Below are 121,896 nucleotides of genomic sequence, written 5' to 3'. Positions count from 1 at the left end.
AAGATCCCACATGCCGCGGAGCGGCTGGGCCCGTGAGCCATGGCCGCTGAGCCTGAGCGTCCGGAGCCTGTGCTCTGCAACGGGAGAGGCCACAGCAGTGCGAGGCCCGCGTACCGCAAAAAAAAAAAGAAAGAAAGAAAACTAAAACATTGTTGAAAGAAATTTTAAAAGATCTAAATAAATGTAAAGATATTCCATGTTTCAGAAGACCCTGGGTTGTTAAGATGGTAGATTCAGCACAATCCCCATTAAAATCCCATCTTTTTGTCTTTTTGGCAGAAATTGACAAGCCGATCCTAAAATTCCTATGGAAATGCAAGGGACCCAGAACAGCCAGAACAATCTTGAAAAAGAAAACAAAGTTGAAAGTTCCCAATTTCAAAACTTACTACCAATCAAGACATGTGGTACTGGCATAAGGATAGACATATATTTCACAGGAAACATTTCTGTGGAAAACTTCAAATCTTTTTGGGTTGAACTAAGAGGAATAAGGATTTTTCCCTGACGTGGGCATGATGGAGGCCTGAGCCGAAGCAGAGAGTCTGTGGATTTTGAGTGAAATTTCTGGCACTGTGGCCAGGCGTATGGGATGGAGCTCCCTGCCAGGTGTCATTATGAGTGCTGTCAATCATTCGGCGTCAGGGAGTGTCAAGGGAGCCTGTGTCAGCTAATGGGCATGGTGGCCTCGTGCCCAGGGCCCCAGCACTGGGGATGGCGCTCAGCTACCCTGTGAGCTCCGGGATCGCTTAAGCCACTCAGAGGTCAAAGAGGAAGAACACACCCAGAGGACTCAGAGATGTGCAGTGAGGGAGAGAAGATGTGGGTTTCCCAGGTTTCTATTTGTAAAGCAGTCCCTTTCCTCCTATGAATTAGGATCCGGCTCTGAGGCTAACCTGAGGTCACTCAAATCCTTTGCTCAGTCACTCTCCGCATCAGTAGACTGGAGACAATAATACCCAGAGCCCACGTGATGAAGATTAAACGAACACTTAATAAGTGTAGTGATGAGTATTATAAAGCACTAAGAAAGCGTGGCTATTGGGAGAGAGAAGTCGTGGGTTTAAGTCTTAGCTCCATCACTTTGTAGCTACAAAGTCTCTGAGATTCAGTTTCCTTCCCTCAGCCCTCAGATTGTTTGCTCTGAGTGAGTCCAGGCAGCCGTCATCTGTACCTGCCCCTAAATAACAGCTCTGCTCTCCCTCCCGCCCTGCCCTCGCCCCACCTCATCACGCCACAGCCACAGGCAACTTCTGAAACAGCATCAAATCACGTCACTTTCTGACTTAAAACCCTCCTATTGGTTCAACGGCTCTGAGAGGAAATCCACCTTCCTCACCACATTCATCCAAGACCCCCTGTGATGGGCTGTGCTCACACTCCCATGTCGTGTCGTGCCCCCTTTCCCCTTCTCAATTTCCTTGGGTTTCATTCATTTTCTAGAACCCACAGATGACTTCCCACCTCAGGGCCTTCTGTGTGGGACACTCAGCCACCAGCTCCCATACAGCCACCCTGTCCATTCTGAAGATCTCCCCTCACATGTGACCTCAGGGCCTGGTCGCACTCTCTGAAGCGGTCCCCATCACTCAAGGCCACAGCCGTTGCACGCCTGGGCACAGCTCACTGTCTGCCTCGATTTTGCTCAGGTATTTGTGTTCTGGCTGAGTTCCCTCCTCGGCGTTCAGCCGTCGTCCCAGTGAGTCAACGAGCAGCGCTGGCAAGGAGGAGACAGTCGGGAGGCATTTGAAGGGCGAATGAAGTGCCTGGCATAATTCTTGCCAGGCACCGATGGTCCCATTTATTACTTGATCTTGACCTGTCAGTGACTGAGGTGGTTCTAGAAGATGAGGGGGCTTTGGCTACTGGCCCAGCTTTCTGGGAATAGAGTGGGAGAGAGGAGGCAAGATCTGCTGACATTTCAAAAGGGACAAAAGGGATGAGGTCTGGCTGAGAGTCTGAAGGGCTTCTTGATAAGTGGGTGACCCAGGGAGTGGGGCATTGCCTGCAGACAGCGAGCACATCCTCACCCTCGGCCTCCAGTGAGGCCTGGAAGAGGGTGGCGTAGGCCACTGACGTTACCTCATGGGATGGAAGGGATGGTTTGCGGGAGGCGGGGGTAGAGGAGACCCAATGATACCCCAGGTCTCAGCCCAGCTGGAGAATGCCTGGAAGGGCAGCCTCAAGGACCCTTAGAACACGCTGGGACAGTGGCACAGCCTTCAGAATTCCAGGCAAACCTGAAACACCCAAGCAGGACATCTGGCCCACTCAATGGCGGGGCAGGCTAGACTCTGATGTGGTAGCCTTGGAAGGGGCCGGGCAGCTCACTGGCTACAGGGCCAGGGTCCAAGGCTCCCACCCAACCAGAATCGAGGGTAAATCTCCTCTCAGGGATCTTCTAATTTCATAGGCGACCACGGAGTAAGCGGAGCCAGGAGGCCTTTGGGGAGGACAAAGCAGAGATGCAGCATGATTGGGGCTAAATCCTCAGGCGAGTATTTTTCAAACCGTAGGTTCTGACCCATTCAAGGGTCATGAAATCATGATTCATGATTGAACCCAATTCAGTGGGTTGTCACCAAATGTTTAGACTATAACAGAAAATAGCAGAGTACATTGTATGTAGTAGGTGCTGTTTCACTAAATACGTGGGTGTTTGTGTGTGGACACGTCTAAATCATTGAGATGTAAAATGGATTTCTTCTTTTTTCTTGCCTGTGCCACATGGTATGCAGGATATTAGTTCCCCGACCAAGGATCGAACCCACGCCCCCTGCAGTAGAAGTGCGGAGTCTTAACTACTGGACCACCAGGGACTGCTACACCAGCACGGGCCCTACAGGGAAGTCCCTAAAATGGATTTCTTACTGTGAGTTACAGTTTTAACAAAGTTTGAAAGCTGATGTTCTTGATAGGATGGGTGGATACCATTAAAGGGTCATCCCACCCAAAGGGCAGGAGGCCAAGACCCGATCCAGGGGACGGCTGGAGGTAAGCAGACCCGACTTGGCTTTGGGGGAAAGCATTGGGTTTGGAGTTGGGCAGAGCTGGACTCCAATCCTGACTCTGCATCCAACTAGTTGTGTGACTCTGGGCAAGACGTCTAATGCCTCTGGCTTTGTCACTTGCAGGTGTAAGTGACGCCAGCGGCTTCCTCGCTGATGGTGGAGAGCTGGCGCCCCGTGAGTTAGCGGTCCTCTTCTCCAGCATCTGGATGAGGTCGGTTCTCACGGGCTCTTGCAGGCAGCAGCAGCCCCAGGGCCCCTGTTTCGGCCCCTCCCTCTTCACGCTCTGCCAGCTCAGCTGAGGGGCAGTGGCTGCCAGGGATTCCCGATCCTCCATCCCACCCACCCCAGCACCTTCTAGGATGAAGATGAGAAATAATGAGACAGCAGCCTCCAGGAAGGAGATTCAGGAGAGGAAAAAGAAACAAGTTTTATTTAAGCCCCAAACACTCGGCTAGAAAAACCAAAAAGGAAAGAGAGCAGGAAAGTGGGAGAAGAAAAGGGACATTAAAAAAGAGAGACAGAGAAAACACAGCAACCCTTTTCCATTTAGAAATTGTCAAGTTACACTGACAGAGGTCACAGAATATCCACAGAAGCCATCACTGCTACACCAACACGGGTCCTACAGGGTGGACAGGGCGGGGTGCGGAGCCGGGCTCGCCCTGGGGGTCCCACCTGGGACCCCTCTCAGAGCCTCGGGCCTGAGGCTCCTGGGGAAACAGCATATTGTGGAAGGGGCGGGAGAGAAACCCCCCATGCGAGTAACACAGCACAGTGGGCAGGGGCTGGGGAGACCAGCTACAGGGGTCCCCCCAAGACGTCTTGGTTTTCTCTTGGTCAAGCACACACTGATGGACAGAGCAGCGAGGCGCATGCAGCTGGGGGGGGCCTTGACGTGCTGGGGGCTTTGAGAGGGCCCAGGAGCTGGAGGCTTGGGAGGGGAGCCGGAGCGAGTGGAGCAAGGCCAAGGACCGTACACACGGGCGCTCCCACACGCGGGGTCTACACGCATGTGCACGTGCATGTGCAGCTCACACACCCCTCCATGTACACCCTTCTGTCCACACACACACAGGTCACACATTACACGTGTTCTCACATGCCAAGGTCCTCCACGTCAACGTGCAGGTGGGCACATGCCAATGCCCAGGCCAGTTACATGCACCGCTGTGTGCCCGCCTCCCTGCACAAGTGTGGGAGGTCACGCCTGTGCACGCTCATGCTTCCTTCCCTCCGCACACTGGTGAATGGACTTGTGCCAGTGGACACACACACACACACACACACACACACACACACACACACACAGAGGCTGCGCACAACTCCTCCTGTAAATGTGCAGGCACCAAAATGAAAGGTGCAAATTCCACTGGGCTCCACGTGAGTGGGTGGGGTGGGGCACAGGACTCCCTCCATTTGCTCCCTTGTGGATGGACACGCCCTTCTTCCCCCCCCTCCAAGAGACATTCAACTCAGGACAATGACGGTGGGGCAAACGTTCAGGGCACGGGGTTGAGGGTGGGAGGTGCGGCAAGGGAAAAGTAGCAAGCAGAGAGTAATGGAGTGGAGGGAGGAGGGGGCACCACTCCCCCCCTCCCTCCCAAGTCAGGGTGTCTCTGTACAGCCGAATCAAACCAAACCGTTTCACTGGACCACAGAAGCCAGGCCAATGTACCCACCCTCTAGCCCCCTCCCCTGCCAAAACAGCGGCCAGGGAGAGAGTGCCGTGGTTTTCTTTTTTTTTTCTTTTTTAAATATTTATATATATTTATATTACGTATATTATATATATATATAATATGTAAATATATTTTTAAAACAATATAAAATGTTAAGACACTTCACTTAAATGTAAAGAGTTGCCTGCAATTAAAAGTAATTGCATCATTTATGAGGTCCTTTTTTTTTTTTTTTCCATTTTCCAGGGTATTTTTTTTTCAGGACGGATTTTTTTTTTAACCTCTTCTTTTGTTATTTTTCAAAAAGGCTTGCTTGCCTTTGTACAAAAATGATCCAAAGCTAGAAAACAAGGATGAGCCAACAAAAACAACAACAGAAAAAGAAAGAAATGAAGGAACACAACCCAGTTCCCCCTCCCGCCCCAACCCTCAACAGCTCCCCCTGGCTCTCCCCAAACGCCAGGCTCCAAGGTCTAGGAGGTTCTGCCCCTGCGATGGCTCCTTCTTTCTGTGCTTACTCGGGGAGACTAATCCCAACGCCCCCCACCCCCTGTGCTTACCCCACTTTGTGCTCCAAATAGGAATCCTGCTCCCTGGGGACCCCACTCCATCTTCCCCCTCCTCCCCCATCCACATACTCTCCCTGCTGGCCCCTCACTGTGCCCTGGGGGGAGCGGGGCTAAGAACCAAAACTGGTCTCTCCAGCTCCTTCTCAGGACCCCACTAAAAGAAAGCCTCACTGCCCACAGCCTCTGCAAAGCTGGCGCCCACAGGTTGGGGGGTGCTGGCTGGCTGGTCAGGCTTCAGGGACCCTCGAGGATCTCACCAGGGGTCCCCAGCCCTACCCTGAAAACCCTCAAATCTCAAAGAAGATGGTTGAAGGTCAAGTCACCCCACCTGTGGGGTCAGAGCTGTCCTCACTGCCCCCCATGAAACCCCTCTCTATTCCCCCCACTTCCCTCACAACCAGACCCTCCCCACCCTCCAGGCCTCAAAATCTAATTTGCTATAGGCCCTTCATTCTTGCCCACCCCACCCCCGTTAAATAAGTTAATGTCACTTAAAGTGCTAAATTAGGAAACTAAAAGTACCAAATACCCCTCCTCGGGGCTGCCCTCTCCCAGGGCAGTGTCCCCAGTGTCAGGCTGTCTGCTCAACCCACCATCCATAACCAGCAGTCCAAAGGTGCCCCCTCCTCCGATCAGCGCCAGCCAGGCAGCTCCTCACCACAGGAAGGTGGTCCTGGGAAGCCAGCTCCTCTCCAAGGACACACAGATTCCACGGGCTCACACCACCCTGAGGCCCCTCCACCTCTGGCCTCCCTCTCTAGCCCCTCTGTCTCGACTCCAGGCCCACCCAGGCATGAGTGGACGTGAGCAGAGAAGCAGCGGCGTTGAGTCACATCCCGAGGTTGGACAGGTGAGGCACCTCCAGGGCCAAAGTCTCCCGACGTCCCATATTCCAGCCTGATTTTGGGATTGGTCCAATGTCCAGGTTTTCCTCCAGGAAGGTTTCCGAGGAAGGGGAGAGGGGGTGTCTGGCTGCTCCAAGTCTCCACGCGTAGAGTTTGTTTGGAGTGCTCTTGGGAGGAGTGTGTGGGAGACGAGGAGGTGGGGCAGGGGGGTAGGAACTTCAGGATGGACTTGGGAGGGAAAGTGGGGAAAGAGAAAAGGAGGTATGATGACAGGAAGTGTGCCATTCTGGAACAGGAAATCAAGGGAAGGTGTCACGTTTTGGTTTTTAGTTTTACTGGTTTGCTTTTTCTTTCTTTCTTTTTTTTTTTTTTTAAAAAAAGATAATTAAAAGTGAATCATTAAAAAAACCAAAAACACCAACAGGGGATGGGCAGAGAGAGCTGAGGACAGGCAACCTTCAGGGGATCTGGAGAATGGTGTCAGGGTGGGGTGGAGATGAAGGGAAGCCGAGGAGAGAAATGGCAGGGATAAGGGAGGGGGCAGGTGGGGGTGGGGGGTAAGGGAGTTTCTAGAAGGAGATGGAAGAATTCCTCGCCCCAAAGGAAGTCAATACGGGGATGGAGGTTCTGGAAGCCGAGGGCTTTTCTGAGACTGGGCTTGAGGTCTCACTCGACCCGCTCATCTCTTTAGACGGTTTAGTGGCCTGGAACAAAAACAGAGGTCATGGGTCAGAGAGAGGAAGGGGAACCTTTGTGCTGGCCCCCAGTTACAGTTTTTTTGTTTTTTTTTTGCGGTACGCGGGCCTCTCACTGCTGTGGCCTCTCCCGTTGCGGAGCACAGGCTCCGGACGCGCAGGCTCAGCGGCCAGAGCTCACGGGCCCAGCCGCTCCACGGCATGTGGGATCTTCCCGGACCGGGGCACGAACCCGTGTCCCCTGCATCGGCAGGCGGACTCTCAACCACTGTGCCACCAGGGAAGCCCCAGTTACAGTTTTAAAAAATGAAAAATCTCCACAAATCCAAGAGAAAATTAACTGCAAACAGTAGAAATCAGAGGAGGATCTGGAGAGAGTGACTGGTCCCCTGAGACAGGGGAGGAGCGGGGGGGGGGGGCACAGCAGGGGCAGAAAGGGGGCATGGGGTTGGAACAGAGGGCCTGGGGTGGGAGGGTAGGCCCACGGTTACTGATAGGAAAGAGAGAAGGCGGGAGAGAGAGACCAGAGAAGCACAAGGGAGGGCAGCCCAGGGCCAGGACAGGCACCAGGAGCAGAGCGGGTGGGGAGCAGGGAGAGGGCAGGAGAAGGGAGGAAGAGGGGAAACGTTAGCTGCCAAAGGGGAGGCGGGAGGGGCACAGCCCAGGCTGGGAGGAGGGCCCAGCAGCCCAGTCAGGGCCCCTTCCAGCCTCAGCAGGTCTCACAGGGGCAACTGAGGAATGAGCTTGTCCTCCTGGGGGGCGCTTCTTTAAAGACCCTCCCCCCCGCCGCCTCCTGCCCCGCAGGTGTTCCTCCAGCTCTGAGCTGTGCCTTGTGGGTAATGGGAGGTCACCCCCTTGTGACGTGTCCGGCACTCACAGGTCACCTCTGACAGAAACGGCCGTGCCCCCTCCTCACCTCCAGCAGACCCCTTGCATTTACACTGGTCCTGGAGGAGATGGCCTGTCACAAATGCAGACTCCAGGGCCCCACCCCAGGGTCCATCTCTAGCATGAGCTCAGGAATCTGCATTTTAGCCAGGCGCCCCACGTGATCCTGCTGCACAGAACTCTGAGATCCCTCGATTAGGGCAACATGGACCAGGTTTTCTCTCTGTAGTTGTATCCACTGTCCCTCCCGGCCTTACTTAGCTACCGACCCATCCTGATGAAAAAAGACAAGGCATGAGGACTAGAGGCAGACTGCTGTGGCGCACTGACAGAGACCTCCTGCGGGCCAGGTCTGGGCACGGTCACGCCCTTTCTCCCTGACCTACATTACCACCCAGCTGCTGGGCAGCCTCTATCAGATGCTTCGCAGGGGAAACCCAGACGGTGCCTCCCGCAGCCTGGAAGGGAACCAAGGAGACCGTATGTACCTGACTGGCCGACAGTGAACCCGCCCTTGAGGTTGCTGGTCACATTTCTTCTTCCACACGTGCACAGCAATCCCTCCCCCTGTTGTTCTTAATTATGTCCAGAGAAACAGAGCTTTGTCACCTTTGTGACAGGCAGAAACCTCCTAGATGGTCAGCTTTAGCCGGGGGAGACTGGAACCGTTAGCCACACCCAAAGGGCTGAACCCCACACCCCTCCTCTTCCTGTGGGCCAGAGTCTAGCCCCCTCTCTGCGCCCCGAGCCTACTGACCTGTCCCTCTGGGCTACGAGGCATAGATTTCCACACAAGCGTAGGTCATCTTGATGCTGCCAACCCTGTTGGCGCCTCCTCCAGGGCCACTCCCAGGGCCACCTCCTCCTGCCCACACGCCCTTCTTCCTAGCTGTTTGCCTGAATCAGGCACTGGGCTGGCAGAAGAGGTGGGGCTTCCCCCAGCCCAAGGGGAATGCGTCCCGATAAAACCTATGGCAATTCAAGCCGTTCCCTTCTCCTAGCTAGTGACTGATCTAGAGACAGGCAATGAGGAGAGAGGGGAGGTCAGCTGGGGGCCTCTGGGGAAGGTTCTCCTGCTCCTACAATGATCTGTGTGCCTAGGAGCCCTGGAATGAAGGCAGATGTGTTCGGTTGGGGTGGGATGATGGGCCACCTGAACAGAACTATGGAAGGAGCCCAGGTCTTGATGTCCTTGAGCTGCTGAATTCCCCAACCCTGGAACCTCCCTGCTTCTTGTTTCGTTAGCTAATACCTTTCCTTGTCATTTAAGCCATTTTGGAGTTTCTGTTTTGTGCAGCTAAAACCGCTTAGACCGCTACATGTGAGGCCCACCATCGTTCCCCTAACGTTCTTGTCAACAGTGTTCCCGTCACGAGTGCCGTCTCCCCAAGGGTTGGCGGCACCCACGAAGTTATGCTTCCCAGCAAAGCAGTAGAATCCAGCGTTAGGACAAGCAGAATTTGTAACTGGCAGACCTGGGTTTAAGTCCCAGCTCTGCCACTTCCTAACCGTGTGACCTTAGGCAGGTATCTCTCTGGGTCTTCATGTCGTTACTCGCAAAGCAGGGATAACAGCACCTACAGCACCAGAATCACATGAGACGATGCACACAGAGCACGAGGCCCAGTGCCTGCACTCAGGATGCAGGCAATAAATGGTAGCTATTATTTATTATTATTATTATATCATTAGTATATTAACATTTCAAGTCTGCATTGTCTAGTTCCATCGGGATTGGGCCTGATCAGTGGCAAATTCATTCATTCATTCATTCATCCATTCGTTCACCTAACCAACAAATATTTATTGAGTGCCTGTGTGTGCCAAGTACTGTTCTAGGTGCTGTAGGGATGTGGCAGTGACAAAGGGATTAAGGCACAGATTTTTAAAGATATAAAGTTGTTACGAGGATTAAATAAGATGCTTAAAATTGGTACAGAAGAGGGGTGATATTTTCTGTTTGCCTCTCCATCCCCAGCTCTGATTTCTGCCCTGCTCTGCACCCGGGTTGGCTGACCCCGCCATGCCGTGGCCGGCTGGCTTGGCTGGGTTTGCCCACTGGGGATTATGACAGGGCGGAAAGAGAGAGGGGGTAAAGTTTCTTCCTTACTCCCTCCCCACGTGGTGCCACGTCGCTGGCATGCTGTGCCCTCCAGAACTATAGCACCTACTGTCCAGCTCTCACAGGGCTCCCTAAACCCCAGGTCCCCAGACCCCTCTCCCCAGGGAGGTCCAGCTTCCTGCTCTCACTGGTCCCTGGGTGCCTCAGCGTCTCTTGCTGGTCCCTTCATTACAGTCTCTTCACCGGAACCAGTGGAGGAGATACGCTAGGTGTCCAACAGTTGCTTAGCCCTAGTAGAAGAGGGGGTGTCCACAGTTTCATGCCCGCACCAAGCCCTCGATCCTTGTCGCCTGGGAATCTGGCTCTCATCCCACCCCTGAATCTTGAGCACATCCAAGAGCTTTTCCTCAATCATTTCCTCCGATGTCTCTGCGGTATCAGGCACAGTTGCGCCCCCTCTCGGAACTTCCTCCACTCCTCCACCCCGATTTCTCTGTCTGGTCCTGCCACTTCTATTCCCCTCCCCCTCATCATTGTCAAGGCCGCTTCGAGCTCCTAGTGTCAGAACCACGAGATGAAGGAGAGGCCTCTGTCCAGCCCTTGGCCCTGACAAAGGTACAGTGCAGCCAAGCATGGTGGTGACCCCTTCCCTTTGGAGAGCGCTCTGTGGCTTTCGAAGTTCTTTCCCACACACGGTATTATATTACATGAACTCAGAAGCCGGCCTCTGGGTTCTCGCCCTCATTGTACAGATGAGGAAAGAGCCTGCAGAAGGCAGAGGACTTTGACCAGGGTCACAGACTGAGCTGGGATGGAACGGTGCCCTGGCCTCAGGATGGAGGGCCAGGTGATATGGGTGACTGGAGCAAATGGACGGGCTGGGGTGGCGGGGCGGCCAGTGAGGGAGTTTTGATTTTCTTACCCAGCCGGGGCTGGAGGGCACAGGTGGTATGCTAGGGGAGTGATAAAATCAAATCCGCATTTCACAAACAGCCGTCCCCACCCCGCAGGTCTGGGAGGATAGGTTAGGGGTCACAGAAGTTGCAGGGAAACCTTAGAAGGGCGCGCACTGGGGTACCGAGGCACAGGATAGTTTTTTCCCCTGCTGCTTTATAACATTTCTTTACTTTAAAACATTTCTGCAAAGAACGTGTAATACTTCATTAGAGAGAAGATGCTTTTTTAAAGAAAGGTTTCCAGAAAAGTGAAAGTGAGATACAGCCACACCAGTCATGTGGGAAGAGAGAAGCACCATGTAGCTGGGGAAGGTGAGGGAGGCGGGGACCCCTCAGCGTAGGTGGAGGCCCGGGGCCGGTGACTTTCCCAAGTGGCGAGCAGCGAGCATCAGGGGCAAGCTTGAGCTCAGAACAGAGGCCTGGGCAGGGACAGATGGCATCTGGTGCCCAAGGAGAGGAGCACGTGGTGTGAGCAGCAAAGAGGCTGCGGAAGAAGATGGACGCAGGGGAGTGAAGAGGTGGGCAGAGGGGAGGTGCCCAGGAGGGTCGGTGAGAGCCGACAAGGGAGGAGAGGATGCCAAGGAGCGGAGGGTCCCACGGCCCCCCAGTGCACGTGGGGGGCAGCGTATGTGCCCAACATGCTGCAGAGAGGGGGGTAGAGCACGGTGCAAAGAGGCCATTTGGAGGCCCTGGAGACCTAGCCAAGCCCAGGGGTGAGGCTGGAAGGAAGCAGGAGGAGGGGGTGGGTTGAGGGATGAATGGAGGAGAGGGCGTGGAGGCGATGGAGGTGACTGGAGGGGCAGGAAAGAGGGCAATAGGCAGAGGAGCTGGGTGCCGGGGGAGTTGGGAGTCAGGGTGAGAGGTGGGGAGCATAATTCCGGAGGAGGGAGGCGCCCGCTGAAGAGGCAGAAGCAACTCTGTGCGGGGGTGGGGGCCTGGGTGTCAGTCTGGATCTGAACCCTGCTCCAGCACTTGCCGGCCCTGTGACCTTGGGTAAAGCCTCAGTTTCCCCATCTGTCAGATGGGGATAATAAGGCCCATCCTCAGAGTAGTGAGTGTGCAATGAATTAATGTGTGTGTCCGGCACAAGTGAATACCCCGGGAATGTCGGCGGCCATTCTAGACACCGCAGAGAGACCAGCCTGGACAGGAGGAGGGGAACTCATCCTTGGTAGTGGCAGGAAAGAGAGCTGGGGGTGGGACTGGCAGGATGTGTCTGGGGACCCACGAGGAAGACGGTTGGCCAGCAGGGAGCATCTCCACTGGACGTCCACTGAGGGGCGTCTCCACTGGACTCCCCCGAGGACCAGCAGGCAGGCCTGTGTGCCCAGGGCTGGGCAGAGCCATGTGGTGGGAAGGGCTTTGAGATCCCTGGGTCCCAGTCCTGGCTTTGATGCCACCTTGCTGTGGGCCCGTGGGAAGTCCCTTTCCTTCTCTGAGCTGTCCCCTCATCTGTAAAGGAGGTGGCTAGACTTGCCCATCTCTCACCTCCTGCCTCTGAGCCTAGAACCTTCTTCAAGTCACAGCATCTGGACATTTCATGACCCCCACTCCCAGTCAGCACTGAGAATGGACCTGGCATACAGGAACTGCTCGGAAATATTTACTGAACCAAATGAGCGCACTAAAGGTCTCTCTAAACATCTAGGCCTGAGGACCATTTGCATCTTCCGACCGGGCCACAGGTGAGCCACAGGGCAGAAACATCCATGGGTGAGGCTGTCAACTCTATATACTGTCCCAGGCCCACTAATTAAATCTGAAAGAGGGTGCAGCGCCTCCACCACTATTACGGCACCCAACGGGGGGCCGAAGTACTTCTCCCCTTCCTCCCCCTCCCCATTAACCACACTGCAACCCAAACACGAGACTGAAAAACAGATGCAAAACTGGTTTCTCCCTTAGTTGGGAGGTGGCCTAAGAGCTAAGAGGGAGGCTGAGATGAGAGTGGGGACCCCAAAGAGCAGGTAGGACTTGAGAGCAGAGGGAAGGAAGCAGAGGAGGGGAGTGGAGTGGCAGGAAGACGGGCATAAAGGCCCCTTCCACACCCCGGGGTCACCAGCCTTAGCGGGGTCTTGTCCAGGAGCGGCTGAGGAGACAGCCCTCTCTGGTCCTGTGTGAGGGGCCTTCTGAGAGAGGAGCCGTCTGGCTGAGAACCAGATCCTGAGCCCTGGGACTGGAGAGAGGAAGGAGAAGATGGCTTAAGGGACCGGTGGGGCAGTCCTGGCAGGGAGGACCTCTCTGGGCAGCCGGCAGGAAGGTGGTCACAGGAATACTGGCAGGAGATGGCCAGTACACAGCAAGAGCACACAGCACTGCCAGTGGGGAGGGGGAGGGGGAGGGCGTCTGGATGGGGGCCAGGCCCTGCCCCCGTGGTACCCAGGCTTACCTGCTGCTGGGCCTGGATCCTCATGTACTCGGCCCTCTGCTTGCCATGCTTGCCTTTGTCGGGGCTGCCTGCCTGGCCCTGGGCCGCCTTCAGCCGAGAGGTGCCCAGAGTCACCACCTTCATGGGTGGCACACTGCCACCGCCACTCTGCAGGAAGAGGAAGAGGGTCAGGACTGGAGGTGAGGTCACACAGGCAGCCCAGGCACAGTGGGCCCTCTGAGACCTGGAGAGCTCTCCCTGGCTCCACACCCCCCCACCCCAGGAATCAGGCCCACTCTCAGGCCAGGTTTAAGGCCTCCCTGCAGGAGAGGGGATGGGGCCCCCGGCTAAGTTCCCAACAGCTCCTGGGTGAGAACCCTGGTGGCTTCCTTGAGTAGCCCGGGGGCAGCTGGTGCCCTTCTGGGGGAGCCATTTTTAAGGTGAAGGTCCCTGGCATCACCACCACCGCTCCTGGCCCGAGAGAACGTGCCTGAGATCTGGGGGGAGGGGTCTTTATAATGGCAGACAAAGTAGGACTGGCAGCCCCAGGCCCACATCTTCCTCTGAATGGGAGGATGGGGGCGAAGTCTCCCTAGAGATGGACAAGTCCAGCCCCCTTGAACCACCCCAGGGACCAGGCCTGCCCAGAAGGGCGGCGCAGGCAGAGAAACAGCAGAGACAGAGAGAGTCAGACAAGAGAGGAGGAGGGGAGTGTGGGGATGCAGAAGGGGGAAAGAACTTTATTTGTCGGTTTACAGATACAGAGCAGAGGGAGAGGCCCTGGTCCCCACCACGGCTGGTTGGGCTGATCCCTGGGCAGGCCAGCTTCCCAGCCTGCCAGGGGCTCTGCCTGCAAACCCAGCCTGGCACCGGGCTCCCAGGAGGGGGGCGGGGCTGAGAGAAGGCCAGTGGGAGGAGGGGGCTGGCGTGGTGCTCCTGCAGCCTCCCACTCCCTCCAGCTCTGAAGACTGGAGCAGGAAGGTAAGAGGAGAGGACGGGGCAGGAGGCAGCCACCTGGGGACCAGGGGGCAGGGGTGGGGGGCTGCCAGGGGATCCCGCGGCAGGGGCCGTGCCCATCTGGCTCAGGGTGGCTTCCAGCTCCCGGAGCGTCTCCTCCAGGCTGTCCATCCGCTGGGTGGTGGCACCGTGCCCCGTGCAGCCCAGGCCAGCAGCACGCTGACCCCTGCAGTCCCCGCTGCAGGGTTGGGCGTCGTGTCCAGAGTCCTTGAGGGTCTCCTCTGGGTAGGTCTCGGCAGCGGAGGGCTCCTGGGTCCTGTCTGGGGCAGGTCCCCGAGAACAGGGGACCCCAGCTCCTCCCTTTTCTGGGCTGTAGCTCCCTGTCCCCAGTCTCTTCAGAGCCGGCCCTTCCTTCTCCAGCATCGAGCTGTTCCCGGGCTGGGAAACCTCAGCCGTTAGCCCTGGCGGGGCCCGTGGATTACCCCAGCCCCTCCCGCTGCCAGCCAGGGTCCGGGGTCGTGGGGTAGGGGTTGTCCTGAGGCCGGGTTCCTCAAGCCTGGCCTCTGGTGGAGAGGGAGGTTTGGGGGCACACTCTGTCAAGATGATCCGGGGGACGCAGAAGGGCCTGCGGCCTGCGGCAGCCTGCGGAGAGAGGAAAGATGAGGGAGAGTGTGGTCCCTGCAACCGAAGCACCCTGAGCTGGGATGGGGGGTCGCATGTGGGTGAGCCCAGCCCCTTCCTTTCACAGATAGGGAAACCGAGGCAGGGGAGGGTCCTGACTGAGTTTACCCAGCAAGTTAGAGGCAAAGTTGGGACTAGAACTCAGGCCTTTTTCCACCACACCCTACGGTCTCCCACATTCTGCCAAAGATGCCAGTTTACCTAGAAGCACAGACACATGTTTACATCTCATCACCCATGTTAAACTCTGAGAGCAGCTCTCATGGTTACTGCCAGGAGTTTACCCATCTGTGCGATGGAGTAACAATAACGTGAGGCTGGTGGAGGATGAAGTGAGCACAAGTGGGCATGTGCTTGGAACACGGCCCGGCGCGGTGTAAGTGCTCGGCAGATATCAGCTGTTTGTTGACTCGAACTGAGTGTCCGAGACCGCAGTCCCGTGTGGGTGGAGACCAGGTGTTGGCCTCTGGCCTCGGAGGGTGGGTCTGCCATCCTCATCTCAGGCCAGAGATTCCTGGTCCCTACCCCTTACTTCCGGAGCTTTCTCTGAGGGCTTCACAGTCACAACGGGAGGGGCTCAGCTAAGTCCCTCTGCTGCACAGGCTTGGGCAAAGCTAGAGCATCTGCCTCTGTGTGAGCGTCCCGGGCTCTGGCTTTGGTGGGGGCACAGAGAGAGGCCCCCAGTCACCCCTACCCCACTTGAGTGAATTCTGTTCTAATTCTGAGCAGAGTCTTATACCAGGAACTGCCATAAACGCCTTCATCCTTAACCCTTTCTGTTGCCTGTGAAATGGCTACTACTCTCATCACTTTACAGATGAGGAAACTGAGGTGGGGGGTGTCATGTAATTTACCCAAGGTCACTTACCCACAGCTAGCTAGTGGCAGAGCCAGGATTTGAACCCAGGCAGTCTGACTCCAAGTCCAGTGCTCTTTCCACTAAAAGGAGCCATGGGGAGATGCGTGGGGGGCAGCAGGGACCCCCAGACCCCCCCGCCCCAGGAAACCCACCCAGCCCTGCCATCTGCTTACCTGGATGTGGGAGGTGCAGACTGGGAAGGCAGAGAGGGCGACCCATGCCCGCCCGGCTCCACTGCCCAATGGCGCCTCAGGATGCAGAGGGGCAGCCAGCCCAAAGGGCCAGTGGAGGGGCTCTGCCCACTGGACCCCACCAGGACTGGCTTCCAGGGCCAGAAAGGTGCAGTGGCTGGGTGCAGCGGGCCAAGGTGCCGAGGACACAGCCAGCCTGGGGCAGCCCTGCCACACCCCCAGACGGCTCCTTGGACTGCTCTGTGCCCAGCCTCTGCCCAGCACACAGCACTGTCTACCTGTTTGGTGCCTGTCTGCTCCCCCCGCCAGGGAGCCAAAGCACCACCAGGTCTCAAGCCAGGCTAAAAATCAGGTGGTGGCCAGCACAGAACCCACTGTGGGCCAAGAGAACCAGATGAGGAAGGTGAACACGTGAGTGCATGGGAGGCTCCCCTCTGCAGAGCAGAAGCCCTCCTGCTACAACCTAACTGGGCAGAGGGAGAGATTCCCAGACCACCGCCCCACAATTCCCCCTCCCCAACCAAGCACAGCCCCCTGGGGTGCAGACAGCAGGTCACCCTCAAATTCCCAAGAAAAAATAAAGAGGAAATAAGTGCAGCAGGACAGCAGCAAGGACTGAAGTTGAAATGCCCAACACCGAAAGACAGAACCGGCAGCCAAGGAAGGGCATGGGTTTCTTCCATCCCAAGCTCTCTGCCCAGATGGGGCCATGGGGCGGAGAGAGGCTGTAAATGAGCCTTCCTCCTGGGCATCCTGGTGCCCAGCGCAAGGCATAGATTCTAGTGGGAGAAAGAGCCCCCACCTGGCACAGGCAGCAGAGTAGGGGAGATGGGGGCAGGGACCAGGCGAGGGCTCAGGACAGTGTCAGACTTCGAGTTGGGCCTAAAGTCATGTAACAAGCACGATCCAAACTCCAATCTTGGACCAAAGACAAAACGTGGGCTTCGGGCCAGACCTAAACTCTGGCTACAGATATGAACAAAACACCCACCACAGGCCAGACTCGGAATCAGGCCTGTAAGGAAAGGCCCCAAGGGGGCCACCAGGTACCAGGCTGCTGGAGTCTGGAGAGGGAAGGAAGGGTGATGCACCCGTCCTTGGGGCGGGGGAGGGGGTGAGGCCGTGGCAGTGGCGGGACTCAGGGACGTGACTGGCAGGTTCTAGCGGGTGTTCTAGCGGGTTAGTGTGAGAAGTGAGGAGAGGAAGCGTGGAGGCACAGGCAGAGAGAGCGCCGTGAGAGGTGGGGGGCAGCCCGTTACCTTCCACGTGGGGCCCGGGGCTGAGCCCCCAGGAGGCCCCGGGTCCTGGGGGAACAGCAAGGTGGGGATCGGCTGGCGGCAGGGCGTGGGGGGGAGGGGAGACACTGAGCTTCTCTCAAACACCTGGGGAGCAGAAGGTGGGGGCAGGTTTGGAGGAGGGGGTACAGGGAGGATGGGGGTGCTGGGCTCTGACCCAGGCACTCATGGGGAGGGGGTGGCCTGGGCTGGCCCTCCTTGGCCCCTCACCATGGCCACTGGCCACCAGAGGCCCTGGTGGTCCAGGTCTTCAGCCTCTGGGGAGGGGTGCTGAGAACACTCGAGTCTGGGTGACTTACAGCACTGGGAGGGGGTCAAGGTATATGGGCGAGTCTGCGAGAGCTTCTGTTCTCAGAACACTAGGGGATGGGGGTCTCAGAGCACAGGAGGTGTCAGGGCAGTTGCGGGGTGTCTCAGACACTACAGTAAAAAACTCAAACATGTGGGGAGGGACCTTAGACCCCCTCCCCCATTTTACAGTGGAGAAGAAACTGAGGCAAGGAGGAGAGGCTCCTGAAGCAGCCTCAGTGGGGACCCGAGAATGCAGTCCCCTGTCCTAGTCCGGCACCTCACCCTGGGGTCAGCTTGACAGGCAAAGGGAGGGGGCCTGGCTGATGACTCGGGGGGCCAGGTGCGCCCCTGACCCACCTCCAGCTCTGCGATGATGCGGTCCTCGTCGTCCTCATCCTTGACGGCAGAGGCCATGATGGGGGGCGTGGAGGACGGGCGGGCCACCTCGGACACGGCTCGGCGCAGCTTTACCTGGGGCTTCTGCACCTCCAGCTCCTCAGACTCGGCCTTCTGCAAGGGCCCGGGCCCCATGGAGACCAGGCTCTGGGCACCTCCCGCTCGCCTCCTAGGCCCCAGCACTTCCAGACCGTCTCCCACCTGCCCCAGCTCCTCAACGGCCAGGATGGCCCCTTGCCACGGAGGAAGCCCAAGCCAGAAGCAGAGTCACGCCAGCCTCCTTTCTTTCCTTCCACTTCCTCTGAGAGAGGGGACCACCCCAGAGAGTCTCCAGAGGTCATCTCAGGCGTCCCCCCAACTCGACCCCCTGACCCCTACCCAAGCGGTGGCGGTACCTTGATGAAGGCCGAGTCCTTCTTGCTGGTGACCACGACCTCTCCAGTGCGCGTGGTGGTCAGGCCATGGGAGGAGGGGAAGCTCCGGCGGGGAGGGGGCGGCGGGGGCGACTTGGAGGGCTTCTCCGTGCGGTATCGGGGCACTGTCAGCTCATCTGCGGGAGGCCAAGGGACTGGGGGTCAGGGGACTCGTAACCCTGGAGTCTGTGCGCCACATCTGACTCCAGGGTTAGGATAAACCTGGCTTCCTCCTCCAGCGAGGAAGGGAGAGGAACACGCAGGGGAAAGGACACAGGCCCCCTCCTCCTTCTCTCCTACCTCCCTGTGCAATCCGACCCCAAGCCCTGCTGCTCCTCCCCTTACAGCACTCTCATCCCTCGCTACTCAAAGTGTGGTCCGTGGGACAACAGCATTGGCAGCACCTGGGAGCTTCTTAGAAATGCAGAAGCACAGGCCCCACCCAGAGCTGCTGAATCAGAATCCACGTTCTAGCAGATCCCCGGGTGATTTCACGTGCACGTTCAAGTTTGAGAATCACTGCTCTAATCCATCCCTTTCCTGCCCACCCCTCAGCCCTGCCCTGCACTGACCTTCATCCTTTCTCCATCAAGAGAGAGTACTATTCTGAGAGTCTGACCCCACCCACCAGGCTCTCCTTTCCCCCAATTCTTCCCGGGGTGGGGGCTGCTTCCTGGGCAACCTGCAGAAAAGTCCCTCAAGCCTGACATTCCTCTGCCTTTGATCCCCCAGCGATTCCCCATGACCCCAAACCACGTTCAAGTTTCTTGGCCCAGCACCCTCTGAGCCTGCCAACCTTTCAGCTTCAGCTCTGCTTACTAATCCTTGGTCTGGACCCAGCTGGGCAACACCAAACACAGACCTCCAGGCATTTGTATGTGCTGTTTCTCCCTGGAATGCCCTGTCTCACTGGCCAGGGAAATGCAAGGCTCCAATGGAAAGTCCCCTTCCATGGGAAGCCCTTCCTGCCCTTCCAGGGCCTCCTCTAGGACAGCATTTAGCACCTGAATCCTATTTCCGGTTTACACACAAGGTATGGCCTGGGACAGATTACTTAACCACACTGAGCCTTAGTGTCCTCACCTGTAAAATGGAAATAATGACTGTATCTGCCTCCTGGGATTGTTGCAAAATTATAAGGATTGATACGTAGAAAAGCATTTGGAGCAGTTCTTGCCGCATAGTGAGTGCTTGATAAACACAGATGTTAGTATTATTCTCCCACGAAATTTAAAGCTCTTTGAAAGCAGCCTTATCTCCTTATCCCCAGCACCTAGCAGATAGTGGGTGCTTAACAAATATACGCAGCAGGAATGAATAAACGCGTGAATTACAATTGCCATTTCTGGTTCGGGTTTCTCACAGGCTCAGGGAGCACGGGAACCCTGTCCGCATAGCTCAGCACTGCACCCGCACCCCGTCTCACCACAGCCTCGCTTCTGGCACACACACCGGGTCAGAACGTGCAGGGGGACGACCTGCCTGGACTTGCTCATCCTCCCTGCATGGTCCTCTCAGCAGAAGTCAGAGCAGGGGGAAAAATCCCTGGATGGAGTCCAGTGCTATCCCGTCCCTCTGGGTCTCCCTTCGTGGACGAGGGGCAGGCCAGCACCTCGCTCCTCTGGCAGCCTGACCACAAAGATTCTCACTCCCAAGCGCCTCCCCCATCAACCTGAGAGCTCCCGAGGCTGGGGCTCCCCTCCTCTGGGCTCTTCGCCAGCCCCCTACCTGCCCCCATACCTGAGCCTCTCCTTCCACTGGGCTCCGTTCGGGGGGTTGCCTTCTGACCGTGGGGCAGCTTGGGGGGCTTGTGGTCAGGGGTGGGGGCTGGGCCTGGGTGGGCCTTGCTCCCACAGTCCAGGTCAGGGATGGCCTTCAGCAGCTCTGCCTGTGTCTCCTCCAGAAGCCGGTTGATGTCCTTGGCGCTGTACTGGGTCAGGGCTGCCCGCTTTTCCTCCCAGTCCCGCTCGGCAGCCTTGAGAGGAGGGGTCGACAGTCAGGACTGAAGTGGCTGCCCTGCTCCTGGACCTTTGGGGCCTCGGCCACACATGCAAGGAGTGGAAAGGAAGCCTCCCATTTGGTCCGAGCCTCGGGCTTCTCCTTGAGTATTACACGCTTTCCCTGTGAGCCTGGAATACCACCTTCATTACAAACTACTCTTGGGATAAACTTAGACCTGCTTTTAGACATTCTATTCTGTCTCACTGAGCACATCATCTACTCTTATGCTAGCACCACACTGCCCTGATTATCATAGGTTTATAATATGCTTTTCTGTCTAGCAGGACTCATGTCACCCTCAGTATGCTTCTCAGACTTCCTCGTCCCCCAGGAACAAGTCCCCACGTGTTGGCACCTGCCAATCTAGGACGGTGGTGAGAACGTGTGAGCCTAGTTCTGGCCCCCCCATGCCGGGCCCAGCACCTCAACAGACACAGCCTTGTCCACGCTTCTCTTGCCAGGAGTGTCCAGGCCTTTGGTGGGGTTGCCCGCCTTCGGGGTCGGAGGGGCCCCCTCGGTTTGCCCGCTCATCTCGTGGAGCTTCAGTGGAGGGCTGGGGGGTGGCATTTCAAAGTCCAAGCTCTTGTTGAAGTCAGTCTCGGCTGTAACCTTCTTGGGGGACTGATTCAGGAGGTTGCTGGGGGGTGGCCACGCACCTTCGTCCACTTGCCTGGGGTTGGGAGAGTTGGGAGCAGCTGTGAGGCCTGCAGGATGGTGGCCCCATGGGAGGGAAGCCTGGCCTGGGGGAGGTGGGGTTGGAGGAGGGCTCTGGGATCTTGCAGGACAAGTGGAAGGGCCTGGGGAGGAGTGACTGCATCCGGCAAATGGGAGGGCCAAGCCTACAACATGCACGGGGCCACAGATCAGAGCTGAGGTGCAGATCCAGTGAGCTTTGTGGGAACTGGGATAAGGGGTCAGGTTGACCTATCGATCTAGCTCAGTATGTGACCTCACTGGGAAACTGGAGGTCAGAGATAAGAACTCAGGGATAGTATGACCTTCGGATCTGGGCCAGCGTGTCTGTGACCCCACGGCAGCGCTTGAGTAGCCCATCCAGGCGCTGTGGCTCCTCCTTCAGGAACTTCACTGCCTCCACCTCCACACGCAGCACTACCCGCATCTTGCTCTGCAGGCCTGGGAAGTGAGCTGAGGGGAAGGGAAGGAGTGAGCTGGGGAGGGAGCAGCTCTGAGGACTGGGAGGACAGGCAGTGGGGTGGGGGTAGGGGTGCCCCCAGGCTCACCCTTGAGTTCAGTCAGCGTCTCCCCGAGCTGCTTCAGCACCAGCGCCTTTTCTTCCAGCTCGGGCCCAGGCACCAGTCGGTGGTTGTGGGACACGTCCCTCTGGATCTTCTCCACCGACTTCTCCAGGTCACTGCAGCCACACAGAAAGACCCTTTCAGTCCCTCTGGCCCCAGCCCAGCCCCCTGAAATTGGGCAGCTGGAAAGAAATCAGGCCGCCAATCAGATCAAAATTAAAAGCCATTCACCAGACCACAAGCCCAGGTGAAATCAGAAAGCCAAACTTCAGAGATGAGACTTAGAAGCACTCCCTAACAGGTGCCCTGGGCCCCCTCTTTGAAGTTCTGATCTTTCTTAACATCAATGCAAATCTCCCTCCCGATAACTTGCATCCTATGATTCTCATTATGCCAAGGACACAGCAGAGAAACTGGCAGCTTTTCAGAGAACTGGAGGCAGTTGCATGTGCCCCTAAAGAGTCTCTTTTTTTCAGGGTGGCACTGCCACGTCCAACTACCTTTGCTCAAGTGATCCAGACACTCAGCCTCTTTCCTCAATGACAAAGCTGCTTTCAATTTTCAGATGGTTTATGCTGAGCTTGTGGGGTTTTTTCTTTTTTAAAAAATTTATTTATTTATTTATATTTGGCTGCATTGGGTCTTCGTTGGTGCGCTCAGGCTTTCTCTAGTTGCGGCGAGCGGGGGCTACTCTTAGTGGCGGTGCACGGGCTTCTCACTGAGGTGGCCTCTCTTGTTGCGGAGCACAGGCTCTAGGTGCGCAGGCTTCAGTAGTTGTGGTGCACGGGCTCAGTAGTTGTGGCTCATGGGCTCTAGAGTGCAGGTTCAGTAGTTGTGGCACACGGGCTTAGTTGGTCCACAGCATGTGGGATCTTCCCGGACCGGGGCTGGAACCTGTGTCCCCTGCATTGGCAGGTGGATTCTTAACCACTGCACCACCAGGGAAGACCTTGTGTCGTTTTAAAACCCTCCATATTTCTAAAATGTAAATCAGACCACCAAGTCACCACCGCCTGTTTTGAACCCGAAATGGATCCCAACGTTTTTTGTTTTTGTTTTTGTTTTGCGGTACGTGGGCCTCTCACCGCTGTGGCCTCTCCTGCTGCGGAGCACAGGCTCCGGACGTGCAGGCTCAGCGGCCATGGCTCACGGGCCCAGCTGCTGATTGTCTCCAGGTCTCAACTTCCTCACCCAAAAAAATGGGGATGGTAAGAGTTCCTCCCTCCTGGGGCCACTGTGAGGATTAAATGAGCTAATGCAAGGGGTCAGTCCCTGGGAGCTGCTCTTCTTTTCCCTCCAGCTACATCCACTGTCCTCCTCGTCTGGCTTGCTTCTGTTTAGAACCATCCAGAATTGCTGAGGTTCTCGTATGTGCTGCTCTCCCTGGGCCTCTATAATGCCATTTCCTCTGCCTAGAACACTCCGTTTAGCACCCCCCCACACACACGCACGCACGCACATGTGTGACTAACTCCCACTCATCCTCAGGTTCCAATGGGAACCTCTCCCCCCTTCCCTGCACTTGGGGTTGGGGGTCTGCTTCCTCCCTGGAGCTCCTGTTTCCTGGGCTAAGCAACTCTAGGCAGGCAGACACCATGTCTTTCTGATTCATCTCTGATTTCCAGCACCTGGCATGGTGCCCGGAGCAGGATAAATGCCTGGTAAATAGTTATGGAAGGAATGAATAAATGAAAGAAGGAACTCTGCCCAGGTAGGTCATCTCGGTTCTGTACTTGAGTCACTGATGTCCCTGACCCACATGCGGGACTCTACATACATTCCTGTCAAATCCCATCTGTTGGATTTCAGCTCAACCATCCATGTAGGAACAACTTTTGAATCTCAGTTCTACCATCCAACAGATTTGCTCCCCCTCAGAGCTCTGTGTCATCAGCAAATCTTATCAGCATGCTTTATACATCTTCATCCAACTAGCGGGTGAAAAGACAGATCACACTGGAGCCAAGGACAAAATCCTATGAGTCAGCAGTACCAGTTAAAGAGCTATCTTGTACTAAGTGCTTATGGCCTGCCAGGCGCACATTCATCTCTTCACTTTCTTTACCTTATTTAATCCTCACAACAAATCCTGTGAGTGGGAACCATTATTACCTCCAGTTTACACACAGACAAACAGTAGCTTAGGCACTAGACTACATTTCCCAGCCTCCCTTGCAGGTAGAAGTGGCCATTCGACTGAGGTCTAGTGAATGGAATATGAGTGGAAGGGTTACATGCTGCTTCCAGACCTGGCGCCTAAAAACCTCCCATGTAAGCTCCTCCATGCTCATTTCCCCTTCCTGTTGGTTGAAAGACAATGACCCTGTGGATAAGCTTGGAAGACACATATTGAAGATGGCAAAACCTCCATTAGCCTGGGTCCCTGAATGACTGCGTGGAGGAAAGCCATTCCGCTAACCCACCAATACTGTTCCATGAGAAAGAAAGGTATATTGATTACTTTTGAACCATAATACAATTTGTTATAGCAGCTAACCTAACTAATTAATTAGCTACCCTAACTAAGCTACCCTAACAATGGGCTTTGGCATTAAAAAAAAAAAAAGGCTCAGGGAGATTAACTAACCTGTCCAAGGTCACACAACTATTTTGTGGCAAAGCAGGATCTACTCCTGTCTGATTTCAGCCATTGGGTTCTGCTGCATCTCCCTCCCACACTGGACTAACATCACCCCACACCCACCCACTGTCCCACCCAGCCTTCCCGCCGCCACACGAGAAAGAACAACTCTCTTTTGATGTGTGTGATAACCTGACTGGCTCAGGGTGGGCCAGTTTTGTAAAATGGTCACTCTCAAACATCACTCTGCAGAGGAAGGGCACTCAGGTAAGCCTTCAGGAGGAAATAACACTGCAACTCTCAGGCAGAAGGGACAAGGCCCGCCTTAGGCTCAATTAGCACCTCGATTTTCTGATCATTACCATCTGCCAAAGTTTGGGGGCCCATAACCTGGGCAGGCTCTGCAAGTGAGTCCAGACCAGCTCAAGTCTAGGCACTGGGATCAGAACGTAGTGGGGTTTCCAGACCCAGGTTTAGTTCTAGAGGAGTTGAGAGGTAAGGGTCAGGACAGAGCCAGCTATATAATTTGGGGGTCCCAAAGCAAAATGAAGATTTTGCCCCTAGTTTAAAAATTAAGAATTTCAAGATAGTGACAGCAGAGCATTAAACCAAGCATGGGCCTTCCCAAGCATGGGGCCCTGTGCGACTACACAGGTCACATGCTTACAGAGCTGGTCCTGGGTTGGGTCACATTATGCTCCAGAGGCCAAAAGGTCTCAGTCAGCAGAGGCTTTCCCTAAGGGCAACGTCTAGACAGCGCTCAAGCGCTTGGCTAGAAGGTCAAGTGAGTGAGCCAAGCAGAGTAAGCACTGAAGCAGCCTTTACTCCCAGCAAGATGCCAGGGGGCGAAAGGAAGGGGCAGAGGGAAGCCGAGCGAGAGCACGTGTCCGGGGGCTGCAGCCACAGCAGGGGGCCTGCTGGCTGACTTGATGCCAGGGGGCTATGGGAGCTGGGCAGGGACGTCCCCCTGGCCAGGCCGAAGCCACAGCAGTGCTGGTGTGCAGCCCAAGCCCCACCCAAAAAAGGGCAGGAACTCCTTTCGAAGCAGATGGAGAATCCTGCCGGAAGCATATATCAGCCCCCAAGCTCTCTCAAGTGAGCAGTCTGAGCAATGGGTTTGATAACAGGGCAGCGGGTAGGGCGTCTGTGTACTCCTGGAGAACTGAGGCCCCCAGGAAGCTGAGGACCAGACGCTCATATGACAGGAGCATAAATACATCCTTTCATCCCTTCTGCCTCTGTACTTTTATATTTCCTTTTATTTTCCTTTAATGTCTCAGTAAAGTTCCTTTCGAAAATTCCAACCCCGCTCCTCTGTGCTGAATAAAAAGGGGCAAAAAGGGGACAGGAACGTTGAGTAAATGGAATTCCCTGGGTAAGGGGGTTGGCAGCCATCAGTCTACTTGGAGATCTGACAAGAGTTGACACTCAGCTGTCACACTAGGGGTGATGCAGTGGCTGCCACCAGCTTATTTCCAAGTGGGATGGCCCCTTATTTCATCTCAGCCACAAGGGGTCATGAGAATCTTTGCCCTGTGCCTCACTGAAAAGCACATGTACTTATAGGCTGTGCGCCCAAGACTGAGGAGCAGGGACCCTTTTCAAGGAGCCCCTTGCAAGTGATACAGCCAATTGTGAGCTTGGTGAGAAAGCTGGGCTCCTCTGAGCAGCCTCCCTGGCTCCGAGTCGCTGACCAGTTGAATCCAAGTCCTCTCTGGGAAGAATTGCGAAAATCTTAATACGGGGCACAGGTGAAGAAGCTGAAGTGCAGAGAAGGGCAAAAACTATCGTGATCAAACAGCCTCTCAGTGTTGGAGCTGGACCTCAGGCCCCTTGTGCCCTGAACCACCTAGAGGGAGACCAGATGGAGGAGCAGGGCCTCTGTCTCAGACCCCAGGGACTGACCAGGGAAGGCTGCAGTGGGCTGGGGCCGCTCACTCAGTGGATGGACAGCGGCAGGCAGCTTCTCCCTTCAATGGTGCCAGACAATCGAATTTTGGCCAGACAGCCATTTGTTAAATTTGGAGCAGAGGACTGTCTTCTGTTAACCCTTCCATGTCTAAGCATTTGGGGGTGGGGTGTTCTCTATTCCTGGAGCCCTGTTTCAGCTGCACTAGGACGGGAGGAGGGTTCTCCTTGGCTATACCTGGTCTCAGAGATCAGAGAATTGGAGTGGTGGCGACCGTGACTGGTCAGCGCCAAGCTGACCAAGCTGGCCACACCTGAAAGCTCCACCTGAATACTCGAGGGTCAGTTTGCACGGGTCACAGGCCAGAATGAAAGGAGGCAGAGGGCAGAGTGACATCGGGCAGCTGGACGCATAAGAGTAAGGCTACAGGCCACGGGGAAGCCAGACTGTGGACCGTTAGGAAGCAAGACTATAGCAAAAGCAGGCATCAAGCCAGAAAAAAAGAAAACAGGAATTGTGCCAGATGGTCAAAGGTTTGTGGGTCACAGAGAAATCAGGCCACAGAGGAGAAGGAAATCAGGCTTCAGAACGTCACCTGTGATTCAGAAGGAAGGGAGCTTCGCCTCCCCGTGAAACCAGGTTGCCGGCCACCCAGGCCGCACCCCCAGCCCTCCCTCCAAAGCTGGGCCCCGCCTCACTTGAGCTGCTGGGTAATGAGCTCCTCGTCGTTGAGGTAGCGCAGCCGCTCCTCTTCCACTAGGGTGCGCTGCCGCTGCAGCGGGTCCTCCTGCCGCCGCGCCGCCTCCGACACGCGCATGCTCAGCTCCGCCTCCGTGCCCTTCAGCAGCGCGCGCAAAGACTCCAGGTTCTGTAGCTGCGGGACGCAGATGGACCGATGGACGCGGGTGGGAGGGAACGGAGGCGCGCAGCCGGGAGAGGGCTAGGAGGAGGCAGGCAGAGGAGAGCCCGACGCGGGGCAAGCTCCATGGAAGATACCAATGCTCGGCTGTGGCCGTGAGCAGCAGTGAAAGGGTGGGATGGCGGGGGGGCACAGGCCGAGGGCTTAGTTCTGGGGAAGAATAGAGGCAGGAGGAGAACGGCCTGGGATAGTGGAGGGAGGAGTGCCAAGTTGGGCCCTGCAGAATGTGCAGCTGCATGGCTGTGGCGGTTAGCTGCAGCGAGGGGGTAAGATGGTGGGGGGCGGAGGAAAATGTTTCGTTCCGGGTAAATATTGAGGCAGGAGAACGGGATAGCGGATATTTGGGGGGCAAGGGGTGGCCCTACGTAGGGCCCTGCCCACCTTGCGGCTGCATGGCTATGGCTTCGATGAAGGACTCAAGCACTGGGGTTTGATAGAGCTTCCGTGGCTGCGCCGGGAAAACCGAGTTCTGAGGCCGAGTTGGGGCAAAGGTGGGGGTGGGCGAGATCTTACCCATTGCCCAGATGGCAACTCTCTGCCCCCTCTCCAGCCTGTCTCTACTCATTATTCTCACCTGACGGGCCCTGGGATACTCTCGAGGAGCGGGCACAGCGATGCCAGGCTCCTGACTGGTGGGACCATCTGCCAGGCGGGGCGGGCCCGGGAAGACTGTGTGGGCTGAGGAAGGGAGAGCTGAGGGGATCTGGGGGAAGCGCTTCCGCCCAAGGGAGGGGAGGGGGTAGAGAATGCGGGGCAGGAAGGGACAGGGACTGCCCTGAGGGATACTGACCGGAGAAGGGGGCTCAGTGAGGTGCATTGGGGCTTCAGGAGAGCGGTGAGGATTAAGGAAAGGGGCAAGAGGGCTCAGTGAGGGGGACCCGGGCGAGGGATGGGGGCTTGGTGAGGGAGTAGAGACTCAGCGAGGTGGCGAGAGTTCGAGGAGGGTTTCGGAGAGCAACCCAGTGAGCGGCGGAGGGCCTCGGGATGGGGCAGACTCGCAGGAAGGAGTTTCGTGGGCGGGTTCTGGCGGGGCGGGGTTTGAGGGGGCGGGGTTTGAGGAAGCGGGATACAGGGCGAGGCCCCGGAGAGGGTGGTACCTGGAGCTTCCGCAATTGCTGAAGCTGGCTGCGCAGGTCATTGGTGCTGTTCTGCAGGCCACGCAGGTGTAGCTGCATCTGCAAACGGTTGATGGCAGTGGGCTGCCCCGCAGGCGTGCTGCTGGCCGAGGGCGGGGGAGGGCCGGACACTGGGGTGGCCCCGCTGCTCCGGCTGCCTGACCCGCAGGCTGCAGACAGGGACCACGAGGACGGGAGAAAGGGAATAAATCGTGAGCCTGGGGTAAAGTCCTCCCCACTCCTGACCCCACACAGCAGCCACAGAGAGACGTGGCTCTGGCTCCCTGCCCCAACTAGTGGTCAGCCCTCTGCGAGGAGCAAAGCGCCGGAGCGAAGGCATCTTGGTCTAAGGTGACTACTCATTTATCCACTGAAGCCTGGTGATGTAGCCACTTTACAGATTAGGAATCGGAGGCTCAGAGAGGGCAAGAACCTGTGGGGGAGGGGAGAAGGGTCACTCACGTGCTGAGGGGGTGGCTGCTCCATTGGAGCCTTCAATCTTCTCACTGTGGCACAGGGAAAAGATGGCCATCAGGGGGTCCAGGCCCCAGACTGTCAAAGCTGGGTGAGACCTTAACATAAACTCCTCCAGTCCCCTGATCTCAGGATGGAGTCCCAGAGAAGGGAGGGGATTCACCCAGGGCAAAATGATGAGACCTTGGCAGAGCTGAGCCCAGGGCTCCTGCTGCTCGCCTTCCCTCCCTCTTGCCCACCCACATGCCTGGGCAGTGGTGCTGGGAGAAACACCTCACCTGGGGGTCTCCGGCTCTGAGCCTCGCAGTAGGGCACTCTGCACCAGGCCAGTGAGGCTAGCAATTTGCTTCTCCATGGCCTCCATGCGCTCCCTGGGGAAGACGGTGGCTTTGAGCAACCCCATCTCTGGGCATGGGGTCCCTCCTGCCCAGTGCCCCATTCCTAAGATGGATAATTAGAGGAAATACCATCCCCTCCCCAGCCACCAGCGCACAGACAGTTCAAAGGGTCCCACTGCCTAAGGGTCCACAGCCCACCCCCAACATTGGAAAGGCCCTTCCCTGTCTGACAGTCACCCCCTCCCTCTCCAGACTCATCTCTCATCACTGGCTCCCTAACGGGCCCCACCCAGGTCACTCTGGGTCTCTGCACATGTATTCCCCCTGCCAGCATGCCCTCCTCCCTACCCTCTCCTCTGAAGCCATCCCAGAGTCCCCAACAGCCTTCAGGAGTACACCCTCCCAAGGGAAGAACAAGTATTTTTTGCTGTGTCTCCCTCACTAGGCAGGGCGGGAACCGTGTTTGCTCAGCTTGGCATAAACAGTGGCCAGTGCAGTGCCTGGCACACAGGCCACAAGAAAGCTGTGTGAATGAATTGTTTCTTCTCACCTCTTAGCAGTGCTGCTTGAGGGCAGAGGGGGGCAGCTCAGTGCCCTGGTTACCTCCTCCAGCCTTGCACCCTTAGCAGGGAGCTGAATGATGGGCAAGAGTTCCCCAGCTCGGAGGCTACTTAAAGAAATGTGCCTCTCTCCCCATCCCCACTTCTTACCAGCACCCCCTCCCCAGTGGACTTCAGCCGGCCCTGTGCTGGACAGCTCTCATGGCGGCACATTCTGTGTCTGAGCAGGAAAGGCACTAAATAAAGAGTTCTACTTCAGCCTCAATATCAGTTGGGGAAACTGAGGCTCAGGGACCGGATGCAAACCCAGGTCTCCAGGGTCCTTGTCTGGGGCCCTCTCATCCAGCTCTCAGGCTTTGCAGATGAAACGTCTTTCCAGTGCCTTCCCTGCCACGGCCAAGTTACTCTGGCGACCCCTCAAGGCTACTCCGGGTCTACAAGGATTCCCGGGTCTGAGAGTCCAGGACACAACCTGCCACGGACTCTGCCGTGTCCCCTCTCCCCACCCCACCCGCGCAGCCCCGGGCCTCGCCAGCGTCCCTCACCTGGTCTCCGTGTCCTTGGCTGGCACAGGCGGCCCGAACCCAACGAGCGGGCGCTCCCCAGGCCCGGGGAAGAGCTCGGGAGGGGGGACTCCAGCCGTCGAGGAGCCCCCGGTGCTGCGGGTCTTGCCTCCGGGGCTCTCGGCGAAGACAGACGAGGAGCCTGAGTCCTTGCGGAAGGACTGGCGCACCGGCGAGCCGCGGCTGGGCGGCCCCGAGTAGGGGCTGTGCGGCGGTGGGGGGCCCCCGGGGGGCGCAGCCACGTCGGCCAGCTTCTGCGGCGACGAGGGCGGCAGGCGGAAGCCGTAGCCGTCGCCGTAGAGCGGGCCGCCTCCGGCCGCCGCCTTGTACAGTGAGTCCTCCAGGTCGGACTGCAGCGCAGCGGCCGAGTAAGTGCTGAGTGAGCGCACCGAGCCGCGCTTGTACAGGCCACCGGCGCCCGGGTAGGCGAATGGGTCGCCGGCGGCCGCGGCCAGGCTCAGGCGGCCCTCGTGGAGCAGCCCGTAGGGGTCGGCGTAGAGGCCCTCGCCCTTCACCAGCACCATGCCGCCCGCCTTGCCCGCCAGGTCCTCATCCGGCTTCACATCGCGCCGCTCTAGGATGGCGCTGGGGCTCGGGCTAACGCCCGGGGCGGCGGGGGCGGTTCCCAGCCGCTCGGCCGCGTGGTGCACGGGGCTGCCGGCGTAGGAGGGCGGGCGCCCCCCGGCGTACGATAGGCGCGAGCGTGACGGCGAGCCCGACGGCAGCCCCGACGGTAGCCCCGGCGGCGGCGAACTGGAGGCCAGGTGCGGCGCGGGCGACAGGTTGTTGAGGCGCCGCGTGGGCGACGACTCCCGCGACGCATACACCATCTCTCTCTGTGCAGAACACAGCCCCCGAACCGGACAGGGCTGGTCACAAAGGGGGATCCCTTGCTTCTTACTTGAGCCAGCAGCTCCCCCCTGACGCTTAGGAAGTCCCTTCTGTTCTCTGCCTTCCCACCCTCCTGCTGCATCTTGGGCCCCTTTCCCTTCAGGGCTCCCAGCACGGAGGAAGAAGTGGTGGAGGGAGAGGCACCAGAGGAGCGACCCCCAGCCCACCCTATGGTGGGGGATGGGAAGCGAAAAGGTAAGGGGTGGCTCCTGAGAGAGGTCTCCTAGAATATTTAGAGGCGGGTTCGAGAAATCTGATCGGACAAGAGGGGAAAGTGGCAGATGAGGGGAAGGACTCCTCCATGACTCCACAATTAATGGAGGCCACCCTCTGCTTCAGCCTCCACATTCCCTTCTCCAAAGCTGTCCCTGGCGACAAGTGACTAGACTCTGTGCTCCTGGACCCCATCTGCCCAGCCTCCCCAATGCCCGGGGCCTCCCCAGCCATACCCGGAGGTCCCCGTTGGTGAGGTGTGAGCCAGGGAAAGCGGCGTAGAGTGGCTCCTTCCTATAGATCTTGATAATACTGCGGTCCTGGATGTCCCTGGGGGCGGGAGGGGTGCAGAGGGTCACCATCCCCCAGCCCTGTGATGAGGAGAGGAAGCTACTCCAGGCAGACGGAAGAGGGGTGGCCAAGAAGGGCCGCGAGCCCCAACCCCTTCCTAACTCCCTGCTCAGTGGATCTCGTGCCTCGGACTGCCTGCCACCAACACACACACACTCAGCAGCTTCCACCCCGTACACCTCCTCGGCCTCACGAGCCATTTTCAGGTTAGCGCAAGCCAAGGCCACTCAGCAGGGGTGGATGATTTAAAGGGAGGGGGTGGGGCCGGGATGACCGAAGAAGGGGGCGGGGCGGTAGGGCTCCGGGAGGAGAGGGGTTAGGGCTGAGGTTGGGTCAGGAGGGCGCTGGGGAATGACATGCGGCGTCGAACCCCCCCTTAGAGGAGGAGTATGGGGAGGCCCACCCCATTTCCCCCCCCGGGGCCACGCCCACCGGACGTCCTCCAACTCGTAGAAGACGTTGCGAGCCTCGTCCTTGATGAGGATGGCTGTGTTGGGCGACTTCAGCATGCCCATGGTGAGCTTCTGCGGGAACATGTGCGCGATGAGTGCGTGCAGCGTGTCCAGGCTGCTGACCTCGTGCGTGATGTGCACGCGCCGAGTCTCCTCCCCGAACTGCAGGAACAGCACCCCTGCGAAGGAGACGCCGCCCTCGCTGTCAGGGCCGCTATCACCACCACGCCGGCGGCCCGGGGAGCCTTGGGGAGCCGCGCTGGTCCCGCAGAGGCAGGGTCTGAGGCCGGATGCCGCCCCGGAGTGCAGGTGCACCCAGGCACTCCTCATGCTGCCGGCCCCTTAAGGCACCTCCTCGACCCCAGGCAGGTTGGAGTCTGGACGAGGAAATGGAATTGGGGGCAGGAGCAGGTGGGGCAGAAACTGAGAGTGAGTGGTTGCTTTGGGGGAGAGAGGTGAGAAGGGAGGAGATGAAGGAAAGGGGGGCTGCTGAAGGGGGTGAGAGAGAAGCCTAAGGGAGAGAGGAGGCTTGGAGAGAGAGGGACAGGGCAGGGGGTGCTGAAGGAGAGAGAAGTGAGGGAAGAGAGAAGTGGAGGAAAGTTGGAAAGGGAGCCACAGAGGGAGAGGCCTTGTGGGGAGGAGATTGCTGGGGAAGGGGGGAAGATGGGTATGGGGGAAGGGAGCCAGAGGCTTACTAGAAAGATGGTTGAGGAGAGAGGGAGTGATAAAGGGGCTGGAGAGGGTTCCAGGGTGAGCAGAGAAAAGGGAGGAGCCAGTAGCCTGGAGGGAAGATGGACAGGCAGTACCTGGAGAGCGCAGCTTCGTCTGGCTGGTTGAGCGGGAGAGGGGCAGGCTCTGTCGGAAGCGGTTCATCCTACTGAAGCCCAGGGGCAGCTCCGCCTCCGACATGGTCTCCAGTGACTCAGCGGAGGCGTACGACAGCTTGGCCGCCTGGTCTGCCAGCCCAGGCTGGGCTCCCTGAGTGTGGCGCGAGCTGCGGGTCTGCAGGGGCAGGGCGGGGCAAGAGGAACCAGGAATGACCCCTTCACTCTGCCCATTGCCCCCATCCAGGCCCAGGGAGCCCCAGCCAACCAGCCAGTGAGACACACACATACACACACACACACACACACACACACCCCGGAGGGTCTCCTGGATTCCAGACTCGCTGTGTGGCTGCAGGAGAGTTCCCCAACCTCTTGGGGCCTTGGCCTCCCTGGGGCACCCAGCAGGTAAGGAGTGGGCAAAGGACTCAGGCACCCTGGGAAGCCAGACAAGAAACCACCTGAGCGGGAGCCATGGGCACACCTGCTATTTTAAGATTCCAAAGGACAACAAGAACACAAATGTGTCACCGAGGTGAGCCGCAGAATCGTTGAGCAAATTGGGGCATTAGTTCCAGACATTAATTAAGCGGCGGATTCGCGAGCGATGAACTTATCCTTCGTGGAGTTCAGAGGGTTGGGGTGGGGGCGGGAAGCAGGGAGAAAGCAGAGAGCTAGGGACCCCAGGATCCCAGCTCTCGGAGGTATGGGCCCTCACAGAGCTGGGAACAATGTCCTGGACTTAGACTGACTGGGAGGACCACCCCAAACCTCCCAAAGCCAGGTGGACCCCAGTTTCGCACAGACTACCTGCCTAGTACATGCAGTGCACATGCTCAGCCCACACGAGCACATGGCATAAGTGCCAGGCCTCAGCCCCTCCCTGCATGGCACACGCTGCCACACAGCCAACCTGCCTGGCTAGCCTCCCAGAAAAGCCGCCTCCAGTACCAACGTAGCAGCCCCTTGCCCCGAAGCCACAGCTGAGGGTGATGCCTGGCTGGGGCCAGGGAAGGCTGTCACCCAGTGACCACTCCCTGCCCCAGGGACAGCTCGATTACTCTCTCCTTGGGAGAGGGGACACCCTGATTTCAATCGCACTTCAAGAGCCTACTTCTGGCTGAAAGCTGGGGCTGTCACTCAGGGCCACAGCTCCTGCCAGTCTGCTCCAGCCCCTCCCCTCAAACCTGGCTGCTGTCAGAAACCCATCTATTTAAGGGAGAAAGATACTGAATCAGACCTACATCATTCCCTGTTATGTAACGTTATATATATATTAGATGTATCACACATATACATGTTATCAAGAAAAAAATCATGTTGCCCAATTGTATTTTTCTATGAAATATATTGCCTATCTTCAACAGCAACAAATCATTCAAAACCATTAACACTGGTTATCTTGGGGTTGAGACAGAGCATTCCCTTTCTACTTTATACATTTCTCTGCCGGGTGAACTTTGCACAATCAGAATGTATCATTTTTATAATTTTTTTAAAAACAGTAAAAGTGTCTCTAAAAAGGAAGTATTTATTCTCCTCCTCAGCTCCCTCCATCCCCAAGTCCTGATTAAACCCTAATTAATCTCCATCTTCATATTAACTCAATTTAATGTTCCAGTCGGATTAGCACTCTCGAAAAGAGAGAACATCTTCCTCTGATGGACAGTGTGCCCAGCTGTCCCCAAAGTGTCCTCAAGGGCTTGGAGATATAGCAGGTCAGAGTTGGGGACATTAACGGGCATCCAGCCTCAAGCACAATGCCTTGACCAGCGGGTGGGCATGGTTCTGGGGAGGAGGGAGGCAGCGTAGCAACTGGACCCACTAGGGGAATGCCTGTGCCCAGACTTTGGACCCTGCCGCTCAGTTCTAGGCTGATCACCAGTGCTGGCCTACGCCCTTCTCTCTTCCCAGTGTGGGGAACCAGGCCTGGTCTGGTGGTCATGAGGTTGCCAGGCAACTGGAAGGTCAGTGGTTGCCAGGCTAGTATGGATGAGGGGCTACAGAATTCAGGCAAAATGAGGCAGCTAGCAGGGATGAAGAGTAGGAGGTGGCCACGGTGCCTGGGGGGCACAAGTGAGTTGCCAATAAGAAGATGGAACAAGGGCCAGAATGAAGGAGGGGCAGGGATCCTAGGGACTGAGAAGGCTGCCCAGGGAACCCTGCGAGAAGAGATGCCCACATTCCCTGCCCCACCGGTTCCTGTCTCCATCCTGGCCTCCTGGGCGCCTTTCCATTCTCACAGCCTTTGTAGAAAACCCTCTTGAGAAGAGAGAAAGCCCATTAGCATGTCTCTCCAGCCCTGGGCTGGGACAACAGAGCAGAAAAACAGTGAGACATCCAGAAGGACTTCCTGACTAGAGGGAGATGGCAAGAGAACAAAACAGTAATTTAAGCGGAGCTCTCCAAAGATAGGAAAGGGCTTCCCAAAGATCGGAAGCAGTGAGCACCGGTCCCTGGAGATGCTCCAGTGAGGAACCGATGACTCCTGGTCAGAGATCAGGCAGACGGAACCCTGAGTGGGGCGGTCAGACTAGGATCTGATTCCCAAAAGCTGTCCGCAGGCTAGGACAGAATCACTTGGGAGCTTTTAAAAACACTCTTTCCAGTGCCCCACATTCACTAACTCTGAATCTCTGGGGCTTGGAGCCTGGGGTTCAAGGTTTTTGACAAGTTCCCAAGGTGATTCCAGGATGCTAATAGCTGATGAGGTAAGGCTCACCATGAGCCAGGCACTGTGCTTAAGACATGCAGTCTCGTGTTTCTTCTACCTTTACAACAACTCTATGATGTAGATACCGTTCCATTTTATGGAGGAGAAACCAAGGCTCAGAGAATTATGGAACTTGCCCCAGGTCACCCAGCTAGTTAGTAGCAGACTGGAATTCACCACCAGGCAGCCTGGCCCTTGGCCCCGTGCATTGAACCACTGTGCTCTACTGCTTCCTCCAAAAAGGCTATATGCCTGATGCCACGACTCTACAATTCCGTGATTCTCTGATTCAAGAACTTTTCTCTGGGAGGATGCATGCAAACAAGATGCTTGGAGCAAGAAGACACTGGGGGGTGGGCTTCCCTGGTGGCGCAGTGGTTGAGAGTCCGCCTGCCAATGCAGGGGACACGGGTTCGTGTCCCGGTCCGGGAAGATCCCACATGCCGCGGAGCCGCTGGGCCCGTGAGCCACGGCCGCTGAGCCTGCGCGTCCGGAGCCTGTGCTCCACAGCGGGAGAGGCCACAACAGTGAGAGGCCCGCGTACCACAAAAAAAAAAAAAAAAAAAAAAGATGACACTGGGGGAGTCTGGAATGTACACCTCCCACCCCCTGTCATGGTGCCCAGGATTTGAGGGACCAGGGACTCCAGGACGCAAGCAGCAGTCTAACTCAGCTCAGTTCTGAGCCTGGTGCCAGAGAAGAGGAGGTCCAGGAGCGTGCTCCCTTGGGGGTCAGCAGGATGCCCTTGGAGGGGACAGACATCTCTCCAGCTGAGGATGGTCCAAACTCTCCAGAGGAGGCAGGAAGACACCATCCCTGAGCCCAGCCCTCCACTTGGGCAATGGGTTTGGGGGTGTAAGTCTGTGCGTCTCTTGCCTGGCACTGACCAGCTTCCCCACAGTGAAAAGTAAGAAAGGGATGAGGGGCCCATTATAGTCACAGGGCCTCCCTGGAAGATGAAGTCTGAGTTCAGAGAACAAGGCCCTCAATAAGATCACGGGGTCCACTTCCGTCCCCTGGAGCCAGCAGTCCCTCCAGGCTGGGGAAAATGCCTCTCTCATTCCCAAATGCTCTTTACGTCCTGGGGAAGCCTGAGCATCCCCAGCCCAGATCCCCAGCACGGGTGGCACAAACTCCCACACTGGACCCACAAGCCCCTGGCAGGCGAACCCAGGCTCTCTCAAAGCAGCAGACCCAGCCTGCAGTCCCACACCCACCACCCACACCAGACGGTCCCTTGCAGATGCACAACTTTGTGCAAAGCATGTGCAGGGAGGGGCAGGGGCGGGAGAGCACATGCGGTTGTCACGGACGCAGAAGCACCACACACTGACCTTGAAACTCCAGTAGTTTGGCTGCTGATGGAAATAAGAGAAGAGATGGTTATGCAGGGGCGCTGGGAGGAGAGAGTAGGGCCAGGGGCAGGTTAGAGACCCTTGGCGCTCAGGACTCAGCCCTGGGACATGGGCCCTCCACCCTCCCAGGAACAGGAAGGAAGCCATGCCTGGTACATCCCATATCCCATTCTCTACGGAGGCCCGGGATGGCCCTGAGCGGGCTCCAGGCCTGCTGCTGGGGGAGGGGAGAACCATCGTTCCAGACGTTTATAAGCCACGTAACCTAGTCACAGTAACTGTCCTCGGAGAGTTACAGGCAGGAAAAGACGCAGATGACCATGATACAGGGAACACGTGAGACACCGGCAGAGCTGAATTGGAGCTGCAGGGTCAGAGAAATGGCATCTGGTTGTGGCTGGCCAGGGAAAACTTCCCGGAAGAGGTGGCGTTTTTGGTGAGTCTTTAAAAAATGAACATTTTTGGTGGGTCTTTAAAAAATGAGCAGCCGGAGGTTGGGAGGAAGAGCCTGCTGAGCAGAGGGCCTGGGGAGGCATGTGCAGGGGGTGTTGAGGGAACAGTTCAGTTTGGCTGGGGCGCAGGGCCTGGGAAAGTAGCAGGTTAGGCTGCGAAGAAGGGCCTGGGGCTGGAGGAGCGCCCTTAAATGCCAAGCGAAAGAATTGAGACTTAACTGGCTGGACAGGCAGAAAGTATTTGCGTGAAACGGAGTGGGATGGGACTGGACCCCAGGAGGGCTGATGGGGCAGGGAGTGGAAGAGCGAGGCAGGGGGCCAAGCCCAGGGCAGGGAAGCCTGTGTAACAGGATGGACCTGGGTTATAGGGAAAGTGGACAGATGCCCATCACCCCACAGCACCGGGCAATGGACGGGCAGCCATGGACAGCAAGGGAGTGTCGGCAACGTTCTGTGGTTGAACAGATGAGAGGGGAGGGCTCCTTGCTCCCCTAGAACGGGGGCCTCAGGTTCCTCCTCATTCACAATAACCTACAGCCACCCTGCGTTCCCTGGAGACCAGAAGGCCCCTCCAGATGGCTAAGGACAAGGGAGGAGTGGCCCGGAGGCCGGATTGGTTCTTGGCAAAGCCGAGGGCACCCTGCTGACCGGTGCCAGCCTCAGCAGGAAGACAGAGGCAGCAGATGGCCTGGCCCTGGGGCGCCTGGCACCAACAGACAAGATTCCCTAGGCCTCAGAGCCACTGGAAGAGGAGACTGACACCAAGGGTCCCTGATGGGGGGAGGACACCACGGCGGGGTGTCCTGTGCCGCCTGAATACTTTAGTGGCAGAAAGGAGGTGGGGAGGGGCCCTGCTGGGCTGGAGGCTTCAGATCTTTAGGGTGGGGGTGATGCCAGGCTAGGGCTAGGATGAAGAGGTTTACTCACCAGGACCATCCCCTCTGGGCCACAGTCCCCACCTCTCCCCCCAGCATTTGCTCCAAGAGAGGCAGAGGAAGGGGACAGCAAAGTCTGGGTGTCAGGGGATGCCCACAGGTGCTGAGGGGAGGGGAGGGGGGGGACTGGAGTACCAGGCTGTAGCCACAGCTGCCTGTGGCCTTGGGGAGGGGAAGGAGAGCAGAGCCAGTGGACATGTGATGGCAGGGGGTGGGGGGCAGGGCAGGCAGAGCCAGGCAGAGGGCAGGGGAAGGTTTACGATGAGAGTCATGTCTGCAGCCCCAGTGGTGACGGACGGCTCTGCAGAGAAGGCCACCGTCCCTCATCCACCACCACCATCACACCCCCTCATCCACCACCACCATCACACCGTGTACACACAGGCCACCCACAGCGCCCTGCAATGACAGGCCCCACACGGAGAGCTGCGTACAGACGCGCAGACATCCTCCAGTAATGACATCGCCACAAACACACCCAGAGCAACAAAGACACGCCCACAAAGGGACACAAACACTTGGAGAAAAGCCCTCCATGGTCAGAAACAACCCCAGAAACAGAAACTCAGAGACAGAGCTATTCAAACGTGGACCAACCCCATTCATACAAAACATGCACCCCCGGCCCGCCCAGGACACTGACCTGTTCACACACACTCCCACAAGCAGAATCACAGAGGGCCCCCTGGCCCCTAGGGAGTCACAGAAACAGAGACATGATGGATACCCATTCACACATATGCACACACATACACGCACACCAGCTGCAGAGACACACACACAGAGAAAGTCTCGCCCCTCCTTCCCCCCACTAGCCAGGTCACGGTGCCTCTGGCTGCCTCGGTCACTGTACCATGCCTGTGATGTCCCAGACATCATGTGGCAGGTAGGTGAACTCCTGATTCAAAAGAAGCAGAAGATGCGCCCCCCGCCCCAAATGTCAACACATCAGACTCAGTATGTGCAGACAGCTGGGGCCCACCTCATGTCTCTGGGAGGGGGACAGGGATCGGGCCTGGTTACAGCCACGCTAGCCATGCCCTCAACCTGGGCCTGCCTCAGGCAACACTGGGCACATCCATGGGGCAGCCAGACCTGGAAAGGAGGGCTCAGTAGCTGGGGCCGGGGGAGAGGACTGGGTGGCATCAGTGCCACAGGACAGGCCAGCCAGGCCCCACTAGCGGGTAAAGGTGGAAGAGATGCTGTTTTTGTGCTTGGTGGACTTGGAGTGAGGCTGAGATCAGAGTCCTGGGGCTTCGGGCGCTGGCTGGTCGAGTACACAGAATCCCGCCCCTCCGTCACCTCCCCCTTCACGCTGGCCCCACCAGCAGTGAGGCACAGAGTCTCCTGGCAACTCAGTGTCCTTGGAGGGGAAAAACCGTAGTAGGGAGAGGTCCTTGGGGATGCCGTCTATCCCCCGTCTCTCTCTTTCCAGGGTGTTAAACCCATGGGACTGCCTTGGGTGCCTAAGAGCGGAGGGCTCCTCTGTTTGCTAAGGTAGGACTCTCCTCCTCCAATCTCCAGCACCCTTTACTCCTCACCCTCTTCCTGGTTGTCTGTTCCTCCCGTCCTGCTCCACACAGTGCCTGGTATAGAGTAGGCTCTCAACAAGTATTTGGCCATGAATGAGTGTCAAGAAAACAGGACCAGCCACAGGTGGAAGGGGGTGTCTCTGCATAGTCTGGTACCACTTTCCATCTCCTGGCACTCAGTACAGCTCAGCCTTCCATGTCTTTTCCCTCGGAATTTCCCAGCACCAGAAACCCCCGGAAGGAGGGCAGAGGGCAGGAAGGGCCCAAGAGAGGTCTGGCTCGCCAACCCAAGTGAAAACCTCCAGTATTAGGGCAAAGCTGTCTCCCTCCCCCATTCTCAGACAGGGGTGTCTCACCTTCCCAGAAGACAGTGAGACAGTGAAAAAAAGAAAGGGCTGAGTAGGAGAGGCCCTTCCAGGTCATCACTTGTAGGGAAGAGTCTTACAGGAGCTGGAGCAAAATGAGAGGTGTTCTAGGAGGATAAGATGGAAGCCAACCCATCCACTCTGTAGGGACCAGGCTTTCAGAAATGCGAGAAGGGGAGCTTCCTGGAGACCCGAGGAAGCAGCGCCAGGGGGTCCTCAAACTCCCTGCTGAGAAGAGGAAACAGCTTCTTCCCTCTGGGGGCTAAGGAGTTAACTCCCTCCCTCCTCCACCATAGGCGCCCTTGGTGGGGTTCTTCCCTCCCCCCTGCAGCTGGTCCTTTCTCCCCCACGCAGTGCGCTGGGAGGGCGGGGCCGTGTCCCATGGTAGCCTTAGCCCAGCCAGCTGAGGTCTCTCCCCTCCCCTGGGGAGACGTCCTCTGTAGGTTAGGTGAGTGCGTGACCCCTCCCTGACCTCGAGCCCCGAAGACGATGCATCCTTCGGAGAGGGAGGGCAACCTATGGGTCGCACCCTCGCTCTAGTCCCCTGGCTCTCCGTGCACCGGCGCACACACCCACCTTTCAACTCTTGTGAACACGCGTCCACGTAAACATTCGCCTCCCCCCTCCCTTGCCCCCGCCAGGCTGGGGCTCCTTAACAGCCCCCGAGGGCGCCAGCCTCCCACCGCGACGCACGTGCACTACTCCGGCCCTCTCCCCTGTGTGCCCGTCGACACGGTCACCTCCTACCCCTTCCCAATGCAGTGAGTGTATGTTGGGGAGGGGGGGTTGCGGCGGGGCAAGGGCGCACCCCGAAAAGGTCATGACTTTCTGAGGCTGGGGGAGGGGACGCCAGCCACATTTCGGGGTGGGGGCCGGTCCCCTGCGGAAGGCTGAGAACGAGATGGGGGAGGGGAGGGGGCGTTTCTCAGGGATCCGGAACCGCAACGGCCTGCGAGCCCCCCACCCCCAGACCGTTCTCGGAGTCGTGGGAAGGGCCCCCATCTCCGTGCCCCCGCCCCGCGGAACCCGAGGCGGCTACCCCGGCCCCCGCAGCCGCTCCCCCTTACCTGCGGCCACAGGTGTATACGCGGGGTTCTCAGCCCCAAGTCGCGCGTCGGGCGGGGGAGGGAGGGCAGCCCCCTACTCCCACCCGTCCGGGCTCTCCCCTCCCCCCGGCCGCCTCCGCAGCCCCAGCCGCCGGTGCCCTTTGCTGCAATGAGAGAGGCGCCGCCGCCGCCGCCGAGAGGGCCCGGGCCCCGGTCGCCCCGGTAACCGCGACTCCACCTGGCGCGGCACGGCGCGCCGCCGTGCACATCCTCTCTCTGGCCCCCTCCCTGGCGCGGCCCCGCCGGCGCAGCCCCGCCAAGGAACGGCGGTGGCTGGTGGCTGCGTCGCCGCGGTCACCCGATACGCCGGCCCGCCGCCCGGGACTCGGGTTGCAGCAGGAGGGAGGGAGGTTAGACAGCCTAGTGGAAGCGGGGGAAGGGCTGTGGCTTGGAGTCTGGCCTCCGGTCCCCTCTCAGGGTCTTCTTCAGGCCCCAACCCCCAACGGTCTGGCCTAGGGTGTGTGTGGGCGGTGGGGAAGGAGAGTGGCCTACCTCCCGACCGGCCACTCTCTGAGCTTACAGTCTCTCCCTACCGGAGTCTCGGCTGTGCACCGTTTCCGTTCTAGCTCTCCCGTGACTCAATTCCCAGCCAAGTCTGGGAGGCCTAGGATGCCTAAATTTCCTCCGTGGCCTCTGATCCTGCTCTGCTGTGTGACTCTGGCATTTGCTGAACGTCTCTGGTCCTGCACTTTACAAAAAGGAGCCTCGTACCCAGCCATGGGGAATGGGAAGTGTGATAAGCGCTAAGTATAAAGTGATGACAAGATCCTGGGCACAGCCACTTTTCTCTGTACTTCAAAGCCCTGGAGTGAAGGTCCCTTCAAGCTCTCGACTGTTTCCTCCATCAGAGTAGATTCCAGATGTGGACAGGCCTGGGACCCCATAACCTGGGACGTCAGAGCTCACCAAGTCCAGCCTCACTTCCCTCCATCACCCCAACTCGAGTTGCTCCAGCTGCTCTATCCAGGGAGCGCCCGCGTCCTCTGCCTCATCGCCATCCCTGTCCTAGCCCCACTTTGACCTCCACCGCACATGTGGCCACTCAAGAGGAGTCCATCCCACTTGCCATCTAGCCTTGGGCGCAGACACATCTCTGTTCCCTAAGTTCGGTCAGTACAGGGCCAAGAGCTGGGAAAGGAAGTGGGCTGGGTGCCCTGTGAGTGAGGCCAAGCATGCCAATCTCTTGCTAGACTTGAGTTACACACAGCTAAAAGTACCGTGCTCCGGAGCCTTGTTTTTTCCTAGGCTGTCACGTTTTTCCTTCTCCTAATTCTTCTTGAAAAAGTCAAGGCTTGCTGCCCCTCTCCAGGGGGAGCAGGGTACGCAAGGGAGAGAAGATGGCGCCCATGCGACCCACTGGATTCTCCGCCACTACACCTCCTCTGCCACCCTCAAGTCACGGCCCCCTCAGGGCTGCCCCTGACCTGCTGTAAGTCTGACTCCCTGGCCCCTCCTCCCCTCTGGGGCTTCAGATGACTGTTTTTCTCCCACAGCAATGTCCAGGCCTGAGCTGGGAGCCTGAGCCCTTAGGATCCTGTCCCAGGGTGCCCCTGTCCATCTTCTCATCAGGGAAACTGAGGCATATGAAGAATCAGGAAATCAGTTCAGAACAAATGGCTAGAGACCAAGGTCCTCTTCACATTTTGAAACTAAGCAGTGGACATAGCAAGAAGTGTGGGAGAGAGAGATCATGAACTTCCTGCTGGTGAGACATCAGGGGAAGGTTGGGTCTGCTCAGAGATGGAAGATAGGGTGGGGATAGAGGAACGAGGTGATCCACAGTGGGGGTGGGAATTGGGTACAGGGCACAAGAGATTCCTGAAAACCAGTGGGGTGAGGGGAGAGGTACCCCTGTTTAAGGAGAGAAGGATTTTTTTAAAAAAAGGTTTTTTAACCTGACTATTCCCCCTCAAAAAAATTCCCTCCCCAAAGCCAAACTTTGGCACAGGTTTGGGGAGGTAGCGATAGGAATTAGACTATCACAGGGAGAGTACGGGGCATAGGAGTCTCCTGAAAATGCGGGCTCCTACGTAAGAGAAAGGGATGCAAAATTAAAATCCTGGATATCCCCCCTCCAAAAACTATCCTCCCCAAAGCCCAAGTCTGCCATGGGTTTGGGGGGTGGGGTGGAGGCGGGTGACTCACCTGGGCCGGCTGGCCAGCCCCGGAGGGGGCGGAGTCGCCATGGAGGTGGGAGCAGAGGGAGCTGAGGAGGCACACGGGGTCCACGGTCCAGCCGCCGACCTGTGTGTGCGAAGCGGGGGACACCCCATTAGGGGGAGCGGGCAGGAGCCGCTGGGGACTGTGACGGGGTGGGGAGGGCATTCCTGGGGCAAGTCTGGCACAGAGCTCACCCCGCAGGGGGACCCTGCAGCACTGGCTAGTCCCTTACGAGGCTGGGTCTCTATGCGGGGGCCCTGGGCCTGTTGCCGGGTCTTTCTCTCCAGTCAGGCTGGGGGCTCTTTGAGCCCAGGGCAAGGCCTTCCCCAGCGGATACTGCTGAAGTCCTTGTCTTCAATTCTTGACCGCCTCTCTGGACACTCTGCAAGGGGGCTGCCCCTCTCCTGTCCCTTCTTCCAGCTCTTCACTGCCCCCTCGTTGAAGCTGTCGGGAACCATTCCGCAGGGGGCCTCAGCCCAGTGTGCCTCTGTCCTGACAGCACCGCTTTCCTCCCCGCCATCTCGCGGAGGTGACTTTCTTCTCCCACACCACACCTAAGGCTTGAAACCCATCCCCTCCTGATTCCTCCGGGACCTCAGCATCCTCAAAGTCATCTGTCTCTCATTAGGTCACCCCACTAATGTACTGAGCCAGGCTTAGGCACCGAGCGTTCGACGTAAGTGAAACAGCCGTGGATCCTACACGCTGACTCCCCAAGGCAGGGAATGAATAAGTGAATGAATAAAGGAATGAATGTGCGAGTGAGTGGCCGTGCTTTGACTCACTGACTGAGCACCTACTCTGTGCCAGTGAATGTGCCAGACACACAGGAGGCCCTCAAACATGCCCACGTGCCCTCTTACAGGCCTGCTGCCCCTTGAGGCCGCCACGCCAGCTGTCTTCATATTTTTCTGGCCAAACTTCCCCAGACAGATCTGCAGCCCAGGGGTCCTGTTCCCTCACCACCTCCAACCTCCTCGACCCCTGACACTGGCTGTTACCTCACCACAGCACGAGAAAGGAGCTCTTGATACCCTCCAGACCCACAGATCCTGGCCGGTCCCAAGGGCTGTTTCTCTCTCCCATCCCTCCAGACTTCAGAAGTGCAGGGGGCCCTCCTGCTGGGCCTTTGTCCTCTTCCTCAGGGATGCGGGACATTTCTGGTTCCCCCTCCCCATCTGTCATGGGCCCTCTCCCTTCTGAGACTCCATTCTGCCTTGGTGACCAGGCTTACCCTGGGTCCCACTTCCATTTCTGCCCACATCGTGCTCAACCTCCCTTCTGAAGCTGTGGTCCCTTCAGAGTCTTGAGTTGTATATTCAGTGCTTAACAGACTTCTGCGGGAAACCCCTACCCCCTCCTCAAACTCGTCTCCCCTATTCCTGTCGCCCCCTCCCCCAAACGTTTCCCTCCCATCCCTCTTATTCCCCCCAAGGCACCAACATGTCCCTGTCACCCAGGTTTTTCTGTCTTTGCCTCCTGGATCCAGGCAGCAAACAAGCCTTGTTCATCTTCCCTCCAAGCCCACTCCCACCCCATCCCTTTCCCTTCATCCTCCCTGACACACTCTCTTCCTCCTCTCCTTTCCCTGCCTCCAGCCACTCCCTCTTGTCCCCTCCTATTCACCATCCAAAAACAGCCACGGCCCCCCTAGTCACCACCATCTGGCCCCCACACCTCTCACTGCCTCCCACCCCGAGCCCTCTGCATCAGCCATTTGGACCTCTATGCCAGTCCTCAAACCAGCACAGACCTATGCTCACCTCCCATCTCCCTACCTCCTAAAACAGCGTTCTCCTCCTCTATGACTATTCAGACCCTTTTCATCCTTCTAAGCCTAGTTTAGGTACCTCCTCCTCTAGGAAGCCTTCCCTGACCAGGCCGGTCCACCTGATCTCCTCTACTCCAAACCCTCTTCCAACTGACTGTGCCCCTTATACTTAAGTTTAACCATCCTTTCACCCCATCTAGATCACAAAGGTCCCTGTCCCCTCCCCCTAAGCCAGAGCACACAGAAGGAATCCACTGAGAGGGACCCCTGAAGGGGAGGGCCAGATCTCCTTCTGCAACTCTCCCTTATTTTAGTTGGAACTCTGCTCCCGGGAGGACTCCGGAGCTGAGAAAAGGTAAAGGCTGGACAGAACTGGAGGTGACATCAGGGGCAGATAAGGTACCAGAAATGCACCAATGTGTCCTTGTTCCCTACAGTGAGGATGGGGATGGGCACACTCTCCCCCCTCCCCAGCCACACCCAGCAGTACTTGGAAAGGGGGACAGAGCCAGACAGGTGCGAGAGCAGGGACGGATGCCCCAAGGCTTGATTGAAAGGATGCTGACGGGATTAACCACCCTCCCCTCAGCCCTTTCTCCCAGAGTGGACAATGCCTGGGTCTCAACGGCCAACGTGCTGCAGCTGTCAAGGCTCCTACCAAGGTGGGACTGGAAGTAGAAGGCCAATCCCAAGAAAGAATTTTCCTACGAACAAGAAGGGCATACGTGGATGCAGAGATCCAGGAACCCAAGGACCTGGGAGAGCTTTACAAAGGAAGCTTCGCACCCCACAAAGAAGGAGACAGGTCCTGGACCAGAGGCAGGAGCCCTGACTCCCGTCTACACCCTACTGATGACAGGAGAGAAACCAAGGCACAGAGAGAGGAGTCCTCTAGCTCAAAGTCACACAGCGAGTCTTGGGGGGAAGGAACGGGGTGGGGGAGGGGGGTGGAGGTAAAAGACCCCAGAAATTCTGGGCTCTGTTCTTGCAGGCCGGGGCCCAGGAGGCCCAGCCTTCCGAAGCTCCCAAGGCCTGACCTTCCCTTAGGGGCCACATCACAGAGGTGCCGACCCCAAGGTCTCAACTCCACCGCTGGACGGACCCTCAGACTCAGAACACTCAGTCCACGACGAGGCTGTCCCTCTCCCTCCCCACCGCGCTCTCGTCTCTCCAAGACAGCCGTCCTCTGCTCAGTCCAACAGCCTGATTAGAGGCTGGGCTCCCTCTGTCCAGTCCCATGCTCCAAATTCCAGGGCTGCAGGCAGAGGTCTGGGCGCTGAGCCCCCACCCCCTTCCTCCCCAGGCTCCGGAAAAGGCCAAGCACGGCAGCGGGGCATCCGCTTTCCCCCTCTTCCTCAGACGCCTCTCGGCATCAGGGCGAGCCCGGCCCCACTCACCTGCTCCCGCATCCTGTCTTGCTGACTCCGCAGGGCTAGGGCGTGCTGGGGGTACTTGCTCTTCAGGTGGTCCATGAAGGCATCGCGCTTGCGGTCAGCATCGGCCTTCTGGAGCCCGCTGAGCGCCTCCAGGCTCTGGGCCGCGATCACCGTGTGCCGCCGCTCCGACGTGTGCACCAGCCCCACGTTGGAGAAGCGCCGGCCCCCGCTGCCCCCGCCTCCGCCCCCGCCCCCCAGGGTCCGGTACTCCCGAGGGTACTCGGCATCGTCTGCAGAGAGCATGGGGGGGCTGCTCCGCTCTGGATCTGCAAGGGGGGAGAGGGGGGACGGCAGGGTCACCGTGTGCCTGGCCTGGGACTGCCCATCTCCCACCGGGACCACTGCGAGGAGGGGTTGGCCTAAGGGGGGGGCGGCACGAGGCACCTGGGGTGAGGCAGGGGCTGCCTGCCCCCCACTAGGAACAGAAGAGGCAGAAGGGGTGGCTCCAGGGAGGGTGGTGAGCAAGGGCAGTGTCCAGCTTCCTGCCCTCTGCCGGTGGTTTGAAGGATAATGACTGTGGCTGAGGTGCTGTCCTTTGAGGCCAAGGAGGGCTTGGAAGCAGGGGTCCTGGACACCCCTCTAGCCACACATCCCCTTCCTCCTTCCTTATGCTGGGCTGAACAGGGGAGGGAAGGGGAGTTTCCTTTTAGATGCTTCCTAAAAGCTGTGGGAAGGAGCCTGCACTGTCCTTCTCTCAAGAGCATCTTCTAAGGAGTGGGGCAGGGGCTAGCTTCCTCCCTCAGACTAGCATGTCCAGGACACACTTGTCTTTAGGCTGGGGGTTGGCTTGGAAACGGGTCAGGACTAGGAAACAGGGGGGAAATGAGGCCAAAGATCAGGGCCTGGGACATGGGAGCCCCTTTCCCTTCCCTCCCCAGAGACAGACAGACAGACAGACAGACAGACAGGAGAGGCTGGGCACAGAGAGGACAGTGACAGATGGGCTGGGGACAAGCTCAAAGAAAGCAGAGAGAACAGCTCAAGCTTTCTCGCCGGGACCCTCCCCTCCCCCCTCCCTTTCTTCAGGCTCCCTTCCCAAAACACACACAAGTTCAAGACCTGTAAGGGACGCACAGGGGACAAAGTACAGTACAGAAGCCAAAAAAGGAGAGGCCGGGGGTTGAGGTCTCCATGCAGAACCCTGAAGCCCATCCCCACATACCCATCAGCCTTGAGCCCTTGGCCTCCCCAGGCCCAGCTCTGCTGTCTCCTACCCTCCAGCCTCAACGCTGACCTTCCCAAAGCCCAGCAGGGACAGTGGTTCCACAGTGTCACCCACACCAGGGGTGGGAGGCATTGCTGGGGCTTACCTGAGTCATATTCCTGGTCGTAAAACAGATTTGCCCTCCCTCATCTCCAGAAGTCACCCCCCTTGAGAGACAAACTTGGTCCCCCCAGCATACCCCCAGCCTCACAATCCACTAGCCTCAAAGCGGCACCCCGAGGTGTAGCCTAGCTCTGGGGGGAATCAAGCACTGTAGCAGACACAGGCACCCCGATGCGGGGCTAACTCACAGGGCCGACGGTGCAAAAGAGGGGGGGCTGAGGATTCTGTGACCCAGCCACTTCCATCCAGCCCAGCCCCCGTCAGCCCCCTCCCTCCACACATCCAGTGTTCATCAGGCCCACTGCCAGGCCTCCGTCGCCTCCCATCCACCACAGGAGGAAAGAGGAGTTTCAGCCACGTTCTCGCCCAACACACTCGCACACTCCTCCCTGGGCTACGGCAGAGGCATGTAGATCTCGGGGACTGACCCCTCGATGACCCAGCACCGCCCACCAAAGCCAAGGGAATGGCTTCCGTGGACACAGAGCTCCAAAGCTTCCAAGGTCCTGACTGATTACCGTTACCACAGCCTTCAAACCTCCTGTGTGTGTGTGTGTGTGTATGGCGGGGGCGGGGGGGGGGCGTATTCCTGTGGCCCTATTTCAGAGAAGGCCAGTGACACACCCAAAGCCACAGTCGGTGGTAGAGGCCAGATTGGACCCCAACATTTATTAGGTTTGCCTCACCCCCTCCCACCACACCTTCCTGGCCAGACGACAATTGTTTATTGATGGAAAAATGGTACCACCTCCTTGTTTGCCTGCTGTCTCCTCACCCTGGCGCTGAGTCTGGGGTCCTTCCCTCCTCCCTCCCGCAGGCAACTGTCCCTCTCACCACAGTCACAACCCTCTGTCGTGCTCCCCGAAGTGAGGTCCAGATACCCAAGAGATGACTGGGGGAGGAATATCATTTCACAGCTTAATAGTTATACCTTTATTTTCAAGGATTAAAAAGAAAAAAACAAGAAGGCCCAACCACTGATTTCATGGGTACTGTTCCTTGGGATGGTAGTGAGATAAGGTTTCCTTTAAAGTAAATTTATTAAGTTCAAAGTGAGTTAACATATTGAGTTAAGACGGTGAGAAGGTTCCCTGGTAGGGAAGGAATTCCTGAAGCTGGCCCCCGACTGAGGCTGGGAACCCTGGGGCCATCTTGGTGGGGACCCAGTCCTTGCCCTTGAGGAGCTGGTGGTAACCCACGGTGGCCAGTGAATATGGCCAAAAGGGAGTGACCTGATCATCATCTAGAAGAAGAAGAGCTGGAATAGGGGTTGCTCTGGGCACAGGAGAAATAGCCCCAACTGGAGTCAGGGGGCTGCCTCCCATGACCCTTAAACTCTCTCTTCCACTCACCCTCACCACCTGCTGGAGGTCTGCAACCTCATGGGGCACAACTAAGCAGGAGGAGACCCTCGCTGGCCGAGAGCCCTGGACACTCCGTAGTCCTCCCTTTGCCTAGGCTGGGGCAGACTCTGCCCAAGGCCTGGCTGCTGGAAGCCCAGCTCTAGAGCCCAGCATGAGCCCTGCCTGAGCCAGAGGGCCCTCCCCAGTGCCAGCCAGCCAGGCTCGCCGTGCCTCCTAGGGCTCTGGACGCATATAGGTGCGCGGGGAAAGGTCTCCAATTCACATCTGCCCTCCTGCCCTTCCACCCTCCTGGACTCGCACCCTCCACGCCAGCACTTCCTCCCCTGGCTCCTGGGGCGGGTGCGGCGGAGCCTCAGCGCATCCGCAGTGGGGCAAGCAGTATGCCAGCCCGAGAGAAGCAGGCACTGTGGGGAGGTCTGGGGTCACCCAGGCTCTCCCAGGTCGATTAAAGGGGCGAGGCAGGTCTGGCAGGGAGGGGTCCCGGCTGCTAGAGCGGCAGCGGGAGGCGGAGGCTCCGGACAGTGGATCACTACAGCCCCATGAATCTCACAAAGGCGGGCAGCAGCGGTGGGGAGAGAGCTGCTGAGCAGGCCCGAACAGAGTGGAGCAAGGACTAACTCCTCCCTGCCTCCTCCAAGTCAGGGCTCACCCCTCAGGTGCCTGGGCACCGGCAGAGGCCGGGGTCATGGGTGAGGCAGGAGCTGGATTCTAGGGGGTGGCAGAGAGGCAGGAGGGGGTAGGAGAGACAACCTGCTACCTCTAAGGGGAGGTGGGGCTTTGATTTGAAAAGCTTTAGAATCTGTTTAAGAACCTTCAAGATCTTTGGCTTTGTTTAACAGAGAAACTAGGCTCAGGGAAAGAGGCGAGGTGCCTGCGTAACCCATGAGTCCTAGCTCCCTGCTCTGTGCAGATTTCCCTCCACTCTGGGGCCCCAGTGCACCGGGACAACTGGCCTGGGATTCTGGGTTGCGGGGGCCATCCTGTCGCCCTTGGGAGAAAGAGGCCCTTGGGGGCTCTGAGGGCTCAGGCATGGATTTATCTGAGCCAGCCCTGGGCGCTTGGAGTCAGAACATTGGGAGAAAATAAACACAGGCCAGAGACACCCTGGGTTTAGAGTCAGCTCCTTCCCTGAGGGGCCCCGGGTTAGCCATTCCTTTAGTTACCCATTCGATCAACAAGCCTCTCCCCCCCTGGAGCCTGACGGTACTAATCTGTAAAATGGGGACATCCACCTCTAAACCCCGCTTCCGGGCACTGGGTGAGAAGCCGGCAAGATAACGAGGAGAAAGCACCCTGCTTTGAATTAGAGACACGCCTGGCACGTGGGCTGTCGAGACAGCAGGACAGCCTTCCCGTTACTCCTGTTCCCGCTCCAGCCACCACTAAGATCTTGAGTGACCCTGACCCTCCCCAGACTGAGCAGCCCAGTGAGAAGCCCAGGAGATCGACTCCAATCTAGCAAGCAGTAGGCTCAGGGTAGCAGTGGTCCTGAGCAGATCGATGCTTGCTGTTCACCAGTAAGGGGCTGGTGGGGGGTGGGGGTCTTGTCTCTGTGGTGGAGAGGCAGAGGCAGGGGGCTCTGAGGGAAGGGGAAAAGTGGGGAGACCCTGGAGGGGAAAGCAGAGCGGGGGTACGCTGCTGGAAGGGCGCTGGGACTGAAGGTCCCTGAGGGATGGGGGCTTGGGGGATTCAGAGAGATAAGTTTGGCCTGGAGGGTTTGCCAACTCCCCAAGTATCCTCAGTGTGCAAGGCCAGCTATAATTTTCGAGTCAGAGATTCAAGCTGCAGGGAAGATGCCCGGGACTGATGAAATCCAGCTCAGAATGAGGGAAAAGGAAAGTGGGAAAAGGGGGCCTCGGGTCACCCTCAGCTCAACCTTTTTGGCCTGGGCAACCAGTAAGTGAACCCGCCAGAGGCTGGGATGACCAGGGAGCAGTGGGCGCCCCCCAGTGGCCGGCTGCGGATAAAGGCGCAGGTGCTTGGGAAAGAAAGCGACATTGTTATTTGTTCCACCAACTCCAAATTCCACGTTTATTTAGGAGCCCAATTTATTTTTATCCTCACTGCATTCTTTTACATGAGATCACTGTAACTCAAGATGAGAATTAAGATCCCAAGGATTCAGTGACACTCTCTCATAAGCCACCCAGACCCTCCCCACCTGGCGTCTTTACCCCAGATGTCACCAGCCCTCAGGCTGTCACTGGGCAACATCCACCCATGACATCATCTTCAGAGGAAGAGAGAGTGGAGAAGAGGAGAGGGGGAGGGAGAGGGAAGAAGAGAGAGGAAGGGGAGGAAGTAGAGGGGAGAACAGAGCTACGAGCTACAGAGAAGAGAGGGCTCTCACGGGGGTGCCTGCTGTGAGGACCCGGAGTTCAGGACCTGGCTCCCTTTCCCCAGAGACGGGGAGGCTGGACAAGGCTCCTCCCCTGGGGACCTGAGAGACCTCACAGGTGCGCCCCCAACCATTGCCTGGGCAGAGGTGGTGGCTGAGCACCAACTCAGGGAGTACAGAGGACCTTGGGGCTAGATCGCAGTGAGGTCCGCAGGCAGGGCAAGGGGAGGGAGGCATGGAGATTGCTGGAAAAGTGGAGGGCCTGGTTCATACCCAAAGTGCCTTGCCCACAGATACACACACACACACACTTGAACACATGCTGTGCAAGGCTCCCCCAGTCCCACCGTCTGCAGCCAAAGCAAGAGGAGCCCAGGTCACCCAGGGGGAGCCCCAAGGCGACTGCCACCATCGACTGTGCCTGACAAGTCCATCCTGCTGGGTGGCTGCTGCAGTCAGGAAGTGCACTGTGCTGGGAGGTCAGAGGCCAGAGGACAAAGGTCAAGCTTGGGATCACCCCTTCCCCCCCACCTCCCCCCGTGAAGTAGCTGGCCCCTCGGCCTTTGGGCACCCCTGGCTCTGGGGGCCCTCAGTCCGCTGTCTGTCCGTGGGTCCTTGGAGCAGAAGCCCGTCTGTGTCGGTTCCGTAAAGCCATCTTTTCCGCCCCATACCACAGCAACCGAAATCATTTTCCAGGCAATCGCCTTTCTGTAAACATTCCTGTGTAGTATCCCCCCAAACTGCTAATGCCCAGCACCCCGTTGAGTCTCCCTGTCACTCCAACCGGAGCCTCAGAGGTGGAGGTGGGCAGTGGGAGGCAGGGGCATTGGAGGGGAGGAGGTGGCCACACCGAGGATTAAGGGCAGGGCTTCAAGTCCAGCTCCTGGCACGAGCCTCCAAACCTGCCCCCGTGTTTCCCCATCCCCCCAGCCCCCCCCCACTGCCCTGAAGGTCAGGCCCCCTCAGGAGAGCCTGTCTGGTCCGCGAGGGATGACAGAGAAGAAGGGGGAGGGGATCCCATGGAAGGGAGGCCTGGGAGGAAAGGGAAATGACTTGTAATCATGGGGGTGACGGTTAGTCAAGAAAGGTGACTCCCTGGAACCTGGGAGCACAGGGGCAAGGCCAGTCATCACTGAGTCCCCGGGGAAGGCAGCTCCCTCTGTCCCTGAGGTGTGAGAGGGAGGACACACAAGTGGGGAGAGGCCAGGTAGAGCGCATCCCACGATGGACCACTACCCGGGCGGCGCAGTGGTAGGGGAGGGTGGGCAAGGCGAGAGGGCGCCAGAGGCAGGATAGTCCTTGGCTGGTGACACCGAGGCCCCCTCCCCACCCCCCAGCATGATCTACAGAGCCACGGTGGAGGACAGCCTGGGGTGGGTCGATTCTCCTGGCAGTACAGCAGGGAAACTGAGGCTCAGGGAGGCTGAGGGAGTTAACAAGTCACTGTGTGGACTCCCTTCCCCGGGCTGGGGGGGAAGAGGGGGAAGAGGACTGTGGCCTGTGACCCCCCGGACTCCTCTACCCCCACGTCCAGGGAGCCCTGCTACCCCCAGCCCCCAGGGAAGCTGGGCATCTAGACCCAGCTGGGGAGCGGGGCGGAGACGACAGAGCCCCGGAGGGAGCCGGGAGGCAGGGGAGGCGCAGGGCACTGCCAGCCTCAGCTTCACGCAGGCAGAGAAACACAACCAATTTGCGCAGATTTAAAACCCACCAAAGGCCACTTGGTAAAGGAGTCGGAATCAATTAAAGGACCTCGGCAGGGCTGGGGAGGGAGAGCTCACCTGCCTGGGTCTTGACTGCTCCCAGCAGAGCCTCTGGGGCTTTCCCCAGGGAGAGGGAATTTGAGAGAGAGAGAGGGTGTTGGGCTCCCGGGGGATAGGGCGGGCACTGCCCCAGCCAGATGCTTCCTCTGCCAGCTCTCGCTTCTCACCCGTCCACAGGCTGACTCTGTCCTGCACCTTCTGTCCACTTGCTCAGACTGGGAGCCCCGGCAGGGCAGGGCCTCTTCCCCGAATCTGGGCACATCACAGGGCAGGGCCCAGGTCTCCTCCCTCCGATTGGGAGCCTTTGTCTCCCCCCTTAGACTAGGGACACCCCAGAGCAGGGCCCCTGTTTCCCCTATCAGACTAGGGGTTCGCCTAGGACAGAACCTTGTCTCCCCCTCAGACTGGGCAGGACCTGTGCCTCCTCTTTGAGGGGCACTAGGGGCGGGCCCCTGTTTACGTCTTTGGATCAGAAGCTCCCTCTGGGCAAGGCTCTTGTCTCCTCCCTCAGACTGGGGCCTCGTTGATGGCAGAGATACCACTCCGCCCACACTGGGTGGTCTTGCCATCTCAGGAGTGGGATGGGGGCCCGGGGACAGTCAAAGATGCCAGGCTTGGTCTCAGTGCCATCTCTGCCAGCTGCCCTGGCTCTGCGTGGCCCTGGAGTCCTCGCTTCCTTCTACCTGCTGCCCTCTCCCCCCCCCGACTCCCCACGTCCACGGGGCACAGAGCACAGCAGCCCTCTACCCTGGCAAGGTGAGGCCTCCCTCCCTTCGGTTCTTCGCTCTTAGGCAAAGAGGAGTGATGTCTCAAGACTGTTCAGCTAAGCCTTGCCTGCGTCTGTTTTCCCTCCAGCCAAATGCCTTTAACGGGGAAGGAAACGGAGGCCCAGAGAGCGACCCGATTCATTCGGGAGCTAGAAGCAGAGCCAGAAATGGAACCCTGGTCCCGTGGCCCCCAGGGACAAGGACTTGTCCACACCTGTCTGCCACTTCCCAGAAAGCAATTACCAGGGGAGCCCCTCTCCAGGCCCCAGGCAGGCAGAGACTAACAAGCTCCTTAGGAGGAATCAGCAGAGAGGTGGAAGATGTTGCAGCACCCTCGGCCCCAGAGAGAGAAGAGCTGTGGGTCACAGTCCAGCTGTACCCCCAGGCGCCCGCCCCAGCCCAGTGGCTGCTTGCCACACAGAAACCAGGGTCCCCACGTGGGGTCCGGACCATACTCCTCAGACAAGACCCACCTCTCCTGCGAAAGGGCCAACAAGCCAGCCTCTTGCCCAGAATCTCAGATATAGGACCCTCCCTCTTCTCCCTGCAACCCTCCCCCAACTGCCGGCAAAGCTATGGCATTACCAAAACTCACCCAACTTGGAGGTGAGAAAGCTCTGTGCAGACCCAGCTCTGCCGCTGTCTAGTTGTGTAACCTTGAGCAGGTCAGCAGCGTCTCTGAGCTTTAGTCCTTTCATTTGTTTTTCTTTAAACTAATAACAGGCGTGTGGGTTGTACACTGCAGGAAGGCACCGGCCTAGGGAACGGGTGGGGGACAGCTCCTTCCTGATCTGCCCAATCGCCTGATTCCCTTTCACTCCACAGTCAGAGTTTTCTCAAACCCAGGACGGTAGGGTTTGGATTTTTAGCCACTAATGAAGATCTGGCTAATTGGCTTCCCCAGGAAGGGCAGGGGCGGGGATGCAGAGGGGAGCACAACACCCCCAGTCTGAAGCTGTCGCTGGAAAAGCTGGGAACAGCCCTGGCGTGTGCCCACACAGCCCTCACTAACAAGCTAACTTCCGCCTGGCGTCTCCACCGTCACGTGCCCAGGGAAGGTGTCCTGTCAGTCCCACATCTCCTTGGAGAGGCAGCAGAGAGGAACACAGGCTGGGAGGAAGGGAAGTACACGGTGGAAAGGGAGGGAGGCTGATGCCTGTCCTCCCAGCTCTGCCACTGCTCAGGGGCAGCTGTCAGTGAGCCTCCTCTCCTCGGGGGCACTCGAGCCTCAGGGTGCCAAGGCCAGGGCAGCAGGTGTGGGCAAAGGGACGTTCACCACGCCCCTATAGCTGCCTCAGGCTGAAAGCAAGCCCAGAGGGAGGCATCCTGTTCCCAGGGGGAGGGACCCCAATCTCTCGGAGGTGAGGGGTGGAAGCCCCACCCATCACCCCACCTCCCCACAGGGAAGTGTTGTCAGCACCCAGGATCCATTGAGGGCCTCACAAATGTTGGACAGGAGCCTCAGCCCTGCTGTCCCCCTCCACATCCTCCGCTGAGACACTGCCCTTCATGGGATCCGGCTCTCTCGAGGAGGCTCTTCCCAGGCCCACAACCCAGCACCCAGACAGCTCCCTCAGACACCAGGATGATCGGGGCCCTGGTGCCTCCAGACTCCAAGCACAGGTCACCGCGCTTCTGCTCCTCACACTTCTATCGTCACGCCTGTGCCCCCATGGTACATGCCCACACGCCCAGCACAGGCTCACGAACGTGTGCCCAGTCACGAAGGCCTCCCCTGCACCCACCACAGACATCAACATGGGCCCAGCTGCGACTGGGTCACTGCAGAGATGCCACCTTGGGTGCTACGTGGACAGACAGGGTGCTGTGCCCACGCACACACATCATATACATTTACAACCTCTCCACAGATTGCAGTGCACCTGGGGGCTCCCTCAAGTGCCAGCTCGAGGCATCTCCAGCTTGGCGTGAAAGACACTGGGGACCCCACGTGCCCATGCTGAGTCCAGCTACCCCTTCTCAGAGAGGCAACTTCTTGGCTCCTCTCCTGCTTTGTCAAGTTCAGAGTCCCCTTGCGAAAGCATTGACATTTTGTCTACAAATACAGGCCACTCCACTCTCACCAATGTTTACCCAACCAGGCAATGCCAAGGACTGAGATGCCCCTCCTGGACCTCGCACCCCCAGCCCTTGTCTCCCTCTACAGGTGCTCAGCCTCCCGCACCAGGACAAGGGGCCGGCAGGCCCTGGACCCCCTTCCGCCTGCTGCCGGAGGGTGAAGGACAGGGCTTCTGGGCTGCAAGTTTCAGCCCTCACCTCACAGGTCAATTACTCTACTGCCCTGCAAGCCAACCGGGTACAAACGGCCAAATCTGCGTCCCAGTATGTTCCCTCCTTAGGGATGCTAAGGTTAGCACCAGGAGAGACTCTGGAGGATGGAAGATGGGGGAACCCGGAGAAGGGAGGAGGAGACTCAGAGTTTCCTGCCTGACTGCTGCGTCCAGACTGACCTGGGAAGCCTGATCAGATTCCAGGGGCATCTTTCAGTTCTCCCTGTTGCCTAACCTGAACCGTCCCACCAGAGCAGGATCCAGGAAGGTGGAGCACGAGCTGGAAGGCAGGGGAGAAATAAACAGTCTCCCCTTCCCTCTGCAAAAGACTTGAAGCCTCCAACCTTCTCGTCTCAGTTAAATCCATCCATCCATCTGGAGTGATGAGGTTTAAACTCAGCGCCAGGCTTGCTGGATGCCGTGGGGAAAACGGACCAGCCATGAATGACCGCACTCTTGATATCCACCCCTCAACCAAGCACACTCTCATGACAGCCCACAAGGGGCTCTGATAGCCTCTATTCATTCAGTTCTCAGAGTCACCTCGTGACGTTGCTCTCCCCCCATTTTACAGGTGAGAAAGCAGAGGCTCAGGAAGGGGTGACTTGTCCATGGTCAGAATTGCCAAGTGGAGAAGCCTGGTCTCGACTGTGGGGTTCTCAGCCCGGATCCCCTTTCTCTCCTTTACACCCTGCTACCCCTGAGGAAGACACTGATTCTGCCACCAAGGCATCCCTGAGTCTTCGTCTGAGCCACTGGGCCAGAGCCCCTTACGTCCCCTCAGTCTGTCCAACTCCCTAAGAAGGGAACACTCGAACAGGCCCCTCCCCAGAGAAGCGCAGAGACCCTCAACCCCATCCTTTTTGGGGAGACCTCACACCGGAAGAGTGGGGACCCTTCCCCAGCGCGTGGCTGAGAGAGAAGGAGGGGCAGGGAGCAGAGCTGCCCCAGGGCCACAGAAGCCCAGGCTGGGAAGGGGGTCCTGCCTTTCCACAGCCCTCCACTCATACCTTAGTTTGGTACTGAGTCCTCCCAACCCCTGCCACAGGCTGTGCCGACACAGAACTGCAAGTCCTATTTCAGGAACGCCATCCAGCCAGGACTTGGATTCCTCCAGAAACAGACAGCTCATTACATCTAAGGTACCAGTTACCTTGTGGAACTCCTCCTTCCTTAAAAAGAGCCAGAGTCTGTGCCCATGGCCCTCAGAGGGGTCCAGGGGCAGGGCACGATTACTTCTCCCTTCAGGGCAGAATGAAGGCTCCTGAACCAGTATCTTCTCTCCTGAGCCCAACACCTCAAGTCCTTCCTTCTGTGGCCTGGCTTCAGCCCCGGGCCATGTGCACTGCCCTCTGTTGGGTCGGCCCCATGTTGTTACCACCGCTTTTAGCTGGTGGCCTTCAAAACTGCTCCAATGGTCCAGATAAGGTCTGAGCAGCCCAGATGACCCCTCTCTGCTTCTGCTCTCGCCAGCCCTCCTCCTGCCCCCAGCATGTGTGCCAGGGGAAACAAATGCCGGGGCATAATCAGCCCTGCTCTGGGACCAGAACGTACCTTCCTTATCTCCTGCTCTCAACTCTCAGGCCTCCCCTGACCTCGGGCCTCAAGGCCAACTTGTCTCCTCCTGCCTGGGATGGACGACTCTCCTGGCAAGGTTGGCTCAACCTGCCGGCACCTTCTAGGCACTTCCCTCTGCCCTCTGCTGCCTGGCCATGCTAATGTGATTCCAGGAGTCTGCTCTGGGTCTTAGCCCCTTCCTAGCAACTATGCCCTAGCCCCAGCCAGGCATATCCCAGCTACAAGCACCAAAGCGTTTGCCCAGGAGTCTGAGTGGGCAGCCTGCTCTGCCCATAATTCTCTACTTAGTGGCCTGAGGCCCTTGATACCCTGTCTGGAAGCCAGCCATCTCAGGGGTGTGTCCAGCCACTCTGAGGACTGGAAAACCACAGCCCACACGATAACATCTGATGCATGTTAACCACACAGTGCTTCCTCTTTGTTAACCTACTTCCTCCTCACCAAACTCTGCCCTACTGCCAGAGGGCCCCAGGACTGCAAGGAGAGGCTCCCTTACCCACAGCTGCTTCCCAGCACTCTGCCCCGTATCTGCATCCCATGCTCGCGTGGTGGCTAATTCTGGCATCTCATCAGACAGTAATTATGGGGGAATCAGCAGTGCTGTCATCTCGGCAGCTCGGCACCTGTCACCACGCCGCCATCCCCAGGCGGCTGGGATGGGACCGGAAGCTGATGGAGGAGGGGTGTGCTGGGGTGAGGGGCGTCTGCTCCCTCCCCGCCTCTGCAGCCCTCACTTCTTTCAACCCTATCTCCCCACAGGTGCACGACGCATGTCAACAAGGTGGCCACTAGCCACACCAGTGCTCCCTGTTAGCCAGGCCAGGTACTGAATGCATATGCCCTGTGTCACGCACAGGCATGCCCGTGACCACACAGAGCAAGAAGGACACAGCACGCCAAGGCTCAGATCAAAACATGCCCCTTCCCATAAGTGTGACTTTGAACAAGTCGTTTTACTTTTCTGGATGTCAGTTTCTCTAATGGCAAAATGGGAAAAATAGTGCTTACCTTGGGAAGAGGGGAAGAAATAAATATGTAAAGTATCTAGCACAGTGCCTGACATATGGATGATCACGTATTCACTCAACAAACAATGAGTACACACCTACTATGCACTGGGCAGTATGAGGATGCCAAGATAAATGAACTGCAGTTTAGCAAAGACCACGCTGGGGCCATACTGGGGCACAGGCATTTTGTTTAGCTGGTGGTGCTTTGTTTTGTGTCTTTGAATTTTAATGCCTTTAAGGAACACAGGCACTCTACTCAGCGCAGTCCTCACCATTCCCTATCGTCCTCATCCACTGCTTCACTCATTTCCAGCCCCTGAAAGCACTGAGTTTGCTGCCCCAAAAGCAAACATGAACTAGTAGGCTCAGTTATGTCCAGAACCGATGCCACGAGAGATTTGACAGAGCCTTGGGAGCTCAGGGGGCGAGCCCGGAGGTGGTCAGGGAGGGGCACTTCAGGGAGAAGCAGAAGTGGGAGGTGACGAAGGCAGGCTGTTCCTGGAAGAGGAGGCACAGAAGCAGAGGGTCACAGAGGGAAAGGGGAGGGCCACTGGGAGCTGATGGAGACAGAGGCATCTCAAGGGGTCCTTCCTAGTGCTGCATCTCCGGGCCCCAGGCTGCAGCGCCTCCCTCTCCTCCAGAACATTTCCTAGGTGGTTCTTGTTGGTGGAGCTACGATGTAAGACCACGTTCCCTTGCCTCACAAGCAGCATCTGCTGTCCCGACTAAGTCACTGGGTCACTTCCCTGACCCCATGGAGAGCAACACAGCCCCACTCTGGCTCTTTACAGATGTAAAAAGTAAGTCTGGGAAAGGACTGAGCTCCCCGCCTCTGGGAGTATTCCAGAAGAGGGTTAAGTGAAAGAGGAGGGCAGTCAGGCCCCCTCCCTGGTTCCCTGCCCCTGAGCCTCGGCCCCTCTGCCATTTGTGTGGGGAAGGGGGGGTGGCCTGTGTGACCAGGACGGGGGGTGAGGGGAAAGTCTGCAGTTTCCAGTCACTCCTGCCTTCTCCTGGCAGCAGCCACCGAGGGGGGCGGGGGAGGAGAGCGGCATCGTTGCTCTTTTAGGAAAATGGTAATTTTAATTAAGAGGCAGACAAACGAGCACTCTACAGATTGTCTCCGAGCAGTTATTAAAAGGCCATCAAGGCATCGGCAGCCACAGCGGCGAGGAGGGCTGCCTCCCCCATCCGCCCGCCCGGATTGGGGCCGAAGCATCCTCCAGAGAGCTGGAGAAGGGCTGGAGGATGTGGAGCCTGCGAACAGCCAAAGCAGGGACTCTGCAGCCCCTCTCCCAAGGGCGGCAGGGGCAGCACACAGACAGTACCCAGGGCACAGCCTGCCCAGCCCCAGGGAGGGGCTGGGGGAGGCCCAGACAGGGAGCCAGCAATTGGGCATCCCCTGCTGTGGGCCGGGCTCCGGTCCAGCTGCTGCTGCTTTTCCTGTATTCTTCTCAACAAGCCTGCCATCTTACGGGCAAGGACGCTGAGGCTCAGAGAGGGAGAGTGGCTTGTCCAAGGCCACACAGCTAGGACATGGCTTATGTGAGCCTTGGAACCCAGATCAGACTCTCAAGTCCAGTGCTCCAGGCTGCTGGTCCTGGGCGCGGAAGTGAGACGGGGGTTCCCAGAGGCCCTCTTGAAGTGGCCCCAGCTCTGGCCCTGCCCACAGGGCCCAGGGTCCCGGGGACTTGGGACCTCAGTCACTGCCTGCTTGGCAGGGACACACTATAGGAGAGGAGTGCCATTGGGTCAGGGGACACTCTGCAGGGACATGAAGTGCAGAGCAGCTGCCAGCAGGGGGAGCAGGGGCGGATGGGGCATCAGTGGACGGAGGGTCACAGCCCTTTCCAGACAGCCAGCCAGGCCACAGCCCCAGGCCCCCCAGCCAGTGAATTCAGCCAACCCCTTACCCTCTATCTGCTCACCACATAGCAATGAAAGAAACTTCGCTGTCTTGGTCATTGTTGGCCTCTGAGCCTAGACCAGTACTTGGCACAGAGAAGGTGTTCAATAAATCTGTATTGAATGCAAGAAGGAAGGAGTGGATGGAAGAATGAATGAACGATTCAATAAATGAAATGCGATCACAGGGTTACAAGTGCCTATAAACTAAACAAAGCTGTACTGAGGTCGATGTGGTCCCATCTTCTCCCATCGCCCCCCCTCTGGCCGACGCTAGAACATGGGCTGCCCCTGATAAGAAGGGCCCCTTGCTCCTGACCCCCTCTCCCCAGGCCATTTCTCCCCTCGACAGAGGGCTCCCGCCTCCTCCTCCCTCCCCAGCCCCACTACATGGAGCTTTGCAGCCAGCACACACATATACATGCACACGTGTTTGTTCGCGCACACTGACTCACATGCACACACGTGCACACACGGACACATTGTCGGCCAGGCAAGGTGCCCTCCCCAGAGTCAGGTCTCTGCTGCCCCCTCCCCTGGCAAAGGCCTGGGCCCCCCAGGGATAGCCCCCTCCCCCGTTTCTGGCCCCCGAAGCTGGGGAGAGGCACCAGCTAGGGAGCAGTGGGTGGCAGGATGGTGGGGAGAGGCCCCCCTCCTGGCTTACCAACCTGGAGACTTTAAACAGAGGGAACAGAGTCCTGGAGGCTTCCCTCCTGCTGCACGCTGGAGCCCTGGGTGAGGGACAGGAAAGGAGGAAAGTCGTGAATGAATGCCCAGAGCTGGAGGAGAGGAGCTGAAGAGAGGAAGGGGCTGGGGCAGGGCTCCCAAAGTGGGATGGGCCCGGCAGGGGCCTTGGGCCTTGGGGGAGGAGGGGACGGGGACAGAGCAAAGCAGAGCATTAGGAGGTGTCCCTTTGGGGGTCACTGAGGGCTGGGGGGCAGGCAGGACAGACACTGGGTGTCGGAGGAAGAGCAGGGGCTGAAGGGGCAGAGACACGGGTGGGAGACAGACAGGAGGACAGACAGCAGGACAACACAGAAAACAAGGGGGTCCCCAGAGTGGGGTCCCCAGGATAGACAGCCAGCAAGCCAGGCCTGCTTCTCCTCCCAGAAACGGGGGCAGGCTCTTTACTGGGGTCCACACAAGACCCCCATCTGCCTCCCCCAGCCAAGGTCGCCTCATTCTGGAAGGCTGGTGGGTTCAGAGTCAGAGGGGCCTGCCTTCATTGCTCTGCTGACCACCCCCTCCCAGCCCAAGAGACCCCCATCTGCTCCACTCACCCCCTAACCCTGAGGAAGGCCCCCCTTCTCTGCCCACAACAGAGGAAACAGGGGTACTTCACACGCGACACGCGCGCACACACTCCTGCTGTGATAGGGGCTTGCCGCAAGCCCTGTGCCCAGCTCCTGACCCCCACGCGCCCCCAATCCTCAAACTGCCAGGGCAGGGCCCCCCTCAGGTGTCCGTCATGCTGCCTCGCTCTCACTCTGCAGGAAGTCCTTCTAACTGTACTCTACCTCCCTCGTGCCCCAACGCCTGTCTGCTGCCTTTCATCCTGGGGCGCGGCGTTAGGACCCTTCCTGCACGGAGACACTGTGGGCCGGGCACCCTCTCGGGCCCAGCCCTCACTGGCTGTCTCGGACCCATCCACACGCACATCACGTCTGGCTACAAGCATCCTCAGAGCCCCCTGCCAATCTGATGTTTCCAATTTTCCCACCGATTACCCAAGACACAGGCATCCTGGGGAGAAGCAGCTGCTGTACCCAGATGTTGGGACATTGACTGGGGGAAGAAATCAAGAATGTTCACTAACATATGTGGCCCCAGAGGGCTTCCTGGACAAAGCAGTGGGGTGGGGGTGGGGCACAGAAGGGGCAGGTGGACAGAGGGGCACCAGGTGGGGGCATGAAGACTCAAGAGGCCTAGCTCCCCGCTCACCCCTGGCCTTAAGTGGCAGCTCCAGGGGCCCAGCCCCAGGCCGGCTGGGGTGAGAATCTGGGTTTTAGGTAAGACGCTTTCTCACGTATGTCTCTTTTTCCTGGGAGAAGAGCCACCCATTCGTTCATTCAACTGGACAGTGAGGATGAGGATGAAGACAAAGACATTACTATTTACTGAAAGCTCACCATGTGCCAGGAGCTCCGCCTAAAGTGCCTCATTTAATCCTGGTACCCACCTTGTGAGGGAACCACGGATACCAGCCCCAATTTACAGATGAGGAAACTGAGCTTCAGAGACGTGAAGTGACTTGCCCCACACCACACAGCGAGTGAGCCACAGGGCTGGGATGCCAGCCCGGATCTGTCCGACTCCAGAGCCTGAGCGCTTGACCCCTGAGCTGAACTGCTTCCCGTCCATCCTCCCCAGCCTTTGGCGGGCTCCCATTCAGTGCCCGCTGGGAAGTTCTGCCTGAAGTCTAATCTCTTTCCATCCCATGCTCCAGCATAAACTATTTTTTACGGACAATAAGTGGAGCAGAAGGCTTCACTTCAGTTTCTTTCTGCCTCATCCTAGGAGTGGGAAGCAGATAATTCTAACCGTAGGCTGCAAATGGACCAGGGATCAGGGGTGGGGGATGAGCTGCTGGCTTCAGGAGAATTGGCTCCTCCCCAGCTTCATCTTTAAGTCACTTCTGCCTCTCCAGGAGCCCCTTTCCTACTCTCCCGCCTCCGTCACAGAAGAGGCTCCAGGAAGCCCCTCAAAGGTCTCTTCTCGTTTTAACATCCAGAAATCCCCCCACAAGCACCCACGCTAGGGAGAGGGGGCCTAAAAAGTCAGGGGCAGCAAAGCGAGAGTCGTTGTCAGTCCAGACAGCCCTGGCTTTCCCTCAGAGTCCCAACTTTCAACTTAGAAGAAGGCTGGGACAAGAATGGGGACTCAGCAGGCCAGCCTGGCCACTGGGAGGGGATGGACGAGGCAGGGGACAGCCCCGGAGAGGAGGCATAGAGGCCCGGGTGTATCTGCAAGGGCTTCAGTGAGCCGTGGAATGCCTTCCCAATGAACTGGGATCGTTAATTCTTCCTCAATGAGGCAGCTGCTGGTGCCTGGGGTGACGCCGCAGATGCCTGCTGTGTCTGCAATTATCAGCCTCCCTGGGGTGGAAGGAGCCAGCAGGACACACACCCTCTCTGCCTCCTAGGCTCTGCACAAACATCTCCAGCTTAGGGCCACTCTGTGGGGGTCTCTGGATCTGGGGGGCCCCCTGTGGGTCCCTGGGTCTGGGGTCTCCAGCACGCTCTGTGACTGGGGTGGGACAGAGAGCAGGGTGCTGGGATGAGGAGGTTGGCAGAAGTGAGGAAGGCAGGCCGTGTGAAAACCCAGCTCCTTCCCAGTCTCAGTGCTACTCCACTCCGGGATATGCAGGCAACCGGGCCAGGTGGCTGAGGCTACCAGGAACCAGGAAAAGGTTGTGGGGGAGAGGAGCCACCAGCTGGCAGTGCCTCCGCAGAAGAAAAGATGGACTGGATTCTAGTCCCTGGTTGGAACGGAGTGCTGCAAAGCCTGTTTTTTCTCGAGTGGGAGGAAGACAGACGGTAGCTGAATCCTATAGCCTCTCGCTTATCCATCTTCTGGGCTGAGAGGACAGATTTAGGCAAGATGTGCCTTCAGAGCAGGAGGGACTGTTTGTAAGGCGTATGCAGGCGCACAAAAGCACCAGTGTTCTCTTGGGCCAAATCTCCATTTTTCCTGGTTTAGCTGGAGCTGGGAAGCATTATTCCCACCGTCTGTGTGGCGAGGCATGTATTATCTCAGGAGAGAGGAGGTGGGTAGAACCTCTGACAGTTGGAAGGGACTTCAGAGATTCTCTAGTTCCACCCTTTTCTCACACCGAGGACACTGAAAACCAGAGGGGGCAACTAACTTGCCTAATGTCACACAGCAGTCGGGGAGGCAGGCAACCTGACACCAGTCCAAGGCTTGCTCTTCACCCCGCACTTGACTTCTCTGCCCTGGGGGATCAAAGACTGACTTCGCTGTAACCTCCTCTTCCCCAGCAGCTCTGAACTCCTCTTCATCACGGACCCCTGCACTCTGGCCAACCATCACAGTCACAAGAGATGAAACTGGATCTACCAAGTTCCTTCCGATAGCCCAAAGGTCATCTCAAAGGTCATGCCAACCAGTCCCCTGCCCCTAGGTACAACACTGACTTACCTGCGCTCACAGACACCTATCATTGAGGTAAGAGATGCAAAAACACCACCTCAGAGCAGCCACCCTTCACGCACCTGGAGGTTTCCCTCCCATCTAACCTCGATTCCTCCTGCTGCAGCGTGGGCCTGTTTCCTCTCAAGCTGTCCTGTGCAAAAACAGGGGGAGGGGGAGAACAGGATTCCCCGCCTCCAAACCCTCCTGTCTGCCCCCCTGCAGCAGAGAGGATGAGGGCAGGGTATCCCAGGGTGGCTGGGCCCTGAGCCCGGTGCGTGTGTGGGGCACGAGGGCTGCGGTGGGGAAGCAGCGCCTGTGTGGGAGAAACAGCTCTTCTGGGAATTGTCCTTCTGACTCTTCATCTCCTGCAAAATCCTGCATCTCAGGGTTAGGGGAGGGCCTCCTCTGGGTTCAGAGACATCCATTCCCTCCCCATACCATTTATTGACTGTTTATCATGTGTCAGGCACTGTGCTGGACATTTTCACCTATTATTTAAGTTTCACAACAATTCCGTGGTCAGAAACTAAACTGCCCCCGGGTCAGTTCCTCCCTGAGACTAAATCTAACCTTGATCCCTCTTGCTGTTTCCTCTGGCCCCGCCCACCATGGCGGTGGAGGGGATTTTTGCTCCTGTCTTCAGAATTCCTCACCTTACTCAGTGGCCCACCTTATCTTCTCCTGGCTGCCAACCTTTACCCCAGACTTGCCCCATGTGATGAGTATTATGGGGGTGAAAGGAAATGAGGCAGGTTGGGGGCTGGGATGCAGCGCACTGCCCCGTGCCAGACACAGAGCACATACCAGGTGGCAGGGGAGAAGGCCCGTGAGATCAGTCGGGGTAGACGGAGGTGGGTGCAGAACTGAGAGCAGCAGTTTCTCCCTCCCTGTGACCCTTGCAGGGAGCACCGCGCCTCACCTGTGGTGTGCTGGCCAGGCAGGGCCCAGATATGCCATGATCCTGTTCTCCGTGACCATCTCTCAGGTCCAAGTTCCAACCCACACATATCCAGAGCCCAGGGGCCTGAGCAGAAGTGGGCAGGGCAAAAGACGGCAGGACTTGTCCTGGACTGTGAAGCTGCCGGTCTGGCAGCTGAAGCCAGAGGAGGGACTCTTACACCTCTTACGCCTAGCTAAGCTCCTGGCGTCTAGAGGTGCTCAGGCCCTGACCCCTCTGCCAGGCTCAGTGGGGTTTCACACACCCCGTGGTAGCCACAGGCAGCTGTAGTGAATCCACACCCACTTGGCTTCACTGTTTGGACTTTCTAGAGCCGGAGTGATGAGGGTAGGGGTCCCCTCCACTAGGGCTATCCCCCCATCCTGCCTCTAGGACGGCTGGAGCACAGGAGCCACCTCCCCAGGGAATTCTCAGGCCTCACCCGGCTTCCATCCCTCTGGGAGATTCCAGCAGTGACAGCCTGGGCCAATGGGCAAGGGGAATTGGAGTGGTGGGTGGGGCTCTGGTCCCCGTGGGCGGCACCCTCCCCCTTCAAGCAGGCATCATTGATATATGCAAAGCATATGCAAATCACCCAGAAGAGAGACACAACAACGGTGGAATGTCAGAAGAGACCTTGGAGAGGAGCCAGCCTGTGCCCCCTCATTTCACAGGTGAGGAAAGAGGCCCTTGCCAGGAAGGGACTTGCTGAAGGTCACTCGGACATTTGGGCGTTGAGGCAGGATCCTAACGAGGTCTCTTTACTCAGTCCAGTGCTCTTTCCATGACAGTCCTGTCTTCCATGTGGGGGGGCCTACAAGATGGTGAAGGGGTCACAGGGCCTGTAGGGGTTCCCTTGGACCCTCCCCTTCCTCCTGTGAGCCTGAGTAGTGGATGTGGGGGAACCATGGGCAAGGGCGGCAATGATGCCTGGACAATGGGCGACCAGAGGTGTGGAGGGGCCAGAGGCCGGAGGCATTGGTTTCCGGCAGCCAAGCAGTAGAAGGCGGCAGGAGAACTTGAGTGTCTGAAGCCCAATGTCAGGGCAAGGTGCCCGCTGTGTGCGGGGAGGGGGTGGCGCCCTCACTACACACACATCTCTAAGCGCTCAGAGGCCCCCTTCCGCCTGGACTCTGATGACTATGACTCCTGACAGACCATAATAGTCAACTCAGGCTGGTCCCTTCCGTGGCTGCAGCTCCTTCCCTCCCTCCAACCAGCTTGGCTTCTTAACCTTCCAGACAGTCCTAGAAAGCAGGACAGATGCTAAGGAAAGAAGAGAGACAGGTATGAGGGGGCAGACAGACAGAAAAGGGGAGACTAAGGAGCAGAAGGGGGAGACAAAGAGGAGAGACAGCGGGAAGGGCAGAGGGAGAAAAATGGAGGGGCAGGGATGGGGGGGCACCAGGGGGGAGAAAGTGGGGGGATCTGAGGAGCAGAGGGGGGAATGTGGGAGCAGTGGAGCCGAAGGGGGGGCTCCCAGCCTCTGGAACTGAAGGACAAGGCTGGAGCCTGGGCGAGGGGCATAGGAGCCCCATCGAGGCCCGAGACTGCCTGGCAAGAGGAGGGGACCAGGTCCCTGACCCTCTGCCCACCTCCCCAGCAAACACCCCGGCTGCCGGGAAATCAGTCCTCCCTCTTCTGCCTCCCTCCCTGCTCTCCTTCCCTCCCTCCCTCGGGCCAGGCAAGCGCTGCTTCCCAGCCAAATCCAAAGCCTTCATCTCTGCTTTTCAGAGCTGGGAATGAAAGAAGGGGAAGCAAGTTCAGCCCTCAAACCCGCTGACGGCCAGATTTTTATTATCTTTGCTCGAATGGGCCCTAGGAAGCCAACAAGGGATTCTTCAAAGAGCATCTGAGTGGCTCATTGAAGCCTGCACCTGCACCAGCCCACCCACGATGGGCAGCTGGGGCTTGGGGCGGGGGCACAATCTGTCCCCCACCTCCCACCAAACCCAGAGACCAGATCGGAGGCTGCCTGGAGCCTCACCCTTCGTTCTCTGTGCCTAGGCAGGGGCCACTCGGTCAGGCAGCCAGGCTCAAAGGCTAGACCCAGGCCCACTGGGCCTCTGAGACCATCTCTGTCCCTCTCTGGGCCTCGAAGACACAAACTAAGGAAGAAATCGGATCTCCTTGCCAGGGCTTGGAGGAGATAAGTGCTTGGGATTCCTCGAAAGCAAAGCTTTAATGGCAAGCTCCAGATCCTTCCCCTGAAATCTCTGCCTGCCCACCCAATGGCCTCCCATCTCCCTTCCAACCAAGCTGCCCCTCCATTTCCGAGCCCCAGGCCCACTACTCAGGACCCTCAAACCCCAAACACAGCTCCCTCAGGTCACATCCTCAACCTCGTCTCCCTTCTTTCCCCAAGACCTAACCTGGGGTGGAGATGGGGCTAAAACAGATCTGGTACTTCAAAGAGCCTAGCCCCCTCCCTCCTAAGCTTGGGTTTTGTCAGAGAAAGCCAAGGTTCGAACTGGGCAGACGGCAGCCGCGCCACCATCACCCCCAGCTCTGACCACACCGGTGAGATAGATGCTCACAGCCAAAGAAGGAATCAATGGTTCTAATTAAACCTTTTTTCCAGGGTGGGTCCCTAGCCAGAGAGAGAGAAAGAGAGAGATCATCTGGGGCTCTGCATCACAGCACCCAACTCTGCCCTGTACATATGTAAGAAACATGGAACCCTGGATTCCCAGCAGGATTCAGGCCATGAAGACCCCAGACCCCATCCTCTCCGTGTTAGGCAAGGAGGCGAGCGGAAAGCATGCGGTGGGATCAAACCTCCCAATGGCTCATTCCCAGGGACCCTTCCCCTAGAAGAGCTCCCCGTCTCCACTCAGCAGTGCCTGAGACCACAGTTGCTTCTTCCAGATCTCCAGAGCACATGGGGGACCTGCATTTCCATCCCGGCCCTGAGGGTCATCACAGAGAACTGGCCAACATGGTAAGGGCGGAAGGAGCAGGGGTGGGGGGAGCACTGGACAAAGGCCCTCTTGTCCCCAGGGCGCAGTGGCAGGAAGCCAGGGCAAAGCCTTTGCACTTGCTGCCAATGGTGCCTGGGTGCCCGGCAGTCTGGGTGGAGGGGGGAATCTTATTCTTGGAACCCCCTGTTATGCTCCATCCCTTGCTTCCACACTAGGCCACCAGCTAAGTCTCTGCCCCAACAACTCCCAGCTTGCCTGGAGCCCTCCTTCCTGTATGAATGCCGGACCCTGACACTTGCCCACAGTGGGCCCAACATCAACTAAAACCAGCAAAAGACCTCACACGGAAACCATAACTGCCCCCCACATATGTACACACGCGCAACCATGCCAGAAACCACCACCATCACAGCTGCCACCAATGATGACAAAGCCCCACGTTTTCACAGTGACAGTCTCCATCAAAAGCATCACCAATTCTTTAAGACCAGCAAGAAGGATGGGGAAGGGAATGAGAGAAACTGAGGCACAGAGTTAGACAGCAAAGCAGTTGGCTCAAGGTCACCCAGACCAAGATATCCAGAGTTGGAAAGAAGGCATCCTATCCCCACCCCAAAGTGCTCAAACCCAACACCAAGGAATATTCAGACCCACAAGCCTGGAAGTCTGGTCATCTGCCCCAGACTCCCAGCCCTTATCTGTTTCCCCCTCCCCAAAACAACAGTAGCGCCAACACCTTCTGAAAAGCTCCAGCCAGGAACCCACTTCTCCTAAAGTTGGGGGCTGCAAGGACCTCCTGGTTCCCTCGTATTTGGGAAGAGGGACTGGCAGTCCAGGATCTCCTCCTTGCACACTCCCTGTCCTTGCTCACCTGGCTCCCCTCGGCCCCCGGGGTCCCTCGGTCCAGCCTCCTCCCTGGAAGATCGGGCGCTGCCCTCCGCTGTCCTCTCCCACCAGGCCAGGGCAAAGCGCCGGAGACACTGCCAGGGCTGCATGGGGAGGGGTGGGGCGGAGGGGCTCGCACCAGCAGCTGCACACACCCCGCCGGGCCCTGCCAGCCGAGCTGCGGAGGCACCCGGCCGGCCCCCTCTGCTTCCACCAGCATCCTGCTGCCCCCACCGACAGGACTCGGAGCTGGCCAGGGAGCTTCTGACGTAGCAAAGGGGTGCGTGGGAGGTGGGGGGGGGTTAGCGCGGCCCCTCCCCAGCCCCGCCCTCTGCCGCTCAGCCTCCGGCAGTCCCTACTTCCTCATTCACCCGAGATGCTCTCCCCAGCTGGGGGCGCCCTCCCCTGCCCTCTGGCCTCTGCAAGGGGAGGGCTTAAGATCAAATGGCCCCTCCCCAGCCCCTCCCCCTCCCGCCAGCCTAGCGGGGAGCGGGTCCCCAGTCCTGCAACTGCTGCTTAGGCTCCCAGGTCTCCAGGGCTAGGGCTTCGAGGTGACTGGGGAGGGGGGTGCGGGGAATACAGGCTTGTATCCTGGCAACACAACCAACCTCAGAATACACTAATCCTCTTCCTTCCCTGGGGGGCGGGCGCAAAGCGCCTACCACCACCATCCAAGGGCGTGCACCCCATTCTGGGACCTGGGGGAAAGGGGCCTTTAATGCTCCCACCACTTCTCCATCCCCTTCGCCTCCCCCTGCATCCTCCTCTTCCTCCACCTCGGATGGACCACTCCCCTCCTCCGCTCTCCTCACCATCCATCTCCCTTCCTCTTTTCTCCCTCCCTCCCCCCTCCACATAAACCCCTTTAAATTTTAACCCTTCGGGCCCCCTTCCCCGGGCCTCACGAGGCCCTCCCCACCCGGTCTCCAGCCTCGCCAATGCAGGACCCCCTCTCTGGTCCCAGCACTCCTCTCGCCCCGGTCCTTCTCCCAAGCCCGGAGCGCCGCGGTCCCCTGCCCCCCACACACCTGCGCCCCGAGCATCCCTCGCCCCGTCGGCCGCCGCCTCCCCGGCCCGGCCGCCGCCCCCGCCCCCGGCCGAGGGGAAAACACACAAAGAAAACAGAAATACCTTCCACTTAAGCATGGAGGCACATTAGGAAGGAGAGAGACAGGGACATGCCTTGGGACGGAGCGTTCCCCATCGGGCGGGGGCGCGGGGGGCGGGAGCCCCGGGCCGGCCTGCCTGGCGCTCGCCCTCTCGCCGCCTCGCGGGCTCCTCGCTGGGCCCCAGCCCCGGGGCGCGGTGCCAGGCGGGCGGGCCGGGGGCGCGGGCCCCGCCGGGGTGGACCAGCTGGGAGGGCGCCGGCGGCCGGGCGTGTGGGTGCGCGCGCGCGCGGGCGTGTCACCGAGTGTGCGAGAGCGAGTGTGTGTGTGTGTGTGTGTGTGTGTGCGCGCGCGCGCGCGCGCGCCGGCGCGGGTGTGTCACTGCGGGCTGGAGCGCGCGCGGCGCGAGCACGCGCGTGTGGCCTGAACGTACAAAGGGCCGCCGGGGTGGCGGGGAGCAGGGACGGGAGGGGGCCGGCACCTCGCGCCCTCCAGCTGCACTGCGGGACCCCGCAGCGCGCGGCCGGGCTTGGGGTGCGGGGAGTGCTCACGCTCCCCTCCCCGCTGCACCTGCTTCTTCCCCCCAGAGCAATCCTCAAGCCATGACAGGGACTAATGCCTAAAGTGGGGGCCGGCATCGGAGGAGGGGGTGCACCTCGAGGGTGCGGAAACTTCTCGGTCTCCTAGTTCGTGCGCGCCTTAGGATGGAGAAGCATTCGGGGACGGACGGGGCAGGGAGGGACTGGGGGACTACTCTTCAGCCAAGGTGACCTCCGGAAGCCACAGGCGCCCTATGCAGGGAGAGTCTGGACCCTCCTCTGCCTGTGCCGGGACGCCCCCCTAGCTGTCTCCTTAGACCCGGCTTAGCCAAGGGGACCCAGTCCCACGGCGCCCCCTGCTGGGCTGTCTCCTTGCCCCCAGCTCGGGTGGCGGCCCCTCCTGGAGGCTTCTGCTGGAACTGCAGCGGCCCGTGCTGTGAGTGAGGGGAGTCGGCCAATCGGCTAAGCAGGACTACAAAGGAGGGTGCTCCAGCTCCTGCCCCTTCTCACACCTCACTTGGCGACGCCATTGCCACCTCCACCGAAGCCTGCAGAGCGCCAGCGCTCCCCACCCCTGCCTCACTCCCACCCCCTCCCTGTCCCACCTTGGCCTACCTGTTGGCTCCACAGACTTCTCTGGGTCACTCTGTCCCCTCCTCCTCCTGTCCTGGTTGCTCGCTCTCTCTCTCTCCGGTTCTCTGTCCTGTCCCTTCTCTCCCAAGCTTCTCTTGGAGAGGGGAAGGTCCCCTGCCCCTTTTATTTACTCCCGGCATTCCCAAAGCCAGCTTAGATGGGCAAGAAAGGGGCACAGCACATCTCTTCGCTATAGGCCACCAGGTAGAATGGCAGGCAAGCATAGGGGCAGGAGAGGAGACCCCACCCCAAGTGGCCCAAATGACAAACCGGTTTCCCCACTTCCTGGTCTACCCAGTTGCAGCCTTAATCCAAGCTCTCCCACTTTCCTTCCCACCCCCCCACCCCCCACCCCCGCCTGCCCTGAGCCAGCCACATGCCTGGCTCGGGGCAAGTCTGATGCCCCTTAGAGATTAATCTCCAGTTGCAGTAACTTAGGTGACTGGGCCAGGGTAAGGAGAGGAGGGACCCTTCCCAGCTCCAGCCGGACAGCTAAGGAGGGCAGCCAAGAGCCGTGTCCTGGACACACCGTCTGGGCACACGACCCCAGCAGTCGGCACCCTGACTTCTTCCCTCCTGGGCCAGCTGCCTCTCCCTCTGCCAACTGGATGGTGCCCATCTTTTGGCCTCTCAGTGTGCTGTGGGCACTCATCCAGCTCCCTGCTTGGCTGCCTGCCCAGATGGGCATGGGAGGCAGCAGGCCCTGTGTAGGGGAGGGGTCGGCAAGGGGACGGGTGGCTTCCCCTCAGCTGCATGGACACCAGTTCCCAAGCCTCTCAGAGCCCAGAGGCTGGGGACTCTCGCTGCTGGTCCTCCATCCGGGCCCCCAGCTCAACCACGCAGGATGCTGCCCCTCCCCTCCCCCTCAGGTCCCCTGCCATGAGACAAGTTCTCCTCCCTTCCCCACATTGTGCCCACCTAAGTGGAAGGCCGTCAGCGTGCGCTTTACCCATATTCTCTAATTTAATCCTCTCAACAGCCCTGCGGAAGTGGCTGTTTTCAGCCCCGTTTCAGCGAGAAAGGAGTTGAGGCTCAGGGAGGCATAGCCACTTGCCCAATCTAAGAATAGCAAAGGTGAAATTCAAACCCAGGCTTGCCTGATTCCAAGGCTCCCAGCCTCTTTTTCTATCACCACCACCACCTCCTAACCCTGTGGGCTGCCAGAGGCAGGGGCCTAACTCTGATACACATCTCATGACCAGAAAGTAAAGAAAGAGGGTAAAGACACAGTTAATGTCAGGGTTAGGGAGCTGGGCATTATCCTGGATGATGGCTGGGAAGATGCTCGTCCTGTCACATGGAGGTTTTTCTGGCCTTTACGCTAAATGCCAAGAAGCCACGGGTTCGGGGACTTGGGGAGGGAGGCTCTGTGACTTAGCCCCCAGAGACTGGGAATAATTCCAAATATGACATCAGTGACCTCCTGCATCACGAACGCCCCCCCCCCCCATAGTTAGGAGATTAAATCAGATTCAGGTAACATTTTTTATTTGTGTAGTTCACTTGTTAGAGACATAGCGTAAGCATTTCTGATCATCTTCATAGCTGTGAGCTCACTTGAACCCCTCCTCTCCTCAAAGCAGGACAGCGGCCTCCATGGGTCCGTGGAGGGGTGAGAAGGGATACAGCTCCTGAACAGGAAGCTTGGGGCCCTCCCCTGAGGCCCAAGTTGAGCCAGAGGGCAGATGGCCTGACACTAGCCACCCTCACTGACCCCACTCGATCCTCTGCCCCATGCCCCAGGGAAGATAGGTGCCTCGCTCCCTCCCACCCACCCTCTACCTGATCTCAGAAGCCAAGCTCCTGGTATAGGGAGGAGGCTGAGGAAGTCATCTCCTCTGATCAGGGCGAGGGAAACACAGGTATTATTTCTTCAGCCGAGAGACCAGAATTGCTTCTGGAAGCTGGCACGGTGCCCGGGCACAAGCAATGTGCCAGCTGTCTCCACCTGAGATGCCTCAGGTGCCACCCTGCCCCCATTCTCATTCCTCAACGCGTAACTTCCCTCTGGCCTTTCTCCCCTGTATCTCTGGCATTGCACTTGATTGGGAGGGGGCTGCTGGCTTGTTTGAGGGATTAGAACAGCAGATTGTTACCCACCTTGCCACCCACCTTGCCCTTCTCACTCCACGCATCCTGCTCACCTTTTCCTGGGAGCCCGCAGGAGCGAGGTTATGAGGGAGAGCCCTAGAGGTGAGAATTCTCAGCCTCACTGCTCCTTCCCCAAGGGTGTTTGGAACAGGGTTTGCACATGGACAAACGTCTGGGCAGGAAAAGGGAGATGGGGCTGATCTCGGTTCCCCGGCCAGAGATTGAAGCCAGGCCACGGCAGTGAGAGTGCTGAATCCTAGCACTCGACCACCAGGGACCAGTGGCCAATGACAAGGACCCTGGCCCTTCAACTTTGTAGAAATGAATTCCCACAAAGACCAAAATTAGTGAAAAAAGTAAAGTGTTTATTAGGAGGAAAAAGAGTACGTGTAGACAGACACACGGGCTGACTCAGAGAGAGTCACACCAGCATGGTAGTTTGAATCATTTGTATGGGGCATTTCTTCTGGGTTTCCTTCGGCCAATCACCATGCTTTGCCTGGTTCTGAGTCCGTATTGGGTTTATCTTAGGGTCCTCCCATGTGTGCGTGCACCTCTTAGCCAAGATGGATTCTAGTGAAGAGGCCTATGGGTGGGTTGACATCACTCCCTTTCTGACCTCCAAGGAGCCTTTCCGTGCATGTGTAGTCAGGAAGTTCTCCTTGACCTTGAGAACGAGAAATACATGGTCTCTTTATCTCTTATCTGGGTAGGGCTCAGCTTTCTCCTCTGTCCAGCTGCTCAGCCTGGGGCTCATCTATCTCCCACCTCGGGGCCTGGGGTGGGCAGAGGGGCACGTGGGCCTCTAAGGAAAGCCACAGGGGAAAAGGTGATGTGAAAATGATACTGGGACACCCCAAACTGCTCACTCTGCCACCTCAGAGTCCTCCACCCCAAATCCTCGAGAAGGCACCCTGCCAGGAGTGTTATTGTCTAGCTAGGGCATTTCATGAGCCCCATTTGGACCACCCAAACTCCACCAAGGGTGGCCCAAAGGCGCTGAGGGGGCTGTGGAGAGCCCTCTTCTGGGGAGAGAGTGACCAGGGGCAGTGAGCTGGCCTCTGGGGCTGGTTTGGGTTGGGGAGCTGAGAGGTGGAGCTTGCCTCCCTCTGCCCCAGACCTGCAGACTTCCGACCACAGCTCAGTCCCTGAGAACCTTGAAGCCTCTCCTCCCGCATTCCTCACTCTCCCATTCCTCCTCCCACCCTATAGGAGAGAAGTAAAAGGCAGTAAGTTTCAAAAGACCTCCCTCCGTTCTCCTTGATCCCCCCTCCCTTGCTTGTTATTGTCATGAATGCTAATGAGCCTCAATAATTGATGTCCTCATTAGCACATCAAACCCACTCTCTGAAGAATGGAGAGTAAAAATGGAAGGGGGGAGGTTCTCTGGGGTCCTAACTGTAGCCAGCCCCCTCCAGAGAAACTCATCCTGGTGCTTCCAGCAGGGAGGGACCCCACTAGAGGGACTTGCGTTGAGAAACCTAGATGTCCCCCTCTGACTGAGAATTTCCTGAGCACAAGGCTTGTCTTCCCTATCAGATGGCAAGCAAGGGTCTTGTCTCTCCCATCAGACTGGGAACACTGAGTCCCCCCTCATTAACTCTGGCTCCTCCTCAGGGCAGGGCAGTGGTTCTTAAACCAAAGCAAGAATTAGAATCCCCGGGCTTCCCTGGTGGCGCAGTGGTTGAGAGTCCGCCTGCCGATGCAGGGGACACGGGTTCGTGCCCTGGTCCGGGAAGAGCCCACATGCCGTGGAGCGGCTAGGCCTGTGAGCCATGGCTGCTGAGCCTGCGTGTCCGGAGCCTGTGCTCTGCAACGGGAGAGGCCACAACAGTGAGAGGCCCGCGTACCGCAAAAAAAAAAAGAGAAAGAATGAGAATCCCCTTGGGCTTCCCTGGTGGCGCAGTGGTTAAGAATCCGCCTGCCAATGTAGGGGACACGGGTTCGAGCCCTGAACCCCGGTCCGGGAAGATCCCACATGCCGCAGAGCAACTAAGCCCACAGCAACTGCGCCACAACTACTGAGCCTGCGCTCTAGAGCCCGCGGGCCACAACTACTGAAGCCCACGCGCCTAGAGCCCGTGCTCCGGGACAAGAGAAGCCCGCGCACCGCGACAAAGAATAGCCCCCGCTCGCCGCAAGTAGAGAAAGCCCGCGCGTGCGCGCAGCAACAAAGACCCAACGCAGCCTAAATAAATTTATTTATTTTTTTAAAAAAGAAAAAAGAATTAGAATCCCCTGGAGGCTTTGTGAAAACAGGGGTTGCTGGGTTCCACCCCCAAAGTTTCTGATTCAGTAAGTTTGAGGAGGGGCCTGAAAATTTGCATTTCGACCAAGTTCCCAAGTGTTGCTGCTGCTACTGCTGCTGGGCAGGAACCACACTTTGAGAGCCAGTGGGGTAGGGACTGACTTCTTGCTTTCCCAGCTTCGGGCTTTGCCTGCTAGTGGGACAAGTGGCAAGTCACTGCAGGGCCTGGCACACAGGGAGTGTCCAGGAGAACTCTGTGCCACAGATGAATGTCCCTCTCCTCTCCTTTCCTTAAACCACCACCAAAGCCAATTCCTGCCACCATAAGTGCCCCTGGTGACTCCTTCCTCCCCTGACCTTGACCTTTGAGGGCTGGAGGTGGCCAGAACTGGATCTCCTGCCCCCCAGCTGCCTGCCACCATGCTCGGTGCTGCAGATACCAGTGGGTCTCCTCCTGGGAGAAGGAGGGAATAAAGGCGAGGGAGAGGATTCCCAGTATCCCACCTCACTTTGGGATGACCTCCCGGGGCCTCAGTGGGGAGAGGGGCTTGTGGATGTAGTCCACAAACATGCATGCAGCTCCCCACCTCCTTCCTTCCTACTCAGCCGCCTAGGCATAGAATGAAATGAAAGAGAAAAGAAAGATGAGGAGAAGGGACTAAAACAGGGAGAAGGAAGGCAGTTTGTATCTATCCTTGAGAGGACATACTGTGAGACACTGGGGCCCAGGTGGGCCACAAGCCCAATTCCTGCAGTACCACACCAAGCTTGGCTTTGAGGCTCTAGATTTCACCCTCTGATCCACTTGCTTGGGAAAAGAAAGGGAACACGCACCCCTACTTCAGCCAGCAGCCTTGCCAGGACTGCCAACCAGCCTTAGAAGCCTATGGTGGGCAGCAGGGAAATGGAACAGGTATCATCCTCACCTCCTTTACCCATGTTAGCACCTGGTGACCATCTCCTTGCCTTCCAGGGTCACAACAATCACCTGTTTAATAATGAAAGTGGGTGGAACCCTCATCTATTGCTGGTGGGAATGTAAAATGGCTCAGTAGCTGTGGGAAACAGATTGGCAACTCCTCAAAAAGTTAAACATAGAATTACCCTATGACCCAACAGCCCAAATGTCCTTCAGTGGATGAATAAACAGTTTGTGACCTATCCACACAATGGAATACTATTCAACCATAATAAAGGAAGGAAGTACTAATACTGCCTTCAACACGGACAAACCTCAACGTTCTGCTCAGTGAAAGGACCCAGACACAAAATGTCATGTGCTGTGTGATTCCATGTGCAGGAAATATTCAGAATAGGTAACTCCATAGAGATTTGCCTGGAGGAGGAAGAAATGGGGAGCGATTACTTAACGGGTATGGGATTCCCTTTTGTGATGATGAAAATGTTTTGGAACCAGATAGAGGTGGTGGTTGCACAACATGGTGAATGCAGTAAATGCCACTGAGTTGTTCACTGTATAATGGTCAGTTTCATGTTATATGAATTCCATCTCATTAAAAAAAGGAGTAATGAAGCAGGCGTTTCCAGGGAGTTCATTAAGTAGACCCATCTGCAGATGTCAGAGTCTGCCTTCTTGGGAAACAGGAGCTTGTACCCACATGAGTTACAGCCACTCCCCATGGTCTGGAGCACCAGGCATCCTCTCTGAACACTTGGAAGATGCTCACAGGACCCCAGGATGAAGTTTTCTGAACCCAGACTGCATCCTAGCAGCCTCCTGCTCTGCCTGGCTCCCATCCCAAGGGAGTCTCCCTTTCAGGTTCCTGCTTCCCAAGCAGGCAGCAGATGCCTGACCGAGCGCTAAGGAGCTCAGCTTCCCATCTTCAGCTAACATCGTGCCATCTGCCCCAGCGGCAGGCCCACCCCTCCCTGATCATCTGGGTCCAAACACAGCTTTAAAAAGCCCTCTGGTTTTCTTTCCCACAGATTATTTTAATCAGCCCCTAAGTGAGCCCCTTGTTCTCTGGAATCTCACACTCCCCCCAGTCCTTTCCCCTTGAGTTTGGCCCTGGGCTGGCTCCTCTGTGTGCAGCGGGGAAGGGAGGGGTCTTAGGATGAATCAGGCACATTTGTTGCTCCCCTTGGCTCTAAAGCCCCACTAGATCCTTCCTAGTGACCTTTAATGACCACTTCCTACAGCAGAGGATTGTGTCCTTTGGAGACCTTGAACCTTTTGAGGTCCTGACAAAAGCTTTACACCCTTCCCTAAACAAATGAACATACATGTCCAGCCGCAAGAAATGTGTTGGCCTCCCCGACCTCTGCAGCCCATCCAAGGACCCCTAGAGCAGGGCTACTCAAAGTTTCGTCCACAAGATGAGTACAGAAATGAAGAGCCATCCTTGAGAAAGCTTTATAGCGATTTAACATTGCTACACGTCCCAGTGCATGATCATTTTTACTGTGTTTTATAAAAACAACATGGGTTCGGGCTTCCCTGGTGGTGCAGTGGTTGAGAGTCCGCCTGCCGTTGCAGGGGACACGGGTTCGTGCCCCGGTCCGGGAAGATTCCACATGCCGCGGAGCGGCTGGGCCCGTGAGCCATGGCCGCTGAGCCTGTGCGTCCGGAGCCTGTGCTCCGCAACGGGAGAGGCCACAACAGTGAGAGGTCCGCGTACCGCAAAACAAAAAAAACCCCAAAAAAACAACAACAACGTGGGTTCACAATCAGGGACTTCCCTGGTGGCACAGCGGTTAAGGATCTGCCTGCCAATGCAGGGGACACGGGTTTGAGCCCTGGTCCGGGGAGATCCCACATGCCGCGGAGCAACTAAGTCCGTGCGCCACAACTACTGAGCCCGCGCTCCACAACAAGAGAAGTCACCGCGATGAGAAGAAGCCTGTGCACGACAACGAAGAGTAGCCGCCGCTCGCCGCAACCAGAGAAAGCCGCGTGCAGCAACGAAGACCCAACGCAGCCAAAAATAAATTCTTTTTTTTTAATTTATAAAAAAATAAAACAACAACATGGGTTCACAATCAATTGGATATTAAAAAAAAAAAAAGGTCCTTTACCATAGAGAATTTGAGAAACACTGCCTTGAGGATCTGGTCACCTCAGGGTAGACTGCCTGACCCACTCAGCAAATTTCTTAGGTTCGTATTTGACGCCCTCCATTGCTCTATCCCCAGTCTTTCCAGCCTTATCTCCAGCTACCTCCAGCAACAAGACGCATGCACGCGCACACACACAAGCATACACACACGCACACGCACTCTGTGTCTTCCCTTTACTCTCCGTGCCCTTGTGCATACTGTTTCCCACTTTGGGCTTGTCCTTTCCTTCCCCTGCACCTGTGGACATGTGACACCCACTTCCAGGCCCAGCTCAAATCTCACGTCCTCGATAAAGCCTTCCCCAGCCCTGCCCTCCTCACATATGCACACAAACACGTTCTAGCTGACGTTCTGTCTCCCCTGGGTTTTCTTAACACCCACTTAGCTTTATTTGTGACCATCTGTCTGCTCCTCGCAGGGCAGAGCTTTCGTCCTCTTGGTCCCCTCTGTCTTCTCCACCGTCCAGAGCATCTGTGCTCATGGATTCTGGGCATTCTGCTGCCCTGATTCTCCTGGGCCCTCCTGTGGCTGCCCCTCCGTGCCCCCCTATTCCTTGCTGGGGGAGCTTCGAGCAACTTCCCAACATAGGACTCAGGCCTCTATATCACTCCATGCCCCATTCATCCCTGGCTTCACCCTCCTTACCCGGGGTCGGACCTTCTCAGTAATAAACACTGGTATATGCCTGGGGCCAAAAATTAGTTCATAAGATTTTAAGGACTGGAAAAAATTAATTTGACCTATTTTTTAATGGGAAATTCTATTTGCATGTGATGCAAAATTCAAAAGGTGCAAAAAGAAAAAGTCGGTTTCCCCATCACTGTCTCTGTTCCTGGTCACCCAGGTCCAGCACCAGAAGCAAACACCATTCTCAGTTTCTCGGTCTTTCAGGGCTTGCCTGTGTGTTCACAAGCATTTCCTTTGTGTTCTTTTACCCAAATGACAGCATACGATCAACATAAACTAGAAGATTGTTTTGCACCAGCACATATAAATGCGCCTTGCTGACAGATGTTTAGGCTGTGGTGCAAGATATCCTGCTAGTTACTTTATATTACACAATGTGAGTTTATCTGTAGAATAAATTCCTAGAAGCAGAATAGCTGGGTAAGGGGTACATGCATAATAAGTGGTTTAAATATGAACCATTACTTCTGGTTTTGCCCTGATCAACGGCACCAGAGCAACCAATTTTTCCCAATTTGGCCACTTATTTCTCTTGTGGTGAGCCAGCTGGGAAAACTGAGGCAGAGACACAGACAACCCCCAACCTCCCACCCCACGCCCTGCCCCGGCACCTGGAAGAATCCAAAGTTGGGCAAGGGACCTGTAAGCAAGAAGAAGTCCAGCTTCTCAGAGTTAGAAAAATGCCCCAAGGATCCTGCCCATCTTGAGAAACAGGGAAGGAGAGGATGTCTAGCCTAAAAAGGGAAAAGCTAAAATAATGATCACCTCATGTGTGAAGGAGGAGAGAAGCCAGAGAAAACCCAAGGGGTTCCTTGTCAGCAAGAGAGACTGAAGTTAGCTCCCAGTGTGAACTTCCTGCCCGACACACAGTCCTGGCACCAGGCAAGGACAGTGGGTGACTCCCCACTCAGGGATCAAGAAGCCAAGATTAAGGGTGGAGGCCTTGCCAGGCCTGCTGGGAGGCAGAAGGCTGGAGCAGGCGACCGCTTAAGCCGTCCTGTGAGGTGAAAAGTCTGAGAAGTGGATTAATCAAGGCAAGGCCCTTTACGGTCTTCAAAGCAATCCCATAATCAAGCCTTTGAGGAGAGTAAGAAGAGATTGTGTGTAGCCCATTCTGCTGATGAAAAAACCAAAGCCCAGAGAGGTTAAGGAACTTGCTCGAGGCTTCACAGGTGAACCCGGACTTGAACCCAAGCTTTCAGCCCCCATGTCCAGTGAGATGGCCTCCACCGCCCTGCCTCTTGGGCTGGAAGCTTCCCAAGATAGGACCCAGGCCTTGGTTCCTCCACCAACCTCTCCAGAACCCCTGTACCCTCACTCCTCCACACCGCCCTCCACACTGACACCCCAAACACACAGCCCCAGAACAGGGCGGAGACGGCTGGGAGAGGCTGCAAATCCCTCTCCTGTCTAACAACTGAGCTGGGGAGGAAGAAGGAGATGGGAACAGGTCCCAAGCTCCCATCTCACTCATCCTCGTGTCTCCGTCTCGGCCTCTCTCGTGATAGGAAAGTAGGCCAGTTTGGAATATGTCACGGATATTTTCAACATCCCCATCTGTACTATACAGCTTTGCACACAGCCAAGTGGGTGGAGTCAGAGCCTTCCTGCCGGATGAGGGCTACACCTGCTACCTCTGGGGCTCAGAGCCCACATGCAGGCTGGGGACAAGCACAGGAGACCGTGCAGGGCACTGGGCAAGTGTTCAGCTGCCTGGACAGGGTAGGACAGGAGGCCAGCTGTGTCTGCCTTCTTCTCAGAGCAAGAGCAGAACAGCTGTCGCCTGTGGACACCATCCCACTGGCCCCATGAGCAGTGTGCCGGGTGGCCTGGGGGTTGAGCCATTTCTTGCAGGGGAATGGGTCTGAAAAGCTCTATGGGTGGGCTTCCCTGGTGGCGCAGTGGTTAAGAATCCGCCTGCCAATGCAGGGGATACTGGTTCTAACCCTGGTCCAGGAAGATCCCACATGCTGCGGAGCAACTAAGCCCGTGCGCCACAACTACTGAGCCTGCCCTCTACAGCCCGTGAGCCACAACTACTGAAGCCCGTGAGCCACAACTACTGAAGCCCGCACACCTAGAGCCCATGCTCCGCAACAAGAGAAGCCACTGCAATGAGAAGCCCGCGCACTGCAACGAAGAGTAGCCCCTGCTCAACGCAACTAGAGAAAGCCCGCGCGCAGCAACGAAGACCCAACACAGCCAAAAATAATAAATAAAATAAATAAATTTATTTAAAAAAAAAAAGCTCTATGGGAGAGGTGATTGATATTTGAGGTGGACCTTGAAAGGAGAGCTGGACTTTGCTGGGTGGAGAAGATAGGGGAGGGTGTTCCCCGCCAAGGGGTGTGCTTGGGGTGGGGGGCTGGGGGCATAGAGGGCTGAGCCGGAATGGCAGCAAGAGAGACTGGGTAGGGGTGGGCTAACACTGGAGAAGAGGCTGTTAATGGTGAATGCCCAGCTAAGAAGCCTGGGGTGTGCCCTGCAAGTCCCCATGAGGCTTTTAAGTACCATGATTCAGAAAGAACCTGTAGCAGTGGGCAGGGAGGAGTCACCCGGGGAGACGCAGGGGTGCAGGGGGTGAGTGAATGTTCTCTTCGAGCCACCAGCCACCCTGACCACATCCTTCTCCAGTTTGCTGCGAGGGGCACCTCTCCTGATTGGGGGAGGGGAGACCAAAGCAAGAAATGAACTCTTTGCAGAGCTGTTGGAGAATTGCCAGATTAAAGGGGCCAAGGTCTGGGTGGGAGTTGCATTTCGAGAGATTCTTCTGGAAAGGTTCGTAGAGGGGACACCTGGACACTGTGTTTATTAAGCACCTACTCTGGACACTCTGCAAGATGGCCTCATTTAATCCTTACAAGAAGCCCAAGAGGTTTTGTTTGTTTGTTTGTTTTTAAACAAGATGTTGGGGGTAGGAGTTTATTAATTAATTAATTTATTTTTGCTGTGTTGGGTCTTTGTTTCTGTGCGAGGGCTTTCTGTAGTTGTGGCAAGCGGGGGCCACTCTTCATCGCAGTGCACGGGCCTCTCACTATCACGGCCTCTCTTGTTGCGGAGCACAGGCTCCAGACGCGCAGACTCAGTAGTTGTGGCGCATGGGCTTACTTGCTCCACGGCATGTGGGATCCTCCCAGACTAGGGCTCGAACCCGTGTCCCCTGCATTAGCAGGCAGATTCTCAACCACTGCGCCACCAGGGAAGCCCCAACCAAGAGGTTTTCTTCCCCCTTTTTACCGATGTGGAAACAGAATTTAAGTTTCAGTAGTAAAGAAGTAAAGGGAAGTATAAGTCCCTTCCCTAAGGTCCCACAGAGTGTAAGTGGGATAAGAATTCAGGTCTGTCCATCCCCAAAGCCCTTCCCCTTCACCTCTCACCACCTCCCAGGAAAGAGGGAAGGCTCCCTCCCAAAGGAATGACTCAGGCCCTAATCTTCAGCCCTCTCTCACTGTCTCCACGCTGGACCAGGCCTCCAGGGCCCCACACCAACCCCATGACATGAGCCACTCTCAGATGAGAAAACCGAGGCTCAGAGAAGTTAAGTGACTTGCCCAAGGACACAAAGCTAATTACTGGCAGAGGCAGGATTCAGACCCAGATCCCTTCTCATACCTAATCACTCACTTAGCTTCTTTGTTCCCCAGTTTCCTCATCTGTAAAATGCACCTGGGAGGATTAGAGAGAGCATGCGCAGATATAAGCCACTTGGCACAGTGCCCGACAGTCCTTCAATGGTCAAGCAATATTTACTGAGCACCTACGAGGAGCAGGACCCTCTTCTAGATGTTGGGAGGTAAGAGGAAACAGAAGCCAGCCCCTGCTCTCCTGAGGTGGATACGAAGGCAAGGATGGAGAGGGGAGTGAGCCGTAGGCACAGAGATCATGCCCCATAATTGCTCCCACTAAGTGCCTGGGCAAGCCACTCCGGGGTTCTCTGCTTCTGGATCTAGAAAACAGGAAGAGCGCAGAGGGGAGATGCTTCACACAGAGTAGCCATCCACGTATTCTGTCACTGCCAGTCCCCTAGGTGAGCAGCCCTGCTCCCACCCCTGTGAGACCAGCAAAGCCCCTCCCCCCCCCACACCCCCACCCAGACGCCTGGCCCAGGCCGAATCGGTGGCCTGGAGCGCACGCTTTGCTTCCTGCTCCCTCTCTTCCCAGGACCTGCAGCCTCTGCTCCTTGTCCTATGGCAGACTGAAAGCTGCTTAGCCTCCATCCAGGTCCAGCCCTAAATCTGATGCAAGAATCTTAGAGGTTGTAAGAACCTGTGGTTCAGGGACCACCTTCAAGGCTCTGAGGCAGCCCTGAGGAATGAGGCCCCCGCTCTTCATTCTCAAGGGGTGGGGCAGATTCAACTTGAGTCAGGCGTGAGTGGGCTTCTGGTCGAAATCAGGGAGCTCCTTGTAGGGAAACAGGGAAATCAGAGTCTAACCTGAGGAATAAAAGATCATCATAATTGGGGCCATTCTTAAGCACTTAGGACATTATTTCATTTAATCCTCTGTGTATATAAAATCCCACTTAATTTAAATTTTTTTTTTTTTTTTTTTTTTTTGGCTGTGCCGCGTGGCTTGCAGGATCTTAGTTCCCTGACCAGGGATAGAACCTGGGCCCCCTGCAATGGAAGCGCCGAGTCCTAACCACTGGACCACCAGGGAATTCCCTAAAATCTCATTTTAGAGTTGATAAAACTGAAGCCCAGGGAAGTGAAGTGAGTCACCCAAGGAATTAGAAGTCCCTGCTCTTCTCTACCTCCACGCGGCTGGCTGGCTGAGCTCAGCCCTGTTGCTCCTGCGTTCTGGGTCAAGGCTGAACTTCAATCCCCAAGTGTAACCAGAGGTAGGGGTGCTGGGACCCAAGAAGTGGGGAGAAAGTTTTGCACCTCCCCTGGGTCATTGCTGGTCGTGTCACCCCTTCTCTGGGCAGCCACCCACTCAGCCTCATCCCCAACCTCAGGGTCAGGAAGTAGGGCCAGAGTTGGGAGATGGGGTCAGGTCCTTCCTAGCTCCCCATTGCTGCTTCCATTACTCTGTCACTTTCTTGCAAAAGTCCTACTGCATCTATTTGTGCCACCCTCTACCCCCCTCACTGGTGGTGTCCACTGACCTTGCCTTCCATCTGTTGAAGCCTTTTGGCATCCCACCCCCTAGTGCACCCTGGGTAACTCTAAAGTCCCAGCCTCTCCGTTCTACAGCCTTCACATGTCTAATCACTTTCTCCTCTGCCCGCACCCTTGTTCACATCCTGTACATTGTCATCACCTGTAAGTGCTCACATTTTCCTCTCTGACCTCATCTTCTGCTCCTTTTGTTCAATTATTCCTCAGACAACTGTTCTTCAATCTCTGTCAATTGACCCGGTGATGTTTTCCCCATCCATCAGCTCCCTTCTGTCTTCATTCTCTTACTTTTTCAGCCCAGAGTCTCTGCTTTATCAGATTATCTTCACTCACTACCCTCAGTCTTTTGTGGTTACATTTGCCTGGCAAGAGCCTGACACTGGACTTCTGATTCAGGAAGGCTACCTATGTTTACCACACCATCCCTCTGAAATGACAGAGAAAAAATATACTGAAGTTTTAAAGCAGATTACATTGTACTAATAGGAAAACCCAATAGAGAAGAGGAATCCAAGACCCCATAGAGCGAGCCTCTCAAAGTGTGAAGTTTCCTAAAAGGACCCTAGATTTCCTGCTAATATCAAGAACAAAGCAAGGATGTCACTCCCATTATCACACAATATTGTGCTGGAGGCTCTAGCCAGCGTGCTAAAGCAGGGGGAAAAAGGCATCTAGAACTGAAAGGAAGATGTAAAACTGTCTTTTTGTGAAGACGGTGTGAACGTCCATGTAGAAAATCTGAAGGAACCTAAAAAATAGCTACTAGAACTAATAAATGAGTTTAACAAGACTGTAAGTTATAAGATCAATATATGAAGTCAATTATATTTCTATAGACAGGCAATAAACAACTGGAAATTGAAATTTTAAAAAATGTCATGTACAGTAGCATCAAAAAATACGAACTACTTAGAAATAAGTCTGACAAAGGATATATAAGACCTGTACACTGAAAACTACAAAACACTGCTTAGAGAAATTAAAGAAGAATCAGTAATGCAGAGACATACCATGCTCATGGATCAGAAGACTCCATACTGTTAAGATATCAATTCTCCCCCTAGTCGATCTATAAATTCAACACAATCCCAGTCAAATTCCCCACAGGTCTTTGTAAAAATCGAAAAGTTGATTCTAAAAATCTTAAGGAAATACAAAGGACTTAGAATAGCCAAAAACAACTTTGAAACGGAAGGACGGGAAAACATTGGGCAGCCCTTCCCCCTGGCTGGCAGCAAGGAAGCCACAGGGTGCCTGAAGTTACTGTAGAAGACGTTGCCTAGGGTTACTGTGAAAGACATGAACCAGCAGGAGTTCATCGGGGCTCTGACAGCTTTCCTCAGAAAGTCTGGGAAGCTGAAAGTCCCTAAATGGGTGAACACCACCAAGCTGGCCAAGCATAAAGAGCTTGCCCACTACACTGAGAGCTGGTTCTACATAGAGTGGCTTCCACAGTGCTGCACATCTATCTCCAGGGCTGTGCTGGGTTGGCTCCAAGACCCACATCTATGGGGACATAAACCACATCATGTCTAGCCACTTCAGCAGGGCTCCAAGAGTGTGGCCTGTCTGTTCCTCCAAGCCCTGGAAGGGCTGAAAATGGTAGACAAGGACCAAGATGGGGGTGGCAAGCTGACACCTCAGGGACAGAGAGATCTAGACAGAATTGCCAGATGGGGGCCTCTGCCTTAGAGAAGCGTTAGAACAAATGCTGGGTTAATAAATTGCCTCATTCTTTAAAAACAAAAACTAGTTGGAGAACTTACACTATGTAAACTCAAGGTGATTAGAAAGCTATAGCAATCAAGGCAGTGCATGTTGGGATCAAGATAGACAAATAGACCAAAGGAAGAGAATACAATGTCTATAAACAGACCCACACATATATGGTCAATTGATTTTTAACAAAGCTGCAAAGACAGTCTAGGGGAAGAAGGATAGTCTTTTCAACAAATGGTCCTGGGAGAAATGGATATACAAAATAAAATAAAATACCTCACACCATATATAAAAATTATCTCAAAGTGGATCCTAGACCTAAACATAAGCCTAAAAGTATAAAATTTCTAGAAAAAAACATAGAAGAAAATCCTTGCGACCTTGGGTTAGGCAAAGATTTCTTAGATAAGACACTTTAAAAGAAAAAATTGGACTTTATTAAAATTAAGACTTTCTGCTGTTTGAAAAACACTGTTAAAGGAATAAAAAGACAAGCCCCAGGGCTCCCCTGGTGGCACAGTGGTTGAGAGTCCGCCTGCCGATGCAGGGGACACGGGTTTGTGCCCCGTTCCAGGAAGATCCCACATGCCGCGGAGCGGCTGGACCCGTGAGCCACGGCCGCTGAGCCTGCGCGTCCGGAGCCTGTGCTCCGCAACGGGAGAGGCCACAACAGTGAGAGGCCCGCGTACCGCAAAATAAATAAATAAATAAATAAATAAATAAGAACAACGGGCTGGGTGCAAATTGCTTGCATCACCACTAATCCAAATGTACCATAAAACAGTTGCTTTTACAGTAAGAATAGAATTTGTCTTCACCCATAGTAGGTCCTTCACAAACATTTGTAGAATTGATACTGACCAGGGTTCTTGGCCTTCCCTAATCAATAGAAATTGGTTAGAGGTCAGTTAAGAAATTCAGGCAAGCCCCTGCTGCAGCACTGGGGAGTGAAAACAAGTAACAAGTTCTCTTGCTCCCTCGCGGTGGGAGGTGGGGGGGTGGGGGCTGGTTCCTTGTATGGGGTGAGGGTAGGGGTGCGTCCAGGGGTTAGGCTGGAGGGGGGGCTTAGGTGGTTTACCCATCCCCTTTGGTGGTGTTGAGTGCAGGGGGTCTGCGCAGTACCCTGCTTTTCTCCCAGCTCTTCAGGAGTGGCAGCTGGGTTTTTTTTGGTCTTTCTGTATCTTGCTATCCAGAATTTGCCCCAACTCTGCATGCACGCAGTTATTTTTAGTCTTTGATAATTTCCTTGTATTCTGTGGCTCAAGAAAACATTTGTCCAGGTGCAAGCACTGCAGCACTGCAGCAAAGGGTCCCAGGTCCCAGGTCCCAGCCTGTCTCAGAATGACCAAGTAAATGAATAGGCAAATAGATCAATAGCATAGTCCAGAAACAGTCTGCATAGAGTGAATATTGTAATATAAAGGTTTATCATGTATTTCTATTAAATATGTCCTTCATGTCCATGAGCACCTCAAGGTAACCTGCCCCCAAATTGACCTAAGCACCCTACTCCCCTTCCCTATTCATGCACTTCTTCCTACTTCACAGTTCCACACAGTCACCCAGACAGGAAAAGTGGTCACCCTGGATCCCTGTCTCCCCCTCACTCTCATTCTGTTTACCTTCTGAGATGTCTCTCAGTCTCCGCCTCCCACCGCGTGGGAATTTAGCACAGGATAAAAACAGCATTTCAAACCAGCAAGGAAAGGAGACAGTGCTAGAACAAGTGGCTATCTATCTATGGGAAAAAAAAAGTGAAATCCATACAGAAAAATGAATTCCAGATGGATTAAATATCTAAGTGTGAAGAGTTAAACTATAAAAGCACCAGAAAGAAATATAGAAGGATGTTTTTTATAATTTGGGGATGGGAAGGACTTCTATGAGACATGAAAATCATAAACCATGAAGAAAAAGATCAACAGATTTGATTACAGTGAGAGGCACCACAATGTTAAAAATTGAACGCTAAGCTGGGAGTATTGGCAACATTTAAGACACAGATAAGTTTCATTATTACCCTTAATATACAACAAGCTCCTAAAAATCAGTAAGAAAAAGTTAGAAAACCCAATTTAAAAAACGGGCAAAAGTAATAAGACAATTTATAGGATAAACGCAAAAGGCTAAGAAACATGTGAAAAGTTGTTCACGTTCACCGGGGTCAGGGAAATGCAAATTAAGACAATAATGAGCTACCATTTTTGTCCACTAAATTGTTAAAAAAATTAATACAACAAATAATGTTCAGTGTTCACAGGAGCGAGGATAAAAAAGAACACGTATACATTGTTGTCGGTGAGAATACAAACTGGTGCAACAGTTTTTGGTGCAGTTTATTAGCACTCATCAAATGTTAAGTGAATCCTTTGAGAAAACTACTCCACTTTCTTTTTTTTTTTTAATTGATCTATGTCATCTCATTTTTTTCATATTTCTTTTTTTTAATAAATTTATTTATTGATTTTTTTGGCTGTGTTGTGTCTTCGTTTCTGCGCGAGGGCTTTCTCTAGTTGCGGTGAGCGGGGGCCACTCCTCATCGCGGTACTCCACTTTCAACAGAGATCTGTTGTTTCAGCATCCGTCACCCTTTCTCCCAGCTACAGCCCTCGCCCACCTCCCACTCTCTGGAGAACCCCTCCCCTCTCACTCCCTCGCACGCGATTGGGCGGGGCTGCTCCCCTCCCAGTCATGTGACTTCACCTCGATCAATCACTGAGTCATCCTCCCTCAAGCAAACGGAATGGTTTAGGGCAGAGCGTGTGATCTGAATGAGGGTCAAATTAGAGAACACCTTGTGACTTTTTTCCAGTCTCCCGGAAAGAAGAGCTGGTGGAGTGTCTCTGGAACTTCTATGGCCACCTTGACTTCACATGGAAGAGTTGATCTGAGAAGCCAGAGGAAATCAAAGCCATGTATTGGTGAAAGATTCATGAAGACAAACTTTGGGCACCTGGACCCAATCGTGCCTAAAGTCAGACGTCCCTAGGAATTTAGTATGTGAATCAATAAAACCCTCCCACCAATTTGAATTACATTTCTGTCCCTTGCAAACCAAAACAATTCTAATATTGAATCTATCCTTTAAAATATTTACTAAACTGCTGTTGGGGTGAAGGGGTAGTTTCAGAAAACTATATAAATGTTCTGTTTTTAATTTTAAAGTATATGCCTGTGCCTATAAAAAGGTCTGAAAGGACACACGTGCGCGCGCACACACGCACACGATCGTAATCCCTAAGAAAGTGGCAATGAGAGCCGAGGGAATCCACTCTTAACCCTTAAGCACCTATTCTGACCAATCATTGTTCTAGGCTGGGGGCATAGCATTAAACAAAACAAACAGAATCTCTGCTTTCATAGTACGTGGAGGCATCATTTTTTAAAAAATGAATGAATCCAACTTTCTGCTTTCACTGTGCCTATATCCAAGCAGCTGAGTATTACTAGAGAAAAACACAGAGCTGAAAAGACAGGAACCCAAAAAAAAAGGGTGGTTCTTGATGTTATATGGAACCTGAACATGGCTTGACAAGACTCCTATTAACTACCTCTCCTGATCTCTAAAAAACTTTCCAAGTCTCCCACTTACCTTCCTTAAACTTTTAGGAGAGTGATTGCAGTCATTAGGACAGTTCATCACTAGTCTGTGTCTCTTCCTTCCTGGCACATGGTAAGATTCCACTGCCCTGTCCTCTGAAGTTAGGGATGGCCATGTCACCTGCTTTGGCCAATGAAAAGTGGATGGAATTTACATGTGTTTCTTCCAGGTGGATGCTTTTATGAACTGGTGCACAATTTTCCATGCTGCATTTCCCTTGCCAGAGGGACCATCAGTAACTAGCTGGTGGAAGTTCCAACCAACCTGCGTTGATGTGAGGATGATGTGAAACAGAGCTTCATGTCAACCCATGATGGCCATGTAGTCCAAGCAAGAAACAAGCCACGATGCTGTGGTAGTTCGGTTTCTCTAATAAGCAGAGTTCTAGATAGGGTTAGATGGGCAAAGCATTTATTGGGGCAAACGCCTGTTAAGGAGAAAGGGTTAGGAGCCAGAGTAGGCATGGAGAGCCATCAGACCACAATGCAAGTCTGACACCTTGAGAGGAGAGAAGGAATCAGGAGGATTGGGCAGGAAAACAAGCTTTCAGAAAGGCTGATGGAAGGACTACCCCAGCAGTCCAGTGGTTAAGACTCCGCACTTCCACTGCAGGGGGCATGGGTTCGATCCCTGGTGGGGGAACTAAGATCCCATATGCCGCGTGGCCAAACAAACAAAAAAGAAAGGCTGATGGAGATAGTCCCCAAGCCAAAATTACCCATTAGTAGAGTCCCAAGTCCCACAAGAATGGGCCAGCACTAGTACCCCAATGGCTGAGCAGCAGAGGGGAAACATGGCCTCGATACAAATGCAGTGAAGGATTCGTAGGGATGGCAGCTGGAGCTGTCAGTCACCTAGGCTCCACGTGGCAGGTTTCCTTGAAGGAAATCTGAGCAGCACATTTCAATGACCCTCAGAGTTCTTTAACCCAGGGGTCAGCAAACTGCAGCCCACAGGCCAAGTCCACCCTGCTGCCTATTTTCATAAATATAGGTTTGTTGGAGCACAGCCACACCCTTTTGTTTACTGTTATCTATGGCTACTTTCCCGTGGCGATGGCCGAGTTGAGTAGTTGTGACAGAGACTACAGTCTCTGTACCCTGTGATAGTAACTACAGCTCGCAAATCCTAAGGTATTTACTAGCTGACCCTTGGCAGGAAAAGTTGCCAATTCCTGCTTTAACCTACTGCGATTTGAGGGAGGTTTATTGCCATAGCAAAACCTAGCCTATTCTGACTGGAATAGTGATCTAAATGTATCTTCTTTCCTCACCTCCCACTCCACAACCTACTCCAACCTGGTGCTACACTTCCCCTCCCCCTCAACTCCAAACTACTCTTTCTAACGCTGTGGCATACCTGTTATATATATATATATATTGGCCGTGCCCAACGGCCTACAGGATCTTAGTTCCCTGACCAGGGATTGAACCTGTGCTCCCTGCAGTGGAAGTGCAGAGTCCTAACCACTGGGCCACCAGGGAACTCCCCCCTGTTTTAGCTCTTATCTAATTTGACTTCTTAGCCGCGTACAGCGGTTACCTATTTCCCCCTTCTTAAAACATACGCTCCCCCCAGCCTCTAGGACACTCCATTTTCTTCGTTTACCTTTTATTATCTCTTTGACAACTTTTTCTTAGTCTCCTTGGCTCAACCTATTAGATGTTCCTCAGGTTTTTGTTCTAGGCCTGCTTCTATCCTCACTCCCTAACATTCTATGGCTTTAATTGCCATCCATATTCTAGCAGTTCCCAGTTTAATATCTCCAGCTCAGATATAAGCTCCAGTCCTATACATTCAATTGCATACAAGACCTCTCTCCACTAGGCTGTTGATTGTTCCAAAACTGGTCTCATCATCTTTTCCCTTAATCCTCTTTCCCCTCCCGAATTTTTAAAATAAATGGTAGTATCATCCACCAAGCTGCTTATACCAGAAATCTGAGTCTTCTTTGATTCTTTATTCTCTTTCACCCCACACTCTAAATCCAATCGCTAAGTTCTGCTTTTCCTACCTCCGGAAAGGTAATTTGTCCACTTCTCTCTATCCCCATTGCTGTGAATCTAATCCATGCTGCCCTTTTTATTCACCCAAACAACTGCTACAATCTCTTAACTGGTATCCTTGTTTCTCTTCAAGTGTTTCTCCAATCAGATCCTCACACTGCAATCAGAGACCTTTGCCAGCGAGAATATAGGAACAAATAGGAAACAAATAGAACAGGGAAGATTTAAACACAACTATATTAGTACTTATGTGACATGTAAGTGGGCTAAATACTCCAATTATAAGAGAGAGATGTCAAACTATAATAAGTAATCCAAGTATGTGCTATTTACAAGAGACATATCTTAAATGTAAGAACATGGAAAGGTTAAAATTAAAGGATGAAAAAAGATACAATGCAAGCACCAACCAAAATGAAGTTGGTGTAGCTAAATTAATATCAGACAAAGTAAACTTTATGGCAAGAAGTACTACTAAAAACACACACATTTTTTGATGATAAAAGGGCCAATCAAACAGGAATACATAACAGTCCTAAATTTATATGCACCTAACAATATAACCTTAAAATATATAAAGTGAAAACTGACAGAATTAAAGGAGAAATAGACAAACCTTCAATTATAGTTTATATTTTTAACATATATCTCTCAGCAGCTGATAGAACAAGTAGATTTTAGAAATCAGTAGAGAAATGGATGATTTGACAACATAATTAACGAATTTCCCTAACTGACATTTATAGACTACTATATATATATATATTAAAAAAAAAACGAGGAAACTAACAACTACAGAAGGCACATTCTTCTCAAATATCAATTTTCACACTTAACAAAATTGTCCATATGCTGGGCCATAAAGCAAGTCTTAACAAATTCCAAGTTATTAAAATAATGCAGAATGTATTCTTTGAACTCAGTGAATTTGAAATCAGTAACTAAAAGATAACTAGAAACCCCCCTCCCCCAAAGTTTAGAAATTAATTAATAAGCCTCTAAATAACCGATGGTACCAAAGAAGAAACCACAATGGAAATTATAAAATATTTTGAATTGAATGATAATGGGATACAGCTAAAACCACACTTAAAGAGAAATGTATAGACTTAAATTTATATATTAGAAAAATATAAAAGATAAAAATCAATGATTTAAGCATCCATTTAAAGAATTTTTAAAAAGAACAACAATTAACAACCCCTCCAAAAAAAAGCAGAAGAAAGGAAACAATAAAGATAAGAGTAGAAATCAACAAAATAGAAAAAAAATACAATAAAGTCAACAAAGCCAAAATTTGGTTTTTGGAAAGCCCACTAAAATTGATAAAAACCTAGCAAGAAAAATAATGGGGGAGGCAGCAAAAATAAGTCATATTAGGAATAAAAATGGAAACATTACTACAGACCCCACAGGTGTTAAAAAATAATAAGGGATATTACAAACAACTTCATGTCAATATTTGAAAATTTAGGTAACATGGGAAAATTTCTCTAAAAAAATACAAATTACCAAAAATGTCACAGGAATATCCAAAAATATCACAAGAATACTCTAAATTTTGAGGTCACAATAGGCCTACATCTGGTAAAGAAATTGAATCTTTCATTTAAAATCTTCCCACAGAGATAACTCCAGGCCCAGATGGCTTCTCTGGGAAATTATTCCAAGCATTGAAGGAAGAAATATTACCACCTTACACAAACTCAGAAAATAGAGAAAAAAAGAACATTTCTCATCTCGTTTTATGAGACTTGAATAACTTTGATACCAAAACCTGACAAACTTATTACAAGACAGGCAAGTTATGGCCAATATCTCTCATAAACAGAGGCACAAAAATCCTACACAAAAATACCAAATCAGGACTTCTCTGGTGGTCCAGTGGGTAAGACTCCGCACTCCCAGTGCAGGAGTTCCGGGTTTGATCCCTTGTCGGGGAACTAGATCCCACATGCATGCTGCAAGTAAGAGTTTGCATGCTGCAACTAAGAATCTGCATGCCACAACTACACATGCCACAACAAAGATCCCATGTGCCACAACTAAGACCCAGTGCAGCCTAAATAAATAAATAAATAAATTTCTTTAAAATAGCAAATCAAATTCATATTTTTTGTAAAGGTAATTAATAATAATGACCAAATGCTGTTTTGTCCAGCAGTGAAGGTTGGTTTGCTATTCCAATATCAACCTATGTAACTAATCATATTAACAAAATAAAGTAGAAAAACTACCTGACCATTTTTAATAGGTGCAGAAAAAGCATTTAACAAGATTTAATACCCATTCATGACCTTTAAAACTCTCAGATAACTAAAATAAAAGGGAATTTGTTAAGATGTCATGATTCCTATGTTGATTGATAGATTCAGTGCCATCATAATCAAAATCTTGGCAGGTTTTTAAAAATAGAAATTGACGGGGCTTCCCTGGTGGTGCAGTGGTTAAGAATCCGCCTGCCAATGCAGGGGACAAGGGTTCGAGCCCTAGTCCGGGAAGATCCCACATGCCACGGAGCAACTAAGCCCTTGCGCCACAACTACTGAGCCTGTGCTCTACAGCCCGCGAGCCACAACTACTGAGCCTGCATGCCACAACTACTGAAGCCCACACGCCTAGAGCCCGTGCTCCACAACAAGAGAAGCCACCGCAATGAGAAGCCCGCACACCACAACGAAGAGTAGCCCCCACTCACCACAACAAGAGAAAGCCCACACACAGCAACAAAGACCCAACGCATCCAAAAATAAAAATAATAATAAAAAAAATAGAAATTGACAAGCTGATTCTATCATTTGTATGGAAATGCAAAGGACCTAAAATAGTCAAAACAATCATTGAAAATGAAGAACAAACTTAGAAAACTTACAGTATCAGGGACTTCCCTGGTGGCGCAGTGGTTAAGAATCTGCCTGCCAGTGCAGGGGCCACGGGTTCCATCCCTGGTCCAGGAAGATCCCACATGCCGCAGGAATAAACATAACCCAGGAATAAACATAACCCAGGAATAAACATAACAAAAGATGTGCAAAATACTAATGAAAACTAGAAACCAGTCTGAGAAATGAAAGACCTAAATAAACATGTTAATAACCATCAGGAGACTCAATATTGTTAATATGTTAATTATTCTCTTAATCTTTAATAAATTGAATGAAATATCAATCAAAATCCTCGAAGGATTTTTTTGTAGAAATGGACAAACTGATTCTAAAATTTATATGGAAATGCAAAGGAACTAGATTAGCCAAGGCAATCTTGAAGTGCACAGTTTAAAGACTTACAGTATCAGATAGCAGAACTTATTATAAAGAGATAGACAGATGATAGATAGATAGACAGATAGACAGAGAGATAAATCTACAGTAAGAGATTATTAGCACAAGGATAGGCAAATAGACATTGGTATAGAATATAGTCCAGAAATAGACCTCCACATATATCATCACCTAATATACAACAAAGGCGCAACTGCAATTCAGTGGGGAAATGATGGTGCTTTTAATAAATGGTGCTAGCACAACAGACCATCCATGAAGAAAAAATGGAATCTTGGCTCCTATCTCTAACATATCCAAAAACTTATTTGGGATGAATCCTAGATATAAGCGTGGAAGAGAAACACAATAAAGCTTCTGAAAAAAATCGTAGAAGGATATTTATATGGTTTGGGGGAAGGCAAACATTTCTTAATCAAGGTGCAATAAACACTAAAGATAAAGTAAAAGACTGATATGTTTGACTTCATTAAAATTAAAAACCTCTGTTCATCAAAAGACACCGTAAAGCTGAAAAAGCAAACCACAAAACATGTAAAAAATTCCTACTAATTAATTTTAAAACTCAAGCAATCTAATTTTTTAAAAATAGACAAAACACTTGAGTACACTTTACAAAAGAGGATATTCAAATATCCAACAAATGCATATGAAAAAGTGCTCAAATCACTAGGCATCAGGAAAATGCAAATTACAACCACCATGAAATACCAAGGCACATCTACAAGTATGGCTAAAATGTCTAAAACTCGAAATTTATAATGGGAGTATGAGTTGCTACAGTCACTCTGGAAAACTACTTGACAGCTTCCATGAAACTTAAGCATAGCTTACACTATGATGTAGCAACTCCACTCCTAGTTACATGACAAATATGAATGTGTATTTCCAGTAAAACAAAAAAATGTACAGCCAAGAACTGGAAAAAAAAAGAAAAAACAAATGTCCATCAATAGTAGAATGGATAAATTGTGTAATACTCATGCAATGGAATTTTATACAACAGTGAAAATGAATGAAATTCTGCTGCATAAAATAATATGGGTGAATCTCACAAACATAATGTTAAGTGAAAGAAACCAGATTCAAAAGAATGTGGACCAACCCTTGTACACTGTTGGTGGGAATGTAAATTGGTGAAATCACTGTGGAAAACAGCATGGAGGTTTCTCAAAAACTAAAAATAGAACTACTATATGACCCAGCAATTTCACTCCTGGGCATATATCCAAAAAATACAAAAACACTAATTCGAAAAGATACATGCACCCCAATGTTCATAGCAGCATCATTTACAGTTGTCAAGATACGGAAGCAGGGCTTCCCTGGTGGCGCAGTGGTTGAGAATCCGCCTGCCAATGCAGGGGACACGGGTTCGAATCCTGATCCGGGAAGATCCCACATGCCGCAGAGCAACTAAGCCCGTGTTCTACATCTACTGAAGTCTGTGCACCTAGAACCCGTGCTTTGCAACAAGAGAAGCCACCGCAGTGACCACACACCGCAACAAAGACACAACACAGCTAAAAATAAATTAATTAATTAAAAATTAGAAAAGATATGGAAGCAACCTAAGTGTCCATCAACAGATGAATAGATAAAGAAGCTGTGGAATATATGTATAGTGGATTACTACTCAGCCATAAAAAAGAATGAAATTTTGCCATTTGCAGCAACATGGATGGACTTGGAGGGTATTATGCTACGTGAAATAAGTCAGACAGAGAAAGACAAATACTGTATGATATCATTTATATGTGGAATCTAAAAAATAAAACAAACTAGTGAATATAACAAAAAAGAAGGGAATTCCCTGGCTGTCTAGTGGTTAAGGCTCGGTGTTTTCACTGCCGTGGGCCTGGGTTCAATCCCTGATCAGGCAACTAAGATCCCACAAGCCACATGTGGTGCGGCCAAAAACAAATACAAAAAGGAAGCAGACTCACAGATATAGAGGACAAACTAGTGGTTATCAGTGGGGAGAGGGAAGGGGGAAGGGGCAACATAGGGGTAGTGGATTAGAGGTACAAACTATTATGTATAAAATAAGCTGCAAGGGGGCTTCCCTGGTGGCACAGTGGTTAAGAATCCATCTGCCAACGCAGGGGACAAGGGTTTGAGCCCTGGTCCAGGAAGATCCCAGATGCCACGGGCAACTAAGCCCGTGCACCACAACTACAGTGCCTGCGCTCTAGACCCCGCAAGCCACAACCACTGAAGCCCACGCACCACAACTACTGAAGCCCATGCACCTAGAGCCTGTGCTCTGCAACAAGAGAAGCCACTGCAGTGAGCAGCCCACACATCGCAAAAAAGAGTAGACCCCACTTGTGGCAACTAGAGAAAGCCCATGCACAGCAACAAAGACCCGACACAGCCAAAAATAAATAAATAAATTTATTTATTTATTTTTTAAAAAGCTACAAGAATATATTGTACAACGTAGGGAATATAGCTAATATTTTATAATAACTATAAATGGAATATAACCTTTAAAATTGTGAATCACTGTATTGTATACCTGTAACTTATATAATATTGTACAGCAACGTTACTTCAATTTAAATTTTTTTAAAAAGAATATGGACCATATAATTCCATTAATATGAAGTTTAATAATGGGGGGGATAAAAGAACAGATAAAAAAATACAGGATGATAGAAGTCAGAAACATGGTTACCTGTGGAAAGGGGTGGAGGGACATTGGGAGGGCTTCTGAGGATTGGAAATGTTCTATATCTTGATCTGGGAGTGGTTATACCATATACCTATGGAAAAATTCATCAAGCTGTAAGACATGTGCACTTTGCTATATGCATGTTATACCTCCATTAAAAAGTTTTAAAAAGATAAGGAGGATGTTATTAATTACTATATGATTAAATTTGCAAATTTGGAAGAAGTGAGAAAATTCTTTAAAAAGTACAACTTCCCTAAACTGAAACAAGAATAAATTTTAAAATCTGTCTGGCTCCATATCTATTAAGGACATTGAACCAATAATCGAAAGTCTAGTCACAAAGAAAACCCCAGGCCCAGATGGCTTCACCAGTAACTTCTTCCAAATATTTAAAGGAGAGATATAAAACTTTTACAAGAAACTCTTCCAAATTAAGAAAGACAAGATGCACTTCTCAATTCATTGTATGAGGCCGTTATTTCCTTGATATTGAAACATGTTAAGAATATTACAGGCAGAAGGGGAGAGGCAGCACATCAAGGAGGGCCTCTAGAGTGTGGGGCTCCAGAGTTTGGAGCCGTGTGGCTGACAGGGTCTTGGTGCTCTGGCCGGGTGTCAGGCCTGTGCCTCTGAGGTGGGAGAGACGAGCTCAGGACATTGGTCCACCAGAGGCCTCCTGGCTCCACGTACTATCAAATGGTGAAAGCTCTCCCAGAGATCTCCATCTCAAAGCTAAGACCCAGCTCCACTCAATGACCAGCAAGCTACAGTGCTGGACACCCAATGCCAAAAAACTAGCAAGACAGGAACACAACCTCACCCATTAGCAGAGAGGCTGCCTAAAATCATGATAAGGTCACAGACACCCCAAAACATGTCACCGGAAGTGGTCCTGCCCACCAGAAAGACAAGATCCAGCCTCATCCACCAGAACACAGGCACCAGTCCTCTCCACCAGGTAGCCTACACAACCCAGTGAACCAACCTTAGCCACTGGGGGCAGACACCAAAAACAACGGGAAATACAGACCTGCAGCCTGTGAAAAGGAGACCCCAAACACAGTAAGTTAAGCAAAATGAGAAGACAAAGAAACACACAGCAGATGAAGAAGCAAGGTAAAAACACACCAGACCAAACAAATGAAGAGGAAATAGGCAGTCTACCTGAAAAAGAATTCAGAGTAATGACAGTAAAGATGATCCAAAATCTTGGAAATAGAATGGAGAAAATAGAAGAAACGTTTAACGAGGACCTAGAAGAACTAAAGAGCAAACAAAAAATGATGGACAACACAATAAATGAAATTTAAAATTATCTAGAAGGAATCAGTAGCAGAATAACTGAAGCAGAAAAACGGATAAGTGACTGGAAGATAAAATAGTGGAAATAACTACCACAGAGCAGAATAAAGAAAAAACAATGAAAAGAATTGAGGTCAGTCTCAGAGACCTCTGGGACAACACTAAACGCACCAACATTCTAATTATAGGGGTCCCAGAGAAAAGAAAAAGAAAGGAACTGAGAAAATATTTGAAGAGATTATAGTTGAAAACTTCCCTAACATGGCAAAGGAAATAGCCACTCAAGTCCAGGAAGTGCAGAGAGTCCCATACAGGATAAATCCAAGGAGAAACACGCCAAGACACATATTAATCAAACTATCAAAAATTAAATACAAAGAAAAAATATTAAAAGCAGCAAGGGAAAAGCAACAAATAACATACAAGGGAATCCCCATAAGGTTAACAGCTGATCTTTCAGCAGAAACTCTGCAAGCCAGAAGGGAGTGGCAGCACATATTTAAAGTGATGAAAGGGAAAAACCTACAACAAAGATTACTCTACCCAGCAAGGATCTCATTCAGATTCGACAGAGAAATTAAAACCTTTACAGACAAGCAAAAGCTAAGAGAATTCAGCACCACCAAACCAGCCTTACACCAAATGCTAAAGGAACTTCTCTAGCCAGGATACACAAGAGAAGGAAAAGACCTACAATAACAAACCGAAACAATTAAGAAAATGGTAATAGGAACATGCATATCGATAACTACCTTAAATGAAAATGGATTAAATGCTCCAACCAAAAGACATAGACTGGCTGAATGGATACAAAAACAAGACCCGTATATACGCTGGCTACAAGAGACCCACTTCAGACCTAGGGACACATACAGACTGAAAGTGAGGGGATGGAAAAAGATATTCCATGCAAATGGAAATCAAAAGAAAGCTGGAGTAGCAATTCTCATATCAGACAAAACAGACTTTAAAATAAAAACCATTACAAGAGACAAAGAAGGACACTACATAATGATCAAGGGATCGATCGAAGAAGAATATATAACAATTGTAAACATTTATGCACCCAACATAGGAGCACCTCAATACATAAGGCAAATGCTAACAGCCATAAAAGGGGAAATTGACAGTAACACAATCATAGTAGGGGACTTTAACACCCCACTTTCACCCATGGACAGATCATCCAAAATGAAAATAAATAAGGAAACACAAGCTTTAAATGATACACTAAACAAGATGGACTTAATTGATATTTATAGGAAATTCCATCCAAAAACAACAGAATACAGTTTCTTCTCAAGTGCTCATGGAACATTTTCCAGGATAGATCATACCCTGGGTCACAAATCAAGCCTTGGTAAATTTAAGAAAATTGAAATCGTGTCAAATAGCTTTTCCGACCACAATGTTATGAGACTAGATATCAATTACAGGAAAAAATCTGTAAAAAATACAAACACATGGAGGCTAAGCAATACACTACTAAATAACCAAGGGATCACTGAAGAAATCAAGGAGGAAATCAAAAAATACCTAGAAACAAATGACAATGAAAACACAATGACCCAAAACCTATGAGGTGTAGCAAAAGCAGTTCTAAGAGTTCTAGCAATACAATCCTACCTCAAGAAACAAGAAACACCTCAAATAAACAACCTAACCTTACACCTAAAGCAATTAGAGAAAGAAGAACAACAAAACCCCAAAGTTAGCAGAAGGAAAGAAATCATAAAGATCAGATCAGAAATAAATGAAAAAGAAATGAAAGAAACAATAACAAAGATCAATAAAAGTTAGTTCTTTGAGAAGACAAACAAAATTGATAAACCTTTAGCCAGACTCATCAAGAAAAAAAGGGAGAAAACTCAAATCAATAGAATTAGAAATGAAAAAGGAGAAATAACAACTGACACTGCAGAAATACAAAGGATCATGAGAGACTACTACAAGCAATCATATTCCAATAAAATGGACAACCTGGAAGAAATAGACAAATTCTTAGAAAAGCACAACCTTCCAAGACTGAACCAGGAAAAAATAGAAAATATAAACAGACCAATCACAAGCACTGAAATTGAGACTGTGATTAAAAATCTTCCAACAAACAAAAGCCCAGGACCAGATGGCTTCACAGGTGAATTCTATCAAACATTTAGAGAAGAGCTAACACCTATCCTTCTCAAATTCTTCCAAAATAAAGCAGAGGGAGGAACACTCCCTAACTCATTTTACAAGGCCACCATCACCCTGATACCAAAACCAAAGATGTCACAAAGAAAGAAAACTATAGGCCAATATCACTAATGAACATAGATGCAAAAATCCTCAACAAAATACTAGCAAACAGAATCCAACAGCACATTAAAAGGATCATACACCATGATCAAGTGGGGTTTATCTCAGGAATGCAAGGATTCTTCAATATATGCAAATCAATCAATGTGATAAACCATATTAACAAACTGAAGGAGAAAAACCATATGATCATCTCAATAGATGTAGAGAAAGCTTTTGACAAAATTCAACATCCATTTATGATAAAAAACCCTCCAGAAAGTAGGCATAGAGGGAACTTACCTCAACATAATAAAGACCATATATGACAAACCCATAGACAGCATCGTTCTCAATGGTGAAAAACTGAAACCATTTCCTCTAAGATCAGGAACAGGACAAGGTTGTCTACTCACACCACTATTATTCAACATAGTTTTGGAATTTTAGCCACAGCAATCAGAGAAGAAAAAGAAATAAAAGGAATCCAAATTGGAAAGAAGAAGTAAAGCTGTCACTGTTTGCAGATGACATGATACTATACATAGGGAATCCTAAAAATGCTACCAGAAAACTACTAGAGCTAATTGATCAGTTTGGTAAAGTAACAGGATATAAAATTAATGCACAGAAATCTCTTGCTTTCCTACACATTAATGATGAAAAATCTGAAAGAGAAATTAAGGAAACACTCCCATTTACCATTGCAACAAAAAGAATAAAATACCTAGGGATAAACCTACCTAAGGAGACAAAAGACCTGTATGCAGAAAACTATAAGACACTGATGAAAGAAATTAAAGATGATACAAACAGATAGAGAGATATACCATGTTCTTGGATTGGAAGAATCAACATTGTGAGATTGACTATACTACCCAAACCAATTTACAGATTCAATGCAATCCCCATCAAACTACCAATGGCATTTTTCACAGAACTAGAACAAAAATTTCACAATTTGTATGGAAACACAAAAGACCCCGAATAGCCAAAGCAATCTTGAGAAAGAAAAATGGCACTGGAAGAATCAGGCTCCCAGACTTCAGACTATACTACAAAGCCACAGTAATCAAGACAGTATGGTACTGGCACAAAAACAGAAATATAGATCAATGGAACAGGATAGAAAGCCCAGAGATAAACCCACGCACATATAGTCACCTTATTTTTGATAAAGGAGGCAAGAATATACAATGGAGAAAAGACAGCCTTTTAAATAAATGTTGCTGGGAAAACTGGACAGCTACATGTAAAAGAATGAAATTAGAACACTCCTTAACACCATACACAAAAATAAACTCAAAATGGATTAAAGACCTAAATGTAAGACCGGACACTATAAAACTCTTAGAGGAAAACATAGGCAGAACACTCTATGACATAAATCACAGCAAGATCCTTTTTGACCCACCTCCTAGAGAAATGGAAATAAAAGCAAAAGTAAACAAATGGGACTTAGTGAAACTTAAAAACTTCTGCACAGCAAAGGAAACCATAAACAAGACAAAAAGACAACTCTCAGAATGGGAGAATATATTTGCAAATGAAGCAACTGACAAAGGATTAATCTCCAAAATTTACAAGAAGCTCATGCAGCTCAATATCAAAAAAACAAACAACCCAATCCAAAAATGGGCAGAAGACCTAAACAGACATTTCTCCAAAGAAGATATACAGATTGCCAACAAACACATGAAAGGATTCTCAACATCACTGATCTTTAGAGAAATGCAAATCAAAGCTACAATGAAGTATCACCTCACACCAGTCAGAATGGCCATCATCAAAAAGTCTACAAACAATAAATGCTGGAGAAGGTGTGGAGAAAAGGGAACCCGCTTGCACTGCTGGTGGGAATGTAAATTGATACAGCCACTATGGAGAACAGTATGGATGTTCCTTAAAATCTAAGAATAGAACTACCATACAACTCAGCAATCCCACTACTGGGCATATACCCTGAGAAAACCATAATTCAAAAAGAGTCATGTACCACAATGTTCATTGCAGCTCTATTTACAATAGCTAGGACATGGAAGCAACCTACGTGTCCATCAACAGATGAGTGGATAAAGAAGATGTGACACATATATACAATGGAATATTACGCAGTCATAAAAAGAAACGAAATTGAATCATTTGTAGTGAGACGGATGGACCTAGAGTCTGTCATACAGAGTGAAGTAAGTCAGAAAGAGAAAAACAAATACTGTACGCTCACACATATATATGGAATCTAAAAAAAAAAATGGTTCTGAAGAACCTAGGGGAAAGACAGGAATAAAGCCACAGACATAGAGAATGGACTTGAGGACATGGGGCGGGGGGAAGGATAAGCTGGGACGAAGTGAGAGAGTGGCATGGACATATATACACTACCAAATGTAAAACTGATAGCTAGTGGGAAGCAGCCACATAGCACAGGGAGATCAGTTCAGTGCTTTTTGACCACCTAGAGGGGTGGGATAGGGAGGGAGGGAGGGAGACACAAGAGGGAGGAGATATGGGGATATATATATGTATAGCTGATTTACTTTGTTATAAAGCAGAAACTAACACACCATTGTAAAGAAATCATACTCCAATAAAGATGTTAAAAAAAGTAAGGATATTACAAAGAAAAGAAAATTAAAAGTCTCTCTCTTGAATAGAAATGGAAAAAAATTTAAATGAAATATTAGCATATCCTATACAATAATATATAAAAGTAATAATACAGGGACTTCCCTGGTGGTCCAGTGGTTAAGAATCCACCTTCCAATGCAGGGGATGCGGGTTCGATTCCTGGTCAGGGAACTAAGATCCCACATGCCGTGGGCAACTAAGTCCATGCACTCTAGAGCCTGCGTGTCACAACTAGAGAACCCACGTGCCGCAACTAAGACCAATGCAGACAAATAAATAAATAATAAATTGGTTAAAAAAAAGAATAATTCATAACTACCAAATTGGGTTTATTCCAGGAGAGCAAGATTTATTTAACATTAGAAAATCAAATAGTTATTCATCTCTTTACCAGAATAAAGTACAAAACCCATATGATTATCTCAACAGATTCAGAAGAACTTGAAAAAATTTGACACTAATTCATGCTTTTTTAAAAAGACAACTCTTAGCAAAGTAAGAAGAGAGGAAAATTTATTTAATCTGGTAAATGCCAAACTATCGAAAGCCCTCCTCTGAGACAGAAAACAAGACAAGAAGGTCTCTATCACCACTACTTAACATTGTACTAGAAAGTCTAGCCAATGTAATAAAGCAAGAACATTATATAACAAGTACAAGGATTAGAAAGGAAGAAATGGGCTTCCCTGGTTGTTAAGAATCTGCCTGCCAATGCAGGGGACACAGGTTTTAGCCCTAATCTGGGAAGATCCCACATGCCACGGAACAACTAAGTCCGTGTGCCACAACTTCTGAGCCTGCGCTCTAGAGCCTGTGCTCTGCAACAAGAGAAGCCACCGCAATGAGAAGCCAGTGCACCGCAGCAAAGAGTAGCCCCCGCTCGCCGCAACTAGAGAAAAGCCCTCACACCAGTCAGAATGGCCATCATCAAAAAGTCTACAAATAGTAAATGCTGGAGAGGGTGTGGAAAGAAGGGAATCCCCTCTAAACTGTTGGTGGGAATGTAAATTGGTGCAGCCACTATGGAAAGCAGTATGGAGGTTCCTTAAAAAAACTAAAAATAGAGTTACCATATGATCTGGCAATCTCACTCCTGGGCATATATCCAGAGAAGACGAAAACTCTAATTTGAACAGATACACTGGGACTTCCCTGGTGGTCCAGTGGGTAAGACTCCACTCTCCCAGTGCAGGGGGCCCAGGTTCCATCCCTGGTTGGGAAACTAGATCCTGCCTGCATGCCGCAACTAAGAGTCCACATGCCGCAACTAAAAGATCCTACCTGCCACAACTAAAGATCCTGCATGCCACAGCTAAGACCCAGTGCAACCTAAATAAACAAATTAAAAAAAAAAAAAGATACACCAATGTTCATGGCAGCACTATTTACAACAGCTAAGACATGGAAGCAACCTAAATGTCCATCAACAGATGAATGGATAAAAAAGATGTGGTATATGTACATATGCAGTGGAATATTACCCAGCTATAAAAAAGAATAAAATATTGCCATTTGTAGCAAAAAGGATGGAACTAGAGATTATCATACTAAGTGAAGTAAGTCAGACAGAGAAACAAATATTGTATGATATTTATATGTGGAATCTGAAAAAAATAATACAAATCATCTTATTTATATAACAGAAACAGACTCACAGACATAGAAAACAAACTTATGGTTACCAAAGTGGAAAGGGGAGGGGGAGGGATAAATTAGAAGTATAGGATTAATAGATACACACCACTATAAATAAAAAAAACAATAAGGATTTACTGTATAGCACATGGAACTATATTCAATATCTCATAATAACTATAATGGAAAAGAATCTGAAGCTGAACACCTGAAACTAACACAATATTGTAAATCAACTATAGTTAAATTAAAAAAGTTTTTTTTTCTTTTTTTTTTTGCGGTACGCGGGCCTCTCACTGCTGCGGCCTCTCCCGTCGCGGAGCACAGGCTCCGGACGCGCAGGCTCAGCGGCCATGGCTCAGGGGCCCAGCCGCTCCGCGGCATGTGGGATCTTCCCGGACCGGGGCACGAACCCGCGTCCCCTGCATCAGCAGGCGGACTCTCAGTCACTGCGCCACCAGGGAAGCCCCCTTTTTTTTAAATTTTCACTAGAAATTCCTGGGATCAAGGACAAAAATGACAGAAGACATTGCCAATATATGTTTCATAACTGACTAAACCCTGTCTACCATGTTTTAATAGGTGACTTTTACCTCAGAGCAACTTAGAAGACAGCAAAATGGATTAAATTACTTACATTTCCACCTGATTACAACTGTCAGATATGAGGCTTATTAAAGCCAACAGAATATCATAAAATCAAATTGGAGGAAATATCATTCGGGAATAAATAGGTTACTTACCTATAGCTTTAAATCACATGCCTGCTAAATCCTTACTTGATATGTGCTGAAAATAACTAGCCAGCAAAGCCATTCTTTTAACAGAAATAGTCTTCAAAAGCTAATGCAAATCTGTTTTGGATTTATTACATTTGAATACATACCTGGCCCCCTCTCTGCCCTTCTGTCCCAATGGGCCACCCTGCCTGAGTTACAGCAATAACATCTCTCAGGTGCCAGTTTATGCTTTTTTTTGCGGTACGCGGGCCTCTCACCGTTGTGGCCTCTCCCGTTGCGGAGCAAATGTTCCGGACGCGCAGGCTCAGCGGCCATGGCTCACGGGTCCAGCCGCTCTGTGGCATGTGGGATCTTCCCGGACCGGGGCACGAACTCGTGTCCCCTGCATCGGCAGGTGGACTTTCAACCACTGCGCCACCAGGGAAGCCCTAAAAAAAATTTTTTAAGTAAGAAAAAAAAAGATCTATGTCCTCTTGTGGAAATGACCCTATTATCATTATAAAATGGCCCTCTTTATCCTTTGTGATAATCTTTGCTCTGAAATCTATTTTGTCTGATGTTAAAATAGCCCTTTTGATTAGTGTTAACATGATATATCTTATATTAATATAGCCACTCCAGCATTCTTTTGATTAGTGTTAGCATGGTATAGCTTTTTACTTTTTACCTACTTGTGTTTATTTTTAGGTGGGCTTCCTAAAGACAGCATGTAGTTGAGTCTTTCTTTTTTATCTGCCTTTTAATTAGATTGTCTAGACCAGGTATATTGACTGAAATTATTGATATGGTTGAGTTTAAATGTACCATCTTGGGTGCACAACTGTATAAATTTACTAAAACTCAGGTAGATCACCAGGTTCTGCCTGAGTTACTCCTACTTGTGCTGTGGCCTGGAAACTCACTCCAGGTTTTAGGCTGGAACAACTGCAGAGCTTATAGCTTTGCTTCTCTTCTCTCAGGGATCATTGTCCTGTGCTACCTGATTTCTAATGTCTGAACATCATTGTTTCATATATTTTGTCTGACTTTTTAGTTGTTTCAGATGGGAGAGTAAATCCATTGCCTGTTACTCCATCTTGGACTAAAGCAGAAGTTCAGAACTCTCTCTCTCTTTCTCTCTTTCTCTCGCTCTTTCTTTTCTCTCTTTCTTTCTTTCTTTTCTTTCTTTCTTTCTTTCTTTCTTTCTTTCTTTCTTTCTTTCTTTCTTTCTTTCTTTCTCTCTCTCTCTCTCTTTCTTTCGTTCGTTCGTTGTGCCAGGTCTTAGTTGCAGCAGGCAGACTCCTTAGTTGTAGCATGCAAACTCTTAGTTGCAGCATGCATGTGGGATGTAGCCCCCTGACCAGGGATCGAACCCAGGCCCCTTGCATTGGGAGCACAGAGTCTTACCCACTGAACCACCAGGGAAGTCCCAATTTACTTATTTCTTTGTTTGTTTGGGTTTTTTTTGGTTGCATTGGGTCTTCGTTGCTGCGTCCGGGCTTTTCTCCAGTTACGGCCAGCGGGGGCTACTCTTCGTTGCAGTAGCGGGCTTCTCATTGCGGTGGCTTCTCTCGTTGCAGAGCACTGTCTCTGGGCACACGGGCTCAATAGTTGTGGTTCATGGGCTCTAGAGCGCAGGATCCATAGTTGTGGCCCACAGGCTTAGTTGCCCCATGGCATGTGGGATCTTCCCAGACCAGAGATCAAATCCACATTGGCAGGCGGATTCTTAACCACTGCGCCACCAGGGAAGTCCCTAGGTAGTGGTTTTAAAATATGCCCACAAACTCTTTGATATCCCTCCCTTCAAGAGATGGAACTTAATTCTCCTCCCCTTGAAAGCATGGGCTGGACTTAGTGACTCCTATCTAATGAATAGAACATGGCAGAAGTAACAGTGTGAGACTTCCAAGACAAAATCAGAAAAGGGACTACGGCTTTCTCTTGCTATCTCTTAGATCACTCATTCTGGGAAAGTCAGCTGCCATGTTATGAGGACGCTCAAGCAGCTCTCTGATGCCACTTGGCAAGGAATGCAGGCTTCCTGCCAACCATCAGCACTAACTTAACAGGCATGTGAGTGAGTCCCCTTGGAAGCAGATCCTCCAGCCCAAGCAATCCTTTTAAATGACTGCATCCTCACTGGCATCTTGACTGCAACCTCACGAGAGACCCTGAGCCCAGCTAAGTCACTTCCGGATTCCTGACCCAAAGAAGTATGTATTATGTGAGATAGTAATTGCTTATCTCTTTAAGCCACTAAATTTGGGGAATAATGTGTTCCATAGCAAGAGATAACCAAAACAGGGGGTGAAGGAGAGAGGAATCAAAGACATACTGAGTTTTGGGGCTTGAGCAACTGGATAGATGACAGTACTATTTTACTAAGTAGGGACGCCTGGGAGAGGAAAGGGATTAGAAATCACAACGTTGATTTTAAGATGCCTTTTAGACATCAAGTGGAGATAGCAGGTAGGTGTGGATTATAAGTCTCCAGGCTGGAGAAATAATTGAGAGTCCCTGGAGTGGAGCCAGTGGTTAAAGCCATGGACACCCGGGAAGAAAAGGTGAGGGGTCCTGGGACCAAGCCCCGGGAGTCTCCAAACTTTAGAGGTAGACAGGGGAGAAGGAATCAGACTAAGAAGGAGTGGCCAGCAAGATGGGAGGAAATCCAGAAGACAGTGGCAACTCAAAGCCAAGAGCAGAGAGAATTTCAAGAAGGAAAAAAGATCAGCTAAGGGATGAGCAGCAGAGCAAGAAGTTCAGAAAAGCAGCTCCTCCTGGTGACAGCTGCTTCAAGGAAACGAGGCTTGAATAATAGTAAGCACAACAGTTAACATTTCTTGAGTGCCTACCAGATGCCTGGCACTTTAACAGATTTTCTTCCTGAATCATCACAGTAGCTCCATCATTACTTCCATTTCACAGATAAGGGAACTGAGGGGCAGAGAGATTAAATAACTCGCTCAAGATCATACAGTTTGTGGAGTAGCAGAGGCCGAGTTGAAACTCAAGCATGTGGGACACCAAAGGCCAGAATCTTGACCACAAGAAATGGGCAAAATGGAAGGGGTCTGCTACTTTTTTTTTTTTTTTTTTTTTGCATCTCACCATGAATGGGTCTCAAGTTTTTTGTGCCAGGCCCTGGGGAAGCAAATGTGGGCCCAACAGGTGGATGTTCCCCAGAAAGTGAGCAAAGAAACAGTGAAGGGACAGAGGTGGGAAAGGCAGGACCAGGCGGGAGATCCGTGCCTTTTGACTTTAAAGGAGCAGCATGCAAATTATATTCAAAGCAATATGCAAGTGATATGCAAATTGCATTGCAAATGAGCGTCTGTTCTTTTTGAGTCAACAGCTCAGGCACTTCTGAGTGAGCCCTCCCCAGCTTTCTCCCTGGGTTGCCCAGGGTCAAGATCCCTTGCAGGATCTATTAACTAAACTGAAGAAGTAGCACACGCCTTCCCCAAGGCAAACTGGGCTCTGGACTGAAAGAAGAGGGCTGCCTACCCTGTCCAGGTAAGTCATTTATTCACGCATTCACCTAACAAATACTTGCAAAGCACCGACTCTGCATAAAGTCCAGAGGCAGATGCAGTAGACAAGTAGAAGACTCATTATTTCCAACTTCTGGGAACACATTCTGGTGGGCGGAATAAATAGATACAGTAAAGACTCTGGTATCATCTAGAGTCTAGACCAAGGTTTCTCACCCTCAGCACAATTGATGTATTGTACTGGGCGATTTTTTTAAGTGATTTTTATTTATATTTTTAAAATTTTTTTGAAAAGGTTGGCTGTGCCGCAAGGCATGGGGGAATCTCAGTTCCCTGACCAAGGATCGAACCCATCCCCCCTGCAGTGGAAGCGCCGAGTCCTAACTCCTGGACCACCAGGGAAGTCCCTGGGCAGTTCTTTATCGAGGGGGACTGTCCTGTGCATTATAGGATGTTTAGCAGCATCCCCGGTCTCTCTCTATCCTTTAGATGCCAGTAGCATCCTCTCCCCAGTTGTGACAACCAAAAATGTCCGCAGACGTTGCCAAATGTTCCCTGGGATTGGGGGGACCAAAATCACCCCAGCTGAGAACCATTGCTATGAGGTCTTTGAATGAGTCAACATATTCAGTAAGCTCAGGGTTCATCTTCAAGGACCCACGTTGTTCCATATTTTTGTATTTTAACCATGGTGAGGGCAGAAATCTCTCATCTAATTCCTTTCCACCAAGCATAACCTTCCCTTGATGCCCCAGGTCCCCACTCTGAGCATGAGTCCAGCCCCTGGAGATTCTTGAGGAGTAATCAAGGTCACCCCCAAACTAAATGGCCCCAGCCTTGAACCCTTCGGGCTGGCATGTCTGCTTTTAAGCATCATTCTACCTCTCCTTCCCTTGTCATCAAGTTGTCACCTGTGGGACTGTCACTTACACTCCTAACTCTGCCGGCCCCCATTCCCTTTGATTGGCAGCTTCCAGGAGTTAAGAAACTAGATTTTGCAGATCAGTGTTTTTCTAACTGTGCTCTGCCAGGCGCTGGGAGCCCTGCAGGGTCTCTCAGAAGCCCCTAGGGGATGGTGGGAGGGATTGGAAAGGTTTCCAAGGAGCAGAGCAGACAGGTCTCCCTGGCCCTCCACCCCTGGCTTCCACCACAGCAGCTGGACTTTTCTCAGTTTTATTTCTTTCTGCTTCTGCATGATATCCTTTGGACCAAAAGTCCCAGGGGTAAAATGCGTTTGCAGACTGCTGACCTAGATGGGGAGTATTGTGAGAGCAGAGGGCTGCCTAACATGTAAAATGTCTATGCTTTGGTGTGCAGCTTGGTGGTGTCCATCGTGGTTGTTTGGAGGTCCTTTAAGCTTCTTTTCCAGCTTCTTATTAGTGGGTGGATGGTGGGGATGCCGATAGGAAGGGATCACTTTACATAGCGGGCCAAGCCCTCTATGTATGTGGGCAGCAGAATGGACCAGAGAGGCAGACCAGGCCTCCAGGCTTCCATATCAGGTCAGGATGCCTCTTCCTGGGTCGAGGAGGCAGCACAAACCCCAGGAAATGAGGGCTCTAATCCCCTACCCGCCCCCAGGGAGCAAAACAGAGAGTAATCACACAGAAGTGGAGGCAGAAAGAACTGAGGCGAGACACCAGGAAGAACTTTCCAATGCAGCCCTGGGAGAGGAGCGGCCGTGCAGCAGCCAGCTCTGGGGCGGTGGGGTGTCCCAGTTGCAGGCTGAGGGATAATCGCATGCACACACACGCGCGCGCGCACGCACACACACACACGCACACACACACACTCCTTCCTGGCCCCTGCCCCCAACCAGCGCTGAGTCCTGCACAGATAAACCTCCAGGCCCTGGAACTTGGCAAGGGGTATGGGAGCAGGGTCTGGGGCCATGCCCCATCCTCCCGTCTCTAAGAAGCCCTTTCTATCAGAGCCTCGCCAGACTGCGGCAGAATGTGTGGGGATCTTGTTCCCCAGGGGCTTAGGGGATGGAGCAGCCTCTCCCTCCCCTCCCCCCTACCTCCTGACCTCCAGGCCCCACTGAACCCTCAGGACACAGGCACAATCAGGCATTTCATGCCTCACAAGGGTCAGAATGAAAGGCCTGTGTCTGTCTGCTCTCCCCTCCCCCTCTTCCATCTTCAGATTTTTCCATCTGCCCTAGGGCCAGAGCCTCGTCTTTCTCCCTCCTCTCCCCCTCCTGCCCACTAAGTTCTTTACAAATATCTGGGAACAGAAGGGATTGCTGTCAATATTCTGCACCGCTTGCCGCTAACTCAGATCTCCAACATGCCAGAGAGGGAAGGAAGATGCTGATTCTTCCCTGTCACTCACAGAAACCAGCCATCTCAATGGCACCCCAAGGTCACACAGCACCGGCTGTTCTCCTGCCCACCTCCTCCCTCCCACTCTGTCCTCCTCTTATCTGGGGGAAACCAGATAAGAGGATGAGCTCCTCACCACTTCCCCATGGAGCCAAAGGGCTTCTCCCCACTGGAAAATCCCCAGGCACTGATGTTGACTGAGACCTGGAGGAGTCGCTGAACCTAAAAAGCAAGTTCACATCAGAGGTCAATGGCTGTGCCCCAAGAAGGGGGGCTCTCTGTGCAGGCTGGGGCTGCGGAACTCTGATGTGTTCTCCCCACCCCCACCCTGACACTGACGTCTAGACCAGCAGCCAGGAACTGGCGTCACCATTCTCCTGTCCCCCAGACATTCGTCCCACCGCCACCACCCGTGAGCAACCATTCCGGGGCCTGACATTCTGTCAGCTTCACACCAGCTCCCAGGGCCCCAGCCAGGAGCGCTTCCTGGATAAAATATTAAACATGCAAATCTGAGACAGTGCCTTAACGAGCGACAGACTGCACGACCACAGCCTGGCAAAGGAGACGCACGCCGTCCGGGGGTGGGGGGGTGAGAAGTATATATAGATATAGACTTTGGATCTATCTGTGCAACGTGTGTATAAGGCAGAGAACAGCAGGGATGGAAAACTACAGCAGCGGCCTCCAGCTCGGGTGGCCTGAGGTCGGTAGGAGGCTGGTGGGGAGGGAGGGTCAGGAGGGAGGATCCCCAAAGCCCAGCCCAGAGTGGAGGATGACAAAAGCCCTTTGTGCTTGGATTCTGTGCAGAGGGGGCCAGAGACTCAGGGCAGGGGAATGAGCATTTGGTTTTGGAGAAGGAAGTTGGTTAGAGGCAAGGTCTCAGGGAGGAAGTAAGGAAAGGTGAGAGACAGAGGAGGCAGAGGCCTGGGGGGTCACAGGGAGAACACCTCAACTCCCACGTGGCACTGGGCCGTCTTTAATATGACACCCACACTGGCCCGGGGTGTCGTGGAGCTCATAGAGCATTGGGTCAATGTGGTTCCACTTGATCCAGATTGACATGAACTTGACAATGGTGCTGCTCAAACTTTAACATGCACATGCATCAAAGGTCTTGTTAACGATGCAGGTTCTGATTCAGAAGGTCTGGGTGGGGCCTGAGATTTTGCATTTCCAACACGTCTCAGTGATGCCAGTGCTATTTGTCCACTGACCCCAAATGAGCAGCCGTGATCTACGAGGAATTAGAACCTGGAGCTCACTTTGGCTCAGATGGGACAAAGAAGCCACGGGAGTCCTGAGGGGCCCAGGGAGCTGATGAAGATGGTGTCCAGCGGATCAAGGAATTAGAACCATATGACACCTGCCTGGGCCCAAGCTGACATGGAACTCCCAGCCCAGAATGTCAGGGAGCCCACAGCAGCCCACACTAAGGCGCCCACAGGGCCTGGAGTCGACATGGAGCCACTCCATGTCAACTAACTAATATAGGGCCCGCATTGCTCCAGGGTATCATGGCGCCCACGAGGAATTCGACTGAAGTGGAGCCTGCTTTGGCCCAGAGTGAGATGGAATCCACAGTAGCCATGGGCGTCTGCACTGACTTGGAACCCTAAAGGACTAAGGTGACACCACCTTGGTACCCAGGGCGACACGGAGCTCACAAGGGCCCTAGAGGCTTGGGCTGATGTGGCCCTGGAAACAAAGGCCCTGAGCTAAAGAGGGCTGCAGTGGGGGCCCCAGACAGAGCAGGGGGCTCTCCACAGCCTCTCCAGGATGCAGAAGGCAGGAAGGGAGGGGCCGAAGAAGGCAACAGAGGGGAGGGGCAGGAGTCAAGGAGTGTGCCAGCTCTGGGGCTGCCGTGAGCCTGCTTGCCGTGGGCTGGGTGGTACTTGGCTGGGCCCCGGGTTGGAAGGCGTTGGAGAGAAGGTGCTGCTGCCACAGCAACAGCTCAGCTGGAAGAGGAAGTGGGAAGCCGGAGGCAGGGCAGGCACGGGGCCCTGACACGGGGGCACGTCTTTGCTAGAAAGGCCTGGCTTAGGGAAGGGCCCACTGCCCTCTCCAGGACCCTGGCATTCAGACTCCCTGCTCCCATTATACACGAGGACGTGGGGGTTATGGCCTTAGGGCTTAAGCATCCCAGATCAAGGAGTGGCTAGCACTAGGGGAGCAGACAAAAGAACATCTCCCTGGTTGGGGGGAACTCAGGTCCCAGAGGACTAAGGATTCTCACTCCCTGGGATAAGAGACCCTCCCATGCAGCCAGACGCCCGGGCAGGGAGCCCTGACACCTTTGTGTCCTTCCCCAGGGGAAAAAATGCAGGTCCCCAAAGACGCCCCAGCCATATCTGGAGACAGATGGCCTCCATCTTTTTCTTAACCAAATCTAACCCTCGCTCTCCGACCTGATCACACATCCCTCAGCACTCTTCCCCACCCAGCTGCTTGGGGTCCACCTGCAGCTTCTCTTTATGCCCAGGTGGAGATAGAGGAGGACGGGATGGACGGAGGGGTGTTGCTATGGGATCTTGCTACAGCTGATCTGGTGGTATCAGGCAGGAGGAACGCCAGCCCTTTTAACAAGGTTTTAGAGACATTTTTCTTAACCAAAGCCCCAGACAGCTGGCTACTCCAGGCAACATCTGGCCCCCATCCCACCAGCCCCAGGCCAAGAGACCGAGAACACCTCCGCCCCTCTGCCTGCCTCCCCACCCCCATTCCTGGTCCCTGGGTGATAAGGTTCTCCACATCTCCCACTCCCTTCTTTGGCTCCCTCCCTCAAGGGCAGGTGTTCTGAAGAGGCTAGGGGGCTCCCAGGTCCGAGGGTATCTTTCCCTGCCCTCTCCCCCTCCTCCACCCCGCCCCCTTTCCCCGCTCAGCCTGTCACTGCTGGAGAATCAATCCCTAGCTCCACCCCCGCCTGCACGCTGACCTCGTTTCTGCCTCGATGCAGAAGGGACACGTCCTTACACGCTCCTAGACACAGAGTGGTGCATGGCCCAGAGACGCATGCTCCACGCACTCAGGGTAGCCTGAGGCAGGAACTTCGGCGCTCATTCCCAAATACGCTCAGACTCACGCGCACACACACGCAGGTCCATAGATACCTCCCCAACTCCGGAACCTGTCAGGGACCCAGTCACAAGCATACACACAGGACCAACGGACACATGTGGACAGACATACGGGCCCTCATAAGCCATAGACAATTCCCCACAGGGGCACCCCACTGTCTCCAGCTCCTGCTGCCAGGTCCTCTAGGCCAAAACAACATCAAAGGCGGCTCATGGCTGCCTCAGGCATGGGATCGGGGTCACCCCCAACCCAGGAATGTATCCTCAGTCTCCCCTCCCCTCTCCAGGGTGTCCACCTTTCATAACTGTAGGTGAATTATTTCCGTGACAGGACCCTATACCTCCATGAGAGGGACCAAAGGTGGGGGACACTCCACGTCTGTTTTCATGGCAACAAACAAGGTCCTGTGACCTCCGTCTGTGGCTATGACAAGAAGTGGGTAAGGCAACCCCACTGTGGGGCCGCTAGAATCTTTTTTTTTTTTTTTTTTTGCGGTACGCGGGCCTCTCACTGCTGCGGCCTCTCCCGTTGTGGAGCACAGGCTCCGGACGCGCAGGCTCAGGGGCCATGGCTCACGGGCCCAGCCGCTCCGCGGCACGTGGGATCCTCCCGGACTGGGGCACGAACCCGCGTCCCCCGCATCGGCAGGCAGACCCCCCAACCACTGAACCACCAGGGAAGACCCCCGCTAGAGTCTTAATCCCTCTCAGCTGTTCCTCTGTTAAAACAAATGCTGAATTGCACGGGTAGGGAAATGAAAGGCTTTGTAATTTGTCAAGCTCCATGCCGTAAATGTAACAGATCACTGTTTATTCGGCCTGCTGATGTCTGTGCGGTGGGCAGAGGGAAGGTTCGGGCCACTGTCCGCCCTGCTTTTTCTGGGAGATCGCCCTGCCCACATCCCTCGTATTTCAGAGACTCTGGCCCTTGACTCCTAGAAAGCCTCTCTGACCCAAGTCTTGCTGTCATCCTGGGCAGCCTCGGGGTCCCGGCAAAACCCAAAAAGTAGGCAGCCTCCACTGGCCAACCTCCCCTCCTCCCAGGCCTCTGCCTCCCTGCTTCCGCCGCAGCTGCTCTGTGCTCTCCTGACACCTTCACCCTCTCACACTTCTCAGTTTTCTGCTGAGATCTTGCCCCGACCCCACCTTCAACTTCGGTCCCCATCCAGCCCCTGGATCCATCACGTCATACCCTCGCTCTCATGGTCCTGGACTTCCTCTGCTTGCAGTGGGAAGAACTCCCGCCCTGGGCCCACCCATGTGCCTGCTGCACTCCTGGACGCCAGCCCTAGAGGCTAAGCTCAGCTGGAAAAAGCCCCGCACCCCAGAAGTTTGGCACCTCCACCGATTCCCAGTTTGCAATTGTCTCTGTATTGTTGGCAGATTCCTTCTGTCAGCTTGACATTCTCCGATCTCCTCAAGCTTCCAGCCAACTCTTCCCTGTCCCGCCCTGTACCCCTCAACCTAGTCCTGTTTCTCAGAGAAAATGGAAGCTCTCTAGAAAGTACTTCCTCCTCTCCCACAATTGCCAACGTGCCTTGAGTGTGTGTTTATGTTTGGGAACGCACATTTCCCGCCCTGTCCACCTAGCTCTGGGTCCCAGCCCCTCCCCCCCCACAGAGGCCTAACTCCCTCACTCATCATTTTTCCAGCATCTTCAACCCCTCCCTCTCCCCCAGCTCCACTGCAATCAGGCTTGATCCTGAGTCCCCTTCTAGATCATTCCCCAACTCTTTCCTTTGCATCCAACTTCCTCAAAAGAGATGCCTGCACTTGCTGAATCTACTTCTTTATCGCCCGGTTCACGCATCCATCCCCCGGCCCACCCCCCCACCCTCCCACCCCCCCACCGCTGCCCTTGCAAGGCCATTAGAGTCACCAGTCACCTCCTACCTGCCAAGGCTGGTGGAGGTTCTTCATCCCCTATTTTATCTGATCCTTTTGCAACATTCAACACGGTTCCCCACTTTCTCTTTCTTTTTTTTTTTTTTTTGCGGTACGCGGGCCTCTCACTGCTGCGGCCTCTCCCGTTGCAGAGCACAGGCTCCGGACGTGCAGGCTCAGCGGCCATGGCTCACGGGCCCAGCCGCTCCGCGGCATGTGGGATCTTCCCGGACCGGGGCACGAACCCATGTTCCCTGCATCGGCAGGCGGACTCTCAACCACTGCGCCACCAGGGAAGCCCCCCACTTTCTCTTTCTTGATACACTCTCCTCCCTTGGTTCTCGTGTTAGTTAGGATAAGTGATATTGTATTCATTAGGCCAACTTTTTATTTCATTGTGTTTTCATTTTATGTTGTACTAGTTAGGTTAATAACTTTTATTAGGATAATTAGTTACATTAGTTGGGTTAGGCTAAATTGTATTAGCTTAGTTAAGTTGTATTAGTTAGGCTAAACTCCGGTAACAGAGAGATCCAAAGAAGACAGCTGCTCAAAGAATGTAAAGTTTCTTACATTCCATGTCCATGAGGAACTCCCCTGCAGTCATTTCGAGACCCAGGTTCCCTCTGTGGTGTTGCTGCACTGCCCCCTAGGGCTTATCGGTGACTCAAGACCAAAGATAGGGGACTGCCCTGTGGGGCTCCAGCCTCGGGAAGGGGGAAAGGGAGTGTACAGAGGATTTAGCTGGGGTCTTAAAGCCCAGGCGGAGAAGGGCTCACACCACTTCCCCTTGGCTTCCCACTGGTGGGGATGAAATCACACGCCCACACCTGGCAGCGGGGAGCTAGCTGGGAAGCGAGTCAACCTGGGCAGCCACTGGAGCGCAGACATTGATGGACGACTGGCAGGGGTCGCCAGAGTTTCGATGGCATCTCTCCTACCTCCTGGCCCTTCCTCTCATCTTACTTAATGTCCCTCAGGGTTCTATTCTTGGATCTCTTCCCACTGGACACACATTCCCTGATCATTCCTGTCCAGTCATATGCTGATGACTCCGAACATTTCTATCCCCAGCCCAAATCTCCCTCTTGAACAGCAGACCCACCAGGATACCAGGGCCAAAAGCTGGATTCAACCTAGACTCCTCCCTGCCCTCACCTCACACTCCATCCCTCACCAAGGCCTGGCAATTCTGCTTTATAAAGGCCCCTCCTCTCCTTCTCCCTGCAGATTCCCTCATTTTTGCTCACAGCCTCCAAACTCATCTCCCTGCCTCCGCCCACCCCACAATACTTCACACCATCCTCCAGTGACACATGGGGCTTCAAGGTCCAATCCTGAGCCCTCTTCTCTTCCCACTTTTAAGTCTTTCCCTGAGCCCCACATCCAGCCTCCCAACCTCCACCCCCAAGGATGCCCAGGTGACTCACACGAGTACATCTCCGGCCCTCCCCGCTTCTCTGATCATCAGACATATCTCCTTGGGCGCCTCAAGGGCACTTGGACTCTACACGCCCAAATCTGAGCTCAGGATGTTCCGCCTGCTCCCACCCAGCACAGTGTTTCCTGTCTCATTGCCTATCCAGGTCTAAAGCCAGAGTCTCAAGACTTGCTCTTGTCACCTCCCTCTCCCTTATCCCCCAGAACTAACCCTCGCTACATCCGGTCAATTGTACCTGCGTCCACTTCACTCCACATCTACATCCCCCCACCCCACCGCATCCATCCTCCCAGCCAGGCCACCATCACCTCTTGCCTGGACTCTGACTCCTCACCAATCTCCCTACATCTGCCTTTGTCCCCATTGTCCACACGGATGCCACAGAGATCCTTTCCAAATGCCACAAATCTTATTGTCACAGCCTTACTTAAAACCCACCTCTGTCTTCCAGTGTTGTCAGGACGGGCCCTGATCCTTACTTTGGCCGAGACCATACAGGACCTGGCCCCACCCTGCCTCTGTGCAATCTCTCCTCTGACTGGGCTCCGGCCACACTCGGTTCTTTGACGTGCCTCCGTCTCTCCAGCCCCGGGACCATTATCCACACTGTTCCATCTGCCGGGAACACTCTTCCTCATCTCTCCTTGTTGTTAACTCATAGCCATCATTCCAAGCTCATCTCAAGGATCATTTCCCCAGAGAAGCCTCTTCTGCTCTTCCTGACCAGGGTGAACCCTTCTGGCCCAGCCCCCGGCCCCTTACACTCATCTCCTTCACAACACTTGTCTCAGCTGCGTGAGATTATTATTATTGATGATGACCAGTTCCACACACACTGGGAGAGGGCCAGGACCCTGCCTAATCTGCTCACCATTGTCCTCATCTCCTGTCACGTGTGCCCTGTGCTCCCTGCAATATGATCTGTTCAGGAGGCCCACTCACTCAAGCCACAGATTCCTCCCTACCCTTCAAGCCTCCACTCACGTACCTCCTCCTCTGGGAAGTCCTCCCTGACTTGCTCCACTGTCCCCTCAGTCGCAAGGGTCTCCATCTCCACGCTGGTCATGCTGTCCTGTGACTGCTTGCTCATTTGTCTCTTTCCTGTACGAAGCTGTGAGCTCTGGGGAGAGAAATATGTGGGTTTTGTCATTTCTTATCTCTAGCCCTTAGCCCATTGTCCAGAACAGTTAATGCCTGAGTAAATGTTAGCTCTCTTCACTGCCCCTCCCAACTCCTTTAAAACGGTGCCTCACAGCTTGATACTTAAAGCTAAAAACTGGAAATGACCCAAACATCCATCAACAGAATACATTAACTGTAGAATATTCATACAGTGAAACACTACTACACGGCAATGAAAAGAATAACACACAACAGCATGATGAAGCCAACACGCATAAGGTTGAACAAAAGAAGCCAGAACCAGAAAATACCTTCCATGTCTATGAAGGTGAAAGACGGGCAAAATAAATCTGTGGTGACAGAGGCAGCGTGGCGGGTATCTCAGGGGGTGGCGGGGGATTGCCTGGGAGTGGGCCTGGCGAAGCTTCCCGGAGGGCTGCAAACATTGCTCACCTAGACCTGGGTGGTGCTCACACAGCTACGTCCATGAGTAAATGTTAATCAAGCTGGGTTTTTTGTGCGCTTTAAAGCAGATAATTTTCCCTTTATTTTTTTTTAAGTGCTATAATTGTGCAACAAATCATGGAGAACAGACCTCTTGTGTCTCAGAGCTACTTCCTGCTACCGAGTCCCCTGATTTTAGGTGATGATAACTGAAGCCCAGAGAGGGTAAACCACTCAGGTGGAGTTGCCCAGCACGTCTGTGGAAAGCCCACATCCTAAGGAGGGGACTGCCCATGCAACTAAAGGCTCTTCAGGGGCAGACTCTGTGTCTTTGTGTTTCTGGCACAGAGCTCTGTGGTCTCCAGATATTGGTGGGGGCTACCCCCAGTCTGTAACTTGTTGCTACTGGGGTGGTGAAACGTGGCAGCAGTGTGGCCATTAAGAGCACTAACTCTAAGGGCACAATTCTGTAACTGTGTGGACTTAACCTCTCTGTACCTCAGTTTCCTCATCTGCAAAATGGAGATTATAATAGTACCTACCTCATCATGTTCTAAGGATTAGATGAGTGACTAAACATAAAGCCCTTAGAACGGTGCCTGGCCCCAAGCCATGTAAGTGTTTGCTATGATAACCTCTATTAGGGGAAAACCCAGGCAGACAGTCCAGAGTTAAACTTTGCTCTGCCACTGGCTGTGCCACCTCAGGCAAGTTGATTAACCTCTCTGAGCCTCCATTTCCTCATCTATTAAACAGAGCTAATAATACTTTTCTTTTGTTATAAAAGCAAAATAATGCATGCAAAGCCCCCGGCTAAGTTCCTTGTGTGCAGGGACCACGTCTTACACATCCCTCTTCCCAAGCCCCAGCACTGGAAGGTGTTCAATGGCCTGTAAGAATTATGCCTTTCCCACCCACCCTCGTCCAGCATCCATCCTCCTTCTGGTGCTAGCAGACAGCTGCATCTAGCGGACAACTCTGTAACTGCATGCTGGCCAAGTTCCACTCTCCAAGCTGGGTGCAGTCCTTTAAATAAACCTTTTAAAATAGGCACTCTGCATTGGACAAGTATTTGTTAGGTGCCTGCTGTGTACAGG

General features: G+C 53.6%; 1 protein-coding gene across 2 annotated transcripts; it reads right to left on the bottom strand.

Annotated features, from left to right (window-relative positions):
* Positions 1 to 6,673: 6,673 nt before the first annotated feature.
* Positions 6,674 to 69,773, bottom strand: SRCIN1 (SRC kinase signaling inhibitor 1; the record flags this gene model as incomplete). Of its 2 annotated transcripts, XM_082860558.1 has the most annotated exons (21): positions 6,674 to 6,808; positions 13,095 to 13,241; positions 17,705 to 17,857; positions 18,139 to 18,293; positions 19,897 to 20,131; positions 20,581 to 20,827; positions 21,156 to 21,303; positions 21,399 to 21,529; positions 26,602 to 26,777; positions 27,920 to 28,107; positions 28,400 to 28,443; positions 28,690 to 28,782; positions 29,855 to 30,708; positions 31,213 to 31,306; positions 31,760 to 31,958; positions 32,586 to 32,781; positions 36,651 to 36,674; positions 43,207 to 43,305; positions 46,390 to 46,694; positions 61,437 to 61,499; positions 69,650 to 69,773. In XM_082860558.1, 21 exons carry the CDS (start codon positions 69,771 to 69,773, stop codon positions 6,674 to 6,676), a joined length of 3,810 nt encoding a protein of 1,269 aa, XP_082716684.1. The 2 variants fall into 2 exon arrangements, with proteins under 2 accessions (XP_082716684.1, XP_082716685.1); XM_082860559.1 differs by lacking the exon at positions 61,437 to 61,499.
* Positions 69,774 to 121,896: the final 52,123 nt, after the last annotated feature.

This window comes from Leucopleurus acutus (assembly GCF_964270905.1).
Source record: "Leucopleurus acutus genome assembly, chromosome: 19".
Taxonomy (NCBI): Eukaryota; Metazoa; Chordata; class Mammalia; order Artiodactyla; family Delphinidae; genus Leucopleurus; species Leucopleurus acutus.
Note: the sequence above shows the minus strand (reverse complement) of the source record. Positions and strands in the feature narration are given on the sequence as shown.